The sequence below is a fragment of the Suncus etruscus genome, chromosome 14 (genome assembly GCF_024139225.1).
Source record: "Suncus etruscus isolate mSunEtr1 chromosome 14, mSunEtr1.pri.cur, whole genome shotgun sequence".
NCBI lineage: Eukaryota > Metazoa > Chordata > Mammalia > Eulipotyphla > Soricidae > Suncus > Suncus etruscus.
The window spans coordinates 9,229,920-9,373,388 of record NC_064861.1 but is presented as its reverse complement, the minus strand read 5'-3'; the positions used below and the strand labels follow the sequence as shown (position 1 = coordinate 9,373,388).

General features: G+C 45.5%; 3 protein-coding genes and 1 non-coding gene across 5 annotated transcripts; 3 read left to right on the top strand and 1 right to left on the bottom strand.

The window, feature by feature from the left end:
- Positions 1-24,866: 24,866 nt before the first annotated feature.
- LOC126029227 (U6 spliceosomal RNA) lies at positions 24,867-24,971 on the top strand. Its single transcript, XR_007502870.1, has one exon. It is a non-coding gene; the product is annotated as a U6 spliceosomal RNA (small nuclear RNA).
- Positions 24,972-30,552: 5,581 nt separating this feature from the next.
- LARP7 (La ribonucleoprotein 7, transcriptional regulator) lies at positions 30,553-45,678 on the bottom strand. Of its 2 annotated transcripts, none has more exons than XM_049786908.1 (13): positions 45,589-45,678; positions 43,259-43,459; positions 43,063-43,163; positions 42,774-42,857; positions 42,523-42,687; positions 42,346-42,439; positions 41,917-42,267; positions 41,684-41,828; positions 39,968-40,119; positions 37,360-37,481; positions 34,489-34,648; positions 34,258-34,349; positions 30,553-30,661 (listed from the first exon to the last, which is right to left on the bottom strand). In XM_049786908.1, the coding sequence occupies exons 2-13, from the start codon at positions 43,455-43,457 to the stop codon at positions 30,581-30,583; spliced, it is 1,746 nt and encodes a 581-aa protein (XP_049642865.1). In that variant the 5' UTR covers positions 43,458-43,459; positions 45,589-45,678; the 3' UTR covers positions 30,553-30,580. The 2 variants fall into 2 exon arrangements, with proteins under 2 accessions (XP_049642865.1, XP_049642866.1); XM_049786909.1 differs by having other exon boundaries at positions 45,577-45,677.
- Positions 45,679-45,979: 301 nt separating this feature from the next.
- On the top strand, positions 45,980-114,942 carry ZGRF1 (zinc finger GRF-type containing 1). The gene is made up of 27 exons (XM_049786553.1): positions 45,980-46,016; positions 50,670-50,754; positions 53,641-53,721; positions 56,122-56,181; positions 57,838-58,017; positions 59,364-61,494; positions 68,145-68,218; positions 71,477-71,527; positions 73,348-73,431; positions 74,835-75,020; positions 87,001-87,150; positions 88,694-88,832; positions 94,304-94,488; positions 98,105-98,301; positions 100,404-100,543; positions 101,322-101,465; positions 102,759-102,873; positions 103,948-104,210; positions 105,464-105,623; positions 106,212-106,289; positions 107,176-107,323; positions 107,606-107,733; positions 110,508-110,631; positions 113,123-113,299; positions 113,411-113,545; positions 114,394-114,655; positions 114,815-114,942. Exons 2-27 carry the CDS (start codon positions 50,734-50,736, stop codon positions 114,940-114,942), a joined length of 5,541 nt encoding a protein of 1,846 aa, XP_049642510.1. The 5' UTR covers positions 45,980-46,016; positions 50,670-50,733.
- A 13,686-nt stretch (positions 114,943-128,628) lies between these two features.
- Positions 128,629-129,514, top strand: NEUROG2 (neurogenin 2). The gene is made up of 2 exons (XM_049786953.1): positions 128,629-128,764; positions 128,805-129,514. The coding sequence occupies exons 1-2, from the start codon at positions 128,629-128,631 to the stop codon at positions 129,512-129,514; spliced, it is 846 nt and encodes a 281-aa protein (XP_049642910.1).
- The last annotated feature ends 13,955 nt before the right edge of the window (positions 129,515-143,469 follow it).

The window sequence follows — 143,469 nt, the reverse complement described above, 5'->3', positions numbered from 1 at the left end:
TGAAAGTTGAGGTCCCATGGGCAGCCTCTGCTCTGCTGCTGCGTGTCCCGGTGACCTTCCAGAAGGGTTTGCAACTGGGTCCCCCTAGAATCCTCCGAGTCTCATGTGACAGACAGCTGGCGCGCACCGCAGGACTCCATGCGGGGTGGGGTGGGGTGCGGTCGCAGGGGTGTGTGTGCGTGAGCGTGCACAAGTTCCACTTTGGGGTGGTGTGGGAGAGGCCTGGATGCCGGGTGCTTGCGTGGAAAGGGGGTGACTGCGGAAGAGATTCAGGAAGGGTCCCCCCGAGGGCCAGGCCGGCTCGCCCAGCGAGGTCGCCACCAGACCGCCTTCTGTCCGTCCGCCCGCCCGTCCGTCCTTGGGGGGGACAAGGGGCGCGCGCTCGGGGTGCACCCACCTGGCGAATCCTTGGCGGGTTCGGCGGGGTGCAGGCCCCGCCTTCGGGGGCCGGGGAGGTGGGAGAAGCCATCTTCCCGGGCTCGGGGCTGGGGTGTCCTCTGGCCCGCGCCCCGCGGCTCCCTGCGCTGCGGCCGCCGGGCGATGAGCTCACGGACAGCGGCCCGCGCGCGGCGGGTGGGGAGAAAGAGAGGGAGAGGGAGAAGAGCGGGAGGCCCCGCGTGTCCCCTCGCACCCGGCCACGCACACGCGCTCTTTGTTCCGCCCGCCCGTGTGACACGCCTCGCGCGTCGGGCAGGTGTGTCGGGGTGCGGCCCCCAGCCGCCGCACTCCGCGCGGGTCACATGGGCGAGGGGCGCGCCTGCAGCGCCGTCTTCCCCACGCGCGGCGCGTGCTCTGCCTGCCGCAAGGTGGAGGGGGCTCTGCTCCCCGCCTCGGGAGAGGGCAGCGGCGGGCACCGCTCCACGCCGTGGGGACCCGCCAGGCCCCTTCCTCCTGCTTGGGCCCCTGGGGAAACTTGAACCCAGACTTCCCCAACACCACCACCACCAGCCCTCACCTGTCCTGGTGACACCAGCGCCCAGGCCTGCCTGTCTGCGGGGCTTTGCTTAGAGGTCACAGGCCTTCGCCCCAGTGGACAGGGAATTAGGACTTTTGGCTGAGAGAATGAGCTGGGGAAACTGAGTTTCTTGTCTTTATATTTCTTTCCATTTCTTTTCTTTTAATCTCTTCCTTTCATGAAGGTACCGTGATTTATAAAAGTTATTTATGATTGAGTTTCAGGCACTCGATGGTCCCAAACCAGCCTTTTAAGTTCCAGATACACCGACTCCCACTTACAAATACAACTTTGGAGCCTGCGTGTAGTACAGCAGTAGGGAGAGTGCTTTGCAGGAGACTCGGGTTCCCATTCCTGACACTCCATATGAGTGATTGCTGGAGCACAGGGCTAAGGGCATCACAGGGTGCAGTCCCCAAAACAAACAACAAAAAAAGCCAAAACCCAAATTCAACCAACTCTAGAGAGTCTTTTGGACTCCCTTCTGCCCAAACTTCCTCCTAAGAAGGTTCTGCTACTAAAACTGGTCAGTTCTGCCCTTTTCAGCTTGGCTGTGGCACATCATTTTTTCCCAATTACTCTTACCTTCTGGAAGTGTCTTCCTTGGCTCCTGAACCCTGGGTGTTCCCATCTGGAGCCCCTTTTAGCCTCTATATCCCCTCACCTTTTTACTAACCCTCACACAGTTCCATAGTTTTAAATAGAATCTATGTTCAAAGGCCCAGGATGTGGCTCAGAAAATAACTCACTTTGCACCGATGAGGAAAGTCCTGAGTTAAATTCCAACACAGAGAAGACCCTTCAACTGCCACTAAGTCTCCCCCAAAATTCATATTCTGATAATTCTCAATTGCTTATCCTACATCTCTCCAACATCTCCCCAGCCGCTCCTCCCCTCAGTACAAACTTCTGTAATCAACTGCTTCCTCTTGGCTAACATATAATTTGCAAAACTGAGTAAAAAGGTTTGGAGTCATAGTACAGCAGGGAGGGCACTTGCCTTACACACAGCCAAACAGCATTTGGTCTTGGGCACCACCTTTAGACCCCCAAGCACCAGTAGGAGAAGTTCCTGAGTGCAGAGCCAGGAGTAATTCCTCAGTGTCCCCCCCAAAAGGAAGATAAATAGTTTTTAACTTTTTTTTTCTTTTTTTCTTTTTTTTAGTTTTTGGGTCACACCCAGCGGTGCTCAGGGGTTACTCCTGGCTGTCTGCTCAGAAATAGCTCCTGGCAGGCACGGGGGACCATATGGGACACCGGGATTCGAACCAATCACCTTTGGTCGTGGATCGGCTGCTTGCAAGGCAAACGCCGCTGTGCCATCTCTCCGGGCCCAGTTTTTAACTATTTAAAAAAAGGGGGTACATGGGCCGGAGAGATAGCATGGAGATAAGGCATTTGCCTTTCATGCAGAAGGATGATGGTTTGAATCCCGGCATCCCATATGGTCCCCTATGCCTGCCAGCGGCAAATTCTGAGCATAGAGTCAGGAGTAACCCCTGAGCGCTGCTGGGTATGACCCAAAAACCAAAAAAAAAAAAGGGGGGGGTACACGTGTATGTGTGGGTCATACACAGAAGTATTGTAAAAAGGGGGTATTCCCAGCTCAGTGCCTGGGGGTTACATCCATTTTGTACTCTGGGACCCCTTCGATGCCAGGAATGGAACCCAGACCCCCTGTATGTATGGCTCCTTTTGTTTGTTTTTTTATTTCCTAGAAGAATCAATTACTCCCATATGATTTTCCTCATTTTGTTTTGTTTGGTCCTGGATCGGCTGCTTGCAAGGCAAAAGCCACTGTGCTATCTCTCTAGGCCCTGATTTTCCTCATTTTTTAGAGACTTAGAACAAAAACCACAGTAAGCTGTTAAGGTTAGCCTTAAGGTTAGCTGTTAAGACTTGCACCCTGTTGACCTGTGTACCATACTTAGCACTGCATAAAGTGCCCTGAACCTGCCATTTTTAGCACTGACTTGGGTACCATCCTTAGCTCTACCTACAGTCCCCCTGAGCCAGCCAGAAATAATCCCAGAATACCACCAGGTGTAGCCCCCAAACCAAAGCGGAAACATTTGAGCCTTATTTCTAATTCCTCACCTGCTCTCCTGACCCATGTCTTGTCCAGCTGCAAAGTGAAGGTGAAACTTCCTTTCATTATCCAGCCTCCAGATGGCAAGAGCATCTCTCCCAACCCCAGGCCCTACAGTCTCCAGTTGTGGGCCACTCAGCATCTCAGCTGGCCTCACTCTGCACCAGGCTGCTCACAGCTGCCCACTTGCAATGCTAATAGCAGGGTCCAAAGTCTACTTCTTCCCCTCTCATTTAGAGCAAGTGCCCCCCCCCAATCATCCTTCCTGCCTGCACAACCCCCAACTCTCACTTTATTTTCACCCCACACCCTCAGCCCCAGCTCACTACACACAGATAATCTGGCCTTGTTTCTACTTTTAGAACATTCCAGATTAATCCAGGACCACCTGAACATATACATCCTGCACATCGCTCAGTCCTCGGTGCCAGTATTACCCCATAAGCATGGCCTCTAATCAATGCTACAGGAGTAACTGTAACTCCTTCAAATCAGACCTTGCTGAAGACTTAATCCCTGGTGCCCCACAATGGGCCTTATGCGGAATGATGTTGTGGATGTAATTCGTTCAGATGGGGCTACAGAGAGAGAATGAAAGGACTTGCCTTGTATAGCTGACCACAGTTCAAATCCATGTATCTGGCCTCTCAAGCACTTCTAGGGGTCACTCCTGAGCACAAAGCCAAGAGCAGTCCCAGAGCACTGGCAAGTGTAACCCAACAGCCAAACAATTAATAAGCAAATAAGAGGAAGAAATTTGGATATAAACACAAGCACAGAAATAATGTAAGGTGAACAAGTCCATGAACATTAGAAAGGTCCTTCTGGGGGCCGGGGCGGTGGCGCTAGAGGTAAGGTGTCTGCCTTGCCAGCGCTAGCCTAGGATGCACCCTGGTTCTATCCCCCGGTGTCCCATATGGTCCCCCAAGCCAGGAATGACTTCTGAGCACATAGCCAGGAGTAACCCGTGAGCATCACCGGATGTGGCCCAAAAACCAAAAAAAAAAAAAAAGAAAGAAAGAAAGAAAAAAGAAAGAAAGAAAGAAAGAAAGAAAGAAAGAAAGAAAGAAAGAAAGAAAGAAAGAAAGAGTGAGAGAGAGAGAGAGAGAGAGTGAGGGAGGAGGGAAGGAAGGAAGGAAGGAAGGAAGGAAGGAAGGAAGGAAGGAAGGAAGGAAGGAAGGAAGGAAGGAAGGAAGGAAGGAAGGAAGGAAGGAAGGAAGGAAGGAAGGAAGGAAGGAAGGAAGGAAGGAAGGAAGGAAGGAAGGAAGGAAGGAAGGAAGGAAGGAAGGAAGGTGCTTCTGCACTCTAGGAATCGCCAAGCTTTCCAGGGTGTGGACATGATTTCCTCATTGTTTAAACTCCCAGATATTCCAGTAACTTCAGTACTTTGGCAGGGATCTATCTCTGTTGAATAGTTTAAGTCTCTGTCCAAGCTATTCCAAAGGCTGGAGAGCAGTGAAGTTTGGGATAGGGGCACTCAGGCCACTACCAGGGGGCAGGTCCTATGGCGTTAGTGGCCCAGCCTGGCTATTCTAGTTCAAGATCAAACCCCGGATTGATTCCCCGGTACCCCGTATAGTTCTCTGAGCCCGTCAGGAGTGATCTCTGAGGATACGCAAAAAGCAAGTCCCTTTGGGCTGGAGTGATAGCACAGTAGGTAGGGCATTTTCCTTGCACATGGCCAACCTGGGTTCGATCCTCGGCATCTCATAAGGTCCCCTGAATCTGCCAGGCTTTCATATGAGCACCACCAGGAATGGTCCAAAATTAAGCCCTGAACACAGATGAGTGTTATCCCCTAAAAGAGCAACAAAAAAGGGGCTGGAAAGATAGCATGAAGGTAAGGCATTTGCCTTGCATGCAGAGGTTGCTGGTTTGAATCCTGACATCCCATATACTCCCCCAGCCTGCCAGGAGCGATTTCTGAGCATTATGCCAGGAGTGAGCCCAAAACAAAAAACAAACAAACAAACAAAAAACCCAGATATTTTCTTTCATAGTAGAGCATTGAGAAAATTTTACTAAGTTAGTGATAACAAATTTTACAAATTTCTGCAAATTCTCCCATTCAAAAGACAGAGCATAAAGAAATCAGGATGGAGCCAAAGCAGTAACACAGGGGGAGAGCATTTACCTTGCATGTGGCTTACCTGGATTCCATCCCTGGTACCACATATGGTACCCACACCCACCATGAATGATCTCTGAGCACAGAGCCAGGAGTAATTCCTGAGCATACCCGGGTGTGACCAAAAAAACAAAAAAGAAAAAGAAATATGAAATCAGGATCAATGGGGCTGGAGTGATAGCACAGGGGTAGGGTGTTTCCTTGCATGAGGCCGACATGGGACGAACCCAGGTTCAATTCCCAGCCAGCATCCCATATGGTCTCCTGAGTCTGCCAGGAGTGATTTCTGAGTGCAGAGCCAGAAGTAAGCCCTGAGCACCGCTAGGTGTAGCCCCAAAACAAAAACAAACAAACAAAAAAATGAAATCAGGATCAAGTCCTAGGATTTAGGTGTGACTGAAGCCAAATTAACATGAACATCAGTTAATTGTACTATGGTCTTAAGTGGATTAATAAATGTATAAGAAATAGTGTTAGGTATCAGGATTAATAAATAGAGTAGATATAAAACACTACATCAGGGCTGGAGAGATAGCATAAAAGTAGGGCATTTGCCTTGCATACAGAAGGACGGCGGTTCAAATCCCGGCATCCCATATGGTCCCCCAAGCCTGCCAGAAGTGATCTCTGAGCATAGAGCCAGAAGTAACCCCTGAGTGCTGCCCCCCCCAAAAGAGACAGAAATCTGGGGCCAAAGCTGTGGCGCAAGTGGTAGGGCATTTGTCTTGCCTGCACTAACCTAGGACGGACCAGGTTCGATCCATACGGCGTCCCATATGGTCCCCCAAACCAGGAGCGATTTCTGAGTGCATAGCCAGGAGTAACCCCTGAGAATCACCGGGTTTGGCTCAAAAAGCAAAATTTAAAAAATGAAAAGACAGAAATCCAGGACTGGAGCAATAGGACAGCGGGGAGGTCATTTGCCTTGCAAGTGGCTGACTCAGGTTCAATACCCAGCATCAATCTCCGTGGTCCCCAGAGCCTGCCAGGAGTAATTTCTGAATGCAGAGCCAGGAGTAAACCCTGAACATTGCCAAGTGTGACTCCAAAACAAAACAAAACAAAACGAAATCTTTGTTCAGAAGCCTTGACAGTCCTCAGGATAAAGCTACCAGACTTTGGGCCCGGAGAGGTAGCACAGCGGCGTTTGCCTTGCAAGCAGCCGATCCAGGACCTAAGGTGGTTGGTTCAAATCCCGGCGTCCCATAGGGTCCCCCGTGCCTGCCAGGAGCTATTTCTGAGCAGACAGCCAGGAGTGACCCCTGAGCACCACCGAGTGTGACCCAAAAACCAAAAAATAAAAATAAATAAATAAATAAAAATAAAAAAAAAATAAAAAAAGCTACCAGACTTTGCTTTGCAGTAAAGGATCTTCTTAAGATGCTTTTTGTGTTGAGAAAAGGGTTCTGAAAAATCTGAAGAATATAAAAGAATTTATAAAAGTAAGATGGTTACCCTGACACCAGTGGAGGGTATGGGGTTAGGAATGAAATCCTAATGGTAACAGTATTTAAATCACAGAGATTAAAATATATTTCTAATTGTAGTTTTCCTTATTTGCGTATGTCTTTTATCTTACCTTTAAGCATTTTTTCTCTTTATACACTTATATGTACATTAGGATCTACATAATATATCAGTTATGACAGTAATTTTTATTAGTTTATTTGGAGGTCTGTTTATCTTTCCCTGCAACTCATTCTTTTCTGCCCCAACTAGTTTGGAAAACCTGGAAATGAGCCCAAAAGCTGGTTCCAGGAATTTTTTTCTTTTCTTTTCTTTTCTTTTCTTTTCTTTTCTTTTCTTTTCTTTTCTTTTCTTTTTTTTCTTTTCTTTTCTCTTTTCAATAATTTCTTTGTTTAAACACCGTGATTATAAACATAATTGTAGTCGGATGTCAGTCATAACAAGAACACCCCTCTTCATCATGCAACCTTCCCATCACCAATGCCCTCATCTCTTTCCTCCCCACCCTTCGCCTGTATCCGAGACAGGCTTTCTACATCCTTCACTCACTGACATTATCATGATAGTTGTCAGTGTAGTTATTTCTCTAACTGCACTCACCACTCTTTGTGGTGAGCTTCATATCTTGAGCTGGTCCTTTCGGCCCTCATATCTGGGAATTATTTCAATGTCTTTAATTTTTCTTAAAACCCATAGATGAGTAAGACTATTCTGTCTGTCTGTCTGTCTGTCTGTCTGTCTGTCTCTCTCTGACTTATTTCATTCAGCATAATAGATTCCATGTACATCCATGTATAGGAAAATTTTATGACTTCATCTCTCCTGACAGCTGCATATTATTCCATTGTGTGTATGTACCATAGTTTCTTTAGCCATTCTTCTGTTGAAGGGCATCTTGGTTGTTTCCAGAGTCTGACTATTGTGACTAAACAGTGCTGCAATGAATATAGGTGTGAGGAAGGAATTTTTGTATTGGATTTTTTGTGTTCCTAGGGTATATCCCTAGGAGTGGTATAGCTGGGTCAAATGGGAGCTGAATTCCCAGGTTTTTGAGGGCCCTCCATATTGTTTTCCATAAGGTCTGGACTAGATGGCATTCCCACCAGCAGTGAATGAGAGTTTCTTTCTCTTCACATCCCCACCAGCACTGATTGTCCCTGTTCTTTGTGATGTATACCAGTCTCTGTGGTGTGAGATGGTACCTCATTGTTAGTTTTGATTTGCATCTCCCTGATGATTAGTGCTGTAGAGCATTTTTTCATGTGCCTTTTGGCCATTTATGGGAGCCAGAGAGACTGTACAGCAAGTAGGGTACTTGTCTTGCACATAGCCAACCAGCATTCAATATCCAATTCCTGGTATCCCATGGTTTTTGTTTTGTTTTGTTTTTCCGGTTTTTGGGTCACACCTGGTGGTGCTCAGGGGTTACTCCTGGCTATCTGCTCAGAAATAGCTCCTGGCAGGCCCGGGGGACCATATGGGACGCCGGGAATCAAACCAACCACCTGGATGGGCTGCTTGCAAGGCAAACACCGCTGTGCTATCTCTCCAGCCCCCCCCCATATTTTTTGTTTGTTTTGTTTTGTTTATATGGGTCACATCCGGTGGTGCTCAGGGTTTCCCCCTGGCTCTATGTTCAGAAATCGCTTTTGGCAGGCTCGGGGGACCATATGGGACATCGGGATTGGAACCACCATCCTTCTGCATGCAAGGCAAACGCCCTATCTCCATGCTATTTCTTCGGCCCCAGGCATCCCATGTTGTGCCTCAAGCACTGCCAGGAGAAATTCCTGAGCACAGAGCCAGGAGAAAGCACTGATCACCACTGGGTGTGGCCCCCAAACAAGCAAAAAATAAGTAAAACAAAAACAAAAATTTGATCAATTGACCAATTGCTACTGGATACAACCTTGCTCCAAGTTCTATTTCATCTTTATTTATTTTTATTTATTTATTTTTTGTGGTTTTTGGGTCACACCCGGCAGTGCTCAGGGGTTATTCCTGGCTCCATGCTCAGAAATTGCTCCTGGCAGGCACGGGGGACACCATATGGGACACCAGGATTCGAACCGATGACCTCCTGCATGAAAGGCAAACGCCTTACCTCCATGCTATCTCTCTGGCCCCTCTATTTCATCTTTAATATAAGCTGAACATGGGGAAGCTGACGATAAGAATTATCATATCAGGACCCCACTGGCATTCACCAGTTTTAGCTCCTATATTTGTCTGCGCAGGAACCATTCCTCACCCCCACTCTGCTGTTAAAATGGATTCTTTCCTAAATAAAGCCTCCCTTGCGTTTCGCCCCTCTAGCAAGACTTAATGGACTTCCCTAAACTTAGGCCTCATCTTTGTTGTTGTTTGTTTGTTTGTTTGTTTTTTGGGCCACACCTGGCAGTGCTCAGGGGTTACTCCTGGCTGTCTGCTCAGAAATAGCTCCTGGTAGGCACGGGGGACCATATGGGACACCGGGATTCGAACCAACCACCTTTGGTCCTGGATCAGCTGCTTGCAAGGCAAACACCGCTGTGCTATCTCTCCAGGCCCTGTTTGTTTTTGAGGGGAGCATACACAGTGGGTCTCAGGGGTTACTACAGGTTCTACACTCAGGAATCATTCCTGGCAGGCTTGGGGGACCAGATGCTGAGGATCAAACCTACATTGTTCGCATGCAAAGCAAACGCCCTACCTGCTATGCTATTACTTTGGCTCCAGGCTTCATTTTCTGATCCAGTCTTAGAATTTACTCTTATATTCGAATAGCACTTTATAGTACTATATTAGAATAATATAGAGTCTAAGTGAATATAGAGCCTAAGTGATGTCTGTGCATACTTACCGTATGCTCATTTATGTTTTATGCATAAACTCTCTCCCAGTAAATGCATTTTGAAATCAGGGGTCATGTCACATATTTGCTTTTATGCTCAGAAACAATCACATGTTCATTGAACAGAAAACACAAAATAAATGGTTGTTAATAATTTCAAGAGGGGCCCGGAGAGATAGCACAGTGGTGTTTGCCTTGCAAGCAGCCGATCCAGGACCAAAGGTGGTTGATTCAAATCCCGGTGTTCCATATGGTCCCCTGTGCCTGCCAGGAGCTATTTCTGAGCAGACAGCCAGGAGTGACTCCTGAGCACTGCTGGGTGTGGCCCAAAAACCAAAATAATAATAATAATAATAATAATAATAATAATAATAATTTCAAGAGGTCACTAGGAAAGGAAAAACATCACTAGAGATTTTTAGGGTTAGGGGCCACACTCAGCATTGCTCAGGGTTTATTCCTTACTCTGTGCTCAGGGATCACTCCTGGCAGACCTTGGGGACCATTTGAGGTGCCAGGAGTCAAACTGGGTGGGAAGGATGCAAGGTAGGGAGCTTGCCTTACATGTGTTTCAACCATGGTTCAATTCTCAGTGCTTTATAGGGTACCCCAAAACTCCACCAGGAGTAATCCCTGAGTGCAGAGCCAGGAGTGGGCCCCTTCAAGTCCTCCTACAAAAAGCCACACTTTTCTAAAAGATGAAATTCAAAGAGGAAGCGACTGGCTAGAGAACAATCTGCCATGGGAGAGAACATTTTCCCTTGAAGCTTAGAATTCCCTGAGAGTTCTTCACACTGATTTCAAAAGGATGGAAAGCAGAGGAAGAAAGGTAGATGAGAATTTAGGGATGGGAAAATGTGCATGTGACCCACACTAATTGTGATCAGTGAATACTCCTGGCTAAGTGCTCAAGACTTACACCTGATTCTGTGCTCAGGGATCACTCCTGATAGAGCTTGGAGGACCCTATGTAGTGCTGGGGATCAAAGTTAGGTTAGCTGCTCACAAAGTAAGAATCCTACCCACTGTTGTATCTCTCTGCCTCAGTATTCTATGTTGGTTTTCTTATTTTTTTACTTGTTTAATTTTTTTTTGTTTTTGTTTTTGGGTCACACCCAGCAGCGCTCAAGGGTTACTCCTGGCTCTACACTCAGAAATCGCTCCTGGCAGGCTCATTTGGGGGACCATATGGGATGCCGGGATTTGAAACCACTGACCTTCTGCACGCAAGGCAAACTGCCTTACCTCCATGCTATCTCTCTGACCCCTACTTGTTTAATTTTTGACTCCATACCTGGAGATGCTCAGATACTCTTGGCTCTTGCACTCAGGAATTACTCCTAATTGACTTAGGGAACCATGGAGTGCTGGGGATTGAACCTGGGTCAGCTGCCTGCAAGGCAAACACCTTATTACTGTACACTCAGTCCAACCCCCACAGTATTATTTAAAACCAATAAAATGTGAACTAAGGAGCTGCATTTCCTAGAAACATAATATTCAAAGGCAGTGGGAAATTTTTTTTTTTTTTTTTTTTGGTTTTTGGGTCACACCTGGCAGTGCTCAGGGGTTATTCCTGGCTCCAGGCTCAGAAATTGCTCCTGGCAGGCACAGGGGACCATATGGGGCGCCGGGATTCGAACCGATGACCTCCTGCATGAAAGGCAAACGCCTTACCTCCATGCTATCTCTCCGGCCCAGCAGTGGGAAATTTTGAAGCTCAAATTCATTAGTTTGGGGCTGGAGAGATAGCACAATGGTAGGGCGTTTGCCTTGCACACAGACAATCCAGGATGGACAGTGGTTTGATTCCTGGCATCCCATATGGTCGTCTGAGCCAGGAGCAATTTCTGAGCGCAGAGCCAGGAGTAATTCCTGGTTTGGGGCCACAACTGGCATTGCTGGGGGATTACTTTCTTCCTCAGTGAGCTGTACTCAGAAGATCACGTGATGCCAGGGGTGGGCCCAGATCTTCTGCATGAAAAGCCTGCTGAATTCTCTTTTCAGGTAATTATTTTCCTCTTCCAATCAAAAATGCTTAATGTGGCAAAGTTTTTCTTTTTCTATTTTGTTTTGTTTTTTGGGATTACACGCAGAAGCACTCAGGAGTTACTCCAGGCTCTGTGCTCAGAAATCACTCCTGGCAGGCACGAGAAACCATAGGGGACGCGAGCATTCGAACCACCGTTCGTCCTGAATCAGCTGCATGCAAGGCAAATGCCCTACCGCTGTGCTATCTTTCTGGCCCCAAGTTTTTTCTTGTATTGGTGAGGTTGTGCTGTGGGACATACCAACAGTACTCAGTATATGAAGCTGATTCTTTTGGCTCTGTGCTCAGGAGTGACTCCCCATCCCACCTATCCCCACCCCTCCAGGGCTGTTCAGGGAACCATAAGTGGTGCCAGAGTTTCAATCCTGTGTTGCATCTTATGCAGCAGCATGAAAGTTTTTCTTTTTGACCCCTAAATTTTCAGCTTGAAAATTGATTCACCTCCCATCCCCTGGCTCTCTCCTGTCCTCTTCCTTCCCATTCCCTCCTCACCCTCCTCTACTCTTTGGCAGAGTGCCCGGTATGAAGAAAGCAGTACCGAGAGACTGGGACAAGCCAAGAACATACTTTACTTGGAACAAGCACATGGCTTAAAGGACTTTTATACAGGGTTCAATTTTCGCCACTGACAGTAACAACAGAGCTGAGGATGGTAGCCACTGAATACTCATGGGGTGGCTCCCAAAACTATTGAAAGTGTGAAGACAGTGTGAAGAATAGAAGAGAAAGCATTTGCATGCACTCAGGAATTACTCCTGTAGGGAAGGGGGATCCTAAGGGATGCTGGAGATAGAACCCTGGTGCCCGCATGCAAGGCAAATGCTCTACTTGCTGTGCTATTGCACAGGCTGTTTTTTCTTTCCTTTCTTTTGGAGGGGAGGGATGGCCACAGCCAGTGGTGCTCAAAGCTTACTCCTGGCTCAAAGCTCAGGGATCACCCTTAGCAAGTCAATGGGTCTATGTTGCCAGGAATCAAACCCAGGTTAACCGCATACATGTGAGGCAAGCACCCTACCTGACAGTTTCCTCTAGTCCCGTATTTGGCATTTTCTATGGCAGAGAGGAGCTCCCCCAGAATAACAGAGTCTTGCTAATCAGCAGCTAGAGATAGGACGCAAAGACTCAGAAAATGACAACACATTAATGTTTGACTAGACCAGTCTTCTGAGTCTTTTCAAGTGTATGTTATCAGTATCCATGGGCAACTTGGAGACCTTTGCTAACAGGGTTCAGCCTCACACCATCTTCAGTGGAGTGCTCTCCTCTCTACTCTTCCCTGCAAGCCAGACTATTTGGTTATATATATATAAAACAAATATATATATTATATATAAAACAAATATATATATTATATATAAAACAAATATATATATTTGTTATTGTTGTTTTGGGGTATTTAGGATTTCATATTTATATAAATATATATTTATATATATTATATATATAACAAATAAATATATATATTTGGGATATTTAGGATTTTGGGCCAGACCCAGTGGCCTTTAGGGGTTACTCTTGGCAGGCTTGGGATGTTAGGAATCGAATCCAGTTGGACCCGGGTCAGCTGCGTGCTATTGCTCCGCTATAGCTATTTGGTTTTTAACAATCTGAATGTGATACTTCCTTTTATTGTTTTTACTTTTTGGTGTTTGGGTCACAACCGGCAGTGCTCAGGTTACTCCTGGCTCTGCACTCATAAATCACTCCTGGCTGGTTCAGGGGACCATGTGGGGTGCTGGAGATTGAACCATGTGCAAAGGTTGACCATGTGCAAGACAAATGTCCTACTCACTGTAGTATCACTCAGGCCCTAATCTAAGCTGCATGCAAGGCAAATGCTCTACTTGATGTGCTATTGATCCAGCCCCTGTGCTATACTTGAACTCTTGGAGCTAGAGGACACAAAGGTACAATGAAGGTGTGAAGTTGAAGGTACCTGGAGATTCATTTCAAAAGCAAGGGCTGCCGACTGCCTGGTCCACATGGGTCTGTATCACTGGCATGCAAATAGAAGTAATCCTGGACTAATATCCAGGGGTAAAGAGAGACCTAAGGGAAATGCATTCTTAAAACTGATTTCATGGGGCCAGAGAGATAGCACAGTGGTAAGAAGGCCTTAGACACAGAAGGATGGTGGTTCGAATCCCGGCATCCCATATGGTCCCTTGTGCCTGCCAGGGGCGATTTCTGAGCATAGAGCCAGGAGTAACCCCTGAGTGCTGCTGGTGTGACCCAAAAACAAACAAACAAACAAACAAAAACAAAAACCTGATAGCATGGAGGTAAGGCATTTGTCTTGCATGTAAAAGGACGGTGGTTCAAATCTCGGCACCCTATATGGTCCCCCAAGCTTGCCAGGAGCGATTTCTGAGTGTAGAGCCAGGAGTAACCCGAACACACCAGGAATAATTTCTGAGTGCAGAGCCAGGAGTAATCCCTAATCACTGCCAGGTGTGGCTTCAAATTCAACAACAACAACAACAATAACAACAAAAAAACACTAACAAGCCTGATCTCACAGGTAGAAGATATAGTACAGGGGTTAAGATGACTTTGCAGGCCAGAGAGATAGCATGGAGGTAGAGTGTTTGCCTTGTATGCTGAAAGACGGTGGTTCAAATCTCGGCATCCTATATGGTCCCCCAAGCCTGCCAGGAGCAATTTCTGAGCATAGAACCAGGAGTAAACCCTGAGCGCTGTAGGGTGTGACACAAAAAACCAAAAACCAAAAAAAAAAAAAAAAAAAAAAAAGATGACTTTGCTTTGCCTGGGTATAATGCTGGGTCACTACATAAAGTCCCAAGTTTTGGGCCTGGAGAGATAGCACAGCAGTGTTTGCCTTGCAAGCAGCCGATCCAGGACCAAAGGTGGTTGGTTCGAATCCCAGTGTCCCATATGGTCCCCCGTGCCTGCCAGGAGCTATTTCTGAGCAGACAGCCAGGAGTGACTCCTGAGCACTGCTGGGTGTGGTCCAAAAACCAAAAATAAAATAAAATAAAGTCCCAAGTTTTATGGGTGTGACGAAAATCCATAAAACTTCATAAATAAAATAATTTTACTTGGGGATCCAGTCACTGCAGGTCTGTGTGCTTCTGGCTCTGGATATAAGACCTTCAGGTCTATTTTTTTTTCTTCTAATTTCTATAAGTGTCTTCTATACCATACATATATATGTCCCTTATCATATGGGCATATGGACATATATGTGTCCCTTATCATATTTTTATTTGTTTGTTTTGGGCATACCCAGTAGTACTCAAGGGTCTGTGCTCTAGGAATCATCTGGGATGCTGGGGATGAAACATAGGTCAGCAGCATGTAAGGCAAGCACCTGCCCCACTGTACTATTGCTCTGGCCCGGAATTTCAAGTTAGTTCAAAGCTGCTCCCATCCACAAGCTCAAACTGGACTGCTCTCCTCATTTAAAATAGTGGAATCTGCATGTACAACCCTCCCCATCCTACTTTTCCTCTCTCTTCCTGGCTTTCTTTTTCTCTGTGGCTCAAAATCCAATCTAGATTATTCACAGATACAGAACTGAGTCCTTCCTGGAGTAAAATTATGCTCTTATTGTTATAGAAGTTCATGCAGGTCAGGTACAAAATTTGGCTACTTGAACTTGGGCCTTGGAACTTGTGCAGTGTTTGCTGACTGTGTCCTGTCCTTTGGCACACTGAAGGAGCATTTTAATAGAAGCACAAGATAAAGGTGTGAGGTCCCAGGAGATATCACTCAAGGAGGTGAAGATGAACTGAAAGATCCTGGGAGTTCTGAGATGAACTTAGCTACTTAGATGAACTTAGATCATTCTGCAGAAGGTTGGAGTTTCTTGGGGGTGGGACAGAATACTATCACATTATTACTCCTGGTAAGGGATGGAAGAAAAACCCAAGACTCACTCAGCAATTTCATTTCTGTGCTTAAGTGTCTTTGTGACCATGTCTCATTCATGTTAATAGGTTTTCTTTCCCCATTTCCTCCGAGGACTTCCCTCAAAGCAAAAATAAAGAAAAGTTCATTCCAGGGGCTGGAGAGATAGCATGGAGGTAAGGCATTTACCTTTCATGCAGAAGGTCATCGGTTAGAATCCTGGCATCCCATGTGGTCCCCCGTGCCTGCCAGGAGCAATTTCTGAGCACGGAGCCAGGAAAAACCCCTGAGCACTGCCGGGTGTGACCCAAAAATCACACACACACACACACACACACACACACACACACACACACACACACACACACAGAAAAGAAAAAAGAAAAGAAAAGTTCATTCCAGGGCTCAGAAGGGAAGGACTAACTAAATATAGACTTGCGTTACTGTAAGAAATAAAGGTGTGTTCGCCTGCCAAAACTCACATGCCATCCACAAGGAACACATTAGTTTATGCCTGGTCTCAACAGTACCCCTTTCTCTCAACTCCACCACTTATAGAATATGCTTCCCCAACCTATGGTCTGAATACTTTTCTTTCCGCAGAACACTCAGAAATGCAAAGTGCTGGCATTTGGCTTGTCCTTTCCAAGAGCAGCCTAGATATTTAAAGGGCCTACGTGACCAGAGATAGAAACACAGGCTTCTCAGCTGCCGGAGAGACATTTGTCACTGGTGACAGCACTCATCATTCTTGGGAGACCAGGCAGCAGGGCCCTCATGCTATGGGCTTCCGCCTCTGTGAAGCTCATTTCCAATTTTTTTTTTTTTCTTCGTTTTTTTGTTTTTGGGTTACACCTGGCAGTGCTCAAGGGATGCTGTTACAGTGCTGGGGACAGAACTGACTCTATTGGTTGCAAAGCTTGTATTCCAGCCTCAGGGATATTCCTGTTCTCAGCTAGAATTTTAGAACTTTCAGAGCAGAACAAAGCAAGGAACTTTAGGTTTCACTCCTACCTTTTCCAAACCATTTTAAATGAAATATATGGGCTAGAGCAATAGCGGGTAGGGCATTTGACTTGTATGTGGCCAACCTGGTTCAATCCCCAGACCCCACATGGTCCCCTGAGCACTGCCAGGAGTGATTCCTGAGCGCAAAGCTAGGAGTAACCCCTGAGCGCCACTGGGTGTGATCTAAAAACAAACAAACAAAAGAGCAAAGTGATATATTGGGCATGTAGGGTGCTTACCTTACAGCAGCTGACGCGGGTTCAATCCTTGATACCACATATGTATGGTCTCAGACCAGGCTTATGATGAAAACCAACACTTCCTCTGGCCTGCATGGGCACAACAGCTCTAGATGAACCAGGAAGCTTGGAAGCCATCAAAGCAGCATCTTAAATGCCCGGAAAACTCCATGATATTAGGAATTAAACCTGGGTCTCCTATATATATGCAAAGCTCGGCGCTGATGCTTTAAGTTATTTCTCCAGCCCCCAAACTGGAAAATAATTCTAGCTCATTTTTTCTTTCTTGGAACACACAGATAAGCTAGATGGGAAGTGGTGATAAAGGGAACATTATTTTATTACTGTGTTCGAAGACCACAGCCAGCAGTGCTTGGGGTTCCTTATGGATTATTGCTCCTGGTGCTCAGGGGAACCATGTGGCAGTTGAGGCCTCCTGCGTGTAAAACTAGTGCTCCAGTACTTTAAGCCAAATCCAGAGTCCATACTTTTCTTTTCTTTTCTTTTTTATATTATCTTTATTTAAACACCGTGATTACAAATATAATTGTAGGGGCCGGAGAGATAGCATGGAGGTAAGGCATTTGCCTTTCATGTAGGAGGTCATCGGTTCGAATCCCGGCATCCCATATGGTCCCCCGTGCCTGCCAGGAGCAATTTCTGAGCCTGGAGCCAGGAATAACCCCTGAGCACTGCCAGGTGTGACCCCAAAACCACAAAAACAAAAAAACAAATATAATTGTAGTTGTATGATTACAGTCATGTAAAGAACACCCCCCCTTCACCAGTGCAGGATTCCCACCACCAATTTCCCAGATCTACCTACTCCTCACCCCACCCACACCTGTACTCGAGACAGGCTTTCTTTTCCCCTCATTTATTCACATTGTTATGATAGTTTTCAGTGTAGTTATTTCTCTAACTGCAGTTATCATTCTATGTGATGAGCTTCATGTCATTAGCTGCACCTACATGGGAGGATGGGGGGAAGTAAGGGTTGGGACTGAGGCAGTAAAATATTAGAAATGAGCTTTGTAGGGCAGTATCAAGGTCCCAATACAAGATGGATATTATGGATATATAGAATATATGCACACAATACTATCAATATGAAAACAAAGAAAAAATTTCCACTGACTGTCCCAATATAAACCAGTGCTAGAACAGCCTGCCCTCCTCCCAGAGCGCATTCCCATTAGTGTAGGGAGAGATAGGGGGAAAGCCTGTTGACCCCTATAGAGTCCACCTAGACCGGTGCCCAGGGAAAGACTGAAGTCCAAGGGGAGAAAAACCCTATACCTGGCAAGAGCTGGTCTCCAGAATCAAGGACGAAATCGGAAGCCAAATGTCTGCCCGCCCTCCTCCCCATGCACCTCCCCCCCTGGAGTACAGAGAAAGGGGGGAACCTGAGGACCACTAAGAGTTCACCTGAACCCACTTCTGGCCATCTGAGCTGGCATCCAGGGAAGGCCTGGAGTCAGGGGAAAAAGACAAGGACTCTGGGGGCCAGAGTCCATACTTTTCAAATTTAGGACTATAGTTGTTGTTTTTTTTTTAATTCTTTTTCTTTTTGGGCCACACCTGGAGACGCTCAGGGGTCACTCCTGGCTATGTGCTCAGAAATTGCTCCTGGCTTGGGGGACCATATGGGATGCTGGGGATCAAACTACCGTGGTCCGTCCTAGGTTAGCGCATGCAAGGCAAACGCCCTACCACTTGCACCACTGCTCCAGCCCCATGGACTATAGATTTTTTTGTTGTTGTTCGTGGGTCACACCTGGAAGCACTCAGGAGTTACTCCTGACTCTTCGCTCAGAAATTACTCCTGGCAGGCTCATAGGACCATATAGGATGCCAGGGATCGAACCTGGGCTGGCTACGTGTAAGAGAACATGTTGGAAGGAGCAAGTGGCAGCTGCTGAATGGCAAGTGAATACATGCTGGAGAATTGGCCAAAGGTCTAGTACAGCAAGTAAGACACATGCCTTGCTCACAGACAACCCATATCCCAGTATATTCCAGGCATCCCATATGGTTCCCTGAGCCCCAGCAGGAGTGGCAGAGCCAGGAGTAAGCCCTGAACACTGTCAGGTGTGCCCAACAATAAATGAAAACAAGAGCAAACAAAACAACACGTAAGAGAAAACATCCCCAAAAGCAGGCAGAGAAGAGAATGTGAGTGACAAAATCCTCAGGGCAGCACCTGGGAACTTGTCCAAGATGGAAGTTCTCAGCCTCCCCTACCCCCAGCCACCAACTCAGAAAGTGAGAAAAGGGGGCTAGGTAGTGGCGCTAGAGGTAAGGTGCCTGCCTTGCCTGCACTAGCCTTGGACGGACCCCGGTTCGATCCCCCGGCATCCCATATGGTCCCCAAGCCAGGAGTGACTTCTGAGCGCATAGCCAGAAATAACCCCTGAGCGTCACCGGGTGTGGCCCAAAACCAAAAAAAAAAAAAAAAAAAAAAAGAAGAAAAAAAAGAAAGTGAGAAAAGGAGTTGGGCATGTAAGATGTAAGCAAGCTGGGCAAGGCTACCATGAAATTCTGATTCAGATCAGCAGGGCAGGGTGAGAAGCAGTGAAGTGTGGACAGCATGTCCGAGCACTATGACTCTCCAATAATATGAGTATCAAATCCTTACTGCTGAGAGATGCTACCACAGTGCCCAGCAGTGCATACTTTACTAATCACTACCTACTTGCTGGGACAGAAAAGAGGGAAACAGGGAAACATGGGACAAAGCCCAATTTCTCAATTTCCACCTTTCATTTCTTTTTTAGGGGAAGGAGGGTATCAGACACCCAGCAGTGCTCAAGGCTGACTCCTGGCTCTGCACTCAGAAATGAATACTGGTGGGGCTCAGGGAACCCTGTGGGATGCTGGGGATCAAACCCAGGTCAGTTTCATGCAAGGCAAACTCCCTCCCCACTGTGCTATGTCACCAGCTCCTCTCCTTTTTCTCTAAAGGCACAAGGCAAAAAGCCACTAAGTCCAGGACTCTCCTGATTGGCTTGGTTTATTAATTCTTCTCCACTACCCACTTCAGGGTTGGAGATACGGTGCGCTGAGTGATCTCACAAACCATGGGGATTTATTTTAGAGATCCAAGGTGACCCCCTTTCTCTCTCTGGCATACATGCACACATACTTCTGTGTATCAGGTTCGCTCCTGAGTTCTGTTCACACTTTACAAGTTCTTTGTATATTTCCTTTTCAGTGTGTCACAAGTATAAAGCAATTCAACTCTAAACAACTAAACCGCTTTGAAAATCCACAGCAGATAGCACTGAACACCACCACTGGTTCAGTTTCACTGAAGTAACAAAGAATGTGCTGCGGCTCTCTAAGGACAATAGTCAGCAGGAGGTTATTTAGAGAAACCATCAGGGACTGAAAGAAGGAGGAAGCCCGTGTGCCAATGAGGGACATAGAGCACCCACTAATCATGACGAGTAAGGGAAAGGTCTAGGAGTAAACTGCCAGGGTGGTGGTCTGCAGTGAGGAAGGGAGGAATTTGGGCTGACTGAGACCAGAGAAGCCCCCCTGATTTGAGGGACTGGCCTTTTCAAGGGCTGACCGAGAGGAGTGAGCCAGTCATGTGCTGGTGCCATCTGCCAATGAACTTGGCGCCAGAAGAAGGTCATGTTAGGGAATAACAAAAGACGAGGCTGGAGAGTTGATACAGAGCCCAGACAGTCAAGCTGGGAGATATGGTAACCAGTAAACAGGGAATCTGGACAGATGCACAAATGGGGCAGGGACAGGACTACTATTAAAACTATGGAAAAAAAAAAAAAAAGAAAAGAAAAGAAAAGAAAAGGGGACTGGAGAGATAGTACAGCGGTGTTTGCCTTGCAAGCAGCCAATCCAGTACCTAAGGTGGTTGGTTCGAATCCTAGCGTCCCAGATGGTCTCCCATGCCTGCCAGGAGCTATTTCTGAGCAGATAGCCAGGAGTAACCCCTGAGCATCGCCGGGTGTGGCCCAAAAAACAAAAAAAAACAAAACAAAACAAAAAACTATGACTAAAAATGAGAAGAAAAAGATTGGCATCCAGAATGAATATTGATATAAAAATTGAACACACGGGCCCGGAGAGATAGCACAGCGGCATTTGCCTTGCAAGCAGCCGATCCAGGACCAAAGGTGGTTGGTTCGAATCCCTGTGTCCCATATGGTTCCCCGTGCCTGCCAGGAGCTATTTCTGAGTAACCCCTGAGCACCGCGGGTGTGGCCCCCCCCCCAAAAAAAATCAAACACACGGGGGCTGGAGAGATAGCATGGAGGTAGAGCGTTTGCCTTGCATGCAGAAGGATGGTGGTTCGAATCTCGGCATCCCATATGGTCCCCTGAGCCTGCTGGGGGCGAATCCTGAGCATAGAAAGAGGAGTAACCCTGGGTGTGACACAAAAACCAAAAAAAAAAAAGAACACACAGGTTTCTATTCTAGTGGCAATTAGGATTCCATTTGAGGCAAGAATTGTGAATAAGGAATAAGGTATTCAACTGCACTGCTGTATTTATTTTATTACTTATATGTTCAATGTGCTTTAATATTTTGGTTTCCTGGGCCACTCCAGAGGTGTCAGGAGCCACTCCTGGTACCTCGGTGAAGGTGGAGGGTAGAGGAAGAGGGCTCCAGGCATTGCTGGAGGGACCATATGGTGCTGGAGCTAGACTAGGTCCTCTACATGCAAAGCAAGTACTCAGCCTATTGAACTATCATTTAATGTGTTTGAAAAACTCTTGACCCCATCCCTGCTCCACACCAACATTAGAGAGTAAAATAATTCTAATGCAAATTTAAAATTTTTTTTTTTGGTTTCTGGTTTTTGGGTCACACCTGGCAGCGCTCAGGGTTTACTCCTGGCTATGCGCTCAGAAATCCCTCTTGGCAGGTTCGGGGGGCCATATGGGATGCCGGGATTCAAACTACCGTCTTTCTGCATACAAGGCAAACGCCTTACTTCCATGCTATCTTTCTGTCCCAAATATTATTTTTTTTTATTGTTTTTGTTTTGAGCCATACCCAGAAGTGTTCAGGGCTTACTCTGCACTCAGGGATCACTCCTGGTCATGAGTAAGGGACCATCTAGTGGGCATCCAACCCAGGTCAGGTCAGCTTCATGCAAGGCCAGTACCTTCCTGACCTGCTTCTCTCTGGCCTTATTCAGGGTCAAATTTTTTGTCTTCTTAAATTTCTGTCATTATCATTTTTGTATAATTTATAGTAAGCAGGTCTTTTATTTCTTGGATAATAGTTATTCAAAAGTCTTTCATTGGTTTTGGTGCCATTGTAAATTATTGTATTTATTTTTTTTTCTGATAGTTATCAACATACAGAAATACAAGTGATTTTTGTTCAACATCCGCATCACAAAGAACATTGATTTTGTATCCTGCAATATCAATGAAAGCTTTCTGCACACCCAGTATTAGAATCACTAATTAATCACTAATTACAATCACTATTAATTAGCTTTAACAATACTAACTAGCAGGGCCAGAGTGATTGTGTAGTAGGTTTGCATGAGGCAAACTCAGGCACAATCCATGCATCCAGGGGATGGAACGATAGCTCAGCAGGTAGGACGTTTGCCTTGCATGCTGCTGACCTGGGTTAGATCTCTGGCATGCCATGTGATTCCCTGAGCCTGCCAGGAGTAATTTTTTTTTTCTAGCCTTCTCCATACACCCATCCCTTCGTCCCTCCCAGGAGTAATTTCTGAGCACAGAGCCAGAATAACCCCTGAGTGCTGCTGGGTGTGGCCCCAAAACAAAACAAAAAATAAAATAATCCCATGCATCCCATATGATCATATGAGTCCCTGAACACCTTCAGGAGTGGTCTCTGATTGCAGAGCCAGAACTAAGCTCCAAGTACCACCAAGAGTTTCCCTGAATTAAAAGAAAACAGGGCCCGGAGAGTCAGCACAGCGGCGTTTGCCTTGCAAGCAGCCGATCCAGGACCAAAGGTGGTTGGTTCAAATCCCGGTGTCCCATATGGTCCCCCCGTGCCTGCCAGGAGCTATTTCTGAGCAGACAGCCAGGAGTAACCCCTGAGCACCGTCGGGTGTGACCCAAAAACCAAAAAAAAAAAAAAAAAGAAAACAAAAATCTTTGCAATTTGCTATTCAGTAAACAAAAAGTTATGATACCATGTAATAGGCTTAGAATTTTGGTGACTTTCTTTTTTTCGGGGGGGGGGGGGGGCATACCTATCAGTGCTTAGAAGTTACTTCTTGTTCTGTGTTGAGGGATCATTCCTGGAGGTGTAAGGGGATGCTGGGATTACCCACTTTGTTATAGCTCCGGTTCCTTCCTTTTTTTGGGAGAGGGTCACACCCAGCAACACTCAGTCATTACTTCTGGCTCTGCGCTCAGAAATCGCTCCTGGCAGGCTTAGGGGACCATATGGGAGGCCAGGATTCGAACCACCGACCTTCTGCATGCAAGGCAAACCTCCATGCTACTTCTCTGGCACGTTTTTCTTTCTTTCTTTCTTTTTTTTTTCCCTCCGGCACATTTTTCAATATTTTAAATAACTTAAAAATATCCTTTTTGACTTAGCATTTCTTGGTTTGTTTTTTTTTTTTGGGTCACACCTGGCAGTGCTCAGGGGTTATTCCTGGCTCCAGGCTCAGAAATTGCTCCTGGCAGGCACAGGGGACCATATGGGGCGCCGGGATTCGAACCGATGACCTCCTGCATGAAAGGCAAATGCCTTACCTCCATGCTATCTCTCCGGCCCCGACTTAGCATTTCTTACTGTCAAAATTAACTTTTTTTTTAATCCAGACTTATGATAAATAGAGTTGGTTTCCTTAGTAATGGCAGTTAATACTTCCAAATATTTTTTTTTGTTTTCTGCCTTTTTTTGGGAAACTATATTTTCTTAAAAATGAATATGTATATTAATTATCCAGTTATATTCTAGGCACTTGGAAATGATGACTGTGAATACTTGATTCAACAGTTTTAAGTGGGTCACCATTTATGATGCTTTCCAACACTGCAATTTAAGTTCAGGGCAGCGGCTGACTGATGTTTTATTGCACGAATGTTGACAAGGTTCTCTCGTATTAAACACAAATTTTGTATTTGCAAGACTGTTTTTAAAATTAAGGAATGGAAAACTACAGAGCTGTAAGGAATGATGCAATCATGCAGTTTACTGCAACATGGATGGAACTGAAGATATGTTAAATAAAGTAAGCCAGAAGAAGAAGGATAAATACAGAATTATATCACTTATAAGTGGTATTTGGAATAACTACATGAAAAAATGCATGGTTTATTTATTTGTTTTTTTGAGCCACACCTGGCTGTGTTCAGGGGTTACTCCTGGCTCAGGGGACCATATATGGGGATCGAATCTACATCTGTCCTGGGTCAGCTGCGTAGAAGGCAAATGCTCTACCACTGTGCTACCACTCCGGCCCTCCAAAATGCAATGGTTTAAATGGGAGTTGTCAAGAACACTCTAGGTCCCAAAGTACAGCACGGAGAAGAAAAAAAAAGATTGATGAAGGAGAAACATAAATATAAAAGAAGGTCCGGGGCCATGTGGTTTCAGGTGCATTGGTGGTATTAAGAAAGGACAGAATTGGGGCCGGGCGGTGGCGCTGGAGGTAAGGTGCCTGCCTTGCCTGCGCTAGCCTAGGACGGACCGTGGTTCGATCCCCCGGCGTCCCATATGGTCCCCCAAGCCAGGAGCGACTTCTGAGCGCATAGCCAGGAGTAACCCCTGAGCGTCACAGGGTGTGGCCCAAAAACCAAAAAAAAAAAAAAAAAAAAAAGAAAGGACAGAATCGGGGCCGGAGAGATAGCATGGAGGTAAGGCGTTTGCCTTTCATAAAGAAGGATGGTAGTTCAAATCCCAGCATCCCACATGGTCCCGTGCCTGCCAGGGGGTGATTTCTGAACATTAGAGCCAGGAGTAATCCCTGAGCACTGCCGGGTGTGATGCAAACCCCCCCCCTTCCAAAAAAAAAAAAAGACAGAACTAAATATCCAAACCAGAGTTAACAACAATGAAATCCCAAGACTCAAGACTCAAACTTTAACAATAAAAACTTAAAATGGGGATGGTGGCATGGGATACACTCTGGGAATATCAATAGAGGGAGTTTGACACTGGTAGGACTGACCCTGATACACTGTATATCTGAAGCCCAACTATGAAGAATTTTGGAAATCACAATGGTTTCAATAAAAAAAAATTAAAAATAGTGCTCGCTTCGGCAGCACATAAATACTAAAAGTGGAACGATACAGAGAAGATTAGCATGGGCCCTGCGCATGACACGCAAATTTGTGAAGCATTCATATTTTTATGTCACTATGTACCTAAAATATTACTGTAATAAAAAATAAATTAAAAAAAAGGAAAAAATTAAAAATAAAATAAAATTAAGGAAAACAATGCAGTGCCCAGGGATCACCTGTGGTGGTGATTGGGAAACTACCTGCTGTACTCTCTCCAGTCCCCCTAAATGTAGTTTTTTTTTTTTTTTGTTTTTTTTGGTTTTTGGGTCACATTCGGCAGCACTCAGGGATTACTCCTGACTCTATGCTCAGAAATCGCCCCCGGCAAGCTCGGGTGACCATATGGGATGCCGAGATTCAAACCGCCATCCTTCTGCTTGCAAGGCAAACGCCTTACTGCTGTGCTCTCTCTCGGGCTCCCTAAACGTAGCTTTAAGCATACATTTTGTACCATCACTTTCTGTTTTGTGATCACATTTCTGGGTCTATCCTCAGTTTAGTGTTTGGGTGTCTTAACAGATTTGGGGGACATTGTGGTGTTGGGGATCGAATCTTGGTTTCTTACATGCAAAGCCTTATGCAGTTGCTAAGCTGCATTCTTGAGTTCTGCATTTTGTACTTGAACGGTGAAAAACCAAGTAGTTAGGGTAATTGCTTCTTTTTTTTTTCTTTTTGTTTTCTGGGTCACACCGGCAGTGCTCAGGGTTTCTTCTGGCTCTATGCTCAGAAATCGCTCCTGGCAGGCTCAGGGGATCATATGGGATGCCGGGATTCGAACCACCGTCCTTCTGCATGCAAGGCAAACACCCTACCTCCATGCTATCTCTCTGGCCCCTCTTATAGGATTTACACACTGGTGTTGTGTGAGGCCGGAATGATAGTACAGTGGGTAGTGAGCTTAACTTGCTTGCAGTTATCAGGGTTCAATTCCTGACATTCCAAACGGCACACCCAGCCTACCAGGTGTGATCCCGGAATGAAGGACCAGGAGTCAGCCCTGAACACCACCAGGTGTGATCCCCAAACCAAATAAACACTGGTGTTCTCTGTGACACAAAGTGCTACTACATCTGCTGAGACTTAGCTCTGTGCTTCTGCAGATTTGAGTGATTAAATACCTAATAAACACCTAATAAATACTTAAAACCTTATGACTGATGCTTATAGTTTTGCAGTTTCTTCTACTGAGCTCTCCTGTTTCCATAGTAGAGCTATTTGGAGGAAACTCAAGTCCTTGTTGTCTTGCTGGTATCTGAGTGTGGTTCAAGTAACTAGAGAAAACTTTTCCCCAAATCAACACATAGAAAATAAAATTCACATCTAGGGGCTGGGGAGAGAGTATGGGGTTAAAGTGCCTTGCACTCTGATGATCCTGTCCAATCCCTGACACTGCATATTCTTCCTGAGCACAGAGCCAAAAGTAACCTTTGAGCATTGTGAACTGTATTTCCAACACTCACATCAAAAAAGAGAAAAAGAAAATGCTTACACTTACTACCCGGCTCCACCAGTCCGGAAAGTCAATTCTCATCTTTCCTATTTTGTTTTTTTCTTTTTGTTTTGGTCCCACCCGGCAGCGCTCAGGGGTTCCTCCTGGCTCGACACTCAGAAATCACTCCTGGCGGACTCGAGGGAACATATGGGATGCTGGGATTTGAACCATCGTCCTTCTACATGCAAGGCAAACACTCTACCTCCATGCTATCTCTCTGGCCCTCATTTTTCCTTTAAACAAACAAAAAAAATCAATTGCTGGTCTGCCTTCCAGCTACAAAATCAGTGTTTCTGGCTCCCATTTCCATCCATCTCTATGTGAACCGTCACTATCAACAGTTGGCAATTCTCTGGCCCAGTCTGAAGGTTCCCAATACCCTTTTCATTCTCACTGAAGTAATTCTTTTTTTGTTTTTTTTTTTTTTTTTGTTTTGTTTTGTTTTTGGGTCATACCCGGCGTTACTCTTAGCTCTGTGGTCAGAAATTGGTCCTGGCAGTCACAGGGGACCATATGGGATGCCGAGATTCGAACCACCAACCCTCCTGGATGGGCTGCTTGCAAGGCAAATGCCTTACCAATGTGCTATTTCTCCGGCCCCTCACTGAATTCATTCTAACCTGGTTTTGCTGATGTGTTTTTTCCTATCTCCCTGTAAGTAATGAACTTTTGGGGCTGGGGATATCAAAGGGCTGGAATGCTCTGGTACTGCAAGGTCCTGGCGTAGTGGCAGTGACCCTGACTATAAGCTGAGAATAACCCTGAGTTCTGCCAAATTGGCCCCCAAACTAAACACATCAAACCCACCCAGCCTCTGAAAAATGGATCCTTTTATGTCATTTTCATTAACTTGTTATTTCACAATCATCTTTGGTTGAAATCTTCAGCTGCCTATAGGGAAAATTTCTAACATTAAAAAAACCTCCAATAAACCACGAATGGCTAAAAAAACTGTGGTACATATACACAATGGAATATTATGCAGCTGTCAGGAGAGATGAAGTCATGAAATTTTCCTATACATGGATGTACATGAAATCTATTATGCTGGGGCCGGGCGGTGGTGCTGGAGGTAAGGTGCCTGTCTTGCCTGCGCTAGCCTAGGACGGACCGCGGTTCGATCCCCCGGCGTCCCATATGGTCCCCCAAGAAGCCAGGAGCAACTTCTGAGCACATAGCCAGGAGTAACCCCTGAGCGTCACAGGGTGTGGCCCAAAAACCAAAAAAAAAAAAAAAGAAATCTATTATGCTGAGAGAAATAAGTCAGAGCGAGAGAGAGAGAAAGACGCAGAATGGTCTCACTCATCTACGGGTTTTAAGAAAAATGAAAGACATTCTTGCAATAATAATTTTCACACACAAAAGAGAGAAGGGCTGGAAGTTACATCTCACCTCATGAACCTCACCACAAAGAATGATGGGTTTAGTTAGAAAAATAACTACATTATTGTGAACTATCCTAATAAGAGAATGTATGAGGGAAATAGAAAGCCTGTCTAGAGTATAGGCGGGGGTTGGGTGGGGAGGAGGGAGATTTGGGACGTTGGTGATGGGAATGTTGCACTGGTGATGGTGGTGTTCTTTACATGACTGAAACCCAAACACAATCATGTATGTAATCAAGGTGTTTAAATAAAAAAAAAAAAATATATATATATATATAAAAGAAAAAACTTCTAATAGGGGCCTTAGTGAGTAGGTAGGGTACTTGCCTCATATGTAGCTAATCCGGGTTCAATCCCCGACACCATAGATATTCCCCCAAGCCTGCCAAGAGTGATACTGGAGCAGACCTGGAGCCAGGAAGAAGCCCAAAGTCTGTCTAGCCGGGTGTAGACCAAAAACTTAAAAACAACCAAAAAGCTCTTGTAGACCAATGTTTATCTGCCTAAGCAAATTTTTATTTTTTGGTCACACCTGGCGACACTCAGGGGTTACTCCTGGCTATGCGCTCAGAAATTGCTCCTGGCTTGGAGGAGCATATGGGATGCAGGGGATTGAACCGAAGTCCATCCTAGGTCAGCTGCGTGCAAGGCAAAGGCCTTGCTGCTACGCTATCCGCCTAAACAATTTTTTTGTTTTGTTTTGTTTTTGGATCATACCTGGCGGTGCTCAGGGGTTACTCCTGGCTCTGTGCTCAGAACTCACTCCTGGCAGGCACAGGGGACTATATGGGATGTAGGGATTCGAAACACCATCTGTCCTGGATCGGCTGCATGCAAGGCAAACACCCTACCGCTGTGCTATCTCTGGTCCTGCCTAAACAATTTTTTTTACCTTTTCTACATTTCTTTTTTATTGGTTTTTGGGTTACATCCGGATAACATCCATGTTATCTCTCTGACCCCTACATATCTTTTTTTTTTTTTGGTTTTTGGGTCACACCCTGCAGCGCTCAGGGTTACTCCTGGCTCTATACTCAGAAATCGCTCCTGGCAGGCTTGGGGGACCAAATGGGATGCTGGGATTTGAACCACCGTCCTTCTGCATGCAAGGCAAACGCCCTGCCTCCATGCTATCTCTCCGGCCCCTCTACATTTCTTTTTGAGGCTGGGGAATGCAACCTTAGTGGGGCAGTGCCAAATGAGGGGTATGTGGGCTCATTCCTGGCAAAGCACTGGGGATCTCAGTGTTTTTCAGCTGAAACCTATTCAAAAGCTGGGGCTCATCCAAGTGCTACCTTCAGCAGGCTCCTCTGAGCCATCCCCTGGGACCTTTCCATGCTGTTCACCCACCTCCATCAGCCATGGACACTCTCGACTGGGACCCAGACACACCAAACAAGTTCCTCCCACCTGCCCCTGGATTTCCACACGTGCCATTCTCAGCTCCCAACTGTAACAATCAGTAAGGTGATGGCTCAGCTCCCACCGCACTCTTCTGACATGACTCCAGACCTGCGGGCCTGGTACACGTGTTCAGAAACTTTCTTCTCTGGCCGATACTGACTGAGCGTTGGCCCATAACACAGTGCCTCTGAGGAATGGGAGTTTGAGTCTGGGAGCACTGTTGTTGAGTCTCTGAACTTTTACGTGGCCTTTTACGTGGTCTCTACAAAGCTTCCAATATTCAAAGGGTCCAGAGCAGCTTCCTTTACTGAATATTTGGATACAGCTGGGGATGGCCACAGGCTCAGATGGGGCCCCAGACTGAACTGAGCTTGGCTCCTCACAAGGAAGGTCTGGACTCAGGCCACTCTGTTATCCTGGGGCTTCTTTCCTCATCTTCCTTCACAAGCTGACCTTGTGTTCAGTTTCTTCTGTGCAGCCTAGAGAATGCTAAGCAATACAGCAGATTTCTCAGTTGCTCTTGCACTTTTCTGTAAATCTGTTGCTGGGTCATCTACTGACCTAACTCAGTGATGGGTAAAGAGAAGCGACTCAACCTATGGCCTCTGGAGCTGTGATTGCAATAAACAGAAGAAAGCACTTCCCATATACCTTGTACAAATCTACAGGAAGAACTAGTCAAAGTACTTGAAACAAAAAAACACAAGCTTATTTCATTGAGGATGTGTTATAGTTTTTTCAAATGTTATCCCCTACTCCTTCAGTCACATGCAGCAACGCTCGAGGGATTACTCCTGGCTCTGCACTCAGGAATCACTCCTGCTGGTGCTTGATAGACCCTATGGGATGCCAGAGATAGAACCTGGGTTGGCTGTGTACAAGGCAAATATGCCTTACCCACTGTGCTATCACTCTAGCCCGCAAATACTATATATATTTTTGTTTGTTGGTTGGTTGGTTTTGGGCCACACCCCGGTGAAGCTCAGGGGTTACTCTTGGTTATGAGCTCACTTCTGGCTCAGGGACCATATGGGACGCTGGGAATCAAACCCAGGTCTATCCTGGGTCAGCTGCGTGCAAGGCAAACACCCTACTGCTGTGCTATTGCTCCGGCCCCAACAAATGCTGTTTTTTGTAATCTAAGTACAACCAAAGCAATGGTATGTGCAAAACAATTTTATTTACTAAATTATTGTGGGGTTCGTTCATATAAGTTCAACAAATAAATGTTATGAAAAACTGTGGTTATATAATGTACATATCTCTTAAAAAAGTCTTCTTTACAAGTTAAGAAACAAAGATATTTCTTTTAATTGTACATTTTAGAGAAACATCACTATCTATTACCATAACAGTCTAAGCATCCAGTGAAATTTCAGAGGTAAACCAAAACTCTTCAATCATATTGAGAAAATCTAATGTGTTTACTTGCTTGCTGCGACTTCTCCAGTCTAATCTTCTCTGCTTTGGTGATTAACTACAGAGAAAGAAATCAGAAATTAGAAGGTACAAAATCTCTTAAAAAGTTAAAAAGACATGACTAGAAAAATTTCACAAAAGTCAACATGTATAAAAATATTTCATTACGGGGCTCGAGTGTAACACAGCGGTAAGGCATTTGCCTTGCACACGGCCAACAAAGGACGAACTTAGGTTTGAATCCCAGCATCCCATATGGTCTGGAGACTGCCAGGAGTATCTCCTGGCACCACCGGGGTATGTGACCCAAAAACGAAAACAATAAAAATTCATTAAAAACATTAGATTCATCAACCTCTGGAGGGAGCATTGTAGGCCTAAGTATGGAATCATCTGGTTCACTCTGTGAGCTGGGAATCACTGGGTGTGGGCCCCAATTACCTAAGATGCCCCCAATGCACCTTCTCTGCTCTGTTCCCCCTAAAAAAATCTGACTCCAATTAAGTTTTCATTAAAATCACTTTTCAGAGACTGGAGAGGTAGTAAGTACAGTGGGTAGGGCATTTGCCTTGCACATGGCTGACCTGGGTCTAATCCCTGACATCCCAAATGGTCTTGTGAGTATTACCAGGAGAGATTCCTGAGTGCACAGCCAGGATTAACTTTTGAGCATTAACTCTTAAGCCCCCCCTCCAATAAATTGCTTTTCTTTGGAGAAAGTAGGTGGTAACACACGGTTCTATGCTCACGAGCTAATAATGCAGGACACTTAAAAAAAAAAAAAAAGGCTAATGCTCAGGGTAGTTGGAGATCAAACCCAGGCTCCTAGCATTCAACCATCCTTTGAGCTCTCGCTATCCATCATACTACTTCTCAGGCCCCTAAAAGTCTCCTTAATCTAATTTTTTTTTTGGGTCACACCCGGCAGCGCTCAGGGGTTACTCCTGGCTCTATGCTCAGAAATCGCCCGACAGGCACAGGGGACCATATGGGATGCCGGGATTCGAACCAATGACCTTCTGCATGAAAGGCAAATGCCTTACCTCCATGCTATCTCCCTGGCCCCTCTTTAATCTAAGTGACTCGACTGATGGTCACTTTTTGGTCTGTCAGTCTGACCACACACACCAGTGAGTAGGAACTTTGGCCCTGAGCTAGAGGATCACTTTGGGGGTTGCCAGTTAAGTGTTGGCTTGCACTAAAGGGTCCAGCTTTCTGCAGACAAAGCAAAGCTTGGGCTCACTGAACCATCTTCATACCTTCCAAAAGTCACTTTGAATTATAAAAAAAGAGGGGGGGGGGTTGAGAGGAGTGGCAGTGGTCTGGAGCACACCTAGCTGTACTTAGGGCTTACTCACAGCTCTGTGCTCAAAGATCCACAGTAGATGGGAAAGCAACACTTTAACCTTTGTGCCCCTACTTCTTTAAAATTTACTTCTGTGTGCCTTAAATTTGATATGAATGGAAGATGGACAAAACTGTACTCAACAGTATCTTACTCCATAATATGGAATTTCAGACCCAGATTCCCACTCTTTTTTCTTTTCTTCAATGATGGGCAAAGCATACTGCAATGGTGAAGTTACTGGGTGGTGAAGGCCCACTCGTTTTGCTTCTTGGGGATGGAGTTCAGGAATGCACCCATCAGACATGCTCTACACTGAGCTACAAACCAGCTCTCAGAATCTCAAAGGATCGACCCTAGATCTAAGGTGACCTCCACATCAGATGTTTCCTGCTCTACTGAGACTTCCATCATCACTCTCTACTTTTGGGGTCTAGAAAGCCAGAGAGGAGTGTCAACAAATGGCCAGTTTACCAGCTCATTTCCTTAAGGCCAACTCTAAAGACAGCTTCACAGTGGGAGCTTCCTTGAAAGTTCCATTTGAAGCAAAGCTACCCCAGTCACCTTCCATCTGCTTCATCTCCTTGCCTACCTAACCCAGTCACTTAATTTATATTGTCTTTTTTTTTTTTTTTTTGGTTTTTGGGCCACACCGGTGCTCAGGGGTTACTCCTGGCTGTCTGCTCAGAAATAGCTCCTGGCAGGCACGGGGGACCATATGGGACACCGGGATTCAAACCAACCACTTTTGGTCCTGGATCAGCTGCTTGCAAGGCAAACACCGCTGTTCTATCTCTTCTATCTCTTCGGGCCCAATTTATATTGTCTTTAAACTCCAGGAAAGCAGAGGGCTTGTTACTTAAGGCAGTACACCTATTTCCTCTGCCAGTGGTTTATACAAAAGGACACTTAAAAAATAATGTAACTAAATGAATTAACAAAGTGAATGAACAAAACAAGTCGATTGGCCTCCTCAGGGGAGGAAAAAGAAGAGGACAAAACATTAGCCCAAAGCCTAAATCAAGCAAACAAATTATACAGTTTATCCCTCTCATCTCAGAAGATGCATGTTGACTATTTTCAAGAAACAAAGTTTACAGAGAACATTAACCATGCAGCTTCTCCATCTTTTTTGTTTGTTTGTTTTTGGGTCACACCCACCAGCGTTTAGGAGTTACTCCTGGCAGGCTCGGGGACCATATGGGATGCCAGGATTTGAACCAGGGTCCGTCTTGTGTTAGCCGCGCGTGCAAAGCAAACGCCTTAGCTATTGCTCTGGCCCCACAGCTGCTCCATCTTTTTTTTTTTTTTGCTTTGCTTTTTGGCCATACTCGGTGATGGTCAGGGGTTACTCCTGGCTATGTGCTCAGAAATCACTCCCGGCTTGGGGAACCATATGGGACTCCAGGTATTAAGCCACTGTCCATCTTAGGTCAGCCGTGTGCAAGGCAAATGCCCTACTGCTGCACCACCCCTCAGGCCCAGCTTCTCTGTCTTAACTGCAGAGAGGTTAAGGCATAACCCTGGCAAACAGACAAGCCAGACTGATACCCTGAACAAAAGGGTCCTCTGGACACCTCCAGAGCAACCTCTGAACACAGAGTCATCCAAAGTTTTATGGAAGAGGTCCTGGGTTGAGTTAATTGCTTCCTCTCCCACCTTCCCCAGGAAAGCCTACACATTAAATGAAAAAACAGACAAAACCTTAAAAATGGTGTAGCCTGGCAGTGGCATAGCAGTAGGGCGTTTGATGGTGGCTAACCTAGGACGGACGGTGGTTCAATCCCCCAGCATCTCATATGGTTCCCCAAGCCAGGAGCGATTTCTGAGCACATAGCCAGAAGTCAACCCTGAGCATCACTGGTTGTGGCTCAAAAACCAAAAAAAAAACCAAAAAGAAAAAAAAAAGTGTAGTCTTTTGTATTCTTTATTTTGGTTTTTGGGTCACACCTGGCAAAGCTCAGGGGTTAACTCCTGGCTCTATGCTCAGAAATCGCCCCTGGCAGGCACAGGCGACCATATGGGATGCCGGGATTTGAACCACAGACCTTCTGCATGAAAGGCAAATACCTTACCTCCATGCTATCTCTCTGGCACCAGCCTTTTGTAGAATAGTAACTCTATGCATTTTTCAAAATATAGAGAAACAAATGATTCTTCTCAATCCAAAATATAGTATATACCATATATCCATACATATTTTTATGTTGTTTCAGGACCACAGCTTACTTACTAACTTCCAGAAGACAACCAATCTCTGGAACTAAGTAAGATTAGTTTAACAAAGACAAAAGCCATCAGTTGATTACCTTCTCTGTGCCTCTCTTTTTCTCCCGAGGCTGATTCAGTTTGGCTTGCCTATCTACCAGGATCTTCTGCCAATAGCGCTGTTCATGATCACCTTAAAAACAACCAAAATCACGTGATCACACGAGGAAATAGAGCCAAAGAATTAGTCTCAATAAGAGTAGGAGAATAATTAAAGCCACATCGAAGTGTAAGAAAATGGCTCTCATCAGCCCATATTCCATGAGGGTTACCTGAAAGGATCTCAAGATTCCAGCCATGCTTCTTTTTCATCTCTTCGTGCACGCTTATCATTGCTTGAGCATCCTCAGGGGTCTTAAATCGAGCATGACATTCTGTGTCTCCTTCCAGCAAATCCACATATACCACTTCTGAGACAGCTGCCAAAGTATCCTGTCAGAATTTAAAACAAAGTTGAGAAGAAGTCGTCAGAACAACAGCATCCAAGTCATTTTAAAATTCTTCCAAAGGTTTGAGCAGAAAGCACTATTCAACCAACCACAGGAGTAACCTGCACAAAAATTTCTTTTAAAATGCTGATAAGGTTTCTTAAAAATGGACTTGGAAAAGCTAAAAACATATTTAACATCAATTCTATTCATAATGTTCCTCTTGATGCATACCCTTAAAGTCCTACACTTGCTCACCATGAGTGGATTTCTTGGGCTTGATCAGTGTGTGCAACACACATACAATCACACACAGAGAGACAGATAACAAACACACTTTCTTTTTCCAAGAACCTTTTACAATGACTAACGGCAAAAAAGGGCCACATGGAGAAGCTCATAAGGTCAAGGCTCGGCAGGCAGGACGCAGGCCTGGCCCGACTCCCTCACAGGACAGGTCACCCCTGAACACGGTGAGGTGCAGCCCAGACCCTCCCCCCTCAAAAATAGCTGGCCTGCAGAACTACGGAAATACAGTTCCCTTGTTCTTTCAGATAAGACGTCTAAGGAAGCTCCTCAAAACAAGTTCTGGTGACCCAGCCAGGACCAGTTTCACCTACTAAGCCTGCTGTGAGGGCAAATTAACTGGATTCCTGCATTCCTAAGGACATTTGGTGGTGGTAGGGGGAAGGAATCACAGCAGGCTCTACAGAGTACACAAAGCAATTATGCAGGAATGTTACACTAATTCTAACTTCATCAACTTCCATTCATAAAGCTAAAGAAGTCACTGGAGAAAAGCTGCTTTCAATCATCTCCCTTCTTTTTAGTTATTCCAAATTTCAACCCAAAACTCATTTAAATGCTTATTCAGGGAGGTTTAGATGCTTGATTTTTAGAGTTACATCAAGAATCGGACAATTGTAAATATGGTTTTATCACAGTATAAATGTACAGACAACTGATAAGTGATGGAAATTTAAACAGAGTAAGCAAAATAATCTCTTAAACTGATGAAATTTGAAGAATTTACCAATAATTGCTTGGTGATTGATTTATCAGATTACCACAATTCAAAGATATTTACTAAATATCCATTATAATTGGCTAATCTGATTTAAATTCTGGGAAGAATGACAAATTAGTGTAAAAACCACATGGGCAAGTCTCAGGAGCAGTAAAAATACCAGCTTTTGTTTCAGTGAAATATAAGCCACAAACTTACTTAAAGCTATTATTTTATGAGTCTGAGATATTAAATGAAGAATCTGTGATTTACACAATAAAATTTAAGTAACAAAAACTCTTTAGAAATAATTAAATCTATGTTCATCATTCCAAATGCCAAATGCAAACATTTAGGTAAGTTTTCTAGTAAATTATACCAATTTTATTATTAATTTGGGAGTGAGATCAAGTCACCATCATCAAGAGAGAATCTTAACTTGTTGATAGCTACAGGAGGTTTGGCTTAGGGTTTCTGATCAAGTGCTTATTTAATGAGGAATTCAACAGCAACCTTAAATTATACAAATGAACAAATAAGACTATGCAAAACCAAAATAACAGGACACACAGTACTGAAGGTCAGCAAAACTATTTACCATAAAAAAGGTGTTGTTTTAGAACATTTGAGAAAAAAAGTGTTCCATCTAAATGATAACAGGAAAAAGTAAAAAAGATACAGCATTCAAAAACAAAGGGCAATTGGTGAGAAATATTGCTGCATAAGAAAGGTGAAGACAAAACATATAATGTATTTTTTTTTTTTTTGGCTTTTGGGCTACACCCGGCCATGCTCAGGGGTTACTCCTGGCTGTCTGCTCAGAAATAGCTCCTGGCAGGAATGGGGGACCATATGGGACACTGGGATTCGAACCAACCACCTTAGGTCCTGGATCGGCTGCTTGCAAGGCAAATGCTGCTGTGCTATCTCTCCAGGCCCCACATAATGTATTTTTAAAGTAAAAACATGTTATAATTTATAATTTAAGTTATGAAGAACTACATATTTATTTGCACACAAATATAAAAGTTTTGCTTTAAACTCTTCTGTTCTCATTTTTCAAAACAATCACTGTGGACTAAAAATACCTGTTTTTTCATTTCATTTCTGTGGCCTCCCTAGATGAACTAAGAAGGCTTAGGCCACCTTAGGGGTTCCTTAGGCCAGCCAGTAACAGAGGGGAAGTTTGTGATCAACACTTAACGCACTGACAACAGAATATTACAAGTGAGTAACTCAAATGGAAACAAATGGTGATTTTAGACCAATTCTAATGCTGATTAGATAGTTCCTTAAAGAAGTGTTGGCAGGAAGTTTTTTCCCCAAAAATCCACTTTCTCTCAAAGCAAAAAAAAAAAAAAAAAAAAAAAAGTCCACTAAAAATTGAGTACCTGTGAAAGTATTCTACTGCACCTGTGACTCTGAATGCCTAGAACAAGGTTTTCTTTTGAATTCCACAGCCATCATTCAGCACCCAAAAAACATAAGCACAAACTGTAATCTTCTCAGTTGTTCAAATTGTACACATAAATTTTCTCCAGTGAAAACTTTAGCCTATATAATCCACATTAAGTCCAATTTGAGCACTATGGCATCAGAATTTGGCAAACTGATTTAAATGAATCCTGATAATATTCAAACCACTTTCACAGAGAAGAGGGAAACCCTGAGGGGTGGGTGGTAGGTGGATGGGGGTGAGAGAGCATTACCCTGATAAGCTTCCTGCCAGGAAGAGGCTCAGTACTAAGAATCTTCACAATCACTCCACTCACAAACTGGGGTCCTGGAGCATGAACCTTCTCTTGGGGGCCACGTTCTTCACTGTTAGCTACTGATTTGAAAAGGAAAATATGAGAAATAAAGACCATGTACAAAAGATTAATTTCTTAGCCTGGTTTATATTGTAAAATCATGTATAATTTCATATATAAAATTTTTGGTTTTGGGGCTGCATCCACCCAGTGGTGCTCAGGTTATCAGATGTGGTGTTGGAGAGCAAACCAGAGTTGTCCAAATGCAAAGCAAGGACTTACTTTCAACCCCCGTAATTTAAAATCTAACTAGAAAAATGATGTCACGTGCCATACCACTTATTGTGGACTACTGTGATATAAAATACAAAAATCTTAAATCAAAACACCTTTAATTTTTTTCCTTTCTTGTGGATGCTGAATAGGAACAACTGACTGAAACTTAACTGTCAACAACAGTCTTTTTTTTTGGGGGGGGGGGATTCAAACCACCATTGGTCCTGGGTCGGCTGCTTACAAGGCAAACGCCCCACCATTGTGCTATCTCTCCAGCCCTTGTCAACAACTTTTTAAATCTGGATCTCAGTGATTTAATTAAAAAAATTCCCTTTCTCAGAAACAGTAACTATGTAATATGAAAATGTATGCTTTTAGTGATAGAAATTAAGATTACTATTAGGGCCTGGAGAGATAGCATAGCTGCGTTTGCCTTGAAAGCAGCCGATTCAGGACCAAAGGTGGTTGGTTCGAATACCGGTGTCCCATATGGTCCCCAGTGCCTGCCAGGAGCTATTTCTTTTTTTTTTTTTTTTTTTTGGTTTTTGGGCCACACCTGGAGGTGCTCAGGTGTTACTCCTGGCTGTCTGCTCAGAAATAGCTCTTGGCAGGCACGGGGGACCACATGGGACACAGGGATTCGAACCAACCACCTTTGGTCCTGGATCGGCTGCTTGCAAGGCAAACGCCACTGTGCTATCTCTCCGGGGCCCCAGGAGCTATTTCTGAGCAGACAGCCAGGAGTAACCCCTGAGCACCGCCGGGTGTGGCCCAAAAACCAAAAAAAAAAAAAAAAAAAAAAGATTACTATTAATAAATATTTGCAAGAATTTGTGCAGTTTGTTCCCATTTGTGTTTCTTAACACTCTAAGGAAAGGTAAAAGATTACTGTATTTGTAGATCTGCTCAATTCATAAATTGAGTCTTCACTCATTAAATGAAGACTGTAGAGGTCAGACATCATTAAAAAAGCTCAGGTTTAGAATCAGCCCTTCTGAACTATAACAGCTTTGGGAATTCATAGTCCTAAAAGCAGTTTTGCAAGAAGCATTGAAGAAGCTTCTTTAAAGAACGGGGCTGACTTCCTAGCACAGGTAACTGAGTATAGTGCTCACACATGATGCTTATTGTTGCTCACTACTGGACTAAGAAAGGTATGTTAATCATAGCTTCTGTGGAAATTTCTTATACTGTTTACTGACTAGTCTATGTCTGAATGTGGTTTTTTAACATCATGGAGATTTTTATTGTTATTTTTTAACTTACTAATGTAGACACTTAAGCAGTACCTATATTTTCTGACTTAAAAATCAATATTCCTGGGCCCGGAGAGATAGCACAGTGGCGTTTGCCTCGCAAGCAGCCGATCCAGGACCAAAGGTGGTTGGTTTGAATCCCGGTGTCCCATATGGTCCCCCATGCCTGCCAGGAGCTATTTCTGAGCAGACAGCCAGGAGTAACCCCTGAGCACTGCCGGGTGTCGCCCAAAAACAAACAAACAAAACAAAACAAAAAAAAAATCAATATTCCTTTATCTGAGAATGAAACATTTTGTACTTTCCCCGTTCTCCTAAACACTCTTACTTTTCATATCTTATACAGACCTATTCATATCTCACTTAAATTTCCTTAATTCTCTTTACTCTTACTAAATTTTACATTTGTAGTTATTATTAATATAAACTCTAAAATCTTTTAGCATAGAATAAAAAGGAGTTGTATTTATGAAAGAGAAGACATGGTAACCACTACAATAAGACCCGAAAATTTCATACAATATATTTTAGATGCCAAGGTTGAAAACTTATGCATATGAGAACAGGCATTATACTGTATTAAACAATTTAAGTTTCTTTACATAGTTTGTTAAAAATCATATAGCTATCAGTCATCACAATTTGACTTCTATTGATTTGTTTTCTGATAATTTAATTTGCTGTTCCTTTAACTTTTGTTGAAGCAAGCAATAAGAAATTTGTTATTTGTCAGCCAAGATGGGGGAGGTTTTTGAAGTGGGAGGGAACCTGGGGACACTGATAGGTGGATTTGGTGTTGGAACATTATGTGCCAGAAACAACTCTATTATGAACAACTTTATAGATCATGGTATTTTAATAAAAATAAGTTTAAAGAAAAAAATAGAATGAGCCTTTCACATGCTTCTCCATTAAGAAATCACTAGTTCTTCTAATGATGACTATACAAAGTTTTAAAAAGTTTATCCTATAATCCCTCAACCTTGGTTGAGAATACTAGTAAAACACACATCACTAAAACCGGTCACTTTTACCTTTTTCATTCTTCATTTCAGACTTAACAGAAACTCCATGCTCTGTTTCCATTTCTGAATCCAATTTTATTTGTGATATTGTTTTCTTTAAAGAAGCCATGCTGGCTTTCTGCAGTGCTAAATACTCTTTTTTTAAATCCATCCATTCACTCCTGAAACAAAACAAGCCTGCTTTTAAAACAGCAATAATAGATAACTAAATCTATAACCCCAATGATTTGAAACATCACCAGGACTTTTCTTTCTTTACACTGAATTATTTCCTGAATTCTAAGTCAATTAAGCAAAAAAGCTTAGGTACTAACACCCAGAGGAAATGTTTAAAAATCTGCCAATTTAATTAAACAAACTAACTAATAAGTAGCATTAACTAAAACAGTGAAGCCTTTTGGAAAAAGAAGACTAAAATTTAAAGATTACTTGTTAAAAACTGCTTCCAATTAGAGAGATAACATTCCTCGGTATTTACTTGAATCAAAAGGAATGCTAAGAAGAAAATAACACCCTATGGAAGCAATTTATTTATTTACATATATTTAACATGTAGATGTTTCTTCAAACAGCTAGAGCTCCTCCAGATAGAAACACAATGCTTCTCCCCTCTCCACAGGGGCATTCATTGTTAACCTAATCTAGGTCATCAAAGGAGCAGATAGGGGATTTTCTAAAAGCAGAGGATATTTTGTGGTAATGGTTTTAGCTGTTAACATTGACATTTGTATACTTCAAAAAAGGCAAAAAAAAAAAAAAAAAAAAAAAAAAAAGTCTCCAGACCCACCCAGGATCATACATTCCCTGAGAGCTGATACATTAAAATAACAAAAGGCTCTTGTAATGATTCTCAGAGATAAAAAGGCAAAAGGAATCCAGTAGTTAAGAATAGTATAAATACAAGTGCCAGAGTCTTTGCATTTTAACCTTCCTAGGGAGAGAGCACCCAACAGTTTGCTAGGCGGACCTGGAAGGTTAAGAACCCTGGCTCAGCTCTGGGAAAGGTATGTCCTGTACTATACTATATACTATACTTTTCTTAATCCAGACTCATGGATTTCCTTTGACTTTAACATGGGAGTGCTTTCTGTGACTTCAAAAATAGTAAGTGCTTCTATGTTTAAGTAGAAGTGAGTCCAAATGCTTCCTCCCCCAAACTTTTGAAGGAAGAAAAAAGGCCGTGGTGTCCCCTTTACTTTAACATGGGGGCACCTGCTGTGTTCAAGAGAAGTAAGTGCTTCCATGTTTCAGTGGAGGTGTCTCCAAGTTCTCACTCGAGTCTCTCTATCTGTTACAAGGGTAGGAGGACATTTTGTCACAATGTCCATGTTTTTCTAAGACTAGGCTCCCCACCACTTAAACGTGGATGTACTTGCTTTGGAACTGGAAAAGTAAGTGCTTCCATGTTTTAGTGATGGTAAGTCTTACATTTACGTTCCCGCTGCAGTTGAGGCTGCACCTAAACCTGCCCCTCACCTTATTCCTGTACAGGAGCACCCACTACTTTAACATGGATGCACTTGCTGTGCAGTGATAAGATTAAGTGCTTCCATGTTTTAGTGTGGTGGTTTCTACAAGTGCTATTTAATTAATGCTGCCACACAGACCTGCCATAGGCCATTACTGTTGCTAATATGCAACTCTGTTCAATCCAAATTGGAATTGCACTTTAGCAATGGTGATGGTGTGTGTCAACTGCCAACAACACAGTAATAGCCAACTTACTTGGACAGCACTCGCAGCGGAATGACCTCTTCTCCCATTTTATGTCTCTCTTTATGTTTCTTCTTATGCTTCCTTTTTGTTTTCAACATTAATGCATCTTTCATATCTCCTGTATCCTTCTCCTCTTCTGTGGAAACTTCTAAATCTGAATTTGGATAATTGTGCTAAGAATCTAGAACCAGATTTGATTTTATTTTAACCCCACACCATCAAAGTTTGATTTTGTGTTTTACCTTTGCTTTCTTTGGAGACTTCAGAGGTCTCCTTCTTAATGTCATCTTTAAGAGCCATCTTCTTGACCTTGGACCTGGGAGTCAGTTCTGTATCTTCAGAGTTGCTTCTCTTCCTCTTGCTGGTTCTGACAGAAGGGAAGCTGGATGCTTCAGCTTTCTCCCGCTTTTTCTTTTTCTTTGCCTTTTGCGGTTCAGGTGCCTCTACTTCAGAACCTTCAGATGTGGTCCTAGATCTTCTTACTTTACAGATGTTCTCTTTACTTACATCCACGTCCATATTTGAATCTTTGGCCTGCGTGTTGTCTTCCTTCTTAATTCGGCCTTTCTTCTTCTTCTTCTTTTTCTTTTCTTCTGTAAAAACATTTCTTTCATTTGAGGTACCAATATTAAGTGTTCCAACAGTAAACTTAATCTAATCCACTTCCCTACCTGCTACTCTGAGGCTTGGAATCGGCTTACTTTTCACAGTTTTAGGGAATATACCAGGTTTTCTTGGAGCTTCCTCCGGCGGATTGTTAAGAAACTGAAATGATTGTAAATTTTACATAACATATATGCTAACTTTATTTTACTTTTTTAAATTTAGGTTTTGATCGACTTGATTACCTCAATAGCTTTTGCAGCTTGTTCTTTTGTTTCAAATTCCACAAAGGCAAATCCCTTCGGATCTCCTGTTGACTTATAATGTGGAATACTCACGTAGACGACATTGCCACATTTTCCAAACACTTTTTCAATCCAGCTGTGGTTAACATTTTTTGGAAGTAATTCCTACAATAAAGATGCACATTTAATTGATTTTTATAAAAAGCCAATAAAGTTTAAGCTTCATTAAAATGTTTCATTCTTTGACTCACCACGTACACTGTCCGCTCATCCTCATCCTTGGGTCTCTCCCCCAGAGGTTTTTTCCTCCTGATTCTAGTGCCTTCCAAATCCAACTTCAAAAACAAATACAAAACATGGTTAATTGAGTAGGAATTCTGAGGCTCTGTCCTCAGAAATAACTGGTGGGGGGGGGGCTTTCAAGTCCTTATGGGATGCAGGGAATCGCTGTCTGGGTCCATAGCAGGTTGTCCCCGTGCAAGGCAATTACTGCTGTGCTATATATATATATCTCCACTCCACCTTAAACAAAATTCTTACCTCTACAACAGTTGAACTTTTCAGTGCTCTAGCTATCAATTTCCCATCTGTGGTCAGTTTTTTCATTTTATTAAAAGATACGAGAAGTGATATATCAACATCTAAATGAGGAAAGTAAAAAGCCACCAAAATAGTTATTTCTATAAAACTACACATTAGATAATCTAATGTCTCCAATGTCATGAGATAAACTTACATCCATCTCTAGATTTTTCTATTTGTTCCCGAAGAAATCGATCCTTGTGAAGATTTGCATCACCAAACCAGAAGTCCACTTGCTTTGCAATATCTGCAAGCACTTGTTTAACTCTAGATCTCTTCTTTTTTTCTACTTCTTTTTTCTTACTCTTTTCCTCTTCTGTTGCCTGCCCTTGATTCCCATTTTCAGTTTCCATTGCTGTGAATTAGGTATGGGCAGAAATAGTAATAACAAGAAATATTAATAATATAATAAAACAAATGTAATAACAATAATAGTTGATGATGCCAAGTGTCCTTAGCACATAAGTGTGATTGACTAAGCCTTGCTCAGAAATCTGTATACCAAAAGGAAGAGCTGTGCTTACAGCTCTGCTTCTCTGCTGTAGACATCACTTTAGGATTGGTATTTGAAGCTGTCAAATGCAGCATTAAGTTCGCTGCCTTTTATCAGTCCTACCCTTTGGTACAGCAATATGCAATGCAACCTTGCCTCTTGCTTTCAGTCCAGTGTTATTTCCTAAAAAGATGAAAGGGGGTGGGGTAAGGGGTGCCAACCATACTTGAATTTCTGAACAGTGATTGTTGCAGGCACTGCACTCCCTGGTGGGTGCCAGGAATCAAACCCAGGGTCTGCTGTGTTCAAGGCAAACACCCTGCCTCCTGTTCCACAAATCCTGTGGTTTATTCCTAAGCAGAGTATTTCTCTAAAGTCATTCGAGTTGAAATAGTTTTCTCCAGGAAGTTAAGGACAGTGGTTTGAATCCCGGCATCTCATGGTCCCCCGAGCCAGCCAGGAGCGATGAGCCTGCCAGGAGCGATTTATGAGCATAAACCCTGAGCGCTGCTGTGTGTGTGACCCAAAAACCAAACAACAAAAAAACCCAGACTTGTAATTTATGACCCTATTAGCAACAGTTGGAGACAATATCAAAAAAACCTGGGGGAAACCACTTGGGTAAAGGGGTGATCCTAATGACAGAATGATGGTAATATTTAAACTCATTCATACACGTAGGCCAGGTGATATCTTTGTTGGGCTAGAAATTGTGTTGTAAACTTAGAAAGCACTGGCTGAGATGACAACCCTTGCATGCAGGAGGGTGGGTTCCATTCCAGGTACTGATCACCCCAAGCCTTCCTCACTTCCCCCTAAAAGTTGACAAGTCACTAAGGTTAACAGTGTGAGAATAAATGCTGTTATTTCACACATTACAAATTAACCATTGGGGGGGGGGCAGTCAGTGGTGCTCTGGGCTAACACCAGAGAGCACTCCTGGTGGGGCTGCTGGACCACAAAAGGCTGCTTGGCTGGAACTCTTTCGTGTTGAACAAGGCAGGCAAGCATCCTACCAGTTGGATCTGTCCCAGCAACCCCCACTTAGAATAGAAACTTCTAATCTATTTGCCTGTTCATTGAAACTCTTGCAATTAGAAGATGACTCAAATTCCAAACTTAAAATCTATTGTTTGGTTTCAATAGAATCTTGTGAACCATTAAAAATTTTTGCCAAATTTAAACGGAAAACGGGAAAATCATGACTGTTTGAGAATGAGTTAAACCTGCGAACTGGCAAAGTATTAAGAACCAGTTCACAGAAAGGAGTCCTCAAAAATCAGACAAAATTAAGCAGCAGGGACGCGGGGGGTGGGGTGGCTCGCGTATTTTCACTAGAAAGCGCAAACCCTGTTAGTCCATCACGGCAAAACGAATGAACGCCAAGACGAATTTCCAAAAAAAGTATTAAAAAAAGGCGGAGAATTAGGAAACGTGCGCTGTGCATTTTTCTTGATTCCTTGGTGATCAGTCTCACCGTTTTCCCTGAACCCGAGTCAATCGCCAAGACCCCCGCAAAAACGACTTCTTGCTTCCCCAGCTTGGCACCAGCACGCCCACCGAAAGCCTCGCAGGAATGCGCGCCACATCCGCGCACCCACCGCACCGAGCACTTATTAGCCCTCCGACGGCTGGATTTCGATGCAGCCCAATAACCAGAACTGCAGAGCGCTGAGAAAGCCAACGCCTCCACCCCCTACAAACCCGCATCTCCGCTCTTCCGGGGCAGCCAAACGCAAACAACTAACCAACCTTTCACCTTCCCCACCCCGCGTCCGTGCGGGCGGGCCAGGGCGCCCTCTGGCGTCCAAACCCGGAAGTACGCGGCACCCGCGGGTCGCTGCGCATGCGCAGAGAGCAAAGCGGGCGAAGCGAAGTGACGGGTAGGTGGGAGGAGGCGGGGCGAAGAGGACGGCGGAAGGGACCGCTGGGAGAAAGAAGCCTGAGGCGGGGATCAGGACTCACCCCGCGGCACCGACCCTGGACTCTACCTGCAACTTCGTCCGCTCAGGGCCCCAAATCCAGCACCTGAGGCGGCGTCCTCCCGCCCTTTCCGTCTCCGGAGCCTTCGGGCCGCGGCGGGCCTCCGCGTCAAAGGAGATGCGACGCCGTTTCCGGTTGGCGGCGCGCGTCCGTCGGTGACGTCACGAAGCGACCGGGTGCAGGGCAGAGTTGGATTGGTTCTTAGCGGAAAGGGGCGGGACTTCCGGTGGGGCCGGCGCGGAGTGATGACGCGTCGGCTTTCGCGGGAGAAATTGGAAAGCCTAGTTGTGCGCGTGTGTGGGGCTGCTGGAGGGAAATGTTCCTGGGGCGCTTTCGGGCGCGAGGTGGGAAGACGCGCTGAGGGAGTCCAGCGGGAGGCCGCGTTTCTGACTCGGGGTGCAGGGGCCGAAGAATCCGCTCCACCGGGAGGCAGCCGGTAAGGAAGCCGCTTGGACCCTCGGCGGGGCGGCGACGGCTGCTGCTGCATCAGATGGATCCCCTGCCACGACTGAGCGAGGCCTCGTCTCTCCGCGCAGCTCGGGCTCCGCTCTGCGACTCCTCTGCTTGTGCAACACGCGCACACTTTGCACACATGCGTTTTGGGTCAGAGGAGGGCTGGCGTCCAGTCTGAGTGAGGACTTTCGGACAGAAGTCCAGCTTCCAGGGGCCGGAGAGAGCACGGAGCTAAGGCGTTTGCCTTGCATGCAGAAGGTCGGTGGTTCGAATCCCGGCAGCCCGTAGGGTCCCCCGAGCCTGCCAGGAGACCCCAAAACAAAAACAAGACAAAACAAGAAGTCAAGCTTCCATGGTCACTCTGTGCCCCGGCATCTGCTGATGACACGTCTTGGCCCGTGAAACACCGTCTTTGGGGATGTTCGGACGGGGTGTTTCTTATTTGGGGGGGGGGGGTCACATCCAGCGGTGCTCAGGGGTTACTCCTGGCTCTACGCTCAGAAATCGTTCCTGGCAGGCTCAGGGGACCATAGGGGATGCCGGGATTCGAACCCCCGTCAGTCTTGGGTCAGCTGCGTGCAGGGCAAATCAAATGCTTGACCGCTGTGCTCTCTTTCCGGCCCCAGGATGAGAGGTTTCTGAGCATGATACTGGGTTCAGAACTCAGAGTTTTTTCAGTCTGCAGCCCCACTTGGGAATTCTAAAGCGCCTTCCTGTCCAGTCCTCAAGCTCAAGGGCCCCAACCCACTCACAGATTACGAAGAAGGGCTCTAAGAACATAGATTTTTACATATAAACGTATAAAACAGTACAGCGGTAGTTCGTTTTTGCCTTGTTGCTGCGGACTGGGATGCACCCGGGTTAGGTTCCCGGCATCCTATAATGGTTCCCGAGCCTGCCAGGAGCGATTTCTGAGCATAGAGCCAGGAGGGAACCCCTGAGTGCAGCGGTGTGGCCCAATCCCCTTCCCAAAAGAAACAGCATATGCACATCTGTTCAGAAACTTTTTGAGGGAGTGAAGAATACCCAGCGATATTCAGGGCTGATCCCTGGTTCTGTGTTCAGGAATCTCTCCTGACGGTGCTCTGGGAACCAAATGGGATGCCGGTGATTGAACTTGGGTGAGCCTCGTACCAGGCAAATGATCTCCACGCTGTGCTTTTGCTGGCTGGCCCAACTTCAGAAACTTTGCACAATAAATTCTCACACATTATAAGTGGGTCCATGCCTGGCTTCTTGACAGATATGGGCAGATGTGAGGAATTATTTCTTTGAGTGCTGGGGATGGAACCAGGACCTTCCACATTCAAGGCAAGCGCCTTTACTTACCCCTATGCAGCTCTGTGGCTTCTGCAGGAAATATTATCTAGTAACTCCCTTAAATATGCAAAGCACTTTCCTGTTCTTCCTGTTTTCAAAGATATGTGACATTCCTTTGGATGTGTAAGGGGACAGACCTGTGTTTTCATATATTTAAAGCAAAAACATTACTATTAAGCCATCTCATGGGCCCCTTTTGGAAATATTTTTAAATCCATTATCTTTTGTTTCTAATTTTAGGCTTATTTCTATAATTTACCACCTAAGAGTTAGGAAAGTCTAACATTTTTCTTGTAAAACCCTACAAGAATTTTTTGTTTTGTTTTGTTCTTTGGGCCACACCCGGCGTTGCTCAGAGGTTACTCCTGACTGTCTGCTCAGAAATAGCTCCTGGCAGGCACGGGGGACCATATGGGACACCGGGATTCGAACCAACCACCTTTGGTCCTGGATCGGCTGCTTGCAAGGCAATCGCAGCTGAGCTATCTCTCCGGGCCCTCTACAAGATTTTTTTTTTTTTTTTTTTTGGTTTTTTTGGGCCACAGCCGGCGATGCTCAGGGGTTACTCCTGGCTGTCTGCTCAGAAATAGCTCCTGGCAGGCATGGGGGACCATATGGGACACCGGGATTCGAACCAACCACCTTTGGTCCTGGATTGGCTGCTTGCAAGGCAAACCGCTGTGCTATCTCTCCGGGCCCCCTCTACAAGATTTTTAATTTAGAAAAGAAAGGGTTATCTTGTAATTACAAGGTAGCATATAGATAATCATAAATTTGTCAATTGTGATGTTACTGTGAGTAATATGAAGCATTTACTTTATGTAAACTAGTCCATTTTCTGCTTGACACTGACACAGCATACAACAATTTGTGAATATACTCACTGCTTAATTTGGGGTTTAGAATCAGATATCTCTCTGGGCCTCTCCTCAGCACCCAACAGTTCTCGGCTGAAAGGCTATCCTGGAGCATGTGGAAGTTACATATGTTTCTGAAAACATGTAACTTCTGGAGCTTTGGCTCCTAGTGCAAAGCTTTGGTGCCGGTCCTTCTGTCATTCATCAGCCAGGCACATGCTAGATTTCATTCCTAGAATCCTGGTATGGTTTCTGACTGTCTTTATAGAATAAAGCTCAAGAACTCAGACAGCCTGAGTGGGCCATGTGCAAGGCAAGTAAATACCTTGCCTGCTGTACTATCACTTTGGCACCACACCTTTTATTTTGTTTTTGGCTTTTGGTTTTTGAGCTACACCTGGCTCTGTACTCAGCAATCATTCCTGGTAGGCTCAGGGAACCATATGGGTTGCTGGGGATAGATCCCAGGTCCTTTCCAATGAGCAACATGCAAGCAAACAGCCTTATGGCTGTGCTATCACTCTGGCCCTGTTGGGTTTTTTGTTTTGTTTTTGGTCTGGCCCCTTTTGTATTTTTGTTTTGTTTGGGGGGCTGTCTTATTTTGTAATTTTCACTTTCTCTAAACAGAAAATGTCTTGAGAGTTTAAAGAATGGTTTGTTAATTTTAGTATTTCAGCATAGCACAATGTCTGGTACATAAGAAATACTGAGAGGACAATAATAATAATACATAGGTGAACTTCTTGGTCTATTTTATTTGTATCAAAGGGGAAAAAGGGAATTGAACCCAGAACTGGGCATCAAGCTCTAAGTACAAGACCCTTGGTCTTCTAGGATTGTGTTTTCAAACTTCAACAGGCATTACTAATCACTCCTTGTATCACGAATCACCTACAAGTTTGTTAAAACTGAGTCTCAGTTCTAGGTTTTCTGACTTAAAGCTGAGGACAGGCCCCAAGAACTAGAATTTCTGTCTTTTCTGAATGGTGCTATTAAATCTGCTCTTCATATGCCTTTGGAACTACTACTGGGGTAGGGTGTATTTGGCCTCTTTTTTTACTTTTTAAATTCACCACTGGTTTTTTTTTATTTTTTTTTTTGTATTTTTTTGGTTGTTTTTTTTTTTTTTTTTTTGAGGTGGGCCACACCCATTTGATGCTCAGGGGTTACTCCTGGCTAAGTGCTCAGAAATTGCCCCTGGCTTGGGAGGACCATATGGGATGCCGGGGGATCGAGCCGTGGTCTTTCCTTGTCTTTTCTTGGCTAGCGCTTGCAAGGCAGACACCTTACCTCTAGCGCCACCTTACCGGCCCCTGTTTTTGTATTTTGGTTTTTGGGTCACACCTGGCAGTGCTCAGGGATTACTCCTGGCTCTATGCTCAGAAATCGCTCCTGGCAGGCTTGGGAGACCATATGGTATGTCGGGATTCGAACCACCATCCTTCTGAATGTAAGACAAGTGCCCTACCTCCATGCTATCTCTCCAGCCCCTTGCCACTGGTGTTTTTACGTTTAATTCTGGGGAGGTTCTCTTACATTTGAGATACACATTCTGGCCCCCACCAAGGTTGAGATCTGCAAATTTTCATAATAAAAATTGTAACAACTAGACACAGGATAACTAGAGTACCTGTTTCAGTGACAATTGGAAGGATGTTTATCTTGCAGAATATTAGATATTTGATCATAGATATTGTGGAATATAAACTAACATACAAGGAGAGAAATTCAACGCAAGGGGACAATATAGAGGTGAGCAGAGATTTAGTAATCTAAAATTGAAATTCATGTTACAAGGAACAAAATGTGGGGAGATGGTAGGAATATTTTCTTTTTAAAAATATCTTTAGTTTTTATTTTGGGCTCACTTCTGGCAGTGCTCAGGGTTACTCCTGGCTCTGCTCAGGAATTACTCATGGCAGTGCTTGGGGAACCATAAGGGATGCTGGGGATTGAACCTGAGTGCAAGGCAAGCTCCTTTCTCACTTTACTATCACTCTGTACATAGAATCATTTTCTGATACTATTGCATTAGAAATATATATATATATGAGACTACTATTTATTTGATATATTTTACTTTCCTGTCTACCTGGACATTTTCTGCAGCTTGTATCAGATTATTGTTGTGTTCCTCTCTAATTGCAGATAATTTGATTTTTGTATCCCTTGTTACAATCTTAGATTCCTCTCTCTCTCTTTTTTTTTTTTTTTTTTTTTTTTGTGCCACACCCGGCATTGCTCAGGGATTACTCCTGGCTGTCTGCTCAGAAATAGCTCCTGGCAGGCACGGGGGACCATATGGGACACTGGGATTCGAACCAACCACCTTTGGTCCTGGATTGGCTGCTTGCAAGGCAAACGCCGAGATTCCTCTCTCTCTGATCAGGAATTTATGGGGAGATATTTCATATGATACTTTGTTTTCTCATGGATTCTTTGCCTTTATTTCATTTTAGGTGGGATAAACCGTTGAACAACCACTGAGTTTTCTGCACTGGACTGGTTTATACATAAGAAACTATGGGAACCCAAGAATTTACTGTAAGATAGCAGTTTTCAATATTTCTCTCTCTGTCTTACCTTCCTTCTTCAAAAAGATCTTGCCAGAATTTTTTTTTTTTTTTTTTTTTGGCTACACCCTGTGATGCTCAGGGGTTACTCCTGACTATGCGCTCAGAAATCACTCCTGGTTTGGGGGACCATATGGGACCCCGGGGATTGAACCCATGTCTATCCTGGATCAGCTATGTGGAAGGCAAATGCCCTACCGCTGCACTTTTGCTCCGGACCCCCAGAATCTCTTAAAAAATGAGGGAAAATGGGCTGGAGAGATGGTATAGCAGGGAGGGCTCTTGCCTTACATGCAGCTGACCTGGGCTTGATCCCTGTCATCACATATTTTTTTCTGAGCCCATCAAGAGTGATTCAGAGTGTGGAGCGAGAAGTAGCACTGCTGGGTGTGAACAAAAAATAAAAATAAAGAGAAAAAAGGGGCTGGAGAGATAGCATGGAGGTAAGGCCTTTGCCTTTCATGCAGGAGGTCATCGGTTCAAATCCCGGCGTCCCATATGGTCCCCTGTGCCTGCCAGGAGCAATTTCTGAGCCTGGAGCCAAGAATATCCCCTGAGCACTGCTGGGTGTGACCCAAAAACCACACACACACACACACACACACACACACACACACACACACACACACACACACACACACACACACACACACACACACACGAAAACCAAATATGTGATCAGGGCCAGAGATTGATATGTAAGTCTCTTGTCTAGTGACTCTGAGCCTAGTCCAAATCCTGGCTCCACTTATGGTCCCTTGGGCCCTTGAACATTGCCCCATTTACGTATGGCCTAGAAATCAAAGTGGGGGAAGCAGAAAACAGGCAAGCAATGGCTGCTTTAAAGCTTTTTGTTTCTTTGTTTTTGGGCCATAGCCAGTGACGCTCAGGGGTTACTCATGGACTTAGAAATTGCTCCTGGCAAGCTCTGGGCACCATATGGGATGCTGGGAATTGAACCAAGGTCTGTCTGGGGTTGGCTGTGTGCAAGGCAAACGCCCTACCGCCATTTTTATACTACTTTGTTATAAGTATGTGCATGTTAAATAATGTTCAATATTTTATCTGGCAACCTCTCTTTGTGGGGACTTGGGGGATGGCCACCCACTGTGGTCTTCTAGGGCAACTTTGTAGGTACTTGGAGAACAATGGATCAAATCTAGGCCTTATGCAGGCTTCTTCCTGGGCTTATATCTATTCTATTGATTATTAATTTATTATTAACACAATTACACAGAAAATGAAAATTATGTTTCTGTGGAAATAACTATCTTTAAGACCATAACAATAGAAATAAAACCATTTGAAAGAGTGAGTAGTATTTGGGGCCGGAGAGATAGCATGGAGATATGGTGTTTGCCTTGCATGCAGAAGGTCACTGGTTCGAATCCGGGCATCCCATATGGTAGCCCAAGCCTGCCAGGAGCAATTTCTGCACTCAGAGCCAGGAGTAACCCCTGAGTGCTGCCAGGTGTGACCCAAAAACCAAATAAATAAATAGTAGTATTTATTTATTGCAAATTCTTTTTTTTTGGGGGGGGTCACACCCAGCCATGCTCAAGGGTTATTCTGGCTCTATATTCAGAAATCACTCCTGGCTGGCATGGGGGACCACATGGGAGGCTGGGATTCAAACCACCATCTGTCCTGGGTCTGCTGCTTCCAAGGCAAGCGCCCTTCCACTGTGCTATCTCTCCAACCCTAATTATTTTTACTTGTTTATTTCAGCCACTCCCAGCAATGCAAAGGGCTTACTCCTGGCTCTGCACTCAAGGATCTCTCCTGATGGGCTTGTAGGACCATGTTTAGGACCAGGAATTAAACCCAGATATGCCGCATGCCAGGTTATTCCTCTGGCCCCATGCAAATTTTTTTTTTTTTGGTTTTTGGATCATACCCAGCAGCGCTCTGGGGTTCCTCCTGGCTCTACGCTCAGAAATCACTCCTGGCAGGCATAGGGGGGACCATATGGGATGCTGGGATTCGAACCACTGTCCTTTTGCATGCAAGGCAAACGACCTACCTCCATGCTATTTTACTGGCCCCTCCATGCAATTTTTTTTCTTTTGGTTTTTGGGTCACACCCAGCAGCGCTCAGGGGTTCCTACTGGCTCAGAAATCGCTCCTGGTAGGCATAGGGGGGACCATATTGGATGCTGGGATTAAAAAAACCACGCTCCTTCTGCATGCAAGGCAAATGCCCTACCTCCATGATATCTCTCCAGCCCCATCCATGCAAATTTTTTAATGTTTGACTTATGGGAGAAAATTAAGTTTTCAGTTCTGTTTCTGCATTCACCATGGGAATTACTTTGTTTTTAGTTTATTTTTAGTTCACATTCAGGGGTGACCACCAGTGAATGCTTGGGGGTTGTGACTAGCCTGCACTCAGGCTTCAGCTCCAGGCAGCATTTGCTCCATAGGACACACTCTTGGGGAAAAAGTGCATCTATGGTATGAAAAATATGGTAATTCAAAATTATTTTTCTTGCTTAGTTACTTTTTCTGGTTTTTCCCTTTGATATTTATTTAATCTTTCCTTAACTCCTTGTCTTCTCTGACCTAGTTATGTTTTTAAAATTTTTGTTTGTAATTGCTGTTGATCTGTGATTTTAGTTCTTTAAAGGTGTCTTTAAGGGGCCAGAACCGTGGCGCAGTGGTACCCAGGACGGACCACAGTTCTATCCTCTAGCAACCCATATTGTCCCCAAAGCTAGGAGCGATTTCTGAGTGCCTAGCCAGGGGTAATCCCTGAGTGTCACAGGGTGTGGCCCAAAAAGCAAAAGAAAAATAAAACGTGCCTTTAAAATAAACACATATAAAGAGAAATCTTTATTTTTATCATTTGGGACTTAAGGTGCTCTATACTCACCAAAAGCTGAAGAAGGCCAAAGTGTGGCAGGATGGAACTCTGAAGATTGGTCACTTAGGAAACAAAGTAAGTACCACATCATTGACTACAAAGTCCATGACTAGGTTTTCAACTTTTGATTAAATAATAAAGAAAACCCCATTGGTGATAAAAATGTTAGATTTGTCCATAAACATGATGGCACGTGCAATGCTAGTGATCAAACCTGGGCCTCTTGCATGCAATCCATGCACACTAACCCTTTGAGCTATCTCCTTGGCCCATCAAAAGAATTTAATTTGTGGGGCCAGAGAGATAGCACAGTGGTAGTGCATTTGCCTTGAATGCAGCCCGTCCAGGGTGGATGGTGGTTTGAATCCTGGCATCCCATATGGTCCCCCAAGCCTGCCAGGAGCAACTTCTGAGCTCAGAGCCAGGAGTAACCCCTGAGCGCCACTGGGTGTGACCCAAAAACAAACAAAATTTTTTTTCTCCCTCCACCCCTCCCATCAAACAAAATTTTAATTTGTAATATTACATATACTTTTTGTTTTGGGATCAAACCCAGCTATACTCGGCTTATTCCTAGCTCTACTCCTGATAGGGCTCAGAAGACTATATGAGGTATCTTGGTTTGAAGTGGGCTTGACCAGGTGCAGATCAAGCTCTTTCCTCCCCTCCCCCCTCTCCCTCTGTCTCTCCCTCCCTTTCCCATCTCCCCCCTTTCCCATCTCCCCCCTTTCCCATCTCCCCCTTTGTCTCCCCTCTTTCTCTCCCCCCCCATCTCCTCTGTTTCTGCCTCTATCTCTTTCCCTCTCTTTTTATCCTCTCTCTCTCTCCACCCCCCTTCTCTTGCCCCTCCTGGCAAAGTGCTCCAGCCCTGGAGTTCTCTCCAATCCTCTCCTGTTTTATCTCCACAAATTTCCTTCCATTTTTGTTTCCTAATTCCATTTTAAGTTCCTCCTGGTAGGACTTGAATTCTCTTTTGTGTGTGTGTGTGTGTGTGTGTGTGTGTGTGGTTTTGGGTCACACCCGGCAGTGCTCAGGGGTTTTTTCTGGCTCCGTGCTCAGAAATCGCTCCTGGCAGGCACGGGCACCATATGGGATGCCGGGATTCGAACCGATGACCTTCTGCATGAAAGGTAAACACCTTACCTCCATGCTATCTCTCCGGCCCCAGGACTTGAATTCTTTTTTTTTTTTTTTTTTTTGGTTTTTGGGCCACACCCTGTGACGCTCAGGGGTTACTCCTGGCTATGCGCTCAGAAGTTGCTCCTGGCTTCTTGGGGGACCATATGGGACGCCGGGGGATCGAACCAACCGCGGTCCGTCCTAGGCTAGCGCAGGCAAGGCAGGCACCTTACCTCCAGCGCCACCGCCCGGCCCAGGACTTGAATTCTTTTTTTTTTTTTTTTTTTTGGTTTTTGGGCCACACCCGTTTGACGCTCAGGGGTTACTCCTGGCTATGTGCTCAGAAATCGCCCCTGGCTTGGGGGGACCATATGGGACGCCGGGGGATCGAACCGCGGTCCTTCCTTGGCTAGCGCTTGCAAGGCAGACACCTTACCTCCAGCGCCACCTACCCGGCCCCTGGGGACTTGAATTCTTAAAGTTTCTTGTGTATGGGCCTTTATTTTCTTGTATAGTTCTTCTGTTTCAGATATGATGCACTTTCTTCTTTGTCCTGGATGGTGCCATGGGTGGAACCCAGTACCTCCCTTATGAACTTTACCACTGAGCCACATCCCTAATTCTTTGATGCACTTTCTAATCCAGATTATCCAAGTGGGTGATCTTTCAGTGTGTGATTTATATTCACTATTAAAATGTTAATGATGGGGGCAGGAGAGATAGCATGGAGGAAGAGTATTTGCCTTGCATGCAGAAGGATGGTGGTTCGAATCCCGGCATCCCATATGGTTCCCTGAATCTGCCGGGGCCAATTTCTGAGCATAGGGCCAGGAGTAACTTCTGAATGTGGCAGGGTGTGACCCAACCCCTCCCCAAGAAAATGTTTATGATGGGTCCAGAAAGATTGTACAGATAACCATAAGGCATTTGCCTAGTGCATTCTTGACCCATCTTTGATTCCCCGCATTCCATATGGTCCTCTGAGCCTTCCATGAGTTATCCTTGAGTGCACAGCAAGGAGAAACCTCTGAGCACGCTGGGTGTGGCTCAAAAGCAAAAAAAAAAAAAAAAAAGAAAAAGAAAAAAATTCAAGAAAACAATTCTTTTTTTTTTTTTTTTTTTGTTTTTTTGTTTTTTTGTTTTTGGGCCACACCTGGCATTGCTCAGGGGTTACTCCTGGCTATCTGCTCAGAAATAGTTCCTGGCATGCACAGCACCATATGGGACGCCGAGATTCAAACCAACCACCTTAGGTCCTTGGATCGGCTGCTTGCAAGGCAAACACCGCTGTGCTATCTCTCCAACCCCAAGGAAACAATTCTTACACTTCTTAACATTTATTTTGTTTTAATACAGGCCATTTTATATGATGACAAAGGGCAATGTTTGGAGAGCATATTTCTTAAGTGCCTTGAGGTAGGTATTTTCATGTTTATCTTACTAGTTATTGTTAAGGAAATCTCTTTGAATACTTCTAAGTATTTAAATGGTGCTAAATAACATAGTCATAGTAGTACTATTAGCTGGACTTTGTACTAAAACCTTTTAGATACTGTTTCATTTCATCTTTATAAAACCCTCTGATTATTTGCAATACTGGTAAAGCTCAGGGCCTGAGCTCTGTGTTTGGGGGCCACCCCAGTAAGACGTGGGGATCCAAATACCTGATCTTACCCTTCACCTCGTAGCCTATAGATTAGGAAGGCAGTAGAGAGAGGTCAAGTGGAATGTCTGGGACTTGAACCAGAGAGTGACTGGTCTTAACAGTTACCTGGTTCTGATAGTATAAAATTCATGTATTTTATGTTTGGACTGGGAGAGACATGATCTTAGTGGGTACTCAATTTGTAGTAATTACTAATATTTTCTTGTAAATTATTTTATTACTAAATATTAAGCTGATACAAATTTTGTATATTATCAAGTGCTGTTATATTGTAATATGTGTGGCAAGTGCTATATTTTATTTATTAAGGTGATTAAAATGCTTTTATGAAAAGTAATTAAACAATTATAATTTCTTAGGATCACTTAATTTGGGATAATTATGATTAATCACATATGTTTATTAATATATGTAATAGATATTGTGGGATTCTAATTTAAAATAAAGGGTTAGGGACCAGAGAGATATAGTACAGTAGATAAGGCACTTGGCTTACAAGTGGCTGATCTGGGTTTGATCCTTAGCATCGCTTATAGTGTCCCAGCACTGCCAGAAGGAAGCCCTGAGCATCACTAGGTATGGCCCCAAAACAACAATAGCACCAAAATGTGTGTCTGTGTGTGACTGTGTTTATTTATTTATTTATTTATTTATTTATTTATTTTTGGTTTTTGGGCTACACCCGGCCATGCTCAGGGGTTACTCCTGGCTATCGGCTCAGAAATAGCTCCTGGCAGGCACAGGGGACCATATGGGACACCGGGATTCGAACCAACCACCTTTGGTCCTGGATCAGCTGCTTGCAAGGCAAACGCCACTGTGCTATCTCTCCGGGCCCGACTGTGTGTATTTCTAAAAGAAATAAAAGAAACCTATTTTTCTTTTCTTTTCCTTCCCATCTCCTTTTTTTCCTGCCTTCCTTTCTTCCTTTCTCTCATGGCTAATTCTGGCTTTGTGTTCAGGGCTCACTCTTCGCAGGGCTCACAAGACTGAGCCAAGGTGGGCCTCATGCAGGATTGGTGCCCTGCTTGCTGTACTCTCTGTCTAGCCCCCATATTTTTCTCCTCGACCTTTCTATACCAGCATGCAAGAAAGGATTTCATAGAGATCCCCCAGACTATTGAATGAATATTGTATTATCCATTTTACACTTGTTGATAGTTAATTAGCATATAATACTAAATACTAATTTTGGTATTGGGGCTGGAAGATAACTCAAAGGGTTTCACTGTGCTTGCAGGAGCCCTAACTTCAGTCCCTGCCACCAGATGGACCCTTAATTATCGTTGGGGCTGCTTTCCCCCAAAATAATATAGTTGCTGACTTATAAATTCAGCAGTGACTTAACTCATATTCATTCAAATGATTAGCTATAAATGACTTTGCTGTTTTTCCTTAAACTGAAGGTGAAACCTGGAGATGACTTAGAAGGTGACCGATACCTTATCACCGTAGAGGAGACCAAGGTTGCTGGAAGCATATCTGCGGCAACAACTGTCGTTAAAGGAGAAGCAAATCCTAGGGGGTGCATGTCCTTTGGCTGGTCCCATGGATGTCAGCCTGTTGGTTTAAAAAGGAAGTTTACTGTAAGTTTCTTGGGTTTTTTATTGTTTGTTTGGTTTGGTTTGGTTTTTGGGCCACACCCGGTGACGCTCAGGGGTTACTCCTGGCTATGAGCTCAGAAATCGCTCCTGGCTTGGGGGACCAGATGGGACGCTGGGGGATCAAATAGCGGTCAGTCCTAGGCTAGCGTGGGCAAGGCAGCTTACCCCTTGTGCCACTGCTTTGGCCCAAGTTTGTTTGTTTTGGGACCATTCTGTGTAGTCAGGACTGACTCCAGGCGTTGTGCTTAGGAGTCCTGCCTGCTGGTGCCTGGGGGTGACCATGTGCATATATTCAATACCTACGATAGAACTGGGGTTGATCACATTGCAATCTGCTTTACCTGCTATATTATCTCTCTCGTTCTTGACTTTTTTTGTTAAAGACAGTAAATCAGGCTGGAAGTAACTCTTGTCATTCATGTATGAGGCCCTGGGTTTAATACCTACTACCTCTTTTTCTTTTCTCACACACATGTACTAAGAATCATAAAGATATTTATAAGCTACTATCAAGAAATAGAAGCTGGAGTGGTAGTATAGTGGTAGGGTATTAGCCTTGCATGTGGACGACCTGGGTTCAATCCTCAGCATCCCATATGGTTCCCCGAGCCTGTCAGGAGCGATTTCTGAGTGGAGAGCCAGGAGTAACCCCTGAGCACTGCTGGATGTGGCTCACATTCTACACACACACACACACACACACACACACACACACACACACACACACACACACACACACACACAGCTTATCATGAAATAATGAATTTTGAAGCTATTATGCTCTATTGTAAAAGTGGTACTTTATAGGAATGCTTAGGTAAAAATGAAATAAGCACTAATTATAAAACTGTTATTCAAACGAGTATGTTTCAACTTAATACTTTTTTAGGGAGGCCATACCCACACCTGGCTATCTTCAGTGCATGCTCCTTGCTCTGTGATGAGAATCCAGCCCAGGGTGGCTACATGCTAGGGAAGTGTCTTCTTTTCTCTGCCTCTGTCCCAAGTTTCCCTTTTTGATTTTATACCACCTAGGCCCCAAGTCATGGGGCTATTCCCAGGTCTGTGCTTGGGAATTATCTTGATAATGTTTCTGGGGACCATGAGGTACTAGGGATTGAGTTCTGACCTCCTGTGTGCAAAGTACATGCTTCAGCCCAGTGAGCTCCTCTTTACCCCCACAGTAACAAACTTTATGTCTTAATAATGACTTGACTTTAGAGAACATTTATATTTCTTTCCTTTTTTTTTTGTAAAGCAAATTCATTTCTTATGTTCTTTGTAAAATATAGATAATGCACAGCTAATAATTTTTTTAACATTTTTAGGGTTTTCAAGGACCACGTCAAGTACCCCCCAAAATATTTGTTACAGAAAGTGGGGGATTGGCTACATCCCTTGAGGCTAAGAAAGCTGGCCCTCTTTCTCTTTCTCCATTTTATGGCACATCTCCTTTATTTTCTACTGCTGGCCAGAATGATATAAGAAACATATCAGCAGACCCTGGGAGCACTGTTGCTTTTGAGAACAGAGAGAGAAATGGCCTGCCTTTCTCTTCAATTGTCTCCACTCCGGCATTCAAGATTCATCCAGAAACAATAGGCCACCAAAATTATTTTTGCCTTCCCATCAGTTCCGAAAACGAGCATCCACATTCTTTACTGACTGATGAGCCAGTAAAAAGAGATAGTTTGTCACCTCACCATTCAGGAGTTTCACAAAATATCAGAAGCAAAGCCCAGATATTGGCTCTGCTGAAGGCCAAACCACCGGGCTTATGTAGAGAACTGAGTTCTGAATGTAGAGAACATGATCCCCAGGAACAGTCATGCAATAGTGTCACCATTCTTCCAGAGCAGAAGTTCTTAGCTGAACAAGAAGAATGTGCTGAGGGGCAGCTGGAAAATTTATGGTCCCAGCAGTCGTTGGGAAATGGCACCAGAAAAAGGAGCCGCTGGACCAGATATTTGTCTTCACAGAGGTCGCCTGAGCTTGCTGAGACCGAAGAAGGAAATAATATAACGGAAAATGGGGGGAAATCTAATGAAGACAGTTCAGTATCAGATAATCATAATCAGCTCTGGGATCAAGAAGCAACATTAGAAACTCCTGCCTTTAGTGAAAACAATGGTTTAACTGTGACCTGTAGTCAGGTAGAAAATGACACTGTACTGTTAGAATCCGACATTTCAGAAAATAGTAAAATACGTACTCAGCCAAATAGGGCGATGTGCCAGGAAGAATCACTTCTCATGAGAGAAAATGCCCAGGAAGGGAATTTATGTGGAATAGTTGAGGTGGCCTCTGAACCAGGGCCAGAATCTGAAGAGCCACAAAGGGAGCCTTCTTCCTTGAGCAATGATTCTAGGGTCTCTGATGACATCACTGACACGCGTTTTAAAAATAGTCCTAATGACAAAGGGTTTGATGGTTGTCCCGGATTTAGGAATGGTGTAGAGCAACCCCTGGTGGAGGTAACTTTTAATCTGTGTGGCTTTGAAGGCAGTGATATCGAGGAGGAATCACAGACGAGCCATGAAAGGTCCCAGGATTCCGAGGGCTGGGTAAAGGAGGCCTTGGCAACTTGTGGCCATCCTGGAGATCAAAGGCCATGTGAGGAGGTAAGTGGTGAAGAAGTCAGCAGTGACCCTCTGCCTCTCCTAATGTCGGACAGGGGCCAACCAACAGAGTCTCTCTCACAGTTCTGTGATAAAACTCGTGCAGGTTTCTACCCAGGAACCTGGCGAACTGAAAATACTGGGACAGTGGTGGAGCAGGAATCTAGTGGTGATACATTAAGCAAATATGACCCATCTTTTGAGTGGCCGGATGATGACAAGGTAGAGAATGATGAAGAGGCCAGTCAGTGGAAAGTCAGCCTTAATAATGACTTCGCTTCATTTCCGAATGCATCTGAAAATACAGAAAAAAATGTACAAATGCCTCACCTTTCCAACACAAAAACCAGTTTATTTTCAGAAGAGTGTCCCCCTTTCATTTTGGGGAACAATGTGAAAGATGAGCAGGTTTTCTTACCATCAGTCTCCAGCAGTGAGGTTCTTGTCCAGCTACCAGATGCTAATCCGAGTCATTCAGAGGAGCGCATTGCCTTTGGAGAATTGGATACCCGACTCCCCAGTTCTTCACTTTACCTCGAGGGAACAAGGCATCCTATTTTGAAGGACATAGAAGTTCCTACCCCTGAATCTGAAGATCTGGGAAGGATCCGGGCCTTACCCCACAACCTTATGGCAGTAGAAGCTGCTGGGGGAAAACTGCATTCAAATAGGCCTAAAAATTCTTCAGAACTTTCTGGATCCATAAGTAATATTTCTCTCTTAAAGTCACTGTCTGCACACAGTACAGCTTTAGAAGGCTTGGAACTAATGAGACGGGAAAAAAGTGCATTCAAACAGCACCAAAGTCTACAGGTGTATGGTCCAGAGAGCAGACCTGAAGGTTAGCGTGACTTTGTTTAAATATTAAATATTACCTTAGTTGTTTTTTTTTGTTTCGTTTTTGGATTTGGTTTTTTGGCCACACCCAGTGACGTTCAGGGTTTACATCTGGCTATGTGTTCAGAAATTGCTTCTGGCTTGGGGGACTATATGGGATGCTGGGTGATTGAATTATGGTCTATCCTAGGCTAGCACAGGCAAGGCAGACGCCTTAAATGCTTGTACCACTGCTCCGGCCCCTACCTTAGTATTTTTTAATGTTCAAGAGACTATTATATTCCTTTTTTTGTTTTTGGATCACACCCGGCAGCGCTCAGGGGTTACTCCTCGCTCTATGCTCAGAAATCATTCCTGGCAGGCTCAGGGGACCATATGGGATGCTGGGATTTGAACCACCGACCTTCTGCATGAAAGGCAAATACCTTACCTCCATGCTCTCTCTCCAGCCCTACATTCCTTTTTTATGTGTCCATTAGCTTTGCTTTAGAAATATGTACTTTAAGGGCCGGTGAGGTGGTGCTAGAGGTAAGGTGTCTGCCTTGCAAGCGCTAGCCAAGGAAGGACCGCAGCTCGATCCCCTGGCATCCCATATGGTCCCCCAAGCCAGGGGCAATTTCTGAGCGCTTAGCCAGGAGTAACCTCTGAGCAACAAATGGGTGTGGCCCGGAAAAAAAACAAAACAAACAAAAATATATGTACTTTAAAAACGTGTGTGTGATTTTTCTATTTCACAAAATTCTCATTGTCCTCATTAGTGAGTTCTTTTGGTTTGAAGTAAATATTCTATATTTTTGTTTGTTTTGTTTTTTGTGGGGGGCCAAACCTGGCAGTGCTCAGGGGTTACTCCTGGCTCTGTGCTCAGAATTTGCTCCTGGCAGGCACGGGGAACATATGGGATGCCAGGATTCGAACCACCATTGGTCCTGGGTTGGCTGCTTGCAAGGCAAACACCCTACCACTGTGCTATCTCTCTGGCCCCCATGAAGTATATATTCTATTCTAGACCTTTTGCTAGTTTCTTATTCCAGCAGGGAGCTACAAAGATGCCTACTGGTCTCAGCAGTGCCAGAGATGGAAACCTGGGCTCTGTGCATGCCAGGCCTAACCATCTTTGCTCTTTGAATTTCTTTATGAAAAATACTTTTATTACAGGACAGAGAAAGACAGTACAGGGATTTGGGTGCTTGGTGCATATGTGCTCTTTCTGGTTCGATCTCCACACTACATATAATTCTCTGAGCACAGAGCCAAGAGTAATTCCTGACCGCTTCCTTACTGCTACCCCCCCCCCCATCTTTTATTAAAGTAACATTGGCCTATGGGAGATGTTATGCCTATAGCATTATAATTGGACATTTGGTTTTTTATTTTGTTTGGGGGCCACACTCGTGCTTAGGGGATCATTTCTAGTGGGGCTTGGGGTACAATAATGGGGTATCAGGAATCTAACCTGGTCATTTGCATTCAAGGCAAGTATCCTACCTGCTGCACTATCTCTATTAGACTCCATTATGTAGAGGCTAGTTTGATTGTGTGTGTGTAAAGCTAGGAATCAAAACCAGGGCCTCACAGCATGCAAGGCAAGTGTTCTGCTGCTGAACTACCTCCCCCCACTCCCTAGGTCAGAGCTTCAAGGATGAACAGATATTTGCACCAGGGGCTACTGTGTCTGTTAAACAATCGTGGTTATTTACATCAGTGATAGTGCATCAGACAAGCAGGATGATATGGAATAAAGTAGTTTAGCTTCGTCTCCAGTTTGATTCTGACAGCCCATCTCCTTTCAGGACCCTTGCCAAGGTACTCACTGCCTACAGAAACATAGTGAGTACACATAAGTGAATAATGCATATGCGTGAGAATTCATTTGTAATCATTTTTGAATATATGCTAGAAGCTCTTTTTTTTTTTTTTTTTTTTTTGGTTTTGTTTTTGAGGGTTGCACCCGGCAGCGCTCAGGGGTTACTTCGGGCTCTATGCTCAAAAATCGCTCTTGGCAGGCTCAGGGGACCGACCATATGGGATGCTGGGATTCAAACAACCCTTCATGCCCTACCTCCATGCTATCTTTCCAGCCCCTAGGAGCTCTTTTTTTATTTCAGTTTTTTAATCGGGGAGGGTGATGGAGATTTGGGCCATCCCCTGCAGTGCTAAGGGGCTATTCCTGGTTCTGTGCTCAAGGGAATGTGGAATGCTAGGGATTAAACCAGTATTAGTTGTATCAAGGGAAGCACCTTAAACCTCTGGGGTTTTTGGGGGGGACACACCCACAGATGCACAGGAGTTACTCCTGATTCTTCACTCAGGAATCACTCCTTGGAGTGCTCTGGGGACATATGGGACACCAGGGATGGAACCTGGGTCAGCTGTGTGCAAGGCAAGCTCCCAACACTCTGCTATATTATTCTGGCCCCAAATAGGTGATTTTTGTTGTTTTCTGTTTTAAATCATGAGTTTATATTGATCTCATTACAATTCTATTTTATTTTGATAGGGTCTTGGGTGCCCTCCTAGTAGTGCTTGGGGGACCATGTAGTGCCAAGGATCAATCTTGGGGTTTTGGTAAGACATGTGCCCCAGTTCTTTGAGCCCTAACTGCCACTCTAAGCACAAGGGTTTTCCTTTCCTCTGTACCATTATTAAGTTCCTTTATACCTAGCAACATCAGTATATTTTACTTCCTCAATTTCACAGTTCACACTAAATGGATTTTAGTGTTAGACTAATCTCACTACAGGCAGAAAACCTCTACAGAAGCAACAAGTCCACAAATCCTGTGACATTTGTTCCAGTATATCCTACTGACTAAGAGGACGGAGTTAGAGTATAGTTTACAAATTACTTGGGTTATTTTAGTTTTGTTTTGGGGCCACATCTACTCTTGTCTCCACTCAGGAACACTCCTGGTAGTGCTTGAAACCATCTGGAGTATTAGGGATCAAACCTGGGTCAAGGGCAAAGCAAGTGAACTCCCCTCTATATTATTGCTCTAGTCCCCAAGTTAATACTATACAACATAATATGAAGCTTTCAGAATTACAGATTTAAATTTGGGGGAAGTGACTTTATGTCAGGTAAAGAGGATTTTGTAGTTGATTCTCATTTGCGGAAGCTGTGTGATTCCAAGTCACTGGAAATGCTGAATCACTTTTAGGGAGAAATCTAATCAGTCAATATGAAAATCTGTTTTGTGTATTCCATTTTAAGCCACCTTATTAATTTCGAACTCATGACCATGAGCTCCATTAACTCCTGCTTGATAGACACCACAGCCTTTTGGCACTTGGGAATACTCTAGGGTACTAGGCTCAGGGAACATTTGATTTTTTTTTTTTTTTTTTTTTTGGTTTTTGGGTCACACCCGGCATTGCTCAGGGGTTACTCCTGGCTGTCTGCTCAGAAATAGCTCCTGGCAGGCACGGGGGACCATATGGGACACCGGGATTCGAACCAACCACCTTTGGTCCTGGATCAGCCGTTTGCAAGGCAAACGCCGCTGTGCTATCTCTCCGGGCCCGGAACATTTGATTTTTTTTGTTCGTTTGTTTTGGGACCAATAGTGTTCAGCGTTTATTCCTTACTTGATTAAGAATCACTTCTGGGGGCCGGAGAGATAGCATGGAGGTAAGGCGTTTGCCTTTCAAGTAGGACGGTGGTTCGAATCCCGGCATCCCATATGGTCCACTGTGCCTGTCAGGGACGATTTCTGAGCTTGGAGCGAGGAGTAACCTATGAGTGCTGCCGGGTGTGACCCAAAAACCAAAAAAAAAAAAAAGGAATCATCACTTCTTGGTGCTGGAGAGATAGCATAGGTATAAAGAAACTTAATAATGGTACAGAGGAAAGGAAAACCCTTGTGCTTAGAGTAGAGGTAGGGCGTTTGCCTTGCATGCAAACGGACGATGGTTGCATCCCATATGGTGCCCCCTAGCCTGCCAGGAACGATTTCTGGATTTCTGAGCATAGAGCCAGAAGTGGCCCCTGAGTGCTGCCGGGTGTGACCCAAAACAAACAAACAAAAAGAAGAATTCACTTCTGGTGATGTTGGGGTTACCATATGGGTGCTAGAGATCGAACCTGGGACACTGCTCCACTGTACTATATAAAATCAACTCCAGAACTTTTTTTGTTTGTTTGTTTTTGGGCCATACCAGTAATGCTCAGGGATTACTCCTGGCTTGGGAGACCATACGGGACGCCAGGGGATTGAACTATCCGAGGTTAGTGCATGCAAGGCAAATGCCCTACTGCTTGCGCCACCACGCCAGCCTACCAGAACTTTTTTTTGTTTTTGTTTTGTTTTTGGAACACACCTGGCAGTGCTCAGGAGTTACTTCTGGCTCTGTGCTCAGGAATCGTTCCTGGCGGGCTCAGGGCTCCCATATGGGATGCCAGGATTCGAACACTGACCTTCTGCATGCAAGGCAAACGCCTTACCTCCAGGCTATCTCTCCGGTCCCCCAGAACTATTTTTTTGAGGAAAGCATACCCAGGATTACTCCTGGATTACTCCTAGAACATAGGATTACTCCTTCCTCTGTACTCAGGGCTCCCTCCTGGTAGTGCTCAGGGGATTATGTATGGGAATAACACTGGGGCATGCAAGGCAAGTACTTACCTCCTATACTGTTTATCTACTCCCTATTTCTTTTTAAATTACATCAGATTCCATATCTAACTTTTTTTTTGGGGGGGGGGCACACTTCGTGATTACTCCAGGATTACTCCAGGCTATACGCTCAGAAATTGCTCCTGGCTCGGCGGACCTTATGGGACACTGGGGATGAAACATGGGTCTGTCCTGGGTCAGCCACGTGCAAAGCAAACACCCTACTGCTATGCTATCACTCCAGCCCTAATTTTTTTTTTGGTACATACCAGTAATGCTTGGGCCATACATTTGGCACTACTGGCTGGGGCACAGGGGACCATATGTGGTGTCAGTCATCAAGCCTGGGTTGGCTACAGGCAAGCAAGTTCCTTAACCCCTCTGTACTATCTAATCCAGTAGCTCAACTTTTAAGATTAGAGCCAAATATTGATACTTATTGGATCTGGATCATGAATATTTTTCCTTTCTTTCTAATAATTTAATTACCCTATATACTCGAGTATAAGCTGACCCGTCCCCAATTTTACCGTAAAAATTGGGAAAACTTAGTGACTCGAGTGTAAGCTGAGTTGGAAAATGCAGCAGCAACTGGTAAATTTCAAAATAAAAATATATACCCAAAACAATTAAAATAATTGAGGAATCAGTAGATTAAATGTTTTTCAATATTCCTAAAGAAAAACAGTAAACTAGCAAAAATAACTTTAAAACTTTAAAGTTCAGAAAACTAGCTTAACAAGTAATCAAGTTAAATCACAAAGGTTAAAATCCTTCAAAACTGGATTCCTTCTCATCATCTGTATGTCCAAATAGCTTCAGCTGTATCTGATGTGAAGGTATCAGCATAGACTTTGTCATCACTGAGTTTGCATATATCATCACAGCTGCAGATCTCATACAAAGCGCAGAATGTTGTGGGTATAACAGTTCAGTGGCATCCAGTTCAGTTCAACTGCCTACCTCTTCAGCTCAGCCGCAACTTGTGGACTGAGCTGAAGCACCGCTCCCTCCAGCTGACAGCAGGAGACAGCTGGAGACTATATGAATTTGATTCATTCGGTGTCCGCGCACTGAATCAAATAACCTGTATGACCCAAGTATAAACTGAGTTCAGGTTTATTAGCACAAATTATACTCGAGTATATACGGTATATCTTTAAGCACCATGACTATAAACATGTTTGTAGTTGGGTTTGTCTTAAAAAGAACACACATCACCTTCACCAGTGCAAGATTCCCACCTCCAATGCTCCCCATCTCCCTCCCCTACCTCTTACCTATATGTGAGACAGGCATTGTACTTCTCTCACATACTAACATTGTCATGATAGTTGTTAGTGTAGTTATTTCTCTAACTGCACTCACAACTCTTTGTGGTGAGCTTCATATCATGAGCCTATCCTAGCCCTCATCTCTATTGTCTCTGGGCATTATTACAATGTCTTTTTTTTTTTTTTTTTTTTCCCCCATTTTTTTGGGTTTTGGGTCATACTCAGCTGTGCTCAGTAGTTACTCCTGGCTCTGTGCTCAGAAGTCGCTCCTGGCAGGCACCGGGGACTATATGGGATGCCAGGATTTCAGCCAGGGTCTGTCCTATGGTTGGCCCTGTACAAGGCAAACGCCTTATTGCTGTGCTATTGCTCTGGCCCCTATTTTTCTTAAAAGCCATAGATGAGTTACTATTCTATGTCTATCTCTATCCCTCTGACTTATTTTACTCAGCATTGGATCATGAATATTTAAGGATTTTTTCTATATATATGGTAGGTTCTTATATTTCACTTTATAACAAAGTTTAAGAGGGCTAGAGCAATAGTATAGGGGAGAGGGTGCTTGCCTTGCACGTGGCTGACCTGTTTAATTCCAGCACTTTATAGGATCCCTTGAGCCCTGTCAGGAGTGATTGATTCCTGAGTAGCAGAATCAGTAGTAAGCCCTGAGCACTGCCATCTTCCCCTCTCCCCAAAAAAAGTAAGTTAAGAAATATTAGCATACTAATATCTGCATGAGTAAGCCAACAAATTTGATATCCATTATAGCTGGGAAATCATTGATGCCGATAGTCTCACAAGCTGTGCCAGAGTTTCCTCACTTAAACCAGGATTCTCCAAAGGTATGTATGTATGTATGTATGTATGTATGTATGTATGTATGTATGTATGTATATGTAAATATGTATAAATATATAGTTAGTATATTGTATGTTGATATAGACTGTTCTGTAATTTGTTTCTTTTTGTTTTGGGGCCACACCCAGCAGTGCTAAGGGTTTACTCCTGGCTCTACTCAGAAATTGCTCCTGGAAGGCTCAGGGCACCATTTGGGATGCTGGGGATAGAACCCATGTTCGTGCTGGGTCTACCACATGCAAAGCAAATGCCCTATCATTGTGCTGTCACTCTGACCTGACCCTAAACTGTTCTGTAATTTGTAATGAAGTTCAAGTATTACAGAGAACTCACATGATCTTTGTTCAGACATTCTCTTTTCCTTGGTTTACACTGGAATCGTTTTTTCTTTTTCTTTTTGGTTTTTGGGTCACACCCGGCAGTGCTCAGGGTTTTCTTCTGGCTCTATGCTCAGACATCGCTCCTGGCAGGCTCGGAGGACCATATGAGATGTCGGGATTCGAACCACCGTCCTTCTGCATGCAAGGCAAACACTCTACCTCCATGCTATCCCTCCGGCCCCTACATTGGAATCTTTTCTTCTTTTTTTTTTTTTTGGTTTTTGGGCCACACCCGGTAATGCACAGGGATTACTCCTGGCTATGTGCTCAGAAGTTGCTCCTGGCTTGGGGGACCATATGGGATGCCGGGGGATCGAACCGTGGTCCATCCAAGGCTAGCGCAGGCAAGGCAGGCACCTTACCTTTAGCGCCACCGCCCGGACCCTTTTTCTTCTTTTTTTAATTGCTTTAAGTATCATAGTCACAAATTTGTTCATTGTTGAGTTTGAGTCATACAGTGTACACCAGGGGTTTCAAACTCAATTTACCTGGGGGCCACAGGAGGCAAAGTCGGGGTGAAGCAGGGCCGCATAAGGGATTTTGCTTACCGAATATTCGCAATAAAAAAAAAAGCAGTAGTAAGAAAAAAATCGCAATAAACATTCGCATACCCCAAATGGAACTGCCCGGGGTATGCGAATGTTTAATGCGATTTTTTTCTTTTCTTTTTTTTTTTTTTTTTTGGTTTTTGGGCCACACCCGGTGGTGCTCAGGGGTTACTCCTAGCTGTCTGCTCAGAAATAGCTCCTGGCAGGCACGGGGGACCATATGGGACACCGGGATTCGAACCAACCACCTTTGGTTCTGGATCGGCTGCTTGCAAGGCAAACACCGCTGTGCTATCTCTCCGGGCCCGCGATTTTTTTCTTACTAATGTGATTTTTTTTTTTTTTTTTTTTGGCGACACCCGGCGTTGCTCAGGAGTTCCTCCTGGCTGTCTGCTCAGAAATAGCTCCTGGCAGGCACGGGGGACCATATGGGACACCGGGATTTGAACCAACCACCTTAGGTCCTGGATCGGCTGCTTGCAAGGCAAACACCGCGGTGCTATCTCTCCGGGCCCACTAATGTGATTTTTATTGCGATTATTCAGTAAGCGAATATCGTGAATACGGTGATATTTGAAGGCAGGCCTCGGGCCACAAAATGTTGTATGGAGGGCCGCAAACGGCCCGCGGGCCGCAAGTTTGAGACCCCTGGTGTACACCATCCTTCACCAGTGCACCCTTTTTTCCCCATCACCATACGATGTCTCCCCTTTTCCTCCACCCTCCCCCACTCCTGTCTTGCAGACACATTGCTCTTTCCCTCTCCTCCCCCCTTTTTTGACTCTGGTTTGTGCTACTGTTAATGGAAGGGTGCCTTGCCTGTTAGTTTTTCCCCATTCAGGGTGAGTTCTTGTCCAGAGTAATCAGATTTATCTATCATTGTCCTAGTAAACCCTTCTCTATTTTCGCTACATTCACCCATCTTTGTGACAAGCTATGCTGGAATCTTTATTGCATCCTTCTGCACAAGGAAATACCGAGCAATTCCACTTAGTTAGAAGTTAGTAGTTTTAAACAACTTAATTAAGCCCCAGAAACCTGGGAAATATTTTACTGTTATTCCTGTTTTGAGATATAACATATATATATATATATTTTTTTTTTGGGGGGGGGTCACACCTGGCAGTGCTCAGGGGTTACTCCTGGCTCCATGCTCAGAAATTGCTCCTGGCAGGCACGGGGGACCATATGGGATGCCAGGATTTGAACCGATGACCTTCTGCATGAAAGGCAAACGCCTTACCTCCATGCTATCTCTCTGGCCCCTATAACTTATATTTTTAGGTGTGAGTATGTGTGTGAATGTGTGTAGTTATACAATAATGTAATACACATAGTCATTGGGTACTTCACAGCATCTGAAATACTGAAAAGATTTCTCATTCCACGTCAGTTTTATAGCGCACGATGGGGTTTGGGCTATACCTGATAGTGCTTCAGAGTTAGTCCTACCTCTATTTTCAGGAGTGACCCCTGGTAGTGCTTGAGGGACCATATGTGGTGCTGGGATTTGAGCAGGCGTCTGCAGCACACAAGGTAGACCTTGGCTCCTATACTCTCTGGGGCCTTCCACATTGCTTTCTGCCTGGCTGCTAACTGTGTTCTTTCAGTAAACAGTTTCACGAAGATGTAATGTCATAGGAAGTGAAGACATCAAATCTGATGTTGAAACAGCTACCCTGAGTTTGTAGTACCATGTATGACAGGCTTTGAATACCTCCCTCCAACACAAGACATCCTTTGGAGCCTCTTTTCTTTGTTTTTGGTGTCACACCTGGCAGAGCTTAATTCCTGACTCTGTGCTCAGGAGTCACTTCTGGTCATGTTCCAGGATCCACCAGCCACTTTGGGAGAGTAACTATGTTTATAGTGGGTGGGAAATGATATTTATATAAGGGGAGAGTGAGGTGTGGACTTTGTGCCAGCCAATTGGGATGTGAATAAGGATTCAAACAGGGTATGTGATTCTGTGTTTAGGGAAGACAGAATAAGGGGATTAGGGAAAGCAGGGTGTATGCTGTGATACTAAAAAAGGGTGTTTGCTTACGGTGATTAGCTACAATGGCATGCTTGTATTTGTGGTGGCCCACACCAGTTGTACTCAGGGTACACTTATGGTAGTTCAGGGGACCACTTGGGGTGCTAGGTATTGAACCTGGGTCAGGGATGTGTAAAGCAAGAACCCTACCCGCTGGTCTTGTATTTATTATGTCTAACAAAAATTTTGTATGTTTTGTAACTTGCTATTGCTTTTTGATGTTTTTATGTGTATTGTACATCATAGATATTATTATATAAATGCTCTATTCCTAAGATGCAAAAAGAAAATGAAGTGGGACCAACTGAACCACTTGAATCTCCAGAGGTGAGTTGACTTTTAAAATGTAAAGTAGCCAGACATATTTGTATGTGTCATATCATTTACATGGTATTTTATGCAGCAGCAGTTTTCTTTTTCTTTTGGGTCACACCCAGCAGCGCTCAGGGGTTGCTCCTGGCTTTATGCTCAGAAATTGCTCCTGGCAAACTCGGGGGACCATATGGGATGCTACAATCAAGGTAAATGCTTTGCCTCCATGCTATCTCTCTGGCTCCTCAGCAGCAGTTTTCACACACAATTGTGTTTTTTTTTTTTGTTTTTCGGCCACACCCGGTGATGCTCAGGAGTTACTCAGCAGCAGTTTTCACACACAATTGTGTTTTTTTTGTTGTTTTTTTTTGTTTTTTTTTGGTTTTTCGGCCACACCCGGTGATGCTCAGGAGTTACTCCTCATTCTGCGCTCAGAAATCGCTCCTGGTTTGGAGGACCATATGGGACACAGGGGGGATTGCGGTCTGTCGTAGGCTAGCATGCACAAAGCAGATGCCTTACCTCTTGCGCCACCACTCTGGCCCCCAATTATAGTTCTTTTTTTTTTTTTATTTAAACACCTTGATTACATACATGATTGTGTTTGGGTTTCAGTCATGTAAAGAAGACCACCCATCACCAGTGCAACATTCCCATCACCCAATGTCCCAAGTCTCCCTCCTCCCCACCCGACCCCCGCCTGTACTCTAAACAGGCTCTCCATTTCCCTCATACATTCTCATTATTAGGACAGTTCAAAATGTAGTTATTTCTCTAACTAAACTCATCACTCCTTGTGGTGAGGTTCCTGAGGTGAGCTGGAACTTCCAGCTCTTTTCTCTTTTGTGTCTGAAAATTATTATTGCAAGAATGTCTTTCATTTTTCTTAAAACCCATAGATGAGTGAGACAATTCTGCGTTTTTCTCTCTCTCTCTCTGACTTATTTCACTCAGCATAATAGATTCCATGTACATCCATGTATAGGAAAATTTCATGACTTCATCTCTCCTGACAGCTGCATAATATTCCATTGTGTATATGTTTTTTTGTTTTGTTTTGTTTTGTTTTTGTTTTTTTGTTTTTTGGGCCACACCCGGCGATGCTCAGGTGTTACTCCTGGCTGTCTGCTCAGAAATAGCTCCTGGCAGGCACGGGGGACCATATGGGACACCGGGATTCGAACCAACCATCTTTGGTCCTGGATTGGCTGCTTGCAAGGCAAACGCCACTGTGCTATCTCTCCGGGCCCCCCCCCCCTTTTTTTTTTTTTTTGGTTTTTGGGTCAGACCTGGCAGCGCTCAGGGGTTACTCCTGGCTCTATGCTCAGAAATTGCTCCTGGCAGGCTCAGGGGACCATATGGGATTTGAACCACTGACCACCTGCATGCAAGGCAAATGCCTTACCTCATGCCCCAATTGTACTTCTTTTTTTTTGGTTTTTGGGCCACACCCGGAGGTGCTCAGGGTTACTCCTGGGTATCTGCTCAGAAATAGCTCCTGGCAGGCATGGGGGACCATATGGGACGCCGGAATTCGAGCCAACTACTTTAGGTCCTGGGTTGGCTGCTTGTAAGGCAAATGCTACTGTGCTATCTCTCTGGCCTCCAATTGTACTTCTTAAAGCCTTATGTGCTATGTGCCCCATATGTTGGGGACCAAACCTGGGTTGACCGTTTGCAAGGCAAGCATCCTCCCTGTGGTTCTATTGTTCCAGCCCCAGTAAATCTATTTTCAAAGATCATACTTCACCCTACATTCAGACAGTATTTTACAGTAGTATTCGTAAAACCCTTCAACACTATTTAGCTATGCACCTGTTCATATTTTATTCTAGTTCTTTGCCTTTGGAAATGAAGAAAAGCCTGTCTTTGGAGCTGTTAATCCAAAACAGATTGACACAACAGCCTATGATCCTCAGGTAACATTTATGAAAACACTGATTTTTCTTGCCACTTGGATTTTCATAGTGTTTATCCCTTCTTCCATAAATATCCCAGTTTTGACAGACAGGTTAGTGAGCATAATGTATGAATCTGGTTTTATGAACAAGAGAAATGAATGACTTCTGTTTCTCTTTCAGTCTTGGCCTCTTGTTCTATTACTATTAAAGTAACAATGGAACATGGACATAGGATGTTTTAGAGATTGGTCATAAAGAGATGTCAAGGTGTCAGAGAGAGAGAGAGCACAAGGGTTAAAGTGCTCATCTTATGTGTGATAAACTGGGTTTGATCCCAACATCCCATATAGTCCCCTGAGCATAAAGTCAAGAGTAAACCCTTAGTGCCACAGGGTGTGGCCTAAAAAAAAAAAAAGGCATCTGTAGATACAATATACTTCGCTTTTTTTTGCTTTTTGGGCCACACCCGTTTGACGCTCAGGGGTTACTCCTGGCTATGCACTCAGAAATCGCCCCTGGCTTGGGGGGTCCCATATGGGACGCCGGGGGATTGAACTGCGGTCTGTCCTACGCTAGCGCTTGCGAGGCATACACCTTACCTCTAGTGCCACCTTCCTGGCCCCGAACTTGATTGTCTTTAATATGTAACACTTAATTGAAATATTTTTTAAAATTCAGTATATATTTTCAACAAAAGTCCTATATGTGAACAGTTTATTATTATTTAATACGTTTTACACTTGGCAATGCCACAGGTTTGGGAGGGCGATATACTGTGCTGGGGGGTTCAACTCTTCCACGTGAACCTGCTTTGGCTCTGTTAGCAATCTTCCCCCATGTTGGTCTGGAGTGAAAAATCTTAGTGCCCTTAAGGGGGCAGCAGAGAACAGCATTTGAATCTTAAAAGCAAACTAAAGTCCCCAATATCCAGTATCAAAGAAGCTCTTCCAGGTACTTGTCTGTTTTGAAGCCTTGTTCTCAAAGCCTTGTTCTCTGCTTTCAGAACAATATGGTCAGATGTCGGAGGCATGGATCCCACTAGTCATCTTGGCGATAAGCCTAATATTTTATGGAGTCAATCCCCCAAACTCTTGAGCCCACCAAAAGTGAGCCCTGAGCACAGAGCCAGCAGTATGCCTTGAGAACTGCTGGCTTGGTGTGGCCCCAAAACAATCAACAAAAACAGTGAGGGCCAGTTATTATACAAATTAGAAGAAGCTTCTGGGCTAGGGATTTAGTGATTGAGCACATGCTTAAAATGGGATTCACAAGTCCCTGGGTCCAATTCCTGATAGGGAAAAAAAAAGGACATAAAGCAGGAACTCACTGTAGCACATGATAAGCCTTTCCTGGAGACTTGTATAAGATATGCGTCATTGCTCAGACTGCTGCAGTTCTCACTGTTAATAATTTGCCTATAGCCTGTTGAGTTTCAAGGACACCAAGTAAAAGGATCAGCTGCAGGCACCATGATGGTCAGAGAGCTCAGTACCCCATGGGAATGCAGTCTCTCTCAAGGGAGTGTCCAGAGTGAGAATTGTGCAGCCAATGCTTGGATTATGACAACACAAGAGCCTAGCACCAGTGTACAGACTGGCTTCTTACAGGTGAAAAGACTTTCATAGTTGCATCTTGCCATATTATTATTTTTTTTTTTTTTTTTTTTTTGGTTTTTGGGCCACACCCGTTGACGCTCAGGGGTTACTCCTGGCTATGCGCTCAGAAGTTGCTCCTGGCTTGGGGGACCATATGGGACACCGGGGGATCGAACCGCAGTCCGTCCAAGGCTAGCGCAGGCAAGGCAGGCACCTTACCTCTTGCGCCACCGCCCGGCCCCTATTTTTTTATGTCAGTATTTAATTGTGCAAAGAAAATTCATTTAAATCATTATGGTTGCAAGGAATTTAGTTAACTGACAAGGAGCATAATCATTCATATCAAACTAAGTCTGACAAAATCTTTTCTTTCAGCAATCAAAGAATCAAGAATTTTGAAGACCAGGGCCAGAGAGATAGTAAGGCACCTTGCCTTGCTCCTAGTTGAACTGGGATCAATCCTTGGCACCCAGCTGAGACTAGAGGTCATGGAAAGAGAGTGAAATGCATATATTTGAAGTATCTGTTAAAGAGATTTCACTAATATTTTTCCCTTTTGTGAAAATACAATGCCTATACAAAGTAAATATACAGACTCTAAACGTACAGCTTAGTGAAAACCAGTGGGGCTGAAAGTATAGCAGGCAGGGTGCTTGCCTTGGGTCTGATCCCCTATACTCTATATGGTCGACAGGCACAGAATAAGCCCAAAGCACCATCTAGTGTGGTCCAAAAAACTGAAAAGGAATAAAAAAAGGATTTTTTCTTTTTTGGGTTTTTGGGCCACACCCGGTGACGCACAGGGGTTACTCTGGCTATGCACTCAGAAGTCGATCCTGGCATGGGGGACCATATGGGACACCAGGGGATCGAACCGCAGTCCGTCCTAGGCTAGCGCTGGCAAGGCATACACCTTACCTCTAGTGCCACCACACCGGTCCCAGGATTTTTTTTTTTTTTTTTTTTGTGGACTACTACTACTTTGTTTTCTGTGAACATAATTTAAAAAAAATGCTATTGTATTTTTTAAAATTAAAGTTATTTAACATAGGGGCTGGAGTGATAGCACAGCAGTAGGCTCTTTTTCTTGCATGCAGCCGACCTGGGACAGAACTGGATTTGATTCCTGGCATCCCAATTGGTCCCCTGAGTCTGCCAGGAACGATTTCTGAGTGAAGAGCCAGGAGTAACCCCTGAGCGCCGCTGAGTGTGGCCCAAAAAACACCAAAAAATTATTTAACATGCCCAAAAAATAACGCTGCAAACTGACTGATCATTATAAGAGTATGACTAATTTGCGTAATGTTGAACAAGTACAGAAAGTGTCATGGCTGTTTGTGTTAAAGAAATGGAAAATTATCACTTTCAAGGTGTATTTCTAGTTCAGAGATAAAATGGAAACTAAGTGTAAATCATAATAATTGATGGTGTATACTGTACTTTTTTTTGGGGGGGTCACACATGGCAGTGCTTAGGGGTTACTTCTGGCAGAAATCACTCCTGTGGGGAGCTCAGGGGACCATATGGGATGCCAAGATTCGAACCACCATCCTTCTGTATGCAAGGCAAATGCCCTACCTCCATGCTATCTCTCTGGCCCCCATGCATACTGTACTGTTTTATATGGATAGAATGAGCTTGATAACATATTTCTGTTCTATATAAACTAAAAAAGGTATATAGGTGTGGGTCCGGAGTGATAGCATAGCAGTAGGACATTTGCTTTGCACACAGACAACCTGGGACAAACCCAAATTCGATCCCTGGTATCTCATGGTTCCTGAGCCTGCCAGGAGCAGTTTCTGAGCAGAGCCAGGAGTAACCCCTAAGCACTGCTGGGTGTGGTCCAAAAACAAAAACAAAACAAAACAAAAAGTATATTGGTATATGCACACCTTTTTTTTTTTTTTTACAAAATAAACTGATAAATTGGCCTCTTGTTTTCTAGTTCTCAAATGGAGAATGCTTACCAACAGGAAGTACTAGCTTTAATATTGAAGATAGTTATCAAGCAATAACTGAATCTGAGAAAGACTCATTTGAAAATGATTGTAAGTAAATTATTAAGTAAGTTATACCATTGGGCCAGGGAGGTAGTACAGGAGGAGATAGGTGCTTGCTTTATGGCATTTATTCCCAGCATTCCATATGGTCCTCCAAGACCATCAGGAGTGATTGCTGAGAGCAGAGTCAGAAGTAAGCCCTGAGCACAGCCAGGTAAGGTTCCAAAACAAACGAACTCCCCCAAATACAACATTAAAAGTATTATCTGGGGCCCGGAGAGATAGCACAGCGGTGTTTGCCTTGCAAGCAGCCGATCCAGGACCTAAGGTGGTTGGTTCGAATCCCGGTGTCCCATATGGTCCCCTGTGCCTGCCAGGAGCTATTTCTGAGCCAGGAGTAGCCCCTGAGCAATGCCGGGTGTGGCCCAAAAACCAAAAAAAAAAAAGTAAGTATTATCTGATATTAAGCTAACTTACATAAAGATCTATGCTTTTTCTTCCCCAAAGCCATTTTAGGTTTCCTTACTAAAAATGCAGTACATTCATATCATTATTTGGATTATAATTTTAAGTCAGCAGAGAGGACTTCTTGGGAAACAAATAAGATATACTATAAATGAAGTTTTAATGTTTGACCAGATAAGTTTGGTAGTTTTCAAGAACTAGATCAATAAAAGTGTGAAAAATCTTCAGACTAGATGACTTTTTAAAATATGATTAGGGTGGGGCCGGAGAGATAGCATGGAGGTAAGGCGTTTGCCTGGCATGCAGAAGGTTGGTGGTTCGAATCCTGGCATCCCACAAGCTCCTCCGAACCTGCCAGGAGTAACCCTGAGCGCTGCCGGGTGTGACCCAAAAACCCAAAATACATAATTTGTGAGTTGAAAGATGATATGAAATTTCCCTATACATGGATGTACATGGAATCTATTATGCTGAGTGAAATAAGTCAGAGAGAGAAAGATGCAGAATGGTCTCACTCATCTATGGGTTTTAAGAAAAATGAAAGACATTCATTCTTGCAATAATAATTTTCAGACACAAAAGAGAAAAGAGCTCGAAGTTCCAGCTCACCTCATGAAGCTCACCACAAAGAGTGATGAGTTTAGTTAGAGAAATAACTACATTCTGAACTGTCCTAATAATGAGAATGTATGAGGGAAAGGAAAGCCTGTCTAGAGTACAGGCAGGGTTTGGGTGGGGAGGAGGGAGATTTGGGACATTGGTGATGGGAATGTTGCACTGGTGGTGTTCTTTACATGACTGAAACCCAAACACAATCATATATGTAATCAAGGTGTTTGAAAAAAATAAAATATATTTTAAAAAAAAACCACCTCCCAAAAACCCAAATATGATTAGGGGGCTGGAGCAATAGCACAGTGGGGATGGTGTTTGCCTTGCACTCAGCCGAACTGGATTCTATCCTCAGCATTTCATATGGCCCTCAGAGCCTGCCAGGAGTAATTTCTTAGTATTAAGCCAGAAATAACCTTGAGAGCTGGCGTGTGTTGCCTAAAAGCAAATAACTAAATAAATAAAACATGATCAGGAGTGGGGAGTGGAAGGCTATTTTCCTGGTGGGCTTTGTTGGGAAACTAGAATACTGTCGGCCCATAAGAAATCACTTTAGGGGCCCGGAGAGATAGCACAGCGGTGTTTGCCTTGCAAGCAGCCGATCCAGGACCAAAGGTGGTTGGTTCAAATCCCGGTGTCCCATATGGTCCCCCGTGCCTGCCAGGAGCTATTTCTGAGCAGATAGCCAGGAGTAACCCCTGAGCAACACCAGGTGTGGCCCAAAAAACAAAACAAAACAAAACAAAAAAAAAAAAAAAAAAGAAATCACTTTAGGGGCCGGAGAGATAGCATGGAGGTAAGGCGTTTACCTTTCATGCAGAAGGTCATCGGTTCGAATCCTGGTGTCCCATATGGTCCCCCGTGCCTGCCAGGAGCGATTTCTGAGCACTGAGCCAGGAAAAAAACCTGCCGGGTGTGACCCAAAAACCAAAAAAAAAAAAAGAAATCATTTTAGATAAGAAAGGATCTGTACCAGTGATGAGACTACATTATTGTAGGGCTGATAAAGCAGAGTCATGTCCACTAGAACAAATAAAAAAATGTGGACACTACTCCTTTCTTTGCTATTCAAAGGTGTGTTGCTTTTTGCATTATGACCTCAAAGGAACATATAATAGAAAGGAAGAAGTAGAATAAAACGAATCAACTAAATATGAGATGTGAAGTTTAAGAATTTTCGTCTAGGGCTGCAGAAAGAAATGGTACAGGAGTTAAGGGACTTGCTTTGTCTATCTACCACAGCCATTTCATATCTGCAGTACTACATTCCTGAGCACTGCAAGAGCATAGAGCCAGGAGTAGCCCCTGAGCACCATTAGTGTAGCCAAATAAATCTCAGTTAAAAATGGTGAGTTGGGAGCCAGAGTGAGCACAGCAGTTAGGGTGTGTTTGCCTTGCACACAGCTGACCTGGTACCAACCTAACATCCCATATGGTTCCCGAGCCTGCCGGGAACAATTACTATCCCAAGGGTAGCCAGGTCGTTGCACAAAAATAAAAAAAAAAAAAAATAAAAGCCCAAGAATTAATGCTTTTGAGCCCTGCATAATTGAGCTGAGTATTTTGGGGCTGGTCCCTGAGCACTGCTTAGGAGTCCCTTTCCCCAACTCTTGATCTTGTTTTGGCTTTTTTGGCCATACCTGGTGGAGCTCAGTGCTTAATCCTGGCTCTGTGCTCAGGGAATAACATTTTTTTAGCGGACCACATGGGGTGCTGGGGCTTGAAGCCAGGTTATTTGCATGCACAGCAAATACCTTGCTGTACTGTCTCTCCAGGACCCCCAATTCTTTGTTTGTAAGGGAGCTGAAGTTAAGATAAACTTTCCTACATGAATTAGAATACAAGCAGAGTCCCAATAATAGTAATAAAACAGACTGAAAATTTACTGTGAAATAGAGAGTTTATTAAAAAGATTGAATCAGTGTTTTGGAATGCCTTTGTAGAAAGGCTTTTTAATGGGGGAGAGGTGGTACTCCTGACTTAGTGTTTGGGGATCAACTTTAATTGATGCTTCAAGGAACTTGGGGAGCCAGAGACTGAACCTGGGTGTTTTTGGTTTTATTATTTTTGGCTTTTGGGTCACAGTTGGCAGTGTTTCTGGACTAACTCTTGGCAGTACTTAGGGAACTATATATACTGCCAGGAATTGAACCTGGTCTAGCTATGTAGAAGGCAATCCTCTACCCTCTCTGCTATATTACCAACCCCCCTCAGACTTTTTTTAACAACCCCACATAGACTTTTTTTTTTTTTTTTTTGGTTTTAGGGTCACACCCGGCAGCACTCAGGTGTTACTCCTGGCTCTATGCTCAGAAATCGATCCTGGTAGGCTCAGGGGACCATATGGGATGCCAGGATTCGAACCACCATTCTTCTGCATGCAAGGCAAACACCTTACCACCATGCTATCTCTCCGCCTTCCTCCCCCCATAGACTTGTAAGAAGTCTGTCCTTCCATACTTGGGTATAGAATACAAAACAGTTGTGATTCCTGTCTTTAAACGCAGCAGAATGAGTGTTCCGTGCTGCAGGACTCCGTTATTCCGTGGGTGTATAGAGGGGACCCAGCCTGAAAAGAGAATGGGGGGGGGGGGAGAGAGACGGAGACCAAGTAAAGTGTCTTATCAAGGTCTCGCTTTATTGAAGGGTACAGGCTCTTTTAAGCACGATTAAACAAGGTGGAGAGGAAGCAAAATGGAACAGCCAGCATTACAGGCAGTCTCCACAGGGAGCATCCTGTGAAGAAACTTTGTATGCTATCTTTACACAGGAACCATTTTCACCCTAAGATAGTAAAGCTTCAAAGATGTCTCAAGCTTCCTGGAATGTGTGGCTGATAGGATGTTGCAGCATTTCTTTGAGCTCTTGGGCTAGTTAATAGCTAATGCCTAGGTTACGCATTCAGGCCACACAAAGTAGCTTGTCCTGCAGAATTCCATAACAGGGTTTGGTCTCTGGCAGTCTCTGACAGATGAGAGATGATAATCAAGTCACTTATGGAGCAGGTGCAACCAAGGGTTGCATTGTTTTAGATGTTAGAAATAGGCTTAAAGCAAGCAAAGACTTGGCCTATAGTACTTGGTGCTAGGTGGGTGAGACAACATTCTGAAGAGATGTGAAATTCTACCCATAATACTTATATATAGGTCAGGGCTATCTCAAAATAATAAAGTACATAAAACACCTGCCATGGCAGAACTTGGATTCTTGTAACAGACAGACCATAAACCAGAGTCAGAACTCTGATGGTCTGAAGTGCAAGGCCAGATAGACCCAAAGTCCAGTTTCAGTCAGTCCAGGGAATTTCAGCTTAGATGACCTAGGAGAAGCCTATATGGAGAGAGCTGGGCACATCTCTTGGAGAAATAGGCACAGAGTATAAACAGACATCCTGCTGTGGAGTGAATGATCAAGGGTAAAGTTGAGAGGCAGGAAGTGTGGCTCAAGAGCAGGGCAGGGACCCCTAAGAGCTGTTGGACACATACCAAGAACCAGGGGAATTTTGATGAGAGGAATGAGATAGTTTAACCCACTGATAGGTGTGTAGAGAACACACAAAAGCAGAGGAAAGTCCCAGACTTAGTGACCCCCTGCCCCATTTTCAGGAAAAAATATCACTGGAAATCGGCCTTCACCATGCAAAGTGCCCCTCCCCCATTGCATCTAGTGCCCCCACCCACTTTCCGGCACCCCCAGAGGGCATTGTCATCCCCTTGGGAAGCACTGGCCATGATTTTATTGTTTTCTTTTAGACTGAATCCCTTGAATAGTGCCCCTGAGTCACCTCCATATCCACATGCTTAGCTCAGCACAGTGCAAACACCTTATGGCCACTTGGGAAAATGCCTTCTGGTTCATATATGTAGACTTGCCATAGTCATTGGCACTTACTAAAAAAAATACACACACACACACACACACACACACACACATCTTAGCAAGTTCAGAACTGCACTCTTCTACCTCTGTTATAAACCACACTGAACAATATTCTTTCTCCCAAATTTCTGTTCTCTTAGTCTCTCTATGCATGAAATATGATCATCGCATTAGATTCAAGAAGCAGTTGCAGCGTTAGACTGCTGAAGGAGAATGTTAGTATTGTATAAATAAATAGTAATAACATGCATAGAAGCAAATAATAAGTAATAAGTAGCATGATAGTTTGGTCCTGGGAGCTGCAAGAAATCTTCTCTTCCTAATATTAAATATGACAACATGATGTCTGAGTTAATCTTGGCCTCAGATCAAGGAAGTTGACTTTCAGATCCTGAACCCGACAACTCAGGAATTCAAGTCAGAATCTGATCCATTTTAAATAAATCCAACAGGGTTTAGGCTCCATATTTCACTTACTGTCATTATTAACAAGTTTAATGAGTTTATTCGGTCCTGTGTCTTCTGAAAGAATCTTTTTTTTTTTTTTTTTTTTTTTTTTTGGTCTTTTTTGGGTCACACCCGGCAGTGCTCAGGGGAAACTCCTGGCTCCATGCTCAGAAATTACTCCTGGCAGGCACAGGGGACCATATGGGAAGCCGGATTCGAACTGATACCTTCTGCATGAAAGGCAAACGCCTTACCTCCATGCTATCTCTCTGGCCCCCTTCTGAAAGAATCTTTACGCCACTTGAGGTATACATCAGTACTTTATGTATCAGTATCAGTTTATGTTATTGACTGCTGTGATGCATGCCAACGTCAGAGAGAGGGAAGTTCTGGTGTGCAACTGTTTCTTTCTGGATAGGTGACCTCACCAGAACCAAATCTCACCATCTTCATTCCTATTTCTGCTTTCCCTTTGAGTCAGAGACAGGTGGACTTGTTACTTGAATGTTCTGAGGAAGCCTTGAAAGCAGCTCTACTTGAATATCTGGACTTAACTCTGATGGTAGTTCCCATATTGCTGTGATATCTATCCATGTCTAAGGGAGGTTTTTATTGGGGAGACTTAATAAATGGAACCAGACTTAGTGCCATATTTCCTCAGGCCTCCCTCCTACCTTCTTCCTCTTAGCTTTTTCTATTATGTATGGCTACTCCTTCCAGATATAATAATCTTCCTTTTTTCCTCTCTCAACTTCCCATCACAGATCTCTAAAAGTGTCTTTTAATAGACAAGCAAGACAGCTCAAAGAATTGGTTTTGCATGCAGGATCCCTATGCCACATGGTATCTTGAGCACCAAGCCAGGAATAGCCCTTAAAGCTCTAATCAAATAAAAAGTGTCTGGTTGTGATTTGGGGCCATACCCAGTTCAGGGGCTATTTCTGGTGCAGTAAGGATTTATTGCAAATTGTCTTAAGACCAGTGGTTGCCTAGATAACCACTGGTGTGGTAACATAACCTCTGGGTCCCCATTTTCACTTTGGGACATGACAGGAAATACCAATTGCCTGTACTGCCATAACATCTCAAGCCTGTCTTTTCATATATCTTTACTTATCCTCCAAGTAATTTCCTGCTTCAAAGTAAATTGTATATGTGTATATATATATACATATTATACATACATCCTTGTTGTTGTTGTTTTTGGGCCAAACCCAGCTTCGCTCAGTGGTTCTTTCTGGCTTTATGCTCAGAAATCACTCCTGGGAGGCTTGATGGACCATATGGGATGTTGGGAATTGAACCCAGGTCCATCCTAGTTTGGCTGCATGCAAGGCAAATGCCCTACTGCTGTGCTATCTCTCCGGCCCCAGGTTTATTATATTTTAAATTTGATAGTATCTTTTTACTAATTTCTCTTGTAATCATACCAGTACATTTCCCCCTGATTCTGAAATTATATTGGGTGAAAGATGAAGTTATAGATAAATTTTGTGATTGTAGATGGATTAAAAGAAAAGCTTTGGCCAAAAAGAATATGGCTGGTAAGACACTGGTCTTGCGTGCAGTCTACCTGGGTTTGATTCCCAGCATCACCCTCTCCATGTAGTCCTGAGCATAAAGCCAGGAGTAAGCCCCGGGGACAGGCAGGTGTGGCCCCCAAACAAAAATAAATCAAAAGGTGAAATATGAGGCCACAACATGCCTTGCATGTGGCTGACTAAATTAGAACTCGGGCATCCCATATGGTCCCTGACCCTGCCAGGAGTAATTCCTGAGTACAGAGCCAAGAGTCCCTGAGCATTGCCTGGTATGGCCCAAAGGCCAGTAAGTTTCTAATGGAGTTGTGCTAATGAAGGCTAATGGTAGGGAAGAGTCTGCATGAAGGTGGTTTCCTAATGCAAATGAAACTGGAAATAGATTTTGTACTTGTATCATAAATTTCACTCTTAAGCTTTTACTTTTTTTTTTTTTTTTTTTTTTTGGTTTTTGGGGCCACACCCGGCGTTGCTCAGAGGTTACTCCTGGCTGTCTGCTCAGAAATAACTCCTGGCAGGCACGGGGGACCATATGGGACACCGGGATTCGAACCAACCACCTTTTGGTCCTGGATCGGCTGCTTGCAAGGCAAACGCCACTGTGCTATCTCTCCGGGCCCCTAAGCTTTTACTTTTTTTTTGGGGGGGGGGGCCATACCCGGTGACACTCAGGGGTTACTCCTGGCTATGTGCTCAGAAATTGCTCCTGGCTAGGGGAACCATATGGATGCCGGGGATTGAACCAAGTCTGTCCTGGATCTGTCGCATGCAAGGCAAACGCACTACCACTGTGCTATCACACCAGCCCTGATGTTTTTACTTTCTGTCAGTATTTGATTATTTTATATATTGGGGTAAGGGGCTTTGAGTCACTGTGGCAGTGCTCGGGTGTAACTCATGGCCTAGAAATTTCTTCTGGTAGTTTGGGGGAACTCCACAGTGCCAAGGATCAATCTTGGGGCTCCCATATGCAAAACATACAGTGCTTAATCAACTTGTTAGCCATACAACTTTCAGCTTTATAAAAGATTCATCTACTCACCTCCCAAGGTACCATTTTCCCAAGGGCTAGCCAAGGCTGATTTCCAACAAAATAGAAATTCTACCAAGTTTATGATAGATAACCTTGCACTCAACTGACACAGGTTTAATTCTTAGCGACATGTATATTCCCCTAAGCCTCACCAGGAGTAAGCCCAGAATACAAAAAAAAAAAAAAGAAAAGAAATAAAAATAAATTATTTTTTTTTTCTGCTAGCAGTACTTGGGGACTGTTTCAGGCTCAAATCTTGAGCCCTCTCAGCAGTACTCAGCAATCATGTGGTGCTGGGATCAAACCTGAGACTCCTGCAGGCATAGTGTGTGCAAGCCAATGTGCTTTTTTTTTTTATTTTTATTTTTTTGGTGTTTCGGGCCACACCCGTTTGATGCTCAGGGGTTACTCCTGGCTAGGAGAATATTGCCCCTGGCGTGGGGGGACCATATGGGATGCCGGGGGATCGAACCGTGGTCCTTCCTTGGCTAGCGCTTGCAAGGCAGACACCTTACCTCCAGTGCCACCTCACAGACCCCAGCCAATGTGCTTTAATAGAGGAGTAAAATGATAGAAATTGGTGGTTTTATTTATTTATTTTTGGTTTTGGGTCACACCCGGCAGTGCTCAGGGATTACTCCTGTCTTTGCTCTCAGAATTCGTTACTGGCAGGCTTGGGGCACCATATGGGATGCCTGGGATTGAGCCTGGGTCGGTCCCAGTTTGGCCACATGCGAGGCAAACTCCCTACCCGGGGTGTGTGTGTGTGTGTGTGTGTGTGTGTGTGTGTGTGTCCACATGCGAGGCAAACTCCCTACCCGGGGTGTGTGTGTGTGTGTGTGTGTGTGTGTGTGTGTGTGTGTGTAGCTCTGGTTCTACATAATGTTATTTTTTTATGGGATGCCTGGGATTGAGCCTGGGTTGGTCCCAGTTTGGCCACATGTGAGGCAAACTCCCTACCCGGTGTGTGTGTGTGTGTGTGTGTGAGATATTTTTTTATGGGATGCCTGGGCAAACTCCCTACCCAGTGTGTGTGTGTGTGTGTGTGTGTGTGTGTGTGTGTGTGTGTGTGTGTGTGTGTGTGTGTGTGTGTGTGTGAGACATTTTTTTATGGGATGCCTGGGATTGAGCCTGGGTTGGTCCCAGTTTGGCCACATGCGAGGCAAACTCCCTACCCGGTGTGTGTGTGTGTGTGTGTGTGTGTGTGTGTGTGTCGAGGCAAACTCCCTACCCGGTGTGTGTGTGTGATATTTTTTTATGGGATGCCTGGGATTGAGCCTGGGTTGGTCCCAGTTTGGCCACATGCGAGGCAAACTCCCTACCCGGTGTGTGTGTGTGTGTGTGTGTGTGTGTGTGTGTGTGTGTGTGTGTGATATTTTTTATGGGATGCCTGGGATTGAGCCTGGGTTGGTCCCAGTTTGGCCACATGCGAGGCAAACTCCCTACCCGGTGTGTGTGTGTGTGTGTGTGTGTGTGTGTGTGTGTGTCGAGGCAAACTCCCTACCCGGTGTGTGTGTGTGTGTGTGTGTGTGTGTGTGTGTGTGTGTGTGTGTGTGTGTGTGTAGCTCTGGTTCTACATAATGATATTTTTTTGAACTGGAGCAGGGCAAGTCAACTTTTTTCTGTTTTGTTTAGATACATGGCTATTTGCTAGAGGCTGGCGATGACCAGTCACATCATTTATTTTAATTGGCTGTTTTTTCTCCCATCCAGTAATGACAAAGTTCAATTTCCTGGAGAACAAGCACCTTGAAGGACTACCATTAGCAAGTAGAAACCATTCTCCATCTGCTGCTCGTTCAAATCCCATCAGCTGGGTGAGCCAAGAGGCTCTTGGGCCCCATCTGTTGAGCATGTGTGTAGAGTCAGCACCGGGAGCTTCAAGCTCTGGGCCTGAGCTCCCCAGGAAAAAATGCTTCTCTCCAGCACCCAGAGGCATGACTCCAAGAGCTGTTTCAGCCCTGGGCCAAGATGCTGCTCAAAGCAAGTGGCTGAAATACCAAACTATCCCCCAGGCCAACTCTGTGGAGAGTGATGTGACAGCAGCAGCATCTGGGGGGGATGTCAGCCACAGAGGGACAAGGATGCTTCATACTGCTCATGGCAGCTGGATAGATACTTTGTGCCTGCAGAGGATCCAGGGCATGCTCCATGATCAGCAGCAGGTCGGTAGCAGTAAGGGTTTGGTTTCTGAGAGAAGAATGTAAGAATGTACCCCTTGCACATTTCCAAGATAGGGGGCATGCACACTGTGTCAGGAGAGTCGGCCTGCGACAGCACCCCAGGGCCACAGGTGAGGGGGCCACTCAGAGTCTCAGGGCGCAGGCTTTCTGTAGCTTCTGTCTCAACCTCTACTTATTGCAGAATTAGTCAAATCATATTAAGCTAATGGATTTTTATTTGTAAGTTTTCCAGAATTAGAGCACTGGTCCCATCTTTGACTTTTGAATTCTTTATTTGAAGAAAGTAAAGTGATAATACAATTTGTGGAGACTTGGTCTAGCATATATAGCTGACCCTCGTTTGATAACTGACTCCCCTATGGTCTCCTGAGTTTCGCACGGGGGACCATATGGGATGTCGGGATTCGAACCACCGTTGGTTCTGGGTTGACTGCTTGCAAGGCAAACCCCCTACCACTGCGCTATCTCTATGGCCCAGGGATCTCCTATTTAAAAGATAAAAAAAATAAGTGATTCTTGAACACAGCCAGGTGTGGCCTTCTGTAGTCCCCACTCCCAAATCTTTTCTTGAATGTGGAGCTGTAAATGAAGGATTTGATTTGTTTTTGTTTTGTTGGTTTTTTTTTTTTTTTTTTTGGCCACACCTGGTGATGCTCAGGGGTTACTCCTGGCTATGCACTCAGAAATCACTCCTGGCTTGGGGGACCGTATGGGATGCGGGAGGATGGAACCTTGGTCCATCCTAGGCTAGCACAGGCAAGGCAGATGCCTTACCACTTGCGCCACAACCAGCCCCAAAATGAAGGATTTGAAAGCACAGTATCAAGTATCAGGCAGAGAATAGATGCCTGAGATGTGATTGCTTTATTTTGTTCCTAACACATCTTTACCAGGATCGTTGTCATTGTTCATTGCCAGCTCAGATCTGCTGATCAAATCATTGTCAGGGTAAAGGTTTATCACAATATACATTGATTCCAACAGTTTTTTTCTTTCAGTACCGGAGATTGAGCCCAGGACCATACACTAATAAGGCAAGTGTTGGACAGGGTGGACTCCCTAGTCTGTGATAGCTTTTTTATAGTTTTATCCAGGAACACATATTCATTCACTTTGGGTAAATATGATTCATTCACATCAGGCGAATTTTCCTTAAAAAAAAAAAGAAGTTTCTGAAATCAAGCAGAGTTTTTATCTTTTTGCTCTTTTTTTTATTTTATGTAAGTAACATTATAGTTGGGTTACAGTCACAAACAGAACACCCCTCTTCACCAGTGTAATAGTTCCCCCTCCCCCCTTCCCACCCCCTGCCTGTATTTGAGACAGGCATTCCAAGGCACGGTTTATTTATAGCTAAAAATGCCCAGCATGTCTATTCTTGTTATAATTAGGAAATTATTTTTTAAGAGTTTTGAAAAGCAAAATATGTTTATTTTCTTAAATACCTCTATAGAAAGTAATTTGCTCATGAGTAAAAAGTACTTTTTGGAGTAGTCATAATAACATGAATTATATTCCATTTCAGGAGGTAAGTGGCTCTGAGCTGTGCTTTCCAAGTAGGCAGAAGACCAAGTGTGCCTGTCTTCCCCAACGGCAGACTCACATCCCAGCCATCTTCCACTCACCTGCACAGTACAAGCAGGTTTTTACAGCTTGTCTCCTCGGTAAGTCTACTATTGTTTCTGTGTTATTATTACTGGCTCTAGCTTAATGTAAGGCATATAACTCTAAGAGTGCTGTCCTATTCCGAATTTTCAGATTGAGTTTTCTACCTGTAACTTTTTTTTTCCATATATATATTTTCCACATATTTACTTCAGTTTGTTGAAGTTTTTTTTTGGGGGGGGCGTGGGGGGATACTACACTCAGCTTCCTGACTGTTTAGCGACCATATGTGGTACCAGGGATTCAAACACAGGTCAGCCAACATGCCAGCCAAGACAAATGCTATTTTTCCTGTCCCTTACCCCAGTTTGATTTTTTTTAATTTTATTTATTGAAACCCTTGCGATCTACAAAGTCCTTTATAGCCAAATTTCAGATATACAGTGAATCAGGGCCATTCCCACCATCACTATCAACCTCCATCCATCAATGTTCCCAGAGTACATCCTATACTACCAGTCTTTGCCCCCAGCCTGCCAGTATAATAGGCCCATTTAAGTTTAGATTGTTAAAGTTTAGGTCTCTTGATTCTATTTTTGTTGACTTTAGCTTGTATATTTAGTTCTCTCCTTTTTTTCTCCAATGCATCTGTGACCAGCTGGCATCAATCCTTCTTAATTTTATAGAAAAATGCAGAAATATGAGTAAAACAAAGTAATTTGTGTCCCAGGGTTCTATTAAAAAGGCAGGAGCTCCTATTTATTTTATTTTTGGTTTTTGGGTCACACCTGGGAGCGCTCGGGTTACTCCTGGCTCTCTGCTCAGAAATCACTCCTGGCAGGCACAGGAGACCATATGGGATGTTGGGATTCGAACCATCATTGGTCCTGGGTTGGCTGCTTGCAAGGCAAACCCCCTTCCACTGTGCTATCTCTATGGCCCAGGGACTCCTATTTAAAAAATAAAAAAAGGGAGGGGGGGGTGGAGAGATAGCATGGAAGTAGAGTATTTGCCTTCCATTCAGAAGGATGATGGTTTGAATCCTGGCATTCCATATGGTCCCCTGAGCCTGCCAACAGCGATTTCTGAGCACAGAGTCAGGAGTAACCCCTGAGTGCTGCTGCATATGACCCAAAAAAAACAAAAACAAAAACAAAACAAAACAAAAAAATAAGCTAAACAATCCCTAAAACCTGGTTCTAACATGAACTCAGAACCTGAGAGCAAGTTATCTACTAGAATTTTCTACTCAACAAATCCAAAAAAGGGATGGACACAACTTCATGTATACAAGGAAATACATAATAAGAATTATGCCTATTGTTCCCTTTTTGCATAGGCACATTAAAATAGGAAAATATTACATATGCAGACAAGTTCTTATCTAATAGAGATAGGAAGACACGAATTTTATAATGCAGTGGGGCCTTACACCCTGAACATTGTCATAAAGACTTGGCTTAGGCCTCAGAAGAATGGGCATTGTCCATTTACCCCTGAACCATGGATATCATCTACAGAACAGCCACATTTGTCTATAACATCACCAGGAAGAAAACCTCTATCACGGAAGACCCTACTGCTGCCCTGGCATAGACTTACTCCAAAGAGGGTTCTTTTAACACTCAAATGACTTAGCAACAGAAACAACCTGCTTTCAGGGCAGGGCTCTCTGCATTGCCCTGTAATGGTGAGGTGAAACTAGAGGATGCTTCACATCATCCTGACTTTGATGTAGGATATGCACAGAAACCAGGATCTCTTAACTACAGAAACCTGACACTAACAATAGCAGTTGTATGAAAAAAATTTACTGGGACCAGGGGCAGGACAACCTATATATGTGTGTGTATATATATATATATATATATATATATATATATATATAAATTTTATATATATAAAATATATAAAAAAAGAAGAAAAACAAAGAAAAAAAACAAATAAAAATCAATATATATGTGTATATATATATATTTATATATATAAATTTTATACATATAAAATTTTATATATATAAAATATATAAAAAAAGAAGAAAAACAGAAAGAAAAAAAACAAATAAAAATCAAAACCAGCAACTACCAAAAAGCACATCAACAGCAAAACAACAACCAAATAATAACCATGAAAATGAAAAAAAAAAAAGGAAAAGAAAAAGAAGAAATAAAAAGGAGGACTGTGCCGATCCTGGAGGCCAGCTCTTCCCAGGTATGGGGTTAGGGGATACCCCATGCTAGAATACTTCAGGTGTATTTAGGCCAAGGCTTTTCCTTTCTATTTCCCCCATATTTTGCTGGGCCTAATGCACACAACAATTGCCTCTCTTACACCGTTTTTACTGTATTTCTTTAACTCTTATCCTTAAAAAAAAAAAAAAAAAAAAAAAGAGCAGCTTACTAAACCTTCTGCTAGCGCTTTAATGAGTTTATTGGTAATTCAGTAATTTTTAAGAATATACTTGCTACTGAAATTTTTCTCCTTTCCTTTCTCTTCCATTTCTTTAGTTTTTCTTTCTATTTTCTTTTTTTTTTAGTTATTTTTTCTTCTTTTTTTTTTGGTTTTTGGTTTTTGAGCCACACCCAGCGGTGCTCAGGGGTTACTCCTGGCTGTCTGCTCAGAAATAGCTCCTGGCAGGCACGGGGGACCATATGGGACACTGAGATTTGAACCGGTTACCTTTGGTCCTGGATCGGCTGCTTGCAAGGCAAACACCACTGTGCTATCTCTCCGGGCCCTGTTTTTGTTTTTGTTTTTGGATCACACCTGGCCGTGCTTAGGGGTCACTCCTGGCTCCACGCTCAGAAATCACTCCTGGCAGGCTCAGGGGACCACATGGGATGCCAGGACTCGAACTATGGTCCTACTGCATGAAAGGTAAACACCTTACCTCCGTGCTATCTCTCCAGCCCCCCCACCCTTTTTTTTTAATAACTTTGCTTTTGGTCATCTTGAAACAAGTGTATTATGATCAATTATGTTAACTATGTGATGTATTTTCTTTAAATTCATTAAAAAATAAAAAACAAAACAAAAAGAATTATACCTATTAAGAAAATACATCTAAAGAAATATACCATATTTTTCGGTGTATAAGACAACTTTTTTTTGTTTTTGTTATTTGGGCCACGCCCAGTGACGCTCAGGGGTTATTCCTGGCTATGCGCTCAGAAGTCGCTCCTGGCTTGGGAGACCATATGGGACGCCGGGGGATTGAACCGCGGTCCGTCCTAGGCTAGCGCAGGCAAGGCAGACACCTTACCTCTAGCAACACCGCCCGGCCCCTAAGCAAATCTTTTTTTTTTTTTTTTTTTTTTTTTTTGGTTTTTGGGCCACACTTGGCAGTGCTCAGGGGTTACTCCTGGCAGGCACGGGGGACCATATGGGACACCAGGATTCAAACCAACCACCTTTGGTTCTGGATTGGCTGCTTGCAAGGCAAAAGCCGCTGTGCTATATCTCCAGGCCATAAGACGACTTTTTAATCCATGAAAATCTTCTTAGAAGTCAGGGGTCGTCTTATATGCCTGTATATGGCATGCTGAAATTTACTCCAGCTTCAGAGACAAGTGATCCGCCCACCACATCCCATCCAGCTGCCAGGCGTAATCACCATTCCTCTGCTTGTCCTGATTCATCTTTCAGGGCACACAGAGGAGCTGAATTACTGAGTGCTGCATCCCATCCAGCCGCCAGGTATGCGGCTTTCCTGTGCTCAGTCCTCTATTCAGCTTTTATGAGTGGTGCAGAGGACGCTCTCTGTCTCCCTCTAGCTGTCCTACTAATCACTGCACCCCAGCCAGTTGCTTTTGGAGGAGCCCCATCTCCCTGTTCTCAATGTAGATCATAATTAAAAATTCACAGTCACGGGGCCGGAGAGATAGCATGGAGGTAAGGCATTTGCCTTTCATGCAAAAGGTCATCGGTTCGAATCCCGGCGTCCCATATGGTCCCCTGTGCCTGCCAGGAGCAATTTCTGAGCATGGAACCAGGAATAACCCCTGAGCACTGCCGGGTGGACCCAAAAACCACAAAAAAAAAAAAAAAATTCACAGTCACTAACTACAAATGACAAATGTAAAATGATTGTTGGCACTCCAAAGTCTAGCTTTATTAAGCATATCTGTTAACCTTTGAGGGTTCTACTCTTTTTCTCTTAATGTTTTTTTTTTGTGGGGGGGGGCCACACCCGGCGGTGCTCAGGGGTTACTCCTGGCTGTCTGCTCAGAAATAGCTCCTGGCAGGCACGGGGGACCATATGGGACACCGGGATTCGAACCAACCACCTTTGGTCCTGGATCGGCTGCTTGCAAGGCAAACACTGCTGTGCTATCTCTCTGGGCCCTCTCTTATTGTTTTTAATTTCCATTTGTTGTACTTTAAAAGAGAGGTAGTCTTATACGGCGAATATAGCCCAAACCCTATATTTTAACAGGATAAGTAGGGACTCATCTTATATGCTGGAAAATATGAAATATGGTAGATATCCCCTTTAAGTCTTTTGAAATAATTTGGAGGGGATAATTTTTTTTTATGATTTTTTTTCCCCTTATTCCAGCTTTTAACACTTTTTTTGTTTTGTTTTGTTTTTTGGGTCACACCCGGCAGTGCTCAGAAATTGCTCCTGGCAGGTTCAAGGGACCATATGGGGTGCTGGGATTCGAACCAATGACCTTCTGCATGAAAGGCAAACGCCTTATCTCCATGCTATCTCTCCGGTCCCTTTAAACACTTTTTTAAATTTGAGATCAAGACTTAAAAGTTGGAAGCAAGCTTCACTATAGTTTTTCATTGTTTATTGACCACACTCATAAGTAATCAGGGCTTTGTCCTGGCTTTGTGGTTCCCCTGGCAGCCCCTCCAAGTGGCATGTCAGGGGTCAAACTGGAGTCGTCCGTGTGTAAGGCAAGTGATTTCAACTTTGGACCATCACTCACATTGAAGTTAAGTTTTTAACTTCTTTTAAACTGAGTATGGCAAATGTTTATTGATAATTTTTTTTAAATCAAGTTGAGAATTTGAAGTATGAGGCATGTCTTATTCATGTAATTAAGTTGGGAGGCTGTTTCTGGGTTGTGCTCAGGAGACCATGTGTGGGGTCAGGAATTTGAACCCAGCTCATGGCCACCATAGGCACATAGAGAGCAAGTGCCCACTCACCTTAAATACTGTCTCACACCCAGCATGATTTGTTCTGGTAGGTTTGTTGTGTGAGGGCCTTTAAGAAATAAATTTGAGGGCAGAGAGATAGTACAGTAAATGAGGAACTTGCTTTGCATGCAGCTAACCTGGATTTGACCCCCAGCTTCCCATATGGTCCCCGAAGCAACGCCAGGGGTAATATCTGAGTGCAGAGCCAGGAGTAACCCCTGAGCATAATGGGTTATGGTCCAAAACATTAAAGAAAAATGTATTTTAGTACCCACTTGCTGTTGAAAAGCACTAACTTAGCTATAAATTATCTGATGTAGTACAAACTGTTTTGTATTTCATTTTCATCTATACTATCTTATATGTATTTGTTTCGTAGAACATCTAAATATAATGCTCTTTGGGTTGGCCCAAAGACTGCACAGAGCATTGACAAAAGTTGACATTTCATTTTACACATCATCCAAAGGAGAGGACCTGAAAAATGCAGGAAAAAGTGTGCCATCCTGCTACCATCATCAACCTGCAAAGCTTGTCATGGTGAAAAAGGATGGTCCGAACAAGGTACTACTCCCCTTCCTTTCCTCACCCCCAAATTACTCTGTCTAGTGCTCCTGGAAAGCTGATATAGGATCAAAACTCTTCAGGGACCAGAGCGGTGGCACAGTGGTAGGGTGTTTGCCTTGCATTAGGCTGACCGAGGAAGGACCCCCAGCATCCTATATGGTCCCCCAAGCCAGGAGTGATTTCTGAGCACCTAGCCAGGAGTAACCCCTGAGTGTCGCTAAGTCTGGTCCAAAAACAAAACAAAACAAAAAAAACAACTACCAAAAAAACCTCTCTCTCTTCATGGCTGGAGTGATAGCGATAGCACAGTGCTAGGGCTGTCAACCCGAGGTGGACCCGGGTTTGATCCCCAATTATCCCAGGTGGTCCTCTGTGTTTGCCAGGAGTGATTTCTGAGTGTAGATCCAGGAGTATCCCCTGACTGCCGCCAGGTCTTCTTCAATGCATGAGTTGCTAGAGTAGAGTCAGTGCTCAGGAAATTCACTGAAGATGAGGTTTTGTGGAATATACTCTGGAATCTCTTCTAGAATATACAAAAGATGCTTTCAAAGGGTTGGGGACAGGGCCCGGCAGAGAGTGCTTGTGTGTGTGAGGCCCTGGGTTTGATCTCTGGCACTACAAGGGGAATAAAAGATCGATTAAAAGATGAGCTGAGTCGGGGCCGGGCGGTGGCGCTGGAGGTAAGGTGCCTGCCTTGCCTGCGCTAGCCTAGGATGGACCGCGGTTCGATCCCCCGGCGTCCCATATGGTCCCCCAAGAAGCCAGGAGCAACTTCTGAGCGCATAGCCAGGAGTAACCCCTGAGCGTCACAGGGTGTGGCCCAAAAACCAAAAAAAAAAAAAAAAAAAAAAAAAAAAAAAAGATGAGCTGAGTCAGCCTTCTTTCTCGTTGCTTAGGGATTGGGGCCACAGATGGTGGCTAGAGAGAGAAGAATAAAAGAAAGATTTCAAGGATAGTATAAGTGATAAAGTGGGAGCGTAGGACTACATTTTGGGGAGAATGCTAAGAATAGGTCATGCTTGAGGACTTAGAGAATGCAGAGCTCAGCTGCATTGAAGGTTAGGCCTTTCTATGTGACACCTCCACCCCCAGAAGATGCTACAGGAGGGCCAGGAATAAGTACAATTTTTATGTTCTGCCAGTACAGTAGGGTGAAGCCAAGTTGCCCGGCCATACACATTGATTCATGTTGGGTCCTCAACTGTGAGATAAGCTTTCACTACTGGAAATACAATTTTATTGAATTGTTGGCTTATCCTACTGTATCAATGGTTGTGCACATAAATTCGAATTTAGATTTAATTATTCTATTTTTTTTTTTTTTTTTTTTTGGTTTTTGGGCCACACCCGGTGACGCTCAGGGGTTACTCCTGGCTATGCGCTCAGAAGTCCCTCCTGGCTTGGGGGACCAAATGGGACACTGGGGGATCGAACCGCGGTCCGTCCAAAGGCTAGCGCAGGCAAGGCAGGCACCTTACCTCTAGCGCCACCGCCCGGCCCCAATTTTAATTATTCTTTTTTTTTTTTTTTTTTTTTTTTTGGTTTTTGGGCCACACCCGGTAACGCTCAGGGGTTACTCCTGGCTATGCGCTCAGAAGTCGCTCCTGGCTTGGGGGACCATATGGGACGCCGGGGGATCGAACCGCGGTCCGTCTCCTAGGCTAGCGCAGGTAAGGCAGGCACCTTACCTCCAGCGCCACCGCCCGGCCCCCAATTTTAATTATTCTAAATAAAGAACTCACGAATGTATAATTCAGAATTGAATTTCATAGAATCACTGAACATCTTTTTTTTTGATGATCTGGTTGTCTGGCACAAAAGATTATTAGGAATAAACATCAGGATGTGTGTAAATATAAACAGATATAACATATCTATGTATAAAATAATATAACATATGTATGATGTATATACATATATATTTGGCTTTTGGTTCCATAATCAGTAATGCTCAGGGACTACTCATGGTTCTATACTTTGGTGGTGCACGGGGGATGGAATGGGGTGTTGGGGATGTACACTTGAACTTGTGTGAAGGAAAAAAAAATGGGAAAGGAAAGGCCTGTGTGCCATTGTTTTTACACAGCTTTCAGGTTGTCTACACTGAATATTTGAATTTTTTTTTTTTTTTTTTTTTTGGTTTTTGGGCCACACCCTGTGACGCTCAGGGGTTACTCCTGGCTATGCGCTCAGAAGTTGCTCCTGGCTTCTTGGGGGACCATATGGGACGCCGGGGGATCGAACCGCGGTCTGTCCTAGGCTAGCGCAGGCAAGGCAGGCACCTTACCTCCAGCGCCACCGCCTGGCCCCCGAATATTTGAATTTTTAAATTTTTGTTTTAGGTTCATACCTAGCATGCCTTGGGAGATACTCCCAGCACAGTGCTCAGAGGACTGGGTGGTACCAGGGATCAAACACAGACCTTGCTTTAAGTTTTTGGGGTAACTCTCCATCTCTAGTGAACATTTTGTTTTCTTGTTCTTTTGATTTGGTGGGAGGCAGTCAGTACTAGTCTGCTCGGGGATCATTCCTTGCAGTGTTTAGGAGACTATGGAGTGCCTAGACTTGAACCTGGGTTGACTGCTTCCGAGGAAAGTGCCTTACCTACTGCATTATCCTTCCAGTCTTTTTTTTTTTTTTTTTTTTGGTTTTTGGGCCACACCCAGCGGCGCTCAGGGGTTATCCCTGGCTCTCTGCTCAGAAATCCCTCCTGGCAAGCATGGGGGAACTATATGGGATGCCGGGATTCGAACCACCATTGGTCCTAGGTTGGCCACTTACAAGGCAAATGCCCTACCACTGTGCTATCTCTCCAGCCCATCTTTCCAGTCTTAGTTTGATTATTCATAGAAAGATAAGTTAAAAAGTAGGTAATTTAACATTTTAATTTTTGTTTTGTTTTGTTTGGTTTGGGGGCCACACCCGGTGATGCGAAGGGTTTACTCCTGGCTATACGCTTAGAAATTGCTCCTGGCTTGGAGGACCATATGGGATGCTGGGGATCGAACTGAGATCCACCCTGGGTTAGTCGCGTGCAAGGCAAAAGCCCTACCACTGCACTATCGCTCCAGCCCCAACATTTTGATTTTTTGTTGATAGTTGTATGGGATGGATTTTGCATAATAACTAATTTATTGGAGGAGCTGGAGAGACAGTACAGCAGATAAGGTATTTGCCTTGCATGTGACCGACCTGGGTTTGATGCCAGCACCTTTGGTGGTTCCCTAAGTCTTCCAGGAGTGATCCCTGAGCACAGAGACAGGAAAAATCTTTGAGCACCACTGAGTGTGCTCAAACACCCCCTCCCAAATAAAAAGTTTATTGCAATTGTTGTTTGTTAAAGTCTTGGCAAATATAACATACAGATTTTAAAAATTCAAAGTTTTTTGGGAGGGTGCCACACCCTACCCCCAGGGGTTACTCCTGGCTCTGCTCTCAGAAATTTCCCCTGGCAGGCTCGGGGGACCATATGGGATGCCAGGAATTGAACCCAGATTAGTCCTGGGTCAGCCACATGCAAGGCAAACGTTCTATTACTGTTGTGTCATTCTGGCCCCCCCAAAAATCCAAACATTCTTTTTCTTACTAAATTACTATCATTTTCTCCCACTAGGGTCGTCTCTTTTATGCCTGTGATGGGCCAAAGTCAGAACAGTGTAAATTTTTTATGTGGTTTGAAGCAGCAACTCCAGGACATGTAATGCCAGGAGAAACTCAGCCTGTCAAGGTATTAAATGATACTAAGAGCATTGGCTTGTACCTGAGAAGTCAAAGGATGCCCCTCTACGAGGAATGCCAGCTTGTGCTAAGGTGTGTGTGTGTGTGTGTGTGTGTGTGTGTGTGTGTGTGTGTGTTTTGGGGAGGGGGTTTGGGTCACACCTGGCAGCACTCAGGGGTTACTCCTGGCTCTACGCTCAGAAATCACTCCTGGCAAGCTGAGGGGACCATATGGGATGCCAGGATTCCAACCACCGTCCATCTGCATGCAAAGCAAACACCCTACCTCCACACTATATCTCCAGCTCCCTCTGAGGTGTGTTTTAGGGTGACCTGATAATGGCTTCCAGTTACATCAGTCAACAGTAACCCTGATAGTTCAATGGTTTTAAAGTGTTTGCTATGAGAAAGGGTCTGGGAAGATAGGAATTGTCCCTGTGCCAAAGGGGAAATGCCCAACGACATCTATAGTATCAAACAGTGGCAGTGCAATATCAATCCCAGACTCTCGGCAGAAATGGTGTTTTCCTTTCGTCGTGATGAAGATCAAGCCCGAGACCTCACACTCATGGGCTTGTATTGTACTGAATAGCCTCTTATGGACCTAGAAGCCTATTCTTCAAACCAATTTATTTATGGGGGGACTCCCCAAAGCATTTCTCAGGGCCCCTTTGTGCCACTTCCTTGCAGTTTTGGGCCTAATTCTGCTGCTTGGCCGGCTCAGTGTTTGGTCTGGTGAAGCTTAGGGGGTCGGTTCATGAAGGCAGGGGATCAAACTCAGGACCTTGTTCAGGCCAGAATGCCTGTTGGAATTATTCCTGGTAATATATGTGGAACATATACCATTGCTGGCAATTGAGCTTGGGTCGGTTGTGTGCAAGATAAACACCCTTCCTGCTGGACTGTCACTCCGGCCCTCATCTCTTGGGGATTCGCCTTTTTATTTTTGCCAGGTGTAATATTTTTCCTCACTCACTTGAGGTATTATTTTATTCTTTTGCTTTTTTTATTGTTTGGTTTGCAGTATAGGAACTTTTAGTTTGATGTACTTATTTTTTTTTCTTCTGTTTTCTTAGTCATTGAAGATGCTTCTAAAGTCTCATGGAAAGTTCTACCTATTTTTCTTGCTGGATTTTATAAATCTGGGTTAAATAACATTTGGGAGTTTTTTGTATTATAAATTTGAAAGTCAGTGGATAGATTTTTAAAAGTTGTTGTTGTTTATAAGGTTGTTGTTGTTGTTGTTGTTTGGGGGCCACACCTGGCAGTCCTCGGGGTTATTGCTGCCCTGCAATCAGGAATTACTCCTAACAGTGCTTATAATATGGGATATTGGAAATTGAACCCTGGTCAGCCACATGCTAGGTTTACACCCTACCCACTGTACTATCTCTCTGGCCGTAGATCTAAAAAGTTCCCATGATGGGCCCGGAGAGATAGCACAGTGGCATTTGCCTTGCAAGCAGCCAGCCGATCCAGGATCAAAGGTGGTTGGTTCGAATCCCGGTGTCCCATATGGTCCCCCGTGCCTGCCAGGAGCTATTTCTGAGCAGACAGCCAGGAGTAACCCCTGAGCACCGCCGGGTGTGACCCAAAAACAAAACAAAACAAGTTCCCATGATGAGGGGAAAAAATTTTGTCATTGTGATAATGCTGTTATAAGATTTACTATAGGGGCCGGGAAGGTGGCGCTAGAGATAAGGTGTCTGCCTTGTAAGTGCTAGCCAAGGAACGGACCGCGGTTCGATCCCCCGGCGTCCCATATGGTCCCCCCAAGCCAGGGGCAATTTCTGAGCACTTAGCCAGGAGTAACCCCTGAGCATCAAACGGGTGTGGCCCAAAAACCAAAAAAAAAAAAAAAAAAAAAGATTTACTATAGGCGGGCCCGGAGAGATAGCACAGCGGCGTTTGCTTGCAAGCAGCCGATCCAGGACCAAAGGTGGTTGGTTCGAATCCCGGTGTCCCATATGGTCCCCCGTGCCTGCCAGGAGCTATTTCTGAGCAGACAGCCAGGAGTAACCCCTGAGCATTGCCGGGTGTGGCCCAAAAACCAAAAAAAAAAAAAAAAAAAAAAGATTTACTATAGGGGAGGTTTATGTTCTGTGTATGATGAAAATAGTATGTTACATGTCAGTTACAGCTTAGTTCAAAGTGTTTACCTTATATTCAAACTCCTTTTATGTTCCATTTTGCAGAAAAGGATTTGATTTACAGAGAAAACATTATGACAAACTAAAGAAGTTTGGTTCTGTAAATTCTGAATTTTATAATGAACCTAAGAGCAAGCTTTATCTTAAGTTGAGTCGGAAGGAAAGTTCTTCAACTTATAGCAAAGGTCAGATGATCTTCTCTCATGACACCATGGTTGTATCTCAGCCTTGTCGCTCACTTATCATAACAGAAAGATTGATTATGTGAATTCGTTCCATTTGTATGTTTGGGGTCATGTGGTCTCAGGAATCTGACTTGGGATCTTATGAGTGCCAGGCATATGATCCAGCCCTATGAGCTATCTTTTGGCTCCCCTTCATTTAAAAAAAAATAATCTGGACCAGAGGCCATTCCCAGAGGTATTTGAGGGACCATGCAGTGCCAATAATCAAATTAGGGCTCACACCTGGGAAACCACTCAGCCCTGCCCCCCATACCTATTTGAGTTCTTATATTTGAAAGATGAAAGACACTGGGCTGGGGAAATGAATTCAAAGGCTTGGATGTGTAGATGTGGGAGGCCCAGATTCAATACCTGAAAATGGCTGGGAGCAGCCCAAAGCACAAGCAGAGACTGGTCCCCGGGTATTCCCCCTGCACCCTAGTGCATATCAAGCTTGTATTTGGGGGGGGGGGGGGAAGGAAGGAAGGGAGGGAGAGAGAGAGAAGAGAGAGATATGTGTGTCCAGGGATCAAACCCAGGGTCTCACACAAAAGTATAATGCCCTGCCAGTGATCCAGCCCCAGGCATAATGAATCCCATTCATTGTGGTTAAGTTCTTCACTTTTCTTTCTTAACCACTGCTCTCCTTGATGTGGACATCTTACTACTAGCATCTAAGGAATTCAGTTAGCCCTGCTAAGAATAATTCTGAGTCCTTGAAAAGATCTTATTTTTTCAGATGACCTCTGGGTGGTTTCCAAAACCCTGGACTTTGAATTGGACACTTTCATTGCGTGCAGTGCTTTCTTTGGTCCGTCGTCCATCAATGAGGTGGAGTTGGTACCCTTGAAAGGTTACTTCCCTTCCAACTGGCCCACTAGTAGTAAGTGGTCTGTTTGTTTGTTTGTTTGTTTATTTTTGGTTTTTGGGCCACATCCGGCGGTGCTCAGGGGTTACTCCTGGCTGTCTGCTCAGAAATAGCTCCTGGCAGGCACGGGGGACCATATGGGACACTGGGATTCGAACCAACCACCTTTGGTCCTGGATCGGCTGCTTGCAAGGCAAACGTCGCTGTGCTATCTTTCCGGGCCAGTAAGTGGTTTTTAAGTAGTGAAAATACTCTCTTGGGGCTGGAGCAGGAGCGCAGTGGTAGGGCATTTGCCTTTCATGTGGCTGACCCAGGATGGACCTTGGTTCGATTTCCAGCATCCCATATGGTCCCCCAAGCAAGGAGCGATTTCTGAGTGCATAGTCAGGAGTAACCTATGAGCATCACTGGATGTGCCTCCCCCCCCCAAATCTCTCTAGGCATCTTTTTTTGGGGGGTATGTGTTTACCCTTCAGTAATCGGGGCTTACTCCTGGCTCTGAACTGGGGATCAATCCTGGTGGTGGACCATTTAAGGTACAGGGATCAGACCCAGCTTGATCATGTACAAAGAAAATGCCTTGCAACTGGTACTATCTCTCTGGCTTCACTCATCTTGTGTGTGTTTGTTTCAATTCACACCAGACTATGATCAGGGCTTACTCCTGACTTTGCACTCAGGATCACACCTGGTGGTGCTTGGGGTTGAACCTGGATCGGCCAAATGCAAAGCAAACACTCTCCCCTCACTGTGCTATTTCCATAGCCACTCACTCATCTTAATTGCTCTTGAAAAAAGATGACAGGATGGAAAGTTAAACTATAGGGTGAGCACATACATTATATGCTGGAGCATCAATCCCGGGTCACGTGGTTCCCGAGCACTGTTGGCAGTAGCCCCTGGTATCACAGGGAGTGACCCAGTTACTCAGTGAGTCTAACCCCCGAGCTTCCTTTCCTGCCCTAGCTGCAGTTACTCCTTCACCAGCATCTTTGTTTTTTTGCATTTATACTTGAGTAAAGAACTTGCCAAAGTAGTGCAGAAAAGTGCTCGAAGCTGATACACATCAGCACTGTGAGACCTGCACTCAGAACCACCTGCCTGCTCAGGTGCTGACATGTGCAGGCAGATTTAGTGCAGTTTGTGGGCCCCTACAATAGCTAAAGGGACCAGTGCGTTTATGTAAGGGCTGGTTTTATGTCCTGTGATTAATTTAGCAGCTGGATTCAGCACAATAGGGATATTTACTGTTTCTATATGGTCTGCTGTATTGACATTAAAGGTTCATTCTCCATGTTCTCTTTGCAGCGGTGGTTCATGCATTACTGGTTTGTAATGCTAGCACAGAGCTGACCACTTTGAAAAATATCCAAGACCACTTCAACCCAGCTACTCTACCTCTGATGCCATCCCTGTTGACATTGTGAGTCGGCAGTCACCTCTGGTTCCCAACTTTTTGTTTTTATACACAGACTGGGGCTAGGGAGATAGTTCAGAGCACTAAGTGCAGGCCTGGATTTCATCCCTGCCACCACATGGTCCCAAGAACACCATGGTGCTGCTGACCCAAAAACCAAAAAGCGGGGCCGGGAAGGTGGCGCTAGAGGTAAGGTGTCTGCCTTGTAAGCGCTAGCCAAGGATCAGGACCGTGGTTCGATCCCCCGGCGTCCCATATGGTCCCCCCCAAGCCAGGGGCGATTTCTGAGCACATAGCCAGGAGTAACCCCTGAGCATCACACGGGTGTGGCCCAAAAACCAAAAAAAAAAAAAAAAACCAAAAACCAAAAAAAAAAAAAAAAAAAAAGAATGATTCTTGAGTGCAGTAATTCTTTTTTTTTTTTTTTTTGGGGGGGGGGGGTCACACCCGGCGGTGCTCAGGGGTTACTCCTGACTGTCTGCTCAGAAACAGTTCCTGGCAGGCACGGGGGACCATATGGGACACCGGGATTCGAACCAACCACCTTTGGTCCTGGATTGGCTGCTTGCAAGGCAAGCGCTGCTGTGCTATCTCTCCGGGCCTGAGTGCAGTAATTCTTAAGCAGCAGCACAAAGAGTAATAATTCTTAAATGCTGAGCTAGAGATAAACACTGATTATTGCCTAATGTGCCTCCAAAACTAAGCCAAAAAAAAAAACCAAAAAACAGAATCTAGTTTCTTTTTTGTTTTTGGGCCACACCCAGCAGTGATCAGGGCTTACTCCTAGTCCTAGCTCTGAGCTCAGGAATCACTACTGGAAGGGCTGAGGGGACCCTGTATGGTACAGGTGATTGAACCTGAGCTGGCAGCATCAAGGCCAAGTACCTTCCCTCCCTGTCCTCTTTTTCCAGCCAATTTTCTTAAATCTTTCTGCCCAGAAAAGAGGGCCATATCTATGCCCATGAAAACTGTCCTGTATGGTGCTTATAAAATAAAGGTAACATCACAAAGAAGTAGACTCCTTTTTTTCAGAAAGCCCCTCCATTTTTCCTTTGCTTTTTTTTCCTGCCTTTTTGCTAGCCCTTCATCAACTGTTGCAGTTAGTGAGTGCAGAGTCAACAGGAGGAGATTCGTTCCGCCAGCCTTCTCAAACACCAGGCCACCTGCCCAACAGCTCAGTTTGAGAGCATCGCTGCAGTTAGCTCAGGAGCTAATTGAAGCCTATAAGCTAAACCAGGACCAGGCGGCCGCGCTGACTCAGATAGCACGAATGATCGCAGCACACCCCAGTGTGGAAAGGACGGTGCCCGAGGAACCCATACACCCCATCACCATCATCCATGGTAAGAAGCATGAGTGAAAATGCCCTCAAGCACGGAGCCTCCAGCTTTCAAGACTCCTAGTTAAGATTCTGGAATGACGTGAAATGAGAAATGATAATCTGTAAGAGCAGACTTGTGGATCAGGGGCCAGTCTGTTTATCCACACTGTTTCTGGATGGGAATTAGATGCCCTTGTATTCCTCTAGTCAGTTGATTAACTTGGAGCAGGTTGCCTTCTGTTGATCCTTCCTTCTCATCACTGCCCTTGCCCCACTTTTTTTTTTTTTTTTTTTTGGTTTTTGGTTTTTGGGTCACACCCAGCAGCCCTCAAGAGTTAGTCCTGGCTCTACGCTCAGAAATCACTCCTGGCAGGCTCAGGGGACCATATGGGATGCCGGGATTCCAACCATTGTTGTTATGCATGCGAGGCAAACGCCTTACTTCTATGCTATCTCTCCTGTCCCTCTTGCCCCACTTTCTAAAGCAGAAACTCTTGCTGTCCAGCCCTCCCCTGCTTTGGGCCTCTCTGTCCCCAGCATAGTGATTTGCTTGCCCTCATTTCCAGCAGTCCACTGTACTCACTCACCTCTGTAGCTTGTTTCTTCCCACAGGCCTTTACCCTGAAACAGGTCTGACTTTCAGGCTTGTTTAAACATGTACATACATACCCTCCCCCTGACTCCTAAGTCCTTTTTCTGAAACACTCTATGATGGTTTCCCTGCTTTTGTGACCTCCTCTGGCCTTTGAGATAAAATGTTAATGTCAGCGCCACCAGCAGCACCGTTCTGTGATTCACCCCTTTGCCCACAGAACATTTATTGGCCATGTTTTCTGCCAGACTCTGCTCAGAGGCCTCTTCCAGCTGGGGCCTCCTGAAGGCTGGGAGAAAACTGGGCGCCCACATGCAGGAACATGTGCCTGTCCTGGAGGAGCTATGTCTGGGTCCCTGGCCTCACCTTGAAGCAATCTGGGCTATCTCGCTCTGGAGCCATGTGTTCTGCTGCCTCTTACTTTGAGCACAGGGCTCTGCTCTTCTTGTTCTGTTTCTGTGACAGACTTACTGTGCAACGGTTCTGGATTCGCTCCCCTTCCTGAGTTGCCAGGGCCTGGTTAACACAGGCCTTTGCATGGTAACCTCTGTGTTAAGCATGTAGCATGCATTCAGTCTGTGCTTGCTGTGAGTTCCATGAGAAGAGGGAGAGAGAGATGGATGACATATGTCTGATAACTTATATAGTGCCTGGATTTTTCTCCCTCCCTCCCACACAACTAGGTGTTTTTGGAGCAGGAAAGAGTTACCTACTGGCACTGGTGGTTTTGTTCTTTGTGCAGCTCTTTGAGAAGAGTGAAGCTGCCACCGAAGGGAATGCCAGGCCGTGGAAACTTCTCATTTCTTCTTCCACGAATGTAGCTGTGGATCGAGTTCTTCTTGGGTAGGTCTGATGACTGGATTGGACAAGGACATGTGTTTAGTTCCTAGATATGCTGAGAGGCAATTCGCCTTGGCACTGTCCACCTCATGTGTGTATGTATAGCCATTCTTGTAGGGCACTACCAGATACATAAAGGCCCCTGTTGCCAACTCAGGCCCCACCACCCATAAAAATCATACCAGCCTGACTTGTAAGCAGGATAAAAAGCAAATACCACAACCTGAGAAGTTTAGTATGGGGCTAGCCAAGGAACATAGGCATTTCATATGAAATTCTTTTTTTTTTTTTTTTTGGGCCACACCCGGTGACGCTCAGGGGTTACTCCTGGCTATGCGCTCAGAAGTTGCTCCTGGCTTGGGGGACCATATAGGACGCCGGGGGATCGAACCGCGGTCTGTCCAAGGCTAGCGCAGGCAAGGCAGGCACGTCAGGCACCTTACCTGTAGCGCCACCGCCCGGCCCCTCATATGAAATTCTACATCTACAAAATAGTGCTATTGCATAAAATTAACATGAATACCATGAAATCCATGAAATGCTGTATCCTCTATTTTATCAATAAGAATTTCTTTTACCTCCTCTTTAAAGGCTTCTCAATATGGGATTTGAAAAGTTCGTCAGAGTTGGCAGTATTAGGAAGATTGCCAAGCAGATTTTACCTTATAGGTAAGAATACCAGTTTTGTTTTTGTTTTTGTTTTTTGCTTTGGAGGCCACAACCAGTGGTGCTCAAGGATCATTCCTGACATTTATTAGGGGACCATGTAGGGTACAGGGATTGAGGCTGGTTTCCCATGAGTAAGACAAGTAAGTACCATAACTACTATACTTTCACTCTGGCCCAACACAAAATTCTGAATGCACAGAACGTTCACAAAAGAATTTTCTCTGTCCTTTAATCTTACATTAGATTTTATTTATTATTTTACTGAATTAAACAATTAACTTTATTACAGTTGAAGTACCAGTATCTTTTAAGGACAAGTTGAGGAAAGTCTTCTTATCTCTTTGTTAACTCAGAAGAAAGTGTATTTGACTTTGTTTACTGAGTTTTTGTCTTTTTGTGATGCTGAGGATGGACCTGGGCGCACAAGGACAAGAGTCTGCCAGAGAGCTTTCTTCCCGGCTGTTTTGTGTTTTCACAAATGGTGAATAGGCTGGAGCAGTATTACAGAAGTAGGGCACTTACCCAAAAACTTGGCTGACCTGGCTTTGATCTCCAGCACCTCATATGATCCCCTGAGCCAATCAGGAGTGATCCCTGAGTACAGAGTCAGGAGTAACCCATGAGCACTGCCACTGTGGCTCCCACAAAACAGAGGGACTTCGGAGGCTTCCTTTACTGAGTGATTTCTTTCTTTCTTTTTTTTTTTTTGTTTTTGGGTCACACCTGGCAGCGCTCAGGGGTTACTTCTGGCTCTACGCTCAGAAATTCTCCTGGCAGGCTCAGGAGACCATATGGGATGCTGGGATTCGAACCACCATCCTTCTGCGGAAGGCAAACGCCTTACCTCCATGCTATCTCTCCGGCCCCTACTGAGTGATTTCTTTAGTTTGCACACAGGCTCTGAGAATGAGAATGAACAGTTAAAAGAGCTGCAGGCACTGATGAGAGAGGACCTGACACCAGCAGAGAGAATGTACGTGAGGAGGAGCATTGAGCAGCACAAGCTGGGCACCAATAGAACCCTGCTGAGGCAGGTGAGGGCACATTTGGCTGTACATAGGAGTTACCCCTGGCTCTGCATACAGAAATCACTCCTGGCAGCACTCATTGGACCATATGGGATGCCAGGGATTGAACCCAGGTCAGCCACGTGCAAGGCAAATGCCCTCCCTGCTATGCTGTCTCTCTTGCCCCTAGGGCTAGTTCACATTATGCCTTTAGCTGTTAATTGCTTTGCTAAATACATTCTCTTATTTTGGGAAAAAATATGAACAATTCCCTTGTCGTAATAAACAACGAGTTCTCCCATAATGAAGGTCCGGGTAGTCGGAGTGACATGTGCGGCCTGTCCCTTCCCGTGTATGAATGACCTGAAGTTCCCAGTAGTTGTGCTGGATGAATGCAGTCAGATCACCGAGCCAACCTCTCTCCTGCCCATCGCCAGGTAACCCGGGAACATGCAGCTGTCACAGATTTTCAGTAGTGCCCTCAGTTTCAGCCTTTACCAAGCTTTTCTGTCATTCTTTGCAAAGCAAGTATTACATGGAATTTGGGGGTTTGGTTTTGCTTTGGGGGCTATACCCAGCGGTGCTCATGGCTGACATCTGGCTATTAGTGAGAGTAGTCTGTACTCTGTAATTATTCCTGGCAGTGCTTGGGGAACCATATATTAAACCTAGATTGGCCACGTGCAGGGCGAGCACCCTACCTGCTGTACTTTTACCATGGCCTTTAAACCTTTTAATCTGAATTTGAAGGACCCATCCCCCCTAATTTTTAGAGCACATGTAATGTTTTCTGGGATAGACCATACACTGGGACCCAATTCAAATATCCATGAGTCATTAAAATAGAAATCCAGCGAAGTATTTTTCCAGACTACACTTTTATTTCAGGAAGATAGCATTTAACTATAAAAAGAAAGTTGGGGGCCTGAACAACTACTGTTAAGAAAAACCTATTGGGTCAATAAGGAAATTAAGAAATAAAAAATTCCCTTAGAGTAAGAATGAAGACACAGGTTATCAAACCAATGTGACATAGGAAAAGTGCTACTGGGGGAAAGTTCCTAGCAATGCAGGTTTATATCAGGATTCAGAACAAAGCTACATAAATAACCTCACAGTTTTGGAATTTACAAAAAAGAACAACTAAATCTCAAAATAGGTAGAAGGAAGGAAGTAATACAAATTAGAGCAGAAATAGGAATCAAGAAAACAATACAAAGAGTAAATGAAATCAGGAGCTTTTTTCCTTTATTTTATGGGAGAAGGGGATGGATAAGCCAGTGTTTATTGCTAGGGTTAAGTTACTTGACTTGCACACAACCAACCACAGTTCTGTCTCCTGTGCTACCAGAAGAGATCCCCAGGCATAGAGTCAGGAGTAAACCCTGTGCACCACTGGTTGAAAACCATCACCCTACCACCAGATTTGCCCAGTGTCACAATGCAGCTCGAAGGCTTATATCAAAAAGACTATAGAGAGCTACTGTTTGTGGAAATGAAAAAGACTCCTCATCCACTGTGGGTGCGAATGTCATTTGGCGTGGCCTCCACCTCCACGGAAAACAATATGAAGACTACTCCACTAAAATAGAACTTTAATATGACAGCAATTCCACTTCTTATCTAGGCATAAGACATAAGAACAGTTTGAAAGGGACACATACATCTGCAGTGTATGTTCACTGGTGCTTTGTACAATGACCAAAATGTGGAAACAAACTGGCTTGGATAAAGAAGTTGTGTGGCTATACACTAGGAAATATTATCAGCTATAAGAAAAGATGAAATCTTTAAACTTACTGCAACTTAGATGGGACTGGAGGGATCATTAAGCAAAATAAGCCAAAGGGAGAACAAATACTGAATGATCTCATTCGTCTGTGGTTATTCAGAGAAATGAAACAACTTATTAGATAGAAACAAACCATGGCAGACCCATGTGTGGCCTTAGATATAACTGACATTTCTTGGGGCTGGAGAGAGAGTATGGAGGTAAGGCATTTGCCTTTCATGCAGAAGGTCATTGATTCAAATCCCAGCATCCCATATGGTCCCCCATGCCTGCCAGGAGCAATTTCTGAGCGTGGAGCCAGGAGTAACCCCTGAGCATCGCCAGGTGTGGCCCAAAAACCAAAAAAAAAAAAAAAAAAAAAAGATATAGCTGACATTTCCAAGCACTGGGGTGGGCTGGAGGACCAAGAGTACAGAAGAACTGTGGTGGAGAGTCTTGGTCACTTCATTGGAGGAAAGAGGGTGCTGTAACTTTGCCTCAAAGTTCAAAAGGGAAATAACCACTGTAACCATGTTAAAAGTCAGCAACAGTACTAACGAAATTAACTGGCTGTGTCCATAGAATATTAACATGGGGGCCCGGAGAGATAGCACAGCGGTGTTTGCCTTGCAAGCAGCCGATCCAGGACCAAAGGTGGTTGGTTCGAATCCCGGTGTCCCATATGGTCCCCCGTGCCTGCCAGGAGCTATTTCTGAGCAGACAGCCAGGAGTAACCCCTGAGCACTGCCAGGTGTGGCCCAAAAACCAAATATATATATATATATATATATTAGCATGGGTTTTCTACAGAATTCACCTTTTCCCCCACTTTATCCTATTTGCAGTTAGATATTTGGGCCTGAAAGCCTAATTTTCTCAGGGATAAAGTCAGAGTTTCAATCAAATGAAATGACTTTTTTTTTGTTTTGTTTTTGGGCCACAAACTGGTGATGCTCAAGGAGTTACTCCTGGCCTATATGCTCAGAAGTCACTCCTGGTTTGGAGGACCATATGGGACGCCAGGGGATAGGACTGCGGTCTGTCTTAGGTCAGCCACATGCAAGGCAACCACCTACCACTGCTTCACCGCTCTGGCCCCTAAATCAAATGTCTTCTAACAAAGCTTTTTATTCAGAGAGTTTATAGATGTGAAAAACCATTGTTTCCCAAATTGTGTTCTATGAAATGCTCTTTCCCCACAGAACACAGGACACTTACTAATGTGGAAAAAATTAAATTTGTAAAGAATTCTTGATAATTTTAAACAAGGCCTTTTAAAACACGCCCTCCCCTCAATACTGGTATTAGGCCTTCTTAATTCTCAGCATGGTGCATGGGGTTCGGAGTCTCTGACATCCATTCCTGAAAAGGTCACTGCCTTTATGTCAATGCCTGCTTTTGCTCATTGTCTGGATTAATTGCTGGATTTTGCCTGTTTAGGTTTGAGTGTGAAAAGCTGATTCTTGTCGGAGATCCTAAACAGCTGCCGCCAACCATTCAGGGTTCTGATGCCTCACATGGAAACGGACTGGAACAAACCCTGTTTGACCGGCTTTGCTTAATGGTACATCTGCAGAATGTGTACAGGACTGTTACGAATCAGCCGCACACTGTGTGGGCATAGTTGTTGTTTAAGGTCTCAACTAGCTCTGTGTGTGTGTGTGTGTGTAAGGTCTCAACTAGCTGTGTGTGTGTGTGTGTGTGTGTGTGTGTGTGTAAGGTCTCAACTAGCTGTGTGTGTGTGTGTGTGTGTGTGTGTAATGTACCCAGCCTTGTGATGCTGAGAGTCACCCCCAGTGCCTAACTCAGGGTGTCCCACATGCTAGACCTGTGCTTTGCCACTTCCCAGCATCCAGAGAGAAACAAACCATGGCAGATCCTTGGCTTTAGATGACATAACTGACATTTCCCGGAGATCCCATCAGAGCACCTGCTGTCTCACACGGATACTTGGGGCAGCCAGACTGTTGCCTGGCCAGCACTTCCCAGCAGCATGCTAAGGCTTCCAGTTGTTCCACATCCACATTTGTTATTGGTCTCTTGCTTTTTTACTTCTATTTTTTTGGATACCCAATCCTAGTAGGTATGGAGTGAACTATGTGTGACGAGCATCTCTTCCTGTCCTTCTCTGCCATTTCTGCCTTTTCTTTGGAGAAATTCCTATTCAAGTCCTTTGTCCCTGAAAATAAAAATTTAACTTATAAATTAATTGGTATATTTGGGATACTTAACTCCTTTATTAGACATATGGGTTATACTTTATTTATTTTGGTTTTTGGATCACACCCTGCAGCACTCATGAGATACTCCTGGCTGGGGCCGGGCGGTGGCGCTCGAGGTAAGGTGCCTGCCTTACCTGCGCTAGCCTAGGAGACGGACCGCGGTTCGATCCCCCGGCGTCCCATATGGTCCCCCAAGCCAGGAGCGACTTCTGAGCGCATAGCCAGGAGTAACCCCTGAGCGTCACCGGGTGTGGCCCAAAAACAAAAACAAAAAAAAAAAAAAAAAAAAAGAGATACTCCTGGCTGTGCACTCAGAAGTCGCTCTGGCGGGGTCGGGGGACCATATGGGATGCTGGGATTCGAATTGGGGTTTGTCCTTTGTTGACCATGTGCAAGGCAAATGCCTTATCACTGTGCTATCACTCTAGTCCCTACACTTTTTTATTCCTTGAATCCTATAACAGGTTTGTCTTTTGTTGTTGTTGTGTTTTTTTTTTTGTTTTTGTTTTTTTATTTTTGGTTTTGGGTTTTTGGGCCACACCCGGCGGCGCTCAGTGGTTACTCTTGGCTATCTGCTCAGAAATAGCTCCTGGCAGGCACGGGGGACCATATGGTACGCCGGGATTCAAACCACAACCACCTTAGGTCCTGGGTCGGCTGCTTGCAAGGCAAACACCGCTGTGCTATCTCTCTGGCCCCTTTTGTTGTTTTTGTTTTGTGGCTACACCTGGCAGTGCTCAGAGATCACTCCTGACAAGCTCAGGGGACCCTCTGGAGATTGAACCCAGGTTGGCCACAAGCAAGACAAATATTTTCCCCTATACTATCCCTCCAATAGCCATGAGCATAATTTTCATTAAAATTTCAAGAACTGGGGCCGGAGCTATAGCACAGCAGTTAGGGTTTTTGCTTTGCATGTAGCCGACTGAAGTTTGATCCCCAGCATCCCATCTGGTCCCTGAGCCTGCCAGGGATTAGTGCAGAGCCAGGAATAACCTCTAAGCACTACCCACTGTGGCCCCAAAAACCAAAACTAAGAAAGTAAAATTTCAAGAACTTTGATTTTCTGGTCTATTTTAGCAGATTTCAATATATCCCCATTAGAGAACATATGTAATACTTAACCTTTAAAATAGTCTCCAGGGGCCGGAGAGATAGCATGGAGGTAAGGCGTTTGCCTTTCATGCAGGAGGTCATCAGTTAGAATCCTGGCACCCCATATGGTCCCCTGTGCCTGCCAGGAGCAATTTCTGAGCCTGGAGCCAGAAATAACCCCTGAGCACTGCCAGGTGTGACCCAAAAACCACAAAAAAAAAAAAAAAGTCTCCAGAATTTTTTTGTTTGTTTGTTTGTTTGTTTTTGGGCCACACCTGGTGACGCTCAGGGGTTACTCCTGGCTATGGCTATGCGCTCAGAAGTCACTCCTGGCTTGAGGGACCATATGGGACAATGGGGGATCGAACCTCGGTCCGTCCTAGGCTAGCACTGGCAAGGCAGACACCTTACCTCTAGCACCACCGCACCGACCCCAATAATTTGAGCTGATTCTTTTTTTTTTTTTTTTTTTTTTTTGCTATTTTTTTGTTTTGTTTTTGGGGGGCCATACCTGTTTGATGCTCAGGGGTTACTCCTGGCTCAGAAATTGCCCCTGGCTTGGGGGGACCATATGGGACACTGGGGGATTGAACCGTGGTCCTTCCTTGGCTAGCGCTTGCAAGGCAGACACTTTACCTCTAGCGCCACCTCACCAGCCCCGTCTCCAGAATCTTGTTTATTTTTTTTTCCTATGGAAAAATGGCATTGCTCTTTCGTTCCTGCATTTATATTCCTCAGGGTCACAAGCCAGTTCTGTTGAGGACCCAGTACCGGTGTCACCCAGTGATCAGCGCTATCGCCAATGACCTGTTCTATGAAGGCTGCCTAGTGGATGGCATCTCAGACACCCAGAGGGGCCCGCTGCTGGCTTGGCTCCCCACTCTCTGCTTCTTCAATGTGCGGGGCCTGGAACAGGTCAGAAATTCTGGTTTCCAGCTTGATGGTGATGCTGCATGGGGTGGAGGTCCGGGGGTCTTTCCACAGCCTTGCTGGGAAGTCTGAAGGGGAATCTGCTTTTCCTTCCAGTCAGAAAGAGACAACAGTTTTCACAATGTGGCCGAAGCTGCTTTCACGCTCAAGCTGATCCAATCACTGATCGCTAGTGGCATTGCGGGCTCTGTGATCGGCGTGATCACATTATACAAATCTCAGATGTACAAGGTTTGTCCTACACAGGTCCCCCCCTTTTGGGAGGGAGGTGTCCTACATTTACATGTCAATCATTGATCATATTTCTAGAATTTTTTGGGTGGGTGCTTGAAAAACTTTGAGGACTATAGACAATGTATTGAAAAAGGAACATTTTAATTTTCATCTGGTCTGGCTTTTTTGGGGAGGGATAATTACATATAGGCTAATAGAATTTAATTAAATTTTGTTTACAGCTGCTGGGGAACAAAATGCAAATAAAGAAATTAGAGGTGTGTGCTTTGTGTTCAGGAACAGATGGGATTGAGTCTGTTTCCAAATGTTTTTTCATGATTATTGCAATTAACCAGGAAATCAAAGATAGATCCCAGATATTAATATGCCCATGTGCCAGTTACTTCTAACTAGTTTTTCCTCTTGCTGCTTTGAGTACTTTTCATCTTGGGTTTATCAACTCTAAATTAGCACATCAAAATGAGATTTCCAAGAGTACATATATCCTTCTGCATTATATTTTTGCGCCACATCGGGTGATGCTCAGAGCTGATTTCTGGCTCTGTACTCAGTAATCACTCCTGGTGAGCTTAAGGGACAATATGAGGTATCGGGGATTGAACTTGGGTCAGTGCAAGCACCCCACCTGTTCTACCATCTCTCAGCCCTCCTTTTTAAAATAACAAATAATTGTCACCTTGTTGGCTACTTTAGATAGAATTACTTAGACTGAGTTTTAAATCTGAAGGTGAGAAGCCTCGTGGATGGTTCCCGTGGTGGCTGCCAGGGTGTGTGGCTGCACATCCGCATCCCTGCATCCATGTGACCCCTTCTGCTGTGGTCCCCCTTTCTCTCCCTCCCCTCAGCTCTGCCATGCGTTCTCTACCTCACATTTCGAGCATCCCGAGCTGCGGGCGGTGCAGGTGTCCACCGTGGATGCCTTCCAGGGCGCTGAGAAGGAGGTGATCATCCTGTCGTGTGTGCGCACACACCGCCTGGGCTTCATCGACTCTGAGCGGAGGATGAACGTGGCCTTGACCAGAGGGAGGCGGCACTTGCTCATCGTGGGGAAGTTGGCCTGTTTGAGGAAGAACCAGCTCTGGGGACGGGTGATCCAGCACTGTGAAGGTAAGAGAGGGAGAGAGAAAGAAATGTAAAGAGAGAGGTGTGCAGTGGCAGCATTCTGAGGGGTGGTATGGGGAGAAACCACCCCCTGGGTTGACCGAACACAATAAACCGGGGACCCCTGTAAAACCTGCTTGTCTCAGCACATCAGCACTTTTTCAGGGAGAGAAGGTGGCGTACAACATGCCAGCCAGTTTGAGCTGCAGCTGGACCGTGTCCTTGAGGATTATTTGCAAGAACAAGCAGGAGCGAAACAAAAGAAAAAGAAGGAAAAAGAGACCGAAAGATGATAGTTCCTCAGAGAAGGACATGGCCTAGATGTCTAATCTCCACACAAGTGTGTTCAAATTCACTTGACACAACATGTTTGTTTATAATGGTCCCAAAGCTCTTGTTGACAAAACTAATTCATTATCTTGAATGTATTAAACAAACGAACAGTCTGCTCTTTGAAAAGTATAGTACTTCCTTTAGGATAGACAGTAACTAACAATAATATAAGTTTTCATAATAAAAGTTGATTTTCTGAAAATGTATGATTTCTGTTTAGTAAGGAAACATGTACAGGGGCCAAGAAAGAGTCTTCCTGTGGATCTATGAGGCCCCTCATGTCTGAGTGATCTAAAGCTCCACCCACACACACCTTCCCAGCCAGCACAGGGCCCCAGTCAAAAAAGGAAGCATGTCTTGGGTGCACCATGCATGGGAACCTTGGAGAGGGGCAGAGGAGGCAGAGACAGGATGGGGTGAAGGTCCTCTTACATGCAAATGTCAGTGCGTGGGGGCTACTTCCAGCTCTACTCTGGGTGCTCCCAATGATGTTTAAGACACCGTGCAGTCCTAGGGATTGAACTTGGGCCTCTTGTGTACAGAGCACATTTTCAGTTCTTTAAGCTATGTCTGACCCATTCTAATCACTTGAAATGACTTAAAGGCAGACTGAGATCAAATCTGTTATACTAACTGACCCAATACTTATTAGCAATGAATTGATGTGAATAATCTACACTTAGCTATTCAACAGATTTTCTCTGGTGAAATGAAAACTTCCAAGGATCTAGATTTCCATTTGAGGGCCCATTTTGCAGCTTAATACAAGAAAAAATGGTTATTAAAAAATTATCATTAGCTGAATTGGAATGTCTTTAAAAACTTTTTCATACCCACTAGTACTCAGGGGTCACTCCAGTGGTTCATGGGATCATGCCAGGCCAGCCCTAAGCTCTGGACTCCCGTATAGAGAGCATGCACTCCAGCTCTGAGCGGTCTATAGCCTTAAAAGTCTTAAAAATAGATGTTTTAGGGCCAGAGTGATAGCACAGCAGCTAGGGCATTTGCTTTGCGGATAGTTGACCCAGGTTCGATCCCTAACATCACATATGGTCCCCTGAGCATGCTAGGAGTAATTTCTGAGCGAAGAATCGGGAACAACACATGAGCATGCCGGGTGTGTTCCAAAAAACAACAATAAAAAAACATGTTTGGGGGCCAGAGAGATAGCCATGATACGGAGGGTGCTTGAATTGCATGCAGCTAACCCAGGTTCAATTCCTGGCATCCTGTTGAGTCCCTTGAGCATCACCAGGAGTCAGGTCTCTGAGTGTAGAGCTAGGAGAAAGCCCTGAGCTCTGCGAGATCTGACTCAAAATCCAACATAAAACAAATGTTTCATACTCTACCCCAGTTACTAATCTTTGAATAAGCCTTTTGGGGCCAGAGTGATAAGAAAGCAGATAAGGCACTTCTGTGCAGCCAACCTATTTTTGATCCCTGGCATCTCATATGGTCCCTCTCTCCCCTTTAGGAATAGTTCCTGAATATAAAGCCAGGAATAAACTCTGAGCACAACTGGGTGTGGCACAAAAACAAAAAAACAGACTTTTCATTTTTTGTTTGTTTTGTTTTTTGCTTGTTTTGGGGAGCATTTGTTTTGTTTTTTATATATTATTGTTATTATTATTATTATTATTTTGGGTTTTGGGACATACCCAGTGGTGCTCAGGGATTACTCCTGGCTCTGTGCTCAGAAGTTGCTCCTAGTAGGCACGGGGCGGGGTGGGGGGACCATATGGAATGCCGGAATTCGAACCACCGTCTGTTTGAATCAGCTGTGTGCAAGGCAAACGCCCTATCACTGTACTATCTCTCCGGCCCCTAAAAAACACACTTTTCAACAAGTTACAGTCATATTATGAGATCCAACTTAAAAAAGAATAAAATGTGATTTCCGATTCTACTTTAAGAAATTTGAACACAAAGGAGGCCGGACCGGTTGCACAAGCAGTAGGGTGTATGCCTTGCATGTGGCTAACCTAAGATGGACCACGGTTTGATCCCCCAGTGTCCCATATGGTTCCCCCAGCCAGGAGTGTCACTGGGTGTGGCCCCCCCAAAAAAGCAAAAAAAATTTATTTTTGAACCAAAAGGACGTTTGATTTGAATATTTGGAGCAAACCCCAAAGGCTATGTAATCTATGGCTTAATTTTAAATTAAGCTGTGAAATAGCTTTAGACTAACTCAATATTTTTATATTTAATAAGAATGAAATGGAAATTGGTGATTTACGTGACAGATAATAGACTTCAGAAATAATTACGCTGAAAGCATTAACTCAATGCTGATTTGAAATGCCTGCTTTGTAATTAATCATGAGGGTAATATATGTTCAAGTTGTGTTATTGGTTTATATGACTACAAGTTAATAAAGTTAAGGAAAAATCCAGATCAAATTATCTCTGAAAGCCTTCACTTCCTTTTACCCTGAAATTCTAATGCTAGGCAGATTAAAAACTTCTGGTAATCACTGATTTTCCTTACTATTCTACAATCTAGTCTTGTAGATTTGGTCCTAACCATTGAGTAACTTGAGTGAATGAGAGAAAGGAACAAGGGAGAGAGAAGAGGAGGAGTGAGTGAGAGAAGGTGCAAGAGGGATCAAAGCTAAAGATCTATTCAAAGAGACTAGAGCAAATAGCATAGCAGGTTAGTGTGTTTGCCTTGAACACATGACCTTGGTTCAATCTCCAGCATTCCATTTGGTCCCCTGAGTACTGCCAGGAATGGCCTCTGAGTGCAGAGCCAGTATTACCTCTAAGCATCTCTGGATGTGGTAAAAGAAAAAACCAACCAACCAAACAAACAAAAAACACAAACTCGAAGACACACACACAATTACTTAAGGGGCTAGAGGTAGAGAGTAAAGTACAGAGGGGAAGGCTCAATGGCTGACCCCAGTGTCAGAGGCCTGCCCTGTTGGATCCCCAGCTCCCCATAGGATCCCAAAGGGCAGTAAGAAGTGATCCCTAAACACATGGGAATAAGCCCTGAGCATCAATAGGTGTGGTCCAAGAGTCAACACACACACACACACACACACACACGTGTGCATGCACGCAGCAGCTTCTCTCAGCGTGGCTGCTGAGAATGTGAATAATGTGTTTTCCCTGGTCCCATCCTTCCCCCAAAACACCATACTGGTTGGACAAGGCCTGGCACACCCTCCATAGAAGCTCGACTTCACACACACCAGGGACCAGACCAAGGCACCAAGCACAGCACAGTTAGCCCTGGGCTCTGCGCCAGCAGTTCTTCCAGGACCACAATCGTCACTGGCTGGTGACTAGAAACACTCTGCAGGCTTAGAGGAAGCCCTGGTTCCTGTTCCTTCAAGGTCAGCCACAGTCAGGCCCCGAACATCACTCTAAGGGCTGGTTCTGGAGTCTACCCTACGCCACCAGTGTCCCCTGAGCACCAGAAGGACCTCCACCCATACTCCCCCAAATAGCCTTCCTTAGCATGTCATGAATTTAAAAGCATAAAAGTATTTGTCCATGGGGCTGGAGCAATAGTACATCAGGAAGGGTACTTGTCTTGTATGCATCTGATCTGGGTTCAATCTCCAGCATCCCATGTGGTTCCCTGATCCTCACCAGGAATAATTCCTGAGAGCAGAGCCAGGAGTAACTTCTGAGCACTGCAGGTGTGCCCCCAAAACAAACAAAACCAAACAGTTAAGAATGTGATGTTGGAGGGCTGGAGAGATAACATGGAGGAAAGGTGTTTGCCTTGCATGTAGAAGGATAGTAGTTTGAATCTCGACATCCCATATGGTCTCCGAGCCTGCCAGGAGCAATTTCTGAGCGATAGCCAGGAGTAACCCCTGAACGCTGCCTGGTGTGACCCAAAAACAGAACAAAAAATGTGATGTTGGGGCTAGAGCGGTGGCACAGAGCACCTCAAGCTTGCCAGGGTTGATTTTTGAGCGAAGAGCCAGGAGTAACCCCAGAGCCCCGCCTGGGTGGCCCAAAAACCAAAGAAAGAAAAAGAAAAAAGTGCCTGATGTGGTTTCAGTTTTATTCTGAAAGACAGAAGGCGTATACTGACTGGGTGAGGTAGAAACATCAATCACAGTAATCCCACATTTGCCCACATAAAGTGCACATAGGTTGCTGTGCTGGGAACAAAATGCAGGCAAATGCCCAAGGGCTCTGCTCAGTGTTTCAATCAGTCCTGGGTGCACTGGGAGCGCACAGCTGGTCTGACAAGGAAATCTTAGAGGATGATGATGAGAATGAGGTGCCCCAGTAAACATTTGGGCTCCTAGATCCAGCAGGAGACATTCAAGGCAACTGTCCTTTCTTTTCTCTCCCCCGACCCCAAATTAGGAGCAGCAAGTAACAACCAGGAAAAGAATAAAGAATACCAAGACATTGTACCAGAGCAATGGCATAGTGGGGAGGGCACTTGCCTTGCACGTGACCAACCCAGGTTCAATCACCGGCATCCCATATGGTCCCCTGAGTCTGCTAGGAGTGATTCGTACTTCCAAAGTGCAGAGCCCTGAACACCGCTGTGTGTGGCCCCCAAACAAAATCAAACTAAAAAAAAAAAAAAAAAAAACCGACAAAAACAGAACACCCAAAGATGGCCTGGAAGAGAAGAGTCCTGCAAAGTAGTTCTGATGCCCCACCCACGCGGTCACGCAGATGGAGTACCTGAAACCCAGGCGGCATGCGGTGGACGCTGGGTTTTACACACACACACACACACACACACACACACACACACACACACACACACACACACACACACACTGTAATGTAATGTAATCCCTCTGGGGCACTACTTAGAGCGACCCCGGGTGATTCCTTAGCAAATAACTCCAAGCATGGCGCCAAACCAAAACATCGTAAGCAAACCCAACTCGGGCAAAGCCATCGAAAAAAGTGGTTAAGTGCAAAGCGGATCTTTGTGACGGGCAGCCCGCGGCTTTTGCTCCTGGGCCTCGCCACTTCTGGTAGTCATCGACTTACCCGTGTGTGTGCACCCCGCCTGTGGATGGGGAGGGTCTAGAGATGGTCTGCGACCAGACTTGAGGGTCCGACAGCACGTGGGGCGGGGTCTCCAGGGTGCCACCAGGGGGCGTCTGCACCGCGCTGTGCTGCGCCCACGCCTGCTGGGCTGGGGTTGGGTGGGGGGCAAGTGCAGCTGCAGGGAGACCTGAGAAGTCTCAGGTGTGGCACGCACGGAGTGCGACCCCGGGGTCCCCTTGGGTCCTAAGGAGGCGCGCCTCTCCCCAGCCCGCCGGCTCTCTGGCCCTCGGCCCGCTCCCTCGTGCTGCGTCGGGTTTCCAAACAAGAACCCCGACCCCCAGGGCCCCGAGGCGTGAACGGGAGGGGGCGGTGGAGGGGCGCTGGGAGCTGAATGGCTCCTTTAGATTCCTCCTGACACCTCGGTTCCAGGCCCCTAAAATCTCAATCAACAAGCCATTAGAACTCAACTGGAGGAAAACGAAATCCTCGTTTAAGTGTATTTATCCGATCTCCTTTCTCTCTTTCAAATGCTAAATCCAGCCTCGGCATATGCCTCCTCCTTTCTCTCGCCTTTCTCCGCTCCCTGGCAGCCCCGACCACTCTGGTAAATATGAAAGATGCTAATCATATGACATATCACGTCCCCGTCGGAGCCCGAATAAAGCCTTCAGATTTGGGATCATTGCCTCCAGACAACAGCTTCATCAGCCGGAAAGTTGTTTTTTTTCTCCTCGCCTTCAACTCTCAATCCCTTCTTTGTCCGGGGGAAAATGCAGCCCGCTCCAGCCACCCAGGCCATATGGTTCACTCTGTATTTTCTTAGTTGAATTCGGAATTGTTTCTTGTGACTTGCGAAGTTTTTTGGCGAGTGGGATAAAGACATAGAAGAGCTACTTGTGTGGAGAGCGAAGCCGCCGGCGCGGCGCACCGCATCGCACCGGCCTGGGAGCCCGGGCTCCATCCGTGCGGGAAGGGTGCGGAGCTCGTGCAAGCGCGCAAAAGCGCGCGGGCAGCGCCTGCCCAGCTGTCTGGGTTCCAGAGCCTGCCACGAAGCCTGGCACTGAGTAGGTGCCAGAGAAGCATTCGGGGAATGGAAGGATGCACAGACCAGCTCCCAGGGCCAACCCCCGCAATGGAGTTTCTCAGGAAGCACTTCGGATCCGTGCAAAGAAGACAGCCTGGCTTTCTCTCAGGTTAATGGAGCCTCGGTATAACGCAAGAGTTTCTGGCTTAAGTAACTTTCCTAGGTGGTAATGGGGTTCGGTTCGGGGAGGGAGTGCTCTGGTGGTGTTCAGTGCTTCCTCCTGTCTCTGCACTCAGGGATCGCTCCACGCAGGGCTCTGGGCGGCACCGTATGGGATGCCAGAGATGGTATCCTCGTTGGTTGTCGGCAATATTCTTTTTCTGACCCTGAATTGGGTGCTTTTAGTTTTTCTTATTCGAAACTAACCTCTGTGGAGGTAGAAATTCTGTCTGCCTTGGGGCGCAAGTCTCGCACCCCCAGAAAACTTGTTACAGTGCCCAAGAACGCTCATGAAATGGTACTTTGAATGTAAGAATGATGGTTGAGCTAATCAGTGATATCCTATTTCCCAAAGGAACAGACACAAAGCCTTTTCTGCTCAAGATTCTACTTTATTATTCCTCAACACAGCCCTGCAAGCCATCTCCACAGCCACAGACAAGACTTTCTCTCCCAGCCCATCTCCCTGAGGGGGGGGGAAACCCACGAAAATCCAGTGTGGTTTGGGAGGGAGGTTGGTTGGTGATTTTCCTCAGCAAAGAGAGAAGAGAGGAAAATCAGCTTTCAGATCTTTATCCACTGCTCTGAATATGTTTTGTGTTTTGCAGGTTCGGAGGGAGCGGCTGCCAAGTTTTCCTTTCTGTCTGTCTAACTCCTTCCAGAAACCCCAAAGGGTCCTTTCACCAAATCATTCAATTCCACAGAGGTGGTCAGACTCAAACTGCTTTTCATGGCACAGAAGAAGAAAAGGGTCCTTGAAGTTGAGAAGATGCCCAAGGAAAATTCCTTGAATGACATCAAAAGAATGAGTTTCCATAGCTGTTGAAGCACGAGGGCCGTGTCCCAGCACAAAGGGGGACCCTGCCACGGCGACAGGCCCACCGCTCTGTCCTGGGACAATTGGGTCACTGAAATAGGGAATTAATTACCATTGGAGAGTGGACTGTCATTCACCGCTGCCTGAGTTTTATTAAACGCCAATATAAATAACAAAACAACTCTTGTGGCTGCAGTAGCCCTACACGCCAAAGGAAGGATTAGGCCTGGAATTAACATCTTAAAGTCTATGAGACTTTCTGACTCAAGGCTCAGAGCTGGTAATCGTGTTTGTCTCCCGGTTCAGCGATTAGTACTCTCTATCGTGCACTTTCCCCCATAGCCAATGTCCCTTTTTGCAGGCACAGAGGTCTGCAGGTGGGGCAGAGTGGGATGGAGAGCCTCTAACTCGTGGACCTCCCATCCCCTATTCACAGGCAAGCTGTTCTTCCCCCCTTATCTGGCTGGGGGGGAAGGAACAACCCAGGAGAGTGGGCAGGGCTGGAGTGGGCTAAATCTCCACCATGGGACTTTTGGGTAGAAAAACAAGGGGTACTTGGGCAGCCAGTAGGGAGCAAAGGGGTGGTGGAAATCCTGAGGGGTGCTCCCTTCCCAGAAGCTGGGGGTCTCAGAGAGTGCAAACCGGCTGAATACATGCTTTGCTTGCAGGGCACTGCAAGTCTGGGCACAATCCAGGGGATAGCCCCCAGCGCCAGCTGGGATACCCCCAACACACACACACACACACACACACACACACACACAACCCCCAAACCAACACAACCAGTGGGTACCAGCAGGATGAGGGTGCACAAAGAGGTTTCTCGGCACCTGGCCACAGGTCTTAGTCCCAGTTCCTGAACCTTAAAACGTATATGATCTTGTGGGAAGGGGATGTAGAGGCCCCCTTTGGGGTTGTGCCTCTTTGCCAGCCTGCTTGAATCCATTCAGCCTTGATCCTCGACCCCTCGGTAACAAGTTATTTATTCTGCATTCAGAAATTCCTCCTGGGGTTCTCCAGGTGGGGTGTGTGTGTGTATGCGGGGGGGGGGGGTGGGGCGAGCACGTGTGTGCACAATATGGAATGCCAGGGATCAAACCTGGATGGACTGAATTCTAGACAAATGCCCCGCCCTTTCTGCTGTGCTATCGCTCAGGCCCCACATCTGGACTTTCTTCAGCAATAGCATCAGCATGGGGGGGGGGGGGAAGAGGAGGGAGAATGAGAATTTGCACGCAGGGCTTCGAGAAGGAAGCCCAGGAGTCTACTTAGTTCTTTATCCTTGATGCCCCTTGAGCGCACTCAGTGCTCTGCTCAGCTTCCAGGGTGCAGCTGGCACCCCCCACCCCCACCCACCCCCCTGCCCCGCAGCTCTGCAAAGTGTCTGGAGACCCCAGTGGAGAAAAGCTCTTGAAGTTCTTCAGATGTCCTTCTGCTTTTCTGGGCGCTTTCCCAAAAGATTTTGGAGTCAGAGCATAGAACCCACGGTAGAAAGCACAGTCACCCGGTCTATTCAGCAGATTACAGACCTTGCTTCTCCCCTCTCAGGCTGAGGTGTTTACTGTGAACTGGGGCGGGGTTGCTCACAAGACAGACCAACCTTTTGTTCTTCGTTCCTGGGAGACAAACGCCTTCCACCCTCCTTCCCTTCCCCTGGCCCCCGAATTCACCTTCAATAACCAAAGCTGGGCGTGGGGATCATGGAATCCCTGTAACCACTTGTGAGGTCGAAGTGTGTTTGGGATGTCGCTGGGGGGAGGGGGACCACCTCCCCTAAACTTTAGGGCTTTGGGGTCTGCTCAAAGTTCAAGCTTCTTAGGAGCAACAAAGACTTTCTAAAGCTCTCCCCATCCCTTTGCCCTCCCCTAACTTCAATCTCTTTAGGCTGGGGGTGGGGGGCTTTCTTCCTCCAGCTCCGCGATGAGTTTCAGTCATTGTGCTCCCATTTCGGGATAACTGCCGGCTTTGAGCTTTTGTTCTCCTAAAGTAGGAGCTGCACACTGAAAGAGGGGCTGAGGATGAACAGTTTGACCCTTTGGGACAGTTCACGCGCTGGACAGCAGCAGGCCAGTAGCTGCCTCTCTGCGGCCATTCCCCGCCACCATCCCCCCCCCCCGCCCCATTTCATCTGGACAGTCTTTGGGACCACACAAGTGCCTCTTGAATTTAGTTAAGTCAAAAGGACCCAAGAAGAGTCCAGTTAGGGCTATCAGAGTTGCCAAGCTAAACACAAATGGGACTCAATCGCTCGGAGCACAACCAAGCAAAATGCTAAGCAAACAAGCTCACACTGCATGCCAAATGGTGGGTTTGGGGGTTGAAAGGGTGTTAACTGCTGGAATGAGAGGTTTCTTATTATCTTCCTTCCTTCTTTCTTCCTTCCTTCCTTCCTTCCTTCCTTCCTTCCTTCCTTCCTTCCTTCCTCCCTCCCTCCCTCCCTCCCTCCCTCCCTCCTTCTTTCTTCCTTCCTTCCTTCCTTCCTTCCTTCCTTCCTTCCTTCCTTCCTTCCTTCCTTCCTTTCTTTCTTTCTTTCTTTCTTTCTTTCTTTCTTTCTTTCTTTCTTTCTTTCTTTCTTTCTCTGTCTTTTCTTTCAAATACTGTTCTTGGTGCTGTAGCTCAGTGACAGAATTCTGCATGCAAATGTGAAGCTTTGGGTTTGATATTAAGTACTGTGACAACAAATTCTTCATAGGGGGAGTTCTTTTTCTAGTGTTCTATTACCCAGAGAAATGATTCTCTGGAAAGTTACAATAAAAAAAAAGAAAAGAAAAAAGAAAGAAACAAAAAGAAAAGAAAAGAAAAGCCTCTGAGTACCAGTGTGAGCTTGTTCCATGCCTGTGCTTTGCACAGTAATAGAGCCTACAGCATTTGATGCACATCATGGAAACCATGATTTAAACAAATAAAAGTCTACACACTACATGTTCTCTCTAAGTGTTCATAGATCAGCCATGGCTTTATAGCCAAATTCGGATATGTGCAGATTCTTATTTTTCTTGCTTCTGTTGGAATACTTTTTTTCCTTTGGAAAAAAGTTCTAGAACTGGAATAGTACGGTTTACCCCTGACGGTTTTTCTGTAACTAAATAGCAACACAGGCTACTGCAACATGCATCAGTGCCTTGTAATATCTGGCAAGGACATAGAAAGGGCAGTGTCAGATGTCCACCTACTGTTAGCAATCAATCAGAGACACTATAGTATTCCTAACACATGCTCTGGGCACTAAACATTTCACTTACCCTGGTCTTACCTATTTGGGTCTCTCTTCCTTCTCCTCCTTCTCTTCTTTCTTCTCACCTAACTATAATCTGACTATAATTCAACTTCTCTCAAAGTTGATTTTATCATCAGACTGACCCAGTACTTCCTAATTGATCCAAAAATTGTAAATGACCTGTCTAAAGAGTTACATATCTATTGACGCCACAATAAACCTTCTGTCTCCGCTTACACTGGCCCACTACTACTTGAGATGTAGATATCTCAAGGCTGGCACTCCCGGGGTCCCCTGTCAGGGCAGTATTTATTTTTAGCTCTCTTTGATTATTTCCTCAGAACCCGGATTCCCCCAGACCCATCTTCAATGTTATTCAATTGAACAAACAAAAATCTTGCTCCTTGTTCAGACATTCCTTTCATCCTTACCAGGAACTCATTCATTTTGTTTGTTTTAAGCTATACTTGGTGATGCTCAGGGATTACTCCTGGCTCTACACTCAGCAATTATGCCTGGTGGTGCTCCATGGACCATATAGGATGCTGAGGATCAAACCCAGGTCAGCAGTGTGCAAGGCAAACGCCCTACCTGCAGTACTTACTATCACTCTGGCCCCAGGACTCCATTCTTGAACGTTTTTTTGAGGGTGTGTGTGAGTATTGACTTGGTTAGTTTGTGTGTATAAAGTAACTCAAGTGTGGCCTTACAAACAAAGCCAGTATTTCTGCTGTATTTCACTAGGGACCCTTCTTCTGTTGGAAAAAAAAAAAAAACAAAACAAAACTTTTTTTCAGGATTCAGGGTGTTGGGTGCTTAGGGCTTTCTCTTGGCTCTGTGCTCAGGGATCACTTTAGTTAGGTTTTGGGATCCTGTGAAGCGCCCAAAATCAAACCCAGGTTAAGCATGAGTAAGGCTAACCCACTGTGCATCTCTCTGGCCCTGCAGCCAACTCTTTTCTCCAGTTCTCACACCACAGGTTTATATATGGTACAGACCCAGAGGCAGACGCAAAGCTGCAGTGTGCCCCGTTTTTCTCTTCATTTTCCTTTCACTCCTGCATTTCTAACAAATTAATCTAGCTTCTCTGAAAGAATGAAGGAGGGTAGAGCATGCTTTTAGATTTAGGAAATTTGTTTTAAAAGGGACAGGTGATTCAAAGTACAAATACCAAAAGGCAAAGTTTTCCCATGGTTTTTCGATACAGCCATGAAGTGGGGGAGGGTGTGGAGAGCTGGACTCAGTTTCTCTCCTGGTATTTCACTTGACTTTGTGGCTTCTAGTCTTACTTTGTATCATCTGTTTCTATTTCCTACAAAGCCCTTTCTCCAAAAACTTTGTCTCAGCCACTTTGCAACATGGACGAGTCCAATGGCATCTTGCCTCAACTGAATTTGCAAAAGGGAGCTCTAGATCTCTGCAATTCAGATTCATCCCAACCAGCTCGAGCTAATCCCAGAGGCAACACACTTTCTCTAGGTTTGCTTCAGTCTCGATGAAAAAGCCAATGGGCCAGAGGGTGGGCGTGAGCGGAGGGGAGATGAGAACAATTCAGAATAAATTTCCTCCGAGAGCAAGAGCCCTGGAATTGGTGGTGGTGGTTGTTTTTCCTATTGAAAAAACAAGGAGAAATGGAAAGGAGGGGCCCCATGTCCGTACAACGCCCCCCAGCGCGGAGCAGAGGTCACGGAGGTGTCAGCGTAGCCCATCCAGTCCCAAAGCCATGCGCCGCTACCCTCCCCGGAACCCTCCCCAAAGAAGGTGCCGCCAGCAGCCGGGGAGCCCGGTCACAGGCAGGAAGAGCAGCGGCAGAGGCCCCACATTTAAAGCTCTACCCGAGAAAACGTCCTGCTCAGGGACCTGCGCCATCGCACAGCGAGGAGAGTACTTGCCCTGCACGCAGACGACCCGAGCTCGTTTCTAGGCACCCCAGATGGCCTCCCGAGCCTGCCAGGGGTAAACCCTGAGCGCCGCCGGGTGTGGCCCACTAAATAAATAAATAAATAAATAAATAATAAATAAATAAATAAATAAATAAATAAATAAAGTCAGCTTCTACAAGTGCCTCATCCACACCTGGGTGTCCCTCCCAAGTCGCCAGCCGTGCCTCGCCCGTTGGCCACCCGTTGCCCTTTGGAGCCAACTCCTCCGCAGCAAACTTCGCTCTTCGCTGCAGCATCTTAAGGAAGAGGCTTTTGTCCCGAGCTAACTCACAGCCGAACCCGCAACGGCAAATTCGCTCGACGTGCGAGCGGGCCGCGCCGTGCGTGGCGCATGCATTCGTGTGTGTCTATGTGCGTGTTTCTCTCTGGGTGTGAGAATGAGAGCGAGAGCGAGAAAGAGAGGGAGAGAGCGAGAGAGAGCGAGAGAGCCAGAGCCACGCGCGCCGGGGCGGGGGTGGGGTGCGGCTGCAAGGACGCGCGCGGGCGGGGTGGGGGCGGCAACCGGGGTCCCCCCAACCGGCCCCCAGCGCCCGTGCCCCTAATGAGCGGCTGAAAGCGAGCGGGCCCGGCGCGCGTGGCTCGCGGGCCTCTCGGAGTGCGGGGCGCCCGGATTGGCCAGCTGCGCCTCGCGCCCCCATTCATGAATAAATGAGCGGCACGCTCCGGCAGAGCGCGAGCGCCAATCACGGGCCGCAGCGCCGCTCCCCGCGGCACCGGAGCTTCAGAACCATTTGATGCTGATTAGAGAAAGGTGGCGCTGGGAGGGGGCGAGTGGGTGAAGCCGGAGAAGAAATGAATGATGAGAAGGCCGTGAAAAGAAGCGGGGTGGTGCGAGGCGGGGGAGGGAGGCGAGGGGCGGCGGTGGGGGCCGGGGGGCAGATCCGATTGTCTTCGGGGTGTATATAAGGGGTTTTAAGGAGGGTCGTGTGCCAGACACGCAGCCACTGAACCCCAAGCAGCTTCGCTTTAACTGGAGTGCCCGGGAGTCGCGTGCCGGGAGCCAGACGGCCGACAACTGACTGACGGACCGACACGCACCCCCGAGCGCCACACACACACACACACACACACACACACACACACACACACACACACACGCACGCACACACACGCACACGCGAGCCGCGGGCAGGGCGCCGAGGCTCTCCGCAAACTCACCCGGCCTCGAGGTTCCCCGCTTCTAAAGTCCATCCAGAGCGGCGGCTTCGGGCGCGGCGACCAGGACGCAGCGCCCAGCGCCGGCTGCGCGGAGCCCCGCAGCGGGAAGTAAGTCCGAGAGAGCCAGGACGCTTCGCTTCCCGCAGGCCCCAGCACCCGAGGCCTGGGTTGCCGCGGAATCGGGGCGCGGGCGCTCCCGCGGGTGCGCGCGCTTGGAGAGGCCGCGGGGCCGCTGCGCTCCCGCTGCGTCCCCATGTCCACCTCCCGGCCCTCTCTCCCCGCAGGATGTTCGCCAAGTCCGACGCCTCGGAGTGCAGGGAGGAGGAGGACGTGCTGGTCCTGCTGGGCTCGGCGTCCCCGGCCTCGGCGACCCTGTCCCCGCTCGCGTGCAGCGCCGACGACGACGACGACGAGGACGACGAGGAGGAGGAGGACCGCGACAAGGCGGAGCGGCGCGCGGCGGGCGCAGCTGGGCGGCGGGGCGCGGCGCGGGCGCGAGGCCGGCCCCGGGGCCGGGGGCGACTCGGCGTGGGCGTCGCTGGCGGGGCGGGAGGGCTGGCCGGGCCCGGGGCGCGAGTGCAAGCGGCGCGCGGCGCGGGCGCGGGCGCGGGCGGCTCCGCGCGGGGCCCGGTCGGCCGAGAGCGCGCAGCGCATCAAGCGGACGCGGCGGCTCAAGGCCAACAACCGCGAGCGCAACCGCATGCACAACCTGAACGCGGCGCTGGACGCGCTGCGCGAGGTGCTGCCCACGTTCCCCGAGGACGCCAAGCTCACCAAGATCGAGACGCTGCGCTTCGCGCACAACTACATCTGGGCGCTCACCGAGACCCTGCGCCTGGCCGACCACTGCGGCGGCGGCGGCCTGCCGGGGGTGCTCTTCTCCGAGGCGGTGCGGCTGAGCCCCCGGGGCGCGGGCGCCGCCCCGAGCAGCGGCGGCAGCAGCAGCGGCGGGGACAGCCCGTCGCCCGCCTCCGCGTGGAGCGCCACCCACAGCCCCGCGCCGTCCTCGGCCGCCTCCTCCGGCGCCGGCGCCGGCTCCAGCTCCACGTCCCCCTGCAGCTGCACTTTCTCGCCCGCCAGCCCCGCGGGCTCCGACCTGGACTTCTGGCCGCCGCCCCCCGAGAAGCTTCGCCACGCACCGCCCCTCGCCCTCCTTGGGGATTGCCTCTAGGGCGCCCTGGCCCGGGCCCGCACCCCGCCACCCGCCCACCCTCCTCGCGGGCGCGCTCTGCCCCACTCGCAGATGGGACGGTTCCCATTCCCCGCCTGGCGTCGGCTCCGCGGTTCCTGCTCGCCCGCGGGCTCTGACGGACGCAGAGTGCGGCGGCTTATTGTCCCAGAGGACGGTGGAGCTTGGGGGGCGGTGTAGGGGGGCGCTCGCTTCGGAAAAGTTCAAACAAAGATGCCGGGAAGGGGCGATAGACGGCCCAGGGGACTGGCTGACTGACACCCGCGCGCCCCCGGGACTAGGGCGCGGTGCGTGGGAGTCGGGGGTGTTGTCAGCGGTTCCTGCGGTCCCTTCACCTTTGGGGTCTACATAGAGATGTTAATGTCGAGTAGAAAGCAATTGTATCTTAGCATTTGAATGATTTGACCAGTAATAATATTATCCACAGATCTGTAATGCTAGCAGCTGCTTTTTTCCCATTGCTTTCCGCGGGCTGTGGGAATTTCACCTGTCAAACCAAACCCTCCCGATCTGATGAGCACTTTGTTCTGTTTTCCCCAGATTCGTCACGATGCCCATTGTCCAGTCCTTCTATCTCCCCCCTTTTTCTCTTTTCCATTTTGCCATCTGTCTCTTATGATTTATAAGGGGGGGAGAAGTTGTTCTGTTAGAGGGCCAGGTTAGAAGTCATTGTATAATTTGTAGGCTTTGTAATGATTGAATGCAAGCGTGGAAATTTAGGCTGAACTCTCTATCAAAAGGAAAAATGTGGAGGAAAAAAGAAAAAATCGAGAGGGAGGATTGCCTCATGCATTATTTATCTCGACCTTTTGGGGAAGAAGGAACTCCCTTATTCTTTCAAGAGATTAAAAATAAATCAACAGACTGAAAACCTAAGCAGACACGGAGAATTACCGGGATCAGTCACACACGTGTTCTCTTTCTATTTATTATAATTTTTTTCATGGGAAATATGTATTTTTTGTATATTCCACAGAGTTTATTCTAGTATGTATCTACATCTTGAAGAACAAGAAAAATGGTTCTCATGGTTAAGCTATAAATAAATGTCTAATTTTCATAACTTGGTCTGTTGTGTTTTAGTTATAACTTTTTCTTGCTTTGTGGTTGGAGGAGAATGAACAGAATTGTGCTTCTCTGAAACAATCCAGAAAAGCAGAGTGCTTGTATTGTCATTTTGTGTGTAGGATTTCACTGTGAATAAGAAATTAAAGGACTGAATGTGAGACACTCACATTCAGACTCACGGAAAGTTACTTTTAAAACAAAACTGTTTTTTGAGAATTGAATCTTTCAGCAAAAAAGATTTGTGAAACGGGAAGAGTTGAATAACAAAGTCACTATGAGCTCCACAAACGTCAGGAAACTTGATTGAAATAAAATGAGTGAAGAGGAAATTTTTTTGGAGGAATGTTGCTTTTTGACATTTCTCTGAGCTTCAGTTATCTGCAGACTGAGGAGAGAGCCTTAAACTTCAACTGAACCTTTGAACTGAGCCTGGACTCATGACAGCAAGCTGATTTGATCTTAGCCTTTTTTTTTTTTTTTTTGGTTTTCGGGCCACACCCATTTGATGCTCAGGGGTTACTCCTGGCTACGCGCTCAGAAATTGCCCCTGGCTTGGGGAGACCATATGGGACACTGGGGGATCGAACCCTGGTCCTTTCTTTGGCTAGCCCTTGCAAGGCAGACACCTTACCTCTAGGCCCCCCTTAGCCTTTGTTTTGTTTTGTTTTTTTTGTTTTTGGGCCACACCCGGCGTTGCTCAGGGGTTACTCCTGGCTGTCTGCTCAGAAATAGCTCCTGGCAGGCACGGGGGGGGGGGGGGGGGGGACGGACGGACGGACGGACCATATGGGACACCGGGATTCGAACCAACCACCTTAGGTCCTGGATTGGTTGCTTGCAAGGCAAACGCCACTGTGCCATCTCTCCGGGCCCAACCTTTTTTAAAGACCAGCTAGTATGTTTGAAAAGCAACCCTGAAGAGAAAGAAAATGTTGAGCCTTCACTGGAATGCAGTGGCAGCTGAGTGCAAGAGCACAGCATTTCAATATTTGAGGAAATTTGCACAAGGTGATTGACTTTTACAAAAAGCAAGTCAAAGCTGTTCTTCTAAACTGCAAAGACACGGAATCCTCTACACTGAACCCAGTGTCCCGGCAGAACTCAATGGTCAAAGAGGATTGACGGACAGGGAGCAATCTAGGCTTAATACACTTGGGTCTAGGGGAGGTTATCCAGAGCCCCCCTCGTTTAGATTCTGGCCAGTCTTCGAATACATACTCACACAGCCTTTCAATATATGCACATGCACACATCAATGCCATGTTTGCTTCTAATTTGGGCTAAACCCTCCTCTCTGCAGAAAACAATGCTCTGAACTAACGCTCTCTAAAAGAGACTCCCTGGTCAGACTCCAACCACGTGCCGCTCTTGCTTCTCAGCAGAAGAGAGTGCTGTTTCCTTGGAAAGGCGCGGGTTTGGGGATGCTGTTGAGAGAGGGAGTACAATACAGTCGGAGGGGGACGTCGACTGCTGAGACGGAGCTTCAGTGGTTCTAAGGGTTTTTTGGGGGAGAAACTTGTCAGGGAGATGGCTCAATGATTTAGGTTTCTGCTGTAAAACCCTTAGGCACTCTTGATTCTCCCGATAAGTGGGAGGGGGGGCTCAGTTATGGAGGCGCTCCCATAAACAGGTGATCCCAATCACCTAGCAGGCGGCCTGAGTCGTAGGGTCAGAAGATCCCGAGTTGGACTGGAGCAGCTGCCTGGGCAGGCACTGTATGGGGGCACCAGATATCTGTCCGCTTTATCCGGATCCCTCCACCTCAGAGTTTCCCACACAGCACGGGGTGCTCAGAACTCCGTGACTTACAGAAATTACCTTCACAACCGGGGCGATTGTCTGTGATAGTGGGGGTTTGGTATGTGTTAAGGGCAAGGTCTTCTCAGAAGAGTTTTGGGGATTCGGGTTATTTGCCCACAGACAGCATCGCACAGAGTGTCCCTGTACCACAGAGGCAACCTTTCAGAAAAAGTCGCTTTTCTCTCTTCCCGCTGAGGATCCATACCTTCGTCCCCAGCTCACAGCCTGCGGTGGGGTGCGGGTTGGGGGCTCCTTCTTCAACTTCTTTCCCTCATCACTTAAAAGGAAGCCAGGTAGGACCCCGCCAGGAGAAACCTGCGAGGCGTCTGGAAAGCCACGAAAGGAAAAAAACAAACAAGCAAACCAAACCCCCCAAACAAGAAAGTTGAAAACCTTGTGGGTCGAAAATTCCCCGAATTCTCAATAAATAGCGGCAAACCCCCGAGGCCCAGCCAGGGGGGGAAAGCCAAGGGTCGAGGTAGCCGGTGGGGGCTCTCGTGCGCTCACTCGGGGCGCAGAGAGACCTGGAGGGCCCCGTCTTTGCCCCCCAGGGCAAAGCCTCCTGGCCAGCGCGCTCGGGACCTCGGGGCGCTCGCCCGCGGCACCCCACACGCCCCGCGGGGCACCCGCACCTGGAACCCCTTTGGCGCGCCTCCTGCGGGCGGAGGGCCTGGCACCAGCTCTGCCCGCGTGGATTCAATAAAGCAGGCGGGACGCTCAGAAGAGGGGGTCCGGCTCCCGAAGGCGCCCGAGACCTGTGAAAGAGAATTAGTGAAATTAGGTTAGGCCCATGCAACGGGGCCTCCCGCACCGCGCCGCCCTCTCCCCAGCCTGAGGCTCTGGGGGCTCCGGGGTCTGATCCATTGTTGCTTCCCGGCAGGGGGCTCATTGTGTGATAACTAATTCCCCCTCCGTTTGATTCTGGGGGGCAGTGGCCATTTGCATAATCGTGGCTTTGAAGTGGGCCCGAAGTCGCAGGCGCGGGCGCCCCGAAGTCCGCTCTTGGCAGCGAGGCACAAAGCTGGGTTCGCGGCTTCCACTTGGCTGAGTGTGGGGGGGCACAGCGACCCAAAGGCGGAGTCTTAATTCCTCTGCCTGGCTCCCACCCCCACTTTTATTGTATTGTATTTTTAAGAATCCTCTTTACTGATAAAACTTAAGGAATGTCCCAGGCAAGGAGAGGGTGCACACGAGATGCTCCCCCCTCCCTTTCTCCCAGTTAAAGGGCTCGTGTCTGGTTCCCCCAAGACCTCTCCAGCCCCTCCGTTTTCTTCCAGAGCGGCTCATCCAGCTTGGAGGTGGGCTACATTTGGGGGGAGGGGGTTCCGTCGTTCTTCTAGGGCGAGGAATAGATAGTTCCCCCAGGAACGCGACTTGGGGCCAGTTCCAGACGGTCCCCGAGAGGCGCAGAGACGCGGCGATCCGGAAAGCGGGGCTGGATCGAACGCTGATGATTTTCCCTGGGAGGGGGCGGGGCGGGGTGCGAAGAGTGGGAACAGGGCCCCTGACGGCATGGGCGCCGCAATAAACGTGACCCGCTCCCGGCCAAGGGGGCGATGTCCTACAAGCGCCCCCCTCTCGGCCCAAGTCTCACCCCAGGAGAGCGGCACGGCCTCCCCCGACAGAGCCGCAGCGCCCCACCCACGATGCTGCGCCCCCAGAAGTAGGTGCAGGGAAGAACGGGCCGGAACTGGTTACTCCAGGCTTTACACTTAAGGGTCACTCCTGGTGGGGCTGGGGGACCTTAAGGGGTGCTGAGGACTGAACATAGCAAGACGAGTGTCCCATCCGCTGTGTTATCTATCAATCACAGCTCCACGGGCTTTTAAAGCGGCTCTGAGGGGCTGACTCCAGTTACCTGGCAGACACGAAATCCCAAGATGTCAGCAAAGCAGGAGGAGAAAACTTAACCAGCTGGCTTTAAAGGAGGAAGGAGAAGAAAAGGGGCAAGAAAGGGGTTAAGGAGCTTGCCTTGTGCGAACTTACCCTCTTCGTTTTATTTTTGTTTGTTTGTTTGTTTCTTTTGGGTTTTGGGTCACACCCAGCAGCCCTCAGGGGTTACTCCTGGCACTACGCTCAGAAATCGCTCCTGGCAGGCTTAGGGGACCATATGGGACGCCGGTATTGGAACCACTGTCCTTCTGCATGCAAGGCAAATGCCTTACCTCTATGCTATCTCTCCGGCCTCATACACACACACACACACACACACACACACACACACACACACACATCAGAAAGAGTTGTATTTCTTTGGATAGAATTTCCATCACTAGGAGTTGGAAAGATAGCACAGTAGGGCGATTGCCTCTCAAACCAGGATTCAAATTCCCAGTATCCCATATAGATCCCAGAGCCTGCCAGGAGTGAGTCCTGAACACCGCCAGGTGTGGCCCCCAAACAAACAAAAAGAAAAGAATTCCCATCATTAATGTTTTCTATTCATTTCTCCTTTCTTTACAAACTTCCAACTCAGTTTCTGAGGCTTTCTCTCTCCACTCCAGTACCTGGAGCCATGAAACCACGGGGCCCAGCACCCAAAAATCAAGCTTGTCTTTTTTGTTTGATCTTGAAACAATGAAGTGGGAGGCCCGTAGTCCACGTAGAATGGAAAATGGGAACTTTCCAAATAAGCAGAGCAGGCTGGAGGCTGTTCCCATGGCAGCAGCTGGCAGTAAAGCCTAATTCCTTGTGACAAAGAGGTCATCTTTTTCAAACGTGTTTATGATCCCTTTGTGCATTGTACTTGGGCATAAAAGCCGCTCTGACTGTCAGAGCGCCGTGGGGCTCTGTGATTCTAAGGGAGTTTATTGCCTTGGTATAAGAATAGCAGAAGGAGCCAGGGCCTGGCAGAATGACACACTGACCACCCCCACCCAAGCGTGCCCCCCACTACAGCCCACCCCGTGTCTCTGTAAAATCAAAATCTTGCTAAGCATCAAAAGACCTGTTAGATAAAAGGTCCTCTGAGGTTTATTTTTTTGGGGGGGTGAATACCCACATCATTTAGGGTTTACTCCTGGCTCTGCACTCAGGACTCATTCCTCGTGGGTTGCGGGGGGACCATATGGGATGCCAGGGATGGAACCTAGGTTGTGCACTTGTAAGGCAAACACCCTCCCTGCTCTGCTATTGCCCTGGCCTTAGATGAGAGATTCTGGTCATTTTGATTTTCATTCTCTTCCTGATGACTTGGACCAAAACACCACCAATAACCAAATATAAGAAGATTGATGTAGGCCGGAGTGACAGCACAGCGAGGAGGGTCTTTACCTTGCATGTGGCTGACCCGGGTTCCATCATCAGGATCCCTGAGCCTGCCTGGAGTGATTTCTGAGCGCAGAGCCAGGAGTAATCTTTGAGCGCTACTGGATGTGACCGCTTCCTCCTTCCCCCTCCAAACAATGAATGTTGTGAAGATGTGCTTAGTTCCTGCTCTTTTCTTCCTTTCCAAATAATTTTGGAAAAGAAATCAAACCTAAGAATTATTTCCATGCATGGATTCTTCTTTCACATCATATAAAAGTTTTTTTGAGAGGAAGGGATGGAGAAATGGGGTTTGGACCATATTTGGTGCTCAGGGCTTCCTCCAAATTCTGAGCCTAAAGCCAAATTCTGTGCTTCAGGCAGGGCTTGACGGAGCATACATGCTGCCAGGGATTGAATACAGGTTGGCCCTGTGTAAGGCAAGCACCCTACCCACACCCACTGTATTATATCTCTAGCCCTTGAAACTTATTTAAAGGGGCCAGAGAGATAGGACAGGGGTTAAGGTGTATACTTTGCATGCAGTTCAAACTGTTTTGATCCTGGCATCACATGGCCTCCTAAACTTTGTGAATATAGCTCTGGAGATACCTGAAGCACTGTCAAGGAAGTCCAGGTAGTACCTGATACTTAAGGTCTCAGGCTCTCACAGGGAACCACTAGCCAAGATGCCTGAAACTCTCTTGTAGGGGGGCCCAGGGCCCACCTAGCGCTGCTTGGAAGTTACCTCTCCTGTTCCCAAACAAATACATTTTGTGTGTGTGTGTGGTTTTTTTTTTTTTTTTTTTTTGAGTCACACCCAGCAGGGATTACTCCTGGCTCCATGCTCAGAAATTGCTCCTGGCAGGCACGGGGGACCATATGGGATGCCGGGATTTGAACTGATGACCTTCTGCATGAAAGGAAAACGCCTTACCTCCATGCTATCTTTTCGGCCCCACAAATACATTTTTAAGACTTGGTAATTATTATTGTATCACAATAGCCTAATGAGAATATGTATTTATTTTAGGGCTATATCATTGTGGCAAAAAATAAAATAAAAAGATAATCAAAACTTGGTGGGTCACCTTGGATGAGTCTGAAGGTTCTGTTAGAAAAGTCACTTTCTGATTTTCTTCTTTTTGTTTTGTTTTGGGGCCACACTCAATAGTGCCCAGAGCTTACTTCTTGCTCTGCCTTCAAAAATCACTCCTGGGATGCCAGGGATGAAACCTGGGTCAGCTGCATGGGAGACAAGCATCTTATTGGCTGCAACATGCTCCTGCCATTTTTCCCGCAAATTCTGGGAAAACTTTCAGGTATTGAACACCACAGTCTGATAAAAACAAAACAAAACAAAAAACTCTAAACAGACTTAAAGAGCTGCCTTGATGGGTCTGGCCAGGAGTTTGATCTTTGCTGTGGCTTTGGGCAGTTGTCTGAGGTTGGTGACTTCTGACCACACCTGAATCACAGATGCAGCTACAAGGATTTGCAGGCAGCCTGGTCATAAATGGCCACCTCTGGCAAACTCAGAAATGTACCAGAATACCTGCCTCCACTAAAAGCATGAGCCCCCAGGAGCACTGGAGCAAGCAGCACTGATGAAGGAGCACAGCTTTCCCTGAGTACTGAAAATGTATGTACTGCCTCCTCATAGTTTGGGGTGCAGGTGAGCCCTGGCCTCATAATCACAATATCAAAAACATATCCACAATGATGGTGAAGGGCAGGGAGAGAATGGGGTTAATAGGGATCAAAGTCATCTTGGACGTGTGGTGTCATGCTCCAACAAAATCAGGGCCTGCCAGATTTCAATCCAAGGAGTGGGCCTAAGCGATAGGTCAGTGTGTAAGGTAGCTGCCTTGCATGTGGTCCACCCAGACTCAGTTCTTGACATCTCATATGGTTCCCTGAGCCTTCCAGGAGTGATCTCTAAGCACAGCACCAGTAGTAATCCCTTAGCACAGTTGGGTGTGGCCTCACCCCCACCAAAAACATCTCCAACTCATTTCTTCTCAGAAACTGAAGCTCCACCATCATCCCACAGAAACAGTCCAGCTGCACAACTTTTCAAACTATCAAGACAACACATTTGTTCCAGATCCTGGACTGAGCAGCTGCACATGGTCACATAACACCTCAAAAATTTTTGGGGGGGTCACACTCAGAAGTGCTCAGGGATTACTCCTGGCTCTATGCTCAGAAATCGCTCCTGGCAGGCTCGGGGGACCATATGGGATGCCGGGATTTGAACCACCATCTTTCTGCATCTAAGGCAAATGCCTTACCGCTGTGCTATCTCTCCAGCCCCTCAAAATTTTTTTGGTGAGGTGGGTCACACACACAGTAATACTCAGGGCTTACTCCTGGCTTTACACTCAGGAATTATTCCTGGCATTGCTTGGGGTAACATATAGGATGCCAGAAACTGAACTCAAGGGCCAGAGAGATAGCACAGCGATAGGGCATTTGCCTTGCATGCAGCCAATCCAGGACAGATGGTGGTTCGAATCTCAGTATCCCATATGATCCCCATGCCTGCCTGGAGCGATTTATGAGCTGCTGGGTATGACGCAAAGAATAAAAACAAGCAAACGAAAAAAGAAACTGAACCCAAGTTTGGTGCATGCAAGGTAAAAACCTTTACTGCTTGCTGTATTATCGCTCCAGCTTCCACCCAAATTTTATAGTAGTGTCATTCTACTGGGATCCCAGAAAATCTGATGGGAAAGTTGCATGGAGGAATTACCTAGATCAGTGAGTTGAAACAGTGACCAGAAAGCTCAACTAGCACTAGCCACAGCCCCATAAATCCTTAGACGCTGACTTTAGTAAGCACCTTTGAGAGATGGAACAATGATTAGAAATTGACCCTTATTGATCTAAGTTTTGTCATTCCATTCACCTTTGTGCTGTAACAAACAATATGAAGTTGTTAGGGTCCGTGGAAGCCCACCACCTCAAATAAATGCAGGTTTATTAATTCTAGCTAAAGACCAGAGAGCCTTGATTAAGGAAAAAGGAGAAACTTTTATAGTTCAGAAAGGGGAAGTAGGTGGGGTACAGCATCTGGTACAAGAGTTACACAGGGGCCAGAGCGATAGCATGGAGGTAAGGCACTTGCCTTGCATGCAGAAGGTTGGTGGTTCAAATCCCGGCATCCCATATGATCCCCCGAGCCTGCCAGGAGTGATTTCTGAGCATAGAACCAGGAGTAACCCCTGAGCACTGCTGGGTGTGACCCAAAATCTAAAAAAAAAAAAAAAAAAAAAAAAGAGTTAAACAAGGGCCAGAGAGATAGCATGGAGATAAGGCATTTGCCTTGCATACAGAAGGTCGGTGGTATGAATTCTGGCATCCCATATGGTCCCTTGAGCTTGCCAGGAGTGATTTCTGAGCATAGACCCAGGAGTAACTCCTGAACGCTGCCAGGTGTGGCCCAAAAACCAAAAAAGAAAAAAAAAGAGTTACACAAGTTTTCCAATGTGTCATAGTGTTGGGCCACTCATCTTGTTGAAGGTCTTGTGGTGGTTGGCACCTCATGTCATGGGGTTGGGTCACACATCTTGTTGAAGGTCATGTGGCTGGCACATCCTGTCTTGAAGGCATCCTGTGTACACTCAATGGGGTTGCAATGGGGAGTTCATCTTTGTTTAAAACAGCAAGGACAGGTTCTGCTTTTAACATAATAGCAAAAGCACATAACAAAAGCAGTTTGCCATACTCTGTTTTCCCAAGCTTATCCTTCTTAGGCTCCTCAGAAGTAAATTTGTTTGTGTTTGCAAGGGGCGTGGTGGGTGTGGAACTGGGACAATAATGGAGTCACACTGGTGGTGGGATTGGTGTTGGAACATTTGACGCCCTGAAATAACTGTATTTTGAACAAGTTGGTAAATTGTGGTGTTATAATTTATTTTTTGAAAATAAAACAATATCTGAAGCTCAGGGAGCCACGAAATAGCATAGTAGTTAGGATGCATGCCTGGAATCCCAGAGTTTGTTTTTGTTTTTGTTTTTGGGCCACACTCGATGGCACTCAAGCCTTATTCCTGGCTCTGCACTCAGAAATTGCTCCTGGCATGCTTGGGAGACCATATGGGATGCTGGGGATTGAACCTGGGTCCATCCCGAGTCAGTAGCTTGCAAGGCAAACACTCTACCGCTGTGCTAACACCAGCCCCTGGAATCCCAGGTTTGATTCCAGTATCACATGGTCCTCTGAGCATCTCAGAGTATAGCCCTGAAGGCTCTTGATATCTCAAGGGTGGCACATGGACCCTCAGAACTGCAGGGCTTGAGCATGTTCACAACCTGTGGTTGCACACATAGATGTGTTCGCTGAAAACAGCCAGTGGGACCCCCATAGCCCTGAGCATTGTTCGGGAGGCCAAAACAAAGGCCTCTCAAACAGAAATGCTATATGCGTATAAGCAACAGTTTTATACACACCCAGCTTAATTAATTAAATTTCCATTTCCAGACATATAATTATACTTACATATTTATATACTAAAAGCCACAAGACATTATTGGTCTACAACACTGTCCATGGGCCAGGATCATAGATTCACACTTTCTTTTCTTTTTTTTTTTCTTTTTGTTTTTTGGGCCACACCCAGCGGTGCTCAGGGGTTACTCCTGGCTGTCTGCTCAGAAATAGCTCCTGGCAGGCACGGGGGACCATATGGGACACCGGGATTCGAACCAACCACCTTTGGTCCTGGATTGGCTGCTTGCAAGGCAAACGCCGCTGTGCTATCTCTCCGGGCCCAGATTCACACTTTCAAACATAGGTTCCACACTGGGTTATAGCCAGCCAAGAACCAATATCCCCCACCCCCAGGCACAGTCCAGAGCTCCCCCTCTCTTGCTTTTCCCCTTTCTCACAGGGAACCTCAGATCTGTGGGCAGAATCTAAGGATGGTTTCGGTTCTAAACATTATTTCCAAACATAGAGCATCCCACCCTGTCTGTTTTCATCTCATTTGACAGATTTTACTTCTCCATGTTAACGATGGCTAAGCAAGAAGGTCTGACATTCTGTGCACCCACGTTTCTGCTGGGGGACGCTGCTAGTATTGGGGGCTACTCCTGGTTTGTGCTCAAGGAGCTCTGTGCTCCTAGCAATTCTTGGGAGGCTATGCATTGTTGGGAATCAGACCTGGGCCTCCTGCATAGAAATGCACCAAATCATTTAGTTATTTCTCTGCCTTGGAGTTAGTTTTGTTTCTTTTTTTAATTTTTCTTTGGTGGTAGTGGTTGGAATCCTTCCAGAGCATGTGTCTTAACCACTGGACTATCTCTCTGGTCTTAAAAAGATTTGTTGGGTTCGGGGCCACACCTGGCAATACTTAGGGGGTATTTCTGGCTTACTCAGGAATGATTCCTGATGAAGATCAGTGGGTCCCACATGATGCCAGGGATTTGAACCGGGTTCAGCCACAGCAAGGCAAGTGTCTTAACTCATTCTATTTCTCTGGTCCCAGCAAGATTTAGCTTCAAAAATCTTAATAACTTTCCAAACATTTACACAGAAAGGACAGGCAGAATAGCTCAAAGGACAACGTACTTGCTTTGCATGTAGTAGCCCTGCATTCAATTCCCAATACCACAGGGTTTGCTAAGCAGTGTTGAGTGTGGCCCTCAATCCCCCCAAAATTTATACATATATACAAACTTAGAAACCAAATTTTAACTTTAAACAATATATTTGTGATTGGGGATTTGAATCATATCCAGCATGCTCAAGGCTTACTGCTAACTCAGTGCTCAGGGCATACTCACGGAGGTGCCATATTTCCAGGGTTTGTCACATGCAAGGCAAACTAATCTTAACCTCTGTACTATCTCTCTGGCCCATAACTATGTCTTCAATTATGAAAACTGGGTCCTGGAGTGAAAGCAGAGCAGGAAGGGCTTGCACACAACTGTTTTCGGGTTTCCATATGGGCGCCTGAGCCTGACAGAAGTAATTTCTGAGTGCAGAACCCAGGGGAAACACCTGAACACCACTAGTGTGGCCCAAAAAGGAAAAAAACAAAACAAAACAAAATCAAAACCAAAAATCGGGGGCCGGATGAGTGGAGCAAGCTGTAAGGCATCTGCCTTGAGTGTGCTAGCCTAGGACAGACCGTGGTTCAATCCCCTGGCATCCCATATGGTCCCCCTAGCCAGGAGCGATTTCTGAGCTCATAGCCAGGAGTAACCCCTGAGTGTCACTTGGTGTGGCCGAAACAAAACAAAAAAAAAATTGGGGCTAGAGGAAGGATAGGGAAACTGGTGTTTCACACAGTGGTAGTCAGGCACCTGCTTGTTTCCCGAGAAAACTTATGTCACCAAAATTGTGCCACAAATTTACTGCCACTTTGCTCTGGGCACTGGTCATCAATGAGGTGAAGAAGAAAAAGCAAGCCATCCAACTTCTCTTTCCAAGCTGCTTTCAGGCAATGGCGGCTGTTTCTTTTATTTCCAGACAGGTTTTCTCTTTCCCTCCTCTTTCAATACCTCTCTTGAATCAGACAGAGTGGATCTATAAATAAACACATTGCACAAGTAATTTTTTTCCGCTCTCCCCAAAAGTAATTTTAATCATCCTTTTTGGGTGGAAAAACAGATTAAGTCTCAGCTCTCCATGAATAGCTGGGCTCTCTTCTTTTTTAATAATGAAAAAGACTGGACCAAGTATTGATGGTATATTTACCTTCAGGAGCTAAGGAAAAAAAAAAAAAGAAATAAAAAGTTAATTACTGCTCAGAGCAAGTTAGCCTGGCTGTCCTGAGTTGTCTTTTATTAGATGTTCCCTTCATTAATTTCCCTTCCTGGATTTGCTGCTAATGGCTGGGCCTGGTCGCTCAAAGCCACATCTGTGTCATTGAGCAGAAAAGTAGGGGCCTGGCCAAAGGGGGGTGGGGGCAGTGTGAGGGAGAGGTATTTCAATCAACTCTGATTAGAGTGATGGAGGGGAGAGCTCGGTCCACAGCGCCAGGGCTCCTTCCTCGGGGAATTAAGGAATATTTTTCTTTGTTTATGAGCCACACCCAGTGATGTCAGGAATAACCCCTGGGCTCTGTGCTCAGAAATTACTTCTGGCAGACTTGGGGACTGTATAGGATGTGGAGAACCTAACCAGGGTGGGTCATGCTATCTCTCCTGCCCCAGAAATCAGGAATTTTACTTCCTTCTTGCACACTAACAACCTTTTAGCCTCTTAGCATTAGCTTTGTGTAACTCTTCTTCTCTCCCAAGTCCCCAAATGAGGGGACTCCTCCTTTGCTGAAACTTTATCAAGAGGCGACAAAAGCATTGATCTTCCCAGGAGGAGGCTTGTTTTTGCCAGCTGATGCAGATGCTGAGCCCATTACAAGCCCCTTCCTGCCTTTCTCCACCAGGAGCTTAGTTCTAGGTAATGAGCCAGAGCTTTATTGGTCCTGTTCTGGTTGAGCTGGTTAATATTTTGGCAGGACTGGCACGTTACTCTCCCACAGTTCACCAACTTGCTTGTATTAGTTCACAATGTTTACATGGTCTCCTCTAATTGGAAGATGTATCCCAAGATATGTGTGTGTGTGTGTGTGTGTGTGTGTGTGAGTGTGTGTGTGTGTATTTTCTGTTGCCATTTCCAGCAACTGTAATAGCACTGTCCACATAAAAAGAGCTTGATAAAATATTTGCTGAGTGAATATGGATGAATACAGGACATTTTTAAAAATAAAGAACACTCAGAGACCAGAGTGGTAGTACAGGGAGAAGCTCACTGGCCTTGAATCTGCAGCCAAACTGAGTTCAATCTCCAGCATCCCATAGGGTCCCTTGCATCT

Excerpts from the sequence above, each read along its gene's own strand:
- NEUROG2 (XM_049786953.1), top strand. The coding sequence starts at position 128,629 with ATGTTCGCCAAGTCCGACGCCTCGGAGTGCAGGGAGGAGGAGGACGTG. Across the intron at positions 128,765-128,804 it reads CGACGACGACGAGGACGACG|GGGCGCAGCTGGGCGGCGGG; the intron begins AGGAGGAGGAGG and ends GCGGCGCGCGGC.
- LARP7 (XM_049786908.1), bottom strand. The coding sequence starts at position 43,457 with ATGGAAACTGAAAATGGGAATCAAGGGCAGGCAACAGAAGAGGAAAAG. Across the intron at positions 42,268-42,345 it reads TCCAAGCCTCAGAGTAGCAG|AAGAAAAGAAAAAGAAGAAG; the intron begins GTAGGGAAGTGG and ends ATGTTTTTACAG. Across the intron at positions 34,350-34,488 it reads GAATCTTGAGATCCTTTCAG|GTGATCATGAACAGCGCTAT; the intron begins GTAACCCTCATG and ends GTTGTTTTTAAG.
- ZGRF1 (XM_049786553.1), top strand. The coding sequence starts at position 50,734 with ATGGGAACCCAAGAATTTACT. Across the intron at positions 88,833-94,303 it reads TTTTACAGCTTGTCTCCTCG|AACATCTAAATATAATGCTC; the intron begins GTAAGTCTACTA and ends TTTGTTTCGTAG. Across the intron at positions 107,324-107,605 it reads ATAGAACCCTGCTGAGGCAG|GTCCGGGTAGTCGGAGTGAC; the intron begins GTGAGGGCACAT and ends CCCATAATGAAG.